The sequence below is a fragment of the Acomys russatus genome, chromosome 21 (genome assembly GCF_903995435.1).
Source record: "Acomys russatus chromosome 21, mAcoRus1.1, whole genome shotgun sequence".
Lineage (NCBI taxonomy): Eukaryota > Metazoa > Chordata > Mammalia > Rodentia > Muridae > Acomys > Acomys russatus.
Window position 1 is genome coordinate 8,541,774 of NC_067157.1, and position 144,179 is coordinate 8,685,952.

Below are 144,179 nucleotides of genomic sequence, written 5' to 3' on the forward strand. Positions count from 1 at the left end.
TATGCACATACATGTAAGTACAAAGAATGAGTCTTGCCATTCTCCACAGATGAGTGGAGAGCGGGGACTGACTCAGATGTGAACTCTGGTGCCCCATATTTGACTACTTCCCCATGGTGGGGAGGCCTTGTGGCACTCAGAGAAAAAAATAAGCAGGCTACCAAGACGAGACTTGATAGCCTATGACCATATAGTGGGGGAGGAGGTCCCCCTCGGTCATAGACCTAGGGGAGGGGAATAGGGCAAAAGCAGGAGGGAAGGAGGAATGGGAAGATATAAGGGATGGGATAACAATTGAGAGGTAATCTGAATAAATTAATTAAATAATAAAAAAAAAAAGAATGAGTCTTGCATCGACGGGCTAGTATAGTAACCAAGAAATGGTTAGGCCCAAGGGGATGTTTCAATTACACAAACTTCTAATCTCATTTCCAAAATCAAAAACATGACTCCCCAGGTGACTTCCTCCATGGGTTTTCCCTCCACTTCATCCTTTTATTGCTCACCAAGGCATAGGCTGCCAGTCAAACTGGGATTCAAATCCTGAGGCCACCCCAGGCTGGCTTAGAGGCCAGTGTTGAGGCGGAGCTTCAGATATGGCCGTTCTCTGAACACACAGGACTGGGAAAATGGGCCCAAGGCATGGCTCTGGATAGTCCACACATCTTGTGTTTAATCCTGGTTTTCTCATTACCGACTTGATGTCCTGGGATGACATGCAGGTAAAAGAGGAAGGAAAAAGAGAAAGGCCTTCCTCCTACCCATACTCTGTCTGTTGGGAGCCATAGGCTACTTCTCCCATGCCAAACCTTCTCTAAACTTCTGTCCCAGCATCCTTTGCCACTTCCCCCACAGGGCCCCTCTCCTTGCCTCACTTGGACCTCACTGGAACAATCTCTGCTTTGCCCCTTCATAAAATGTCCTTATGGCTTTCAAAGCACGTTTGAACCAATTGGTTTGAACCAATGAGATCTCTGCTACATAAAAGAGTCAGCACAGGGAGAGAGGAAGGGAGGGGCTCTCCGAGGTTGGGATGGCTCAGCCAGCATTGCCACCTTTCAAAGCACACTGGGGCTTTCGGTCCTGGCAAAAGAGTGTTGATGATCTCACTACCGCCAGCTCCATGCCTCCTTCCGCTGTTGTGACTTCTACAGAAAGCAAGACAGCTGTCCCTCGCCCTTCCTGAGAATCTTGCAGCAGAAATGGGCCCAGATTCTCAAAAATCCACAACCGTGCAGGTGAGTCCAGTTATCTAATCAATAAATGCAACAGCCAAAACGCCACCTTCACACACACACACACACACAGACACACACACACACACACACTTCATAAATAACATTTTCTGACAGAGAGCGCCTGAGGGATTGCAAAAGTGAAGAGGAGTGGACGTTCTCTTCCCTGTACCAGATTCCCTGTGACACTGCAAGAGCCAGTGGGAACAGATGCTACGCCAGAGAGGCCTGTGTCGGGTGCCAAGGGCACACTCCCCTGGCTTCAGGGTGTCACCAGGACTCTGTGGAATGACTTTTTAGCTTACTACAACCTCAGGAGTGCCTCTGAGTTTCTTCCCTGAAAGAGTAACCTAAACGGTAACCACCCCACAACAGGAAGAGTATTGTTTCCCTAGATGTGGACACAGCTAGGCTGCGGCTTAAAGGGCTCCTCTTGGGTGCAAGGAATGGAATTTATTTCAAAACGCACGCCTGCGTGAAGATAGGGGCATTTTTCTCTCAATGGGAACTGCCTGCCTAAACCTTGACACCAGCATACCAGCCTAACTAAAAGTGTGTGTGCGCGTGCGTGCGTGCGTGCGTGCGTGCGTGCGTGCGTGCGTGCGTGTGTGTCTACCAGGGCCTCCTCTTATGTGTGGAGCGCTCCGTTTCTAGCCATCACTTTGGGTAAATCAGGCGAACTGCCATGCCTAGGCGTGACCAAATGAGCTTCCTCTCAATTCGCTGTCTACATCTTTGCATCTGATGAGCCACCAGTTCGAGCTTGCAGAAATGCGGGGAGCACACCCGCTTGCCAGAACGGAAACTGAGATAAACCCGGCAAGAATGAAGCCCGCGGCTGTGCGTGGGCCCGCAAACCACAATTCGTCGCTATGGCTTCCAGCCAAAAGACTGGGCTTTGCCGAGGAAAAGGTAGACACAGAAAAATGAATAAAGAGAAAGTAACCAGTTCAAACGCTACCCAGATACTCTGAGCTACTCTGGGTCTCAGACGTTTCGCCAGGATTGGAGTGATCTTAATGGTCTTCGAGCCACACTGAAAATGCCACAATAGATATTTGAATTAAAAACCACTAGGTTTGCCAAAAGACCAATTGTTAAAATTTGGCAGCATTCCAAAGAACTTAGCAGGCGGCATACTGCCCGGGGCTCAGAGAATCGCTAATTCTAGAGAAAGTTAATTATCACCTTATTGATAAAAGGGTAATTTTTAAAGCTTGTAGTATGGCTTTGTGTCTCATTAATTAAAATTTAGAGTAATTTACTAGACACCCTGGCGGCTTCTTCTGTAACATTATATTTGTACCAAACCATCTGATTTTTCTTCCTCCTAGGGACCATTTGAATCTTCCATCTTTCCTCACCTGTCTTTGAAAGCAACAACAACAACAAAAAAAATGTTTTAGAAGGAGGGGAGATGTATAAATCTCAGAGTCTTTTGGGAGATTCCAGGATTGAGACATAAAATATCCAAGGAAGCTTTTTAAAAGGCTGTCTCAGAAAAACTGAATTTGCCCATCAAAAGAAAGAAGTCTGTGTGCTCGCAGCTGAGAGGAGCCTGCTTTCATGAGCACCACTCCCGAAACAGGAAAGCGATTTACAATCCCTGAGACTAGGTGGGGAAAGGGGACTATATTCATCTTCATCCCTAATCCATTCTCAAACAAAATCTAAAGGGATGAAACGGGAGAAAGTTACAATTCTAAATCTCCAAGGAGCACACAGCCCAAGGACCTAGAGGTCCTGGGATGCTGATGTTTTGGGGGTACCTAAGGGAGAAGAAAATGTCCCAAGGAGCTCTGACTTCTGTCTGACCTTCACCCGCATCCTCTGTGTGTGTCACAAGGGTGTGTGCACGTGCATGTGGTATGCCCTCGGGTCTTGCAAAGCTGTAGACAGACCTAAGAAAGACAGGCTCTGAATTTTGTGCTCCACACCCCAGCTTTCCAACAGAAAACTTACTCTTCAGTGAACATTCCTTATTGTATTTATACATTTCCTTAAACTCGTTGCAGTAGAGCATTTGAGATCCAACATTAAGATTAAAAAGAAATCAATCAAAGCCCCCACATTATCAAAGGGTTAAGGCAATCTGGTCGTGATTTTTTTTCACCATTTAGTTAAAAAAAAAAAAAGAAAGAAAGAAAGAAAGAAAAGAAAGAAGAAAAACTGTCTTTGTCCTTTAGGGTATTGTTAGAATTTTTATTACACACAAGCAGTATTGAATATGTTAAAGCCCTTGCCTTTTTGAGTTATCAAGATCAAAGTGCAGGAGTCAGGGTGACAGCATCTGGGATTGCCTTGTTTGCTAGAAGCTGACCTCCTGTGACCTCCAACCTTCACCCCGGCCCCAACCAAAACCAGAAAGTGAAACTACAGCTGGTTTTGCTTGCCGAAAACATCAGCACCAGCAAAGACTGCAGGAAGAAACCACTCTCTCCTGTTCATTTTCCTGTCGTCCTCCTGCTCACATACATCTTATGAGAATAAAATAAAAGTAATCTTGGTGACAACTAAAAGTTATGGTTTTATGGGATCTGTATGTCCTTTTAAGGCACTACAAATTGAATAGGCGGGTGCTTGGAGAACCTACACACACACACACACACACACACACACACACTACATGCACACACACATACACACAATCTTAAGAGCAGTAGAATAGAATCATGTTTTTAAAATAGTTGACAACTATATCTTAAAAGTAGATTGTGAAGCCACGAAGCAACTTCTATGCATGGGGCAGCTATGCTCACATTTTAATTGCATTTTGATGATCACTCAAAGCCGGCTTTCTAAATAATTGTAACCCAGTAGCTGTTGTTCAAATAGTCAGCCGATTGAGCCATTTCTACCAAAGAATGGGCGCGCGCGCACGCGCACACACACACACACACACACACACACACACACTGGTCCATAAAACACTCTGTCTAAACAGTGTACCTTGTCCTTTACAGTTATTTCTGTACTTTATGGGTTCACTCAAGGCATTCCGTTTTGTTTTGTTTTGTTTTTAATTAGAAGAAAGAAAGTTCTGAGGAAGGGAAAGGCAACTGTGTCTCTAGCTCTTCAAAAGAAAAATTGTTCCTTAATTGAGAAAGGAATTAAAAACACAGAGAATACAACAAACATGTCTGTTTTGGGGGCATCTGGGTTATTTTTCAAGTGTCTCAGCTACAAAGCCAATTTCTCAGAGAACCGCTGGTAGTCTTAGCCCTCACCAGAAATGTCATGACCCCAAAGAAGACAAGCCAGCAAACCACCTCTGGTTTGTTGCCGATGACAACGGCATTAACTTAGACACAAACACAACTATGAAAAGTAAAAACTGCTTCCGCCACAGCCCACCTAACACCTGTACCCACTAGTCCTGCCCTTCAGTGGAGCAACCTGCAGGTGACACTTGGGGCAGCAGGCAGGACAAGTGGACTCAGTGGGTTCAGGTCACATAGTAATGCACCTGGGAAGGAGGTGACTTTGTCTTTGAACTTGGGAAAAACTCCTCCAAACATTCCACACTAACCTGGGGTTATTTTCTCCCTAATGAAACTAACAACAGAAACTAGCAAGCAATTAATATTGTCCTCACATAATACTGATAAATTGGCAGCCAACACAAAGACATGAAATTGTCCATCTGAAACATTCAAAATAAGTAAATAAAATTCAACTTTAAGACAAATTCTTTGGCGTGAGTTTATAAAGCACCGATTTTAATAATAAATTTTAGGTAAATATTTGTAATCTAAAACATACTAAAAAATTTTAAATTAACAAAACAAAACAAAGCAAAGCAAAATTATTATTAGGGGGAAAAGCCAACCAGTTCTCTGAGTTCATGTTTGAAAAAAAAAACTTTGCACATATTTACATGCAGACTCAAAGAGCAGTGTGTACATATAAAAATATACAAATGATACATTTCTATAGTACACCTTCCTTTGAGATATAGTTAAGAAACCAAACATTGTATTTTGCATGTTAAGATCTGAAGTTTACTTGCTAGACTCAATAGTTTTAGCACCAGACACTCATGCATTGCCGCGGAGGCAAATAAACCCTCCCAAATAAACTAAAGCTGGTAACCTGTTGTGCTGACAGCCCCAAGAGAAGGAAGGACCCGTATTCACGGCACACCCTCCAGCATGCATCTCCCTTACCGACAGCTTCGTCACAAAGCCCTGGTCAGGGTGTTGATCAGGCGGGGAGTGTGGACTTGGAAGACAGGTGACTTGCTGCACACGCACTCCGAGGATTGCACAAGCTATCTTCCACCGGCGTGCTGCTGCTCACAGCTAGTCTCCAGCAGCCCTGCTCGCCGCTGCAAACATCTCATTAGACTAATGCATTCGGCACAAGCAGAGCACTCGATTTACCATAGCTACAGCAGTGAATTTCCATTACGATGACAGCTTCAACCACATCATGTCCGGAAAACCAGCCAACCGCTGGCTTCTAGAGAACACACACGTTTTACATGCAGAAAGGGAGGACTCTGTGTGTGTGTGTGTGTGTGTGTGTGTGTGTTTCTTTCCTCTTTACAGCCCCACCAAGAGAAATGCACAGTGCAGCTTTTTGTCAACACGAGATGCCAGGTAATGGCACTTCTGCTTTTTTGGATAGTTACTTCCTAGTAATAAACTGAATCATGTCACAATGGTCAGAATGGGTGTTTCCTACATTTCAGTTTTCATTACCCCTCCTTCGTTGCCATAGAAACCAGACTGTAACATCATCTCTTTGTCCCAGTCCTGCATCAGTGAGGGCTACACCAGGCTTATAAGACTGTAGTGATCTGACAAGGCCAATGTTTAGCTTTGGGCAAGGGGGGAAAAAAAAAAGAACAATGCCATCCCAGCAGCCTGGTTGCTCCAGAAAGCCCGTGTGTTATCAGAAGAGTGTACCGTTGTAAGAGACACAGCATGGCTGTACCTGTCAGACCCAAAGCTGCCTTTGGACCCACATCTATGTGCACACATATGTGTTCCTCTATGCCAAAACATGCTTGGGACCTACCTGGGGAAGGAGGTCTCATATTGGAAAGGCCTTCTGCCTCTCTTCCATACCCAACGCCTTCCACTAAACCAGTGCACACCACAGTAGGGGCCTTTCCTCCTCTCTTCTCTTTATAAAGTGAGGCAAGGTTTTCTGGTGCTGACTTCACTCACTCTGAGGACCTGGGCTGTGTCTCAAGCATGTCCTAACAAGAGGAAATGCATGTTCTGTAAATACAGGCTGCCCACCAGGCTTACTTGTAGGGAAAGACAGCACACTCACACAGCCAGGACTGACCATAACCTAAGGTAATTTGGAAGGTCTGGGTCACAGCTTAGCTAGTTACTGAGGGCATGAAAAAAAAAAAAAGGAACTACAGTTTGAAGTTTGTCTGAATGTACGTGCAGCCTGAAATAAACTTGTCTCATCAAATAAAATAGATACAGAAATGTGATGTTTTTGGAGTCAAAGCATTATACTTCCTGGGAGAGAAAGAATCCATCTCTGGGTGGCATGTGTCCCTTCTGCCCGTGTCAGCCACCTAATACAGTCCTTCCCGCTCTGGTCCAGGTTGGTTCCCATGCTGGCCTGGCCCAGCTTGGATGATAGTCCCCATCCCTACCAGGTGCCATAAAGAGTCACACATTTGCACTGACAATATTGTATGCACCCCCTTTGACATCTAAGGGAGTCAAAGGCTGAGTCAGTGAAACAAGATTCGTCCAGAAAAGCTCTCAATACACTTGCATTTTATGAAAGATATGAACAGTCTGGCCTAAGTGGAAATTATTGTGTCCCTGGGAGACAAACTTTGGACTGAAATCATGATGTAGAGGTGGAAGAGTAGACGTGTGTCATCACGAAAAAAAAAAGTGTAGATGGTGTACAGTTAATGAGAATAGATCTGAATAGTCACACAGCCTCTCCTTGTGGGAAGAGGCCTTAGAGAACTCGGGTGCTTGTCTGAAGAAAGCACCAGGGTTCCCCCACTGACTGGCGACAGCTGTTTTGGACTTGCGCTTTGTCCTTTGAAAATAAATATATTACAAAACCGACACAGAAACGTAAAAATGCAGACAAAGGAGGAGGAGAAAGAATTCACTCCCTTGGTTCATTTAGTTGTTGCATTTTAATGTTTTGTTTTATGTGGAGAAAAAATGCAGGCTTGGTAGTTTTGTTTGGGCGGATTTTTGTTTGTAATTTCATATAGTTAATTTCATTTAAAGAAGAGAGAGGCCTAAGGAAGGAGACGGGAAGGAGAGAAGAAAGTAGGAGGCAAGTAGGTGTGGTCCACATACCTGTGGTATCAGCATTTAAGAGCCTGTGACAGGAGCAAATAGGCCAGCCTTGGCTACATGGCAACCTCAGCTATAGAGTGAGACCCTGGGGGTGAGGGTGGGGAGATCAGCTACAGTCATGACTATGGCTGTGGTCACACAGTCTCACAACATGTCGTACTGAAGGGCACCTTGGATGAGGTGAGAAACTTGGTGTTCAAAATAGCATGTCTCTTTGGAGGAATAAAACCGATGTTTCTCTTCGTTTTGTGTTTTTCAAGATAGAGCTTCTCTGGGTAGCCTTGGCCAGCCTGGACTCACTTTATAGACCAGGCCAGCCTCGAACTCACACAGATCCACCTCTGCCTCCCTAAGTGCTGGAATTAAAGGTGTGTGTTGCTGCTGACATCACCACCACCCAGCTAAAATCAATGTTTCTTTATTTTTTTATTTAAGATTTATTGATTTATTATTATGTATACAGTGTTCTACCTGCATGTACAACTGCAGGCCAGAAGAGGGCATCAGATCACATTACAGATGGTTGGGAGCCAACATGTGGTTGCTGGGATCTGAACTCAGGACCTTTGGGAGAATGGGTGGTGCTCTTAACCACTGAGCCATCTCTCCAGCCCAAATCAATATTTCTTAAGGAATCAAAACCCGATAAGAGAAAAAGCTTCGCCAGACTCTCTCCCCATCGCCCCTCAACCCAAAAGAAAAGATAAAGAAGACCTTCCCAGGAAGATTCTGAGGGGTCCGACTGATCTGCTTGGTGCACATTCCCATGTCTTCAGACAGATGTGCTGTCAGTGTGGTTTGTCCTTGAGCCAAGTGCACCTGGGTTGCTGCCCTGCCACTCAATGGGTCAACTTGGCAGTCACACATGACCTTGAAATTAACTAAAGCTGACTTGAGATATTTAAAAATGTATTACTGAGAGTAACTGTGTGCACACACGCAAGCAGACTAATCAAATTTCTTTCTTCTTAACCATCACCACAGGCCTTAAGTTACCAACGTCTTACAAAAATATTGTATTTTTTTCCAAGGAAAATTTAAGTTCAACGTGTAAAATAAAGACATTTTGTGGGAAGGCAAGTATCAGCCAAAGGATTTTTAAAAGGCAAAGTGTCTCCCTCCTCCAGCAGGGCTTTAACCTTGTGTGTCTCTGGATAACTTTGGGGAGACGGCTCGGTGAATAAAGTGCTCACTGCATAAACATAAGGACCAGAGTTCGAATCCCAAACTCTCACAGAAATGCCAGGACCAGAGTTTGAATCCCAAACCCTCACAGAAATGCCAGGGCGAGTGGCCGGGGGGGGGGGGGGGGGGGGGGAGCAGTGGTTGTTGTGGCCTGCCTGCAATTCCATCATGACCCGGAAGCAGAGATAAGATCCTGGTGCAAGCTAGCAAACAGGATTGGTTAGTGATTTCCAGGCTCACTGTGAGGGTCCGCCCTTGCAAATAATGTAGACTGGTCAAGGATGATGCCTGTGACCTAGTATGACCTCTGCTCTGGCCTTCACACACAGGTGCACACACAATATACCAACACATATACACAGGTACACACACACACAATGCTTAGCATGTTCCACCTTGCTTTTCTTCTTTTTTTAATTTTTATTTTATTACACATGTATAAGACAAACTACATTCCTTTTTTAAAAAAGATGTATGTATTTATGTATTTGGGTGCTTTGTCTGCATGTACATCTGCACACTAGAAGACAACATCTGACAGCTGTGAGCTGCCATGTGTTGTGAGCAGCCATGTGGGTGCTGGGAATTGAATACAGGACCTTCAGAAGAGCAGTGCAGACTCTTAACCACTGAGCCATCTCTCTAGCCCTGACCTTGCTCCTCTTCAGCGTTGTGATCCCGTTTCTCTCTCAGAGCACAGACAGTGCATTCCACATAATTATCACGTGGTTGGTGAATAGCTAGAGGAAACTGAGGGAGCAGGGCTCCTATATTGGGGTATCTCAAATGGAAACCCACATAGGGTCATCCCTATTCTTCTGTTAGTTGCTGGTGAAGATGCCATCCACATCAAAGACAGCCTTTGCCTCCGGCTAAGAGGATTCTCCCCTGGACGAGGAATCCATGTCCTGGGATTCACCGCTGTTCTAAGGACATACATAACACTTTCAGAAGGACTTCTACTCTTTGTATCACTACCCTAGAAATTCTGGAAAACAGGCATTAGCCCCATTCCACAGACCGGAAAAATGAGCCTTGAGGATGTTAGACAAATCGCCCAAGGTCATACAGCTCAGAAGTGATGGACAGTTTGCCCAGGCATTTTGTTTCTAAGATGCAGAAGTTAATTGGTTTATCACATGACTTCCGGGCCTCTAGGAACCCAATGGCCTCGGCCAGATTGCTGCCTTGCTCTGCACTGAGCATGAGCCTGGGCACTATGTTGTGTTTGCGAGCACATATGGGTCTAACAGTCTACAATCCTAAGAATCGCTTGCTCCAACATTTTAGGTTGAAAGACTTGTGGCTTTACTGTGGCTGTGGCTGTGATTAATGAGAGGCAAAAGTCACTCTTTCGGGCTGGAGGTCTGGCTCACTGCTGGCACCCCTGCCTAGCGTGCACCAGGTCTGGAGTCTGACCCCCAGTGCTGCAAAGGAAAAGGGAAAACACGTTCTTTGTAATGGCGTAAGGCCCAGTAAATGGAAGCATGCATCAGGCAGCTAGAGGAAGTTTTGTTGAGTCTTTTTTATTTTCCTTTTTTGTTTGTTTGGTTGGTTGGTTTTGGTTTTTTGGTTTGTTTGTTTGTTTGTTTTTTCTGTTTTTGTTTTGTTTTGTTTTGTTTTTTGAGACAGGGTTTCTCTGGGTAGCCTTGACTGTCCTAGACTCACTTTGTAGACCAGGCTGGCCTTGAACTCACAGCGATCCGCCTGCCTCTGCCTCCCGAGTGCTGGGATTAAAGACATGTGCCACCACGCACGGAGGGGTCTCACTATGTAACCCTGGCTCTCCTCAAACTCAATATGTAGACCAGGCTTGTCACCCTGGCCCTGCTTTTCCCCTCAGGGTGTCCAGGCACCATTGTGTGCTGGGCTGGAAGGAATGAAGCTTAGCCTGCTGGGTAGATGAGTTGCACGTGATCTCTGTTGGCACTGAGTGCAGGAGAAACAGCCTTCTCCAAGGCAGTTTTCAATGAAACTGCTCCGTTTATTGGGAGTGAATAAGGGCTATAGAAACCTTGAGGGGGGTAAGGGTTCTCAGGGTGAGTGCACATCATTGGGCTGGGGCGGGAGGTGCTGGAAATACTTTGCATGAAGAGGAATTCTAGGTGATAGCTGGTCGTGTCCTTATAAAGGAGATAGAAAATTTAACCTGAAACCTAGCCACCAGGCTATGTGAGTACCTCAAGGGCGCCAGAGTTGGCTGGTCGTACAGGCTACATGCATGTGCAGGGACATATGGGTTCAGAGCATGGAGGAAAGCATTTCTACTGCAGGTCTTAGGAGGAGATTTTCGGGGTTTGGACACATCTCAACCTCACTCTTACTCTGGACTGGCTCCCCCAGTCTCACAGCTTTCCAGCCCCACACAGGCTGGCCTCGAACTCAGAGATCAGCCTGCCTCTGTGTCCTAGGTGTTGAGTTGAAAGATGTGCACCACCACAACCAGCATGGAGGAAGAATTAAAGAAGCTCACAAAGAAGAGGAGGGGAGGAGGGGAGGAGGGGAGGAGGGGAGGAGGGGAGGAAGGAAATCAAGGTTCTGTTTCTGAGTAGGAGTGGGGACAGGACTCTACACTTAGGTGGCCTGCAGTGTGGCTTCCATATTACAACACTCTGCCTTATTTCCTGAAGACCTAAGGGTCTGCGTGGTTTGGGAAGGTGTGTGGCTTACGGCTACTATCTCGCCAAAGGGAAACAGAGGCAGCAAGTGGCTAATCTGATTGGTCAGACTAGATAGGAGTAGATGTCTCTGACCTCTGCATTTCTCAGTCTTTCCCCAAGGCTGAGTCTCAGTTAAAACTACTCAGGGAGCCTTCTCTTATTACAATATATTTTTTAAAACATTTATTTATATTTTATGTGTGTACATGTTTTGTCTGCATGTTTGTGCACCGTGAGTGTGCTTGGTACCCAAGCAGGCCAGAAGAGGGTGTCAGATCCCCTGGGACTGAAGTTACAGAAGGATGTGAGCTGCTGCCGTGTGGATGCTGGGTCTCAAACCGGGATCATCTGGAAGATGAGCCGGTATTCTTAACCACTGAGCCATCTCTTCAGCCCCCAAGCCAAGTACCTTTCAAAATGAAAGGAAAACTGTTATTCGTAAGGAGGTGAAAAACAATCCAAACGCTCAATTCAGTAAGTGTGTCGTATGTCCACACAACTCAACATACAGCCAGAAAGGCTGTCATGTCCAGGAAGAGGTGCTGAAAGGACCCTGAAAGCCTCGGGGTGGGGGGGGGGGAGTATGCTGTGGAGTGCTGCCTTTTGAACAACATGTCATGGCCACTGCAGCTATGGTTACCTGCACAAGATCAGCCAGCATTCCAACAAGCATCACTGACCGGACTCAGTGGGCAATTAACAGAAACAAAGAGAGCATGGAAGAGTGAGGCAGACATGTTGGGGATTCCTGGGAAATGAGGAGAGTTGTGGGGGGCGGGTCTGGGAGAGTGGGAAGGGTGAGTCCTAGTGCTCAAGATGCACTGTTTACATGTAGGAAATTGCCAGAGAATAAATAAAAGATCTTAGTCTATTTTTAAAAAACGGATGGCACAGCACACAGAATAATAGGAAAAGAGATTCATAATTCACATTATGCCAAGAAAATTGCAGGTTAGAAAATAATATACAGAATAGAATTTTATTTTGAAAAAGGAAATGATTTACAAAATAAAGGAGAAACGTTAGCAGTGATGATTTATTGGTGGTAAAATTGTGAGTAATTTTCATGCTTTTATTCTTTCATATTTCCTGCCAAGCAGCCCTGCTTGTTTTGTGATAACAAGTTGAGTGGAGCCATCCATTATTAGGAGCAGCATCTTTCCTTGTCACCTTAGGAAATGTGCTTGCGTTTCTCATAAATCTTGTTTTGTTTTGTTTGAGACAAGGTCTCACTGTGTAGCCCTGGCTGGCCCGTAACTAGTGCTATAGACCAGGATGGCTTGGATTCCATAGAGATCTCTCTGCCTCTGCCTCCTAAGTGTTTGGATTAAGGCCATGTGCCACCAGACCCCAGAACCTCTCATAAATCACTAGTGAAATATTAGCTTTTTTTTTTTTTTCTTTTCTTTTCTTGCAGGGCGGAAGACTCACCTGAGGACTCTTCTGCTGTTCCCTGCTCTGAGATTCCCTTCAGCCACACCCTGGAGCCCTCGCAGGGCACCGAGCACAGGCAATCTACAGATGGGGTTCATTCCAGAACCAGCAAGGCCTGGTGTTACTTTTAGTAAAGCCACGCACTAAAGCAAGGTAATGATTGAGTGAAGCGAAAATAAGTCCTATCCAAGGAAAAGACTGTTCATTCAAATTCTGCCCAAACTACCGTCCCTTCAGACAAGGCCTTCTCTGTGTGGCTCTGAGCCTGTGACCTTGGCTGATACTAGGGTGTGTGTGGTGTGTGTGGTGTGTGTGGTGTGTGTGGTGTGAGAGTGTGAGTGTGTATAGTGTGTGTGGTGTGTGTGTGTGTGTGTGTATGAGTGTGTGTGATGTGTTTCTGTGTGAATGTGCTCTATATGTGAGTGTGTGTGGTGTGGTGTGTGTGGTGTTGGGGAGCAATGAGTAAAGCAGAGAAAGTAGGGATGCTCTTGTGGGCATCCATCAGCGAAGACTGCTCAGACATGGGTTAAGCCAAGAGAAAGTCTTTTTTTATTAGCTTGCCATGATGACACTGGATGTTTGGGATCCCAATATAGCCCTGAGCCTTTCTCAGGGTGAGCTTTTAAGGTTGACACACTTCAGCCAACAAGAACAGTTAGCCAGAAGAGGAACTACAGAAGCCAAAAAGCAAGGCTAGTACATTTAGAGACTTTCCCAGAACTGTGGACTTTGATGGATTAAACCTCTATTTTCATTTTGGCTGGTAGTACTGTCTACAAGCTGAGTGTTGCATCCTGAAATGGTATGTCCATCATGGAGTCAATTGTGCTGAGGTCTGGGGCCTGTTAAAATAACAAAGATTTTGTTTTTTTTCAAATTTAGTTTAGAAAATGGAAACTGATCTTTTGGTTCTCAATGTTCGGCAAGTGCCTATAATGGCAGCATTTAGGAGAGGGAGATGGAAGGAGCAAGGGTTCTAGGTCACCTTAACTAAACAGAAGGTTCTGCACTATATGAGTCCCAGTCTCAAAACAAACAGCCAGAGGCTGCGGGCCAAATCTCGAATGTTGGAGTGCTTGCCTAGCATGCATGAGGCCCTGGGCTTAATCTCCAGCCAGCCTCATATAACAGGGCACCGTGGTGCTCACTTATAACCTAGCACTTGGGAAATAGAGGATCCGAAAGTCCCTAAAGTCACTGATGGAAACTGACATTCCATCCCGGTCTCTTTAAGGAAAGATCTTCAGGAATGGACCCCTTCTTATACCAAAGGCGGGCATGCACTCTTCCGTCTGGAAAAGAGCTGGAATCTGAGCTTGGATGGTGCCGTTGGCAATTGTTATACTCTCTAATAAAAGGCAGCCATTTGGTGAATAAGTGCCAACTGATTGATAAATTCCTCTTACAGGCAAATGGCGTGGAATGTCTTTAGAGAGCTGACATGTGGTAGAAGCCGAGCCTAGAGACCAGGTCCTGGTAAAAGAAAAGGAAACAAAGGAGGAGGAGGAGGAGGAAAGAAGGAAGGTTGCAAGAAACAGCAAAGAAACTCAAACTACTTTTAAAAGACAAAGAAGAGGAAGAAGAGGGGGTGAGGAGGAGGGGGAGGAGGGAGAAAGAGGGGGAGGAGGAGTGAGGAGGAGTGTCACGACCCTTCCGACCAGCGGAAAATAAGGACACGACCCAAGCGTTCTTCTCCAGGCGGTTTATTCAGGAACCTTTTCAGCAAGCTTCTTACTGCACCCCAGCACCCCTCTTATATATCCTCTGCCTCACCCAATCAGCAGCTCTTATGTCGGTAGCTCCAATTGGTTCCCGACAAGGTGGGGTGCATACATCAGAGCAAAGCATGGCCCACAACCCAAATAAGGACTTGTTTACCAGCCAGGAGCAGAATTGCAAGTCATCTTGCTTGGCAGGTTGCCAGAAGCTTCAGCTTCCCACAGTTTCCCCTTCTTTATTTTAAAACGCAACAGGCGGGAGTAGAGGTCTGATCTCCAGTTGTCAAAATGGGAGATTGTAATGGCCCAGCCAAACCCCACTCAGGGAGTCTGGCTTGGCCACACCCAACCCAGTGCCTTTTTCCTGGAGACGGGGTCTGGGACACTAACCCGTATGCAATCAGACATGCTCCTCAAGATGATGCTGGTCTTCATGCAGCGCCATCCCTGCAGTGCTAAGCCTCGGATCCTAAGCATGACGATCTGGGGGACTGCTCATAGATCCTTCATATAACCAAGCCAGATCTGTGGAGATTGACCATCCTCTAGGGCTGCAAAGCTTGGACAACCATGGCATTTGTTCTTTGTTGTTGAATGTGCAATCGGCACATAAACCAGAACGCAAGGCAGCTGATAAGAATGAGGCACAGGCCCAATGCCCCCATGCCCGCCCATTCCTGGAGATGGCCCATGGCTTGAACAATCCAATGTGAATGGTCGGTAGCCATGGTGAGGTCAACTTGTGTGGAATTGATGTGAACAATTGAAGTCCTCAATTCTTTTGGTAGGATTTCAAATTCTCCGGTCCAATTACCTGTAAGATACTTAGGCAATTGTCTGGACAAGTTAGCAGAATGGGATATGTTATTAAAGGGGATAGACGTTACACAGAGACCCGAATACTTCCATTGACATCCAAGTTGGGCTATCTCGGCAGGCACCTCCACCTGGTCTTGCAGCAGGTCCACACGCTGATTAAGTAATGCCTGCTCTCAGGTGGGAGTTGATATTTTGTTGAGTGTCTAGCGCAGTGGCCACACTAGCTGACATATTATTCACTGCAGCAGCAGTTTGCACAGTAGAAGTACGGGCCACAGCAGCAGCGGTGGCCGTTGTGGCAGAAACAGCCATAGCGGCAACAATAGCCGCAGTGATACTGAAATCTCTCTTGGCTCCAAACAAGGTCACAGCTGAGGGTGCCTCACAAGGCCAGGGAACAAATCCAGGCACATGGGCAACCACAGCAGGGGAGCACTGGGTAGCATCCCAACACAAGGCACAAAAGGAGGCATTGGGGGAACACTGGATCTGAGCTCCCAAATGACTACCATTATAAACTATAAAAAGGAAGGGAGGCCAAACGCACACAGGTGTGAATGGTGAATTTCCCATTTTACTTTATGTTTTTGTCCGCTGCTGGGAACTTTATCGCTCGTACCGAGTCTTTATAGTCCTAACTGGAACTTTATTGCCTCCGTACCTGAGAACCTTATTCGTCCCTTGCTCACCAGGGAACTTTATCGCTCGTACCAAGTCTTTATAGTCCTACCGGAACCTTATAGTCTCTGTATCCGAGAACTTAGCTTGTCCCTCACTTACCAGGGAACTTACCAGTCGACTGCCCTGACCATCAGGAGTTCTGAGCGCTCGTAAAGGACAGGGTCCCCGTACGGGCCACCACTTGTCGCGACCCTTCCGACCAGCGGAAAATAAGGACACGACCCGAACGTTCTTCTCCAGGCGGTTTATTCAGGAACCTTTTCAGCAAGCTTCTTACTGCACCCCAGCGCCCCTCTTAAATATCCTCTGCCTCACCCAATCAGCAGCTCTTATGTCGGTAGCTCCAATTGGTTCCCGACAAGGCGGGGTGCATACATCAGAGCAAAGCATGGCCCACAACCCAAATAAGGACTTGTTTACCAGCCAGGAGCAGAATTGCAAGTCATCTTGCCTGGCAGGTTGCCAGGAGCTTCAGCTTCCCACAGAGGAGGAGAAGGAGGAAGGGAGAGAGGACAAGGAAAGGGAGGGGAGTCGGGAGAGAGGGAGGAAAGTCAAAGCTTCCCCTGGCAGTGGAAATCTCAGAGTTTCAGCTGAGACTGCTCAACAGTTCAGTGTTGTCACTAAGTCATCCTGTGCCTGTCTTCCCTCGTGTTTACAACATGGCTGCCAACTGCTGCCAGGTCTCACGCTTCCTCATTCCCAGTCAGCAGAAGGGATTTATGGAGAATGCGCAGACACCTCTAGCAGTAGCGTCTGTAGAGGGGCAGGGCAACAGCTAGCCTAAACCACACTCCTTTAGTCTCATTGGCTGGAATTGGATCACGCCTTCTCCCTCAACCAATGCTTGCCACCAGTTTGTGACCTTGGCTTCAATTCTCCCACAGGCAGTTGGGGAGGTGGAGGCAGGAGGGATTCGAGGGTTGGAGGCATGATGACTAGGTGCCCAAATTGGCTCTGTATGAGGTCCCAAACCGGTATCCCCCATGCCCAGTTCTCTCTCTGCTTCCTGTTTGCCGTCAGAGATGTGAGCACCCCACTGAAGCCCCGTGGGCCCCTTCAACTCCACGGCTACGTCTGCCGCCATACTTGCATATAAGGTCATGGACCTTAAAACCCTCAGGAACCATACATATAAACACAGAATAAAAACGCCCTTCTATAAGTTGCCTTGGCGGTGGTGTTTTAGCGAGGCCATAGAAAAGTAGCGAATACCTCAACCTTGAAAGAAAATTACAAAATATTTGAAGTGATTGGCTTTCTTGTTGAAACATGTAAGAGACTCAGTTTTGCTTCTTGGATGGTCTTGGATGAAATGAAGGACAGCTAGTGAGAAGCAGAGCCTAACCAGGGCTACTGTGGGACCTTCTTCGGCTGTAGGGCAGGGAAAGCAGGTCACCCTGAAGGAAGAAAGGCAGGCTCCAGGCTCCAGGCTCTAGGCTCCAGGCTCCAGGCTCCAGGCTCTAGGGCTCCAGGCTCCAGGGCTCCAGGCTCCAGGTTCCAGGTTTCAGGATCCAGGGCTCCGGGCTCCAGGCTCCAGGGCTCCAGGGCTACCAGGGCTCCAGGGCTCCAGGGCTCCAGGGCTCCAGGGCTCCAGGGCTCCAGGGCTCCAGGGCTCCAGGGCTCCAGGCTCCAGGGCTCCAGGGCTCCAGGGCTCCAGGGCTCCAGGGCTCCAGGGCTCCAGGGCTCCAGGGCTCCAGGGCTCGAGGGCTCCAGGGCTCCAGGATCCAGGATCCAGGATCCGGGCTCCAGGGATGGTACTTACAGGTCTGGAATCCTTTATACCTAACTCCGTTCTTCCAAATTTCATTCTGAACCTCCATTCATTCCCATCTTAACCCATCACCGCCTTGCCTGCAGACCGCGAGTCTAAGCTGAGACAAATGTCTGCTGCCTTGCTTTCTCCCGGGACCCAGAGCACAGGCGATGCACTCTGCCGCGTGGCTGCACCTCCCCGCAAAGGCTCTGCTCGCATGAACCCAGGTGTGGACTAGCAGACAACCAGATTATTGGTAAGCAAATACCAGCTGCAGAGTGTCACTAATTTTAGGTCCTTCTGATTAGAGTTGCTTTGAACAGCCTCGTTACACCAGCCGGCATGTAGGTTCCCTCTCTGCCACTATCCCCACTCTCCCTCCTCGCCCCAGTGTGTCTCTGTTTGGGTTATTCCTACCGTAATGGCTACACAAAGTGGAGCCGGGACAGGGTCAACAACAACAACAAAATAAAACCCACAACTGCGGCCCCACTTCCCTGGCTGCACTGCTCTCAGCCACCCTGAATCACAACAGCCTCATAGCATCTCAAATCTACCCGCCCGATACAGTTGCCCTGTTGGTTCAGGATGAAGAGGGTAGAGCGTTCAGGTCAACCACACGGCTAGCTGCCATCTTTACCGGCAACCACATGACCACCGCCTGCTTCCCGCTGCTACCCTGGCCCCTCCCCCTTTCCCACCACAGATTTGCTCGCGATTCACTAGAGGCACACGCACAGTCTCTATTCCCTTTGTCTGAGAGACCGACATCTCTTTGGTTCACTGGGAACAGAAGTACCCAACCCCAGTCCTCTTTGCTGATCTACAACTAGGACCTTTCCTATCGGGTGAGTTTTCAGATGTGGCTTCCTTTCCCACCACCGTCTTCGCCATCACAGCCACTGTCCAAAGTGGGTGGCTGTGTCTCCAGGGCCAGCTCATCTGCCATCGAGCTGCACTCTCTAGTTGCTGGTCAGTGCTGACGAGCTACTAAGAAGTCTGTACCTGGTTTTCTGAGTCACTATCCATTTTGGGGGATGCCCTAACTGGTTACTGACTTCACCTCCTCAAGGAAAATGTCCAGACACCTGTCCCTCCTAACATGCCTTTGGAGTGTCTTTTAGAGAATCTCAAATCCCTACACCCACATTAAGGGCTTCTGAGCTTATACACCTCTGCAACCAAACTTGAACAGATCCAAAACTAAACCGTTTTGATTATTGCCAACAATTGGGTAAAATGGAAGGAAGCGCCCTATATCCAAACCTTTTCTTTGCTCTTCCATGATCAAGCCTATCCTAGGGTAAAATGGAAGGAAGTTTCCCATGTCCAAACCTTTTCTTTGCTCTCCCCAAATTTTCAAGCATTGTCTCTTTCCTTGTTTTCAAACCTTTTCTCTCTGCTTTCCCAAGAGTTTCAAATATACACCTAAAGGGAATTTTCTCCCTGACCTACTAACTTTGTCTTCTGACCACATATATGTTCCAGTATCCCTGCCGGACTTCCTGCATCCAGGACACCATCAGTGCAGCTACCCACAAGCACTCCCGTTCAACCTCACAGATCATGCCAGCTGGACCTGCACTGTCCCTCCTAGCTGGACATGCACTGTCCCTCCTAGCTGAACCTGCACTGTTCCTCCTCGCTGGACCTGCACTGTTCCTCCTAGCTGAACCTGCACTGTCCCTCCTAGCTGGACCTGCACTGTTCCTCCTCGCTGGACCTGCACTGTTCCTCCTAGCTGGACCTGCACTGTTCCTCCTAGCTGAACCTGCACTGTCCCTCCTAGCTGGACCTGCACTGTTCCTCCTCGCTGGACCTGCACTGTTCCTCCTAGCTGGACCTGCACTGTTCCTCCTAGCTGGACCTGCACTGTCCCTCCTAGCTGGACCTGCACTGTTCCTCCTAGCTGGACATGCACTGTTCCTCCTAGCTGGACCTGCACTGTTCCTCCTAGCTGGACCTGCACTGTTCCTCCTAGCTGGACATGCACTGTTTCTCCTCGCTGGACATGCACTGTTCCTCCTCGCTGGACATGCACTGTTCCTCCTCGCTGGACATGCACTGTTCCTCCTCGCTGGACATGCACTGTTCCTCCTAGTTGGACATACACTGTTCCTCTTCGCTGGACATGCACTGTTCCTCCTCGCTGGACATGCACTGTTCCTCCTAGCTGGACATGCACTGTTCCTCCTAGCTGGACATGCACTGTTCCTCCTAGCTGGACATGCACTGTTCCTCCTAGCTGGACCTACACTGTTCCTCCTAGCTGGACATGCATTGCCCTTCCCAGCTGCAGATGTTCCCAGACCCTGGACAGCAAAGGCAACAGCCTGTTCTTCCAGAACCTGGCCAACATTTCCCCCAAATAAACCCCCTATCATGGCCCTACTGTCAGCAGGAAGTAGTTAAGATGATCACTTCGCCCCTTATGTATTTGCAAAAGGCTGAGATGGTGTGCTCCAGACCCGGGACTGACAGCTCCAGGTTCCTCCAGATCTCCTCAGTCCCTATCTGCTGTAGGACATGGCTGACACAGCCCGCCCTCTACCCTGAACTTTCAGGGCAGAGCTTTTCCTTCACCTTCACTATATGACCTGGACGTTTTGTTGCTATTGCTTTTCTCTCAAGTCCTGGGCTTCCCACTGCCCTTGACAAAACACAGAGTTGCGTTAGAGCTGATTGTCTGAGGCGCGGGTACAGAGTGGGGAGGTGAGGGTTATGGATTCAAATTTTTGTGAGCATGTGCTGTGCGCGCTTCTAAGCTTTTTCTTGGATCTTCCCTTGATTTTCTTTGATGACCCCAGTGCCTTGCTCTCCCACTGAGCTCAAGGACTCCATGTGTTGGGTAGACCTGTGGAGAACGTTCTGCTCAAAATTCTGTCCCTACCTACAATGAGGAGGAGGAGCGGGTTTCTGGCTGAGGCCAACACATCCCCCAAAGGCCACTGAGGAGCGAGAGGCTTCTCTCCTGCCAGGAGCCCAGCAGCCCCCTGGAGGCCGCCTTCTGGCTCCAGATGCAGCTCAGACACTGTGGTCGTTTGAATAGGAATAGCTCTTACAGGTTCATATACGTGAATGCTTAGTCATCAGGGAGTGGACCACTTTCAAAGGATTACAAGGATTAGAAGGTGTGGCCTCATTGGAGGAGGTGTGTCACTAGGACTGGGCCTTGAGGTCTCAAAAGCCTGTTTTGGCTCCGGTCCCCCACCTCCCTGTAGATGAAAATGTAGCTCTCAGCTGCCATGTGTGCCTCTGTGCTCCCTCCATGGTGATAATGGCCTGTGACACTGTAAGCGGGCCCTATTTAAGTGTCTTCCTTTATAAGAGCTGTCGTGGTCATGGTGTTGTTGGACCCTGGAGTCCAATTCAGGAAGGAGGTCGCCATGAGAGACCACTCAAGTCACACAGGCTGGAGGTATAGGTAAAATTTATTACTGACACATCAGAAGTCCCAATTGTCGATGTGTCAGGGTCCCTCAGCACTCGGGAGGTGAAGGACCCCGAGCAGCTGGTACGAGCTAGTTTTAAAGGCAAAAACCGCAAAGCAGGTGGGGTTGCTTATCAAGTTAAACCATATGGACATTAGGACATCTGGCATTGGGAAACCTCTTGTGGGGACTTGAGTGTGGGTCCCTAGAGCGGTTACTGGAAACCATATGGGGACATCTGATATTCGGAAACTTGCACGTAACTATTCTGGGAACTAGGGAAGAACTCTTGAGGTTAGCAGTTCCAAGCACTGGGAGAAACCTCTGGGGTCAGAAGTTTAGGTTCTAGGCAAGCAAGGTTGGGCAACCAAACAAGCATCTTATAATTTTACAGTTTCTCAGTGTCTCTTGACACTGATAGAACAGTCACTAAGATAGGCACTGCCTTAGCTATAGTTACCATTGCTGCACCAAAATGCCATGATCAAAAGCAACTTGGTTTATTTGGCTTACCTATCCAGGGTCACAGTCACTGACAGAAGTCAAGACATGAATTCAGGGTGGAAACCTGGAGGCCGAAACTGAAGTAGAGGCCATGGAGGGGTGCTGTATACTGGCTTGCTCAGTCTGCTTTCTTACACAACTCAGGACCACCAGAGCAGGGACGACACCACTCCTCTTTGGCCAGGCTTACCCACTTCAATCGCTAATCAAGAAAATGCCCTAGAGGCATGCCTGAGGCAATCAGATGGAGGTCTTTTCTCAATCAAGGTTTCTCTTTTCAGATAGCTACAGCTCGGGTCAAGTTGACCAAAGTAACCAGAACAACTGACCCCTTGTCAACCTGACTCTGTAAGACTGAGACCCCTAGAGAGATCTCTAGTCTATCCCCGGAGTCCCCACTAAGAGACGGAGTCCATTGTCGATGCAAATGCATAGGAATAGGAATTTATTGAGCCATCGTGATGGGGTCTGTCCAGTTCTTTCAAACTGCAGACCCTGAGAAACAGAGGCACAGGCCTCTTATAGGTTTTAGACAAAGAAATGAGTTTTACAGTATGTGATTGGTTGGCATTTGGGCAGAAAAGCTGCAAGCAGGGAGTTACAAGTCTTGGCGTTTGGTGGTTGGATAATGGGTGGAGGGGCAAGCTGACCTATGGGAAAGATTGGTTGAAGCACTCACAGGGGCCGTTTAGGAACTTTTTTAGTTGGGGAGGGGTAGTGGAAATTTTAAACACAGCTGGTTGTCCTTGAGTCCAGCTGGACTCTGAGCACAGACTGAGACCTTGAGTCAAGTTGGACTCTTCAAGGTTTTTCCTGTCCCTGCCACACACATACAGTGATCTGATATCTGTCTGTCCTTGGTTCAAGCTGGACCCCCTAGAAATGTACATGCTTTGGCCTTAATGGGGGTCTTTAAGGGATGACTGAGTAGGCTGACTTTTACATTTTCCCAGACTTTGGCTTTAATGGGGGTCACTAAGGGGGGGCTGGTTCCTTCAACTCACAGACATATCACTATTAAACCATAACCTTTCCTTTTTTTCTTGCCCCCAAGATCTTGTGTTACTATTACTGTGACTATATAAACATTACAACTTTTAGAAATCTCAGTCTGGTGCTAGAGTCTTAAAAGAATGCCTGGAGAGCCGTTGATCTGACAGCTTTAATACGGGCAAAGGAAAGCCTCTGCGAAGGGTAGATGAACTTGCCAGCAAAAGGGAGGGCAAGCAGGCAAACGAGCAAAAGCTTCTGTTTTCCGTGTTCTAGAACATTTGGTTTAGGGTGAGGCTTTCTGTCTGAATCAGCTCAAGAAAATTCTTCGCTGGGTACAACAGCACACACCTGTAATTCCAGCACGTAGAGAGGCAGAGGTAGGCAGGTCTCTGTGAGTTCAAGGCTAGTTTGGTCTATAAAGCGAGTCCAGGACAGCCAAGGCCACATAGAGAAAACCCTGTCTCAGGAAAAAAAAAAACAACAAAACACAAACACAAAAATTTCTCACAGGCATGCCCATTGGCTTGGGGTTTTAGCTGATTTTACCAATCGTCAGCTGACAACTAGGATGAGCCATCAGAGGCACCCAACAGTAATACTGCTTCTTTCATAACGCCAGTGCTACTACAGTTCTAGGCACTTGCTGACCAAGCCCCATGACACCCAAAGCACAGCTGAGACACCACATCTCTTAGTACCACCGAATGAGGGTCTCCTTAGTGCTATGGACTGAATTGTGCCCGCCTCAAACAAGGTGTGTTAGGATCCTTACCCCTGGTACCCCAGAATGTACCTTACAAAGACCTCTGTGAGTTAGTATCTTCGGTGTGTGTCCTAATCCTATAGGACAGGTGTCCCCATGAAAGGAAGAAATTTGGACACAGGGACAGGCATGCACTGAAGATGTGAAAAGGCAGAAAATGGCTGTCTAAAGCCCAAGGGGGGGGAACCATCTGATCTAGATCCTTTCCTGGAAGGAACCAGTTTCCCTGTGCTTTGCTTTAAGACCAACAGCTTCTACTGTCTACGCCCTGCCATTGAGAGACCCTGTTACAGCAGCCTGCATACTAGCCTACCTGGTCCCTGACGGCCGAGGCCCGGGCAGGGTGTTTAAGTTAGGATTCTCATTGCTGTGATGAAACACCATGACTGCAAACAACTTGAGGAGAAAAGGGTTCATTGCAGCTTATAGTTCCACCTTTCTCCCTCACCGCCCACCACTGAGGGAAGTCAGGACAGGAACTCAAAGTGGGCAGGAACCTAGAGGCAAGAGCTGATGCGGAGGCCATGGGAGGGGTGCTGCTTACCGGCTTGCTCCTCATGGCTTGCTCAGCCTGCTTTCTAGTAGAACCCAGGACCACCAGCCTAGGGGTGGTGCTACCTGTAGTGTGCTGGGCTCCCCCACATCTATCATTTATTCAAAAAAAATTAAAAGAGCCACAGGCTAACCCACGGGCCAACCTGGGTTTCTCTTCCTAAATTCCAGTCTAGCACATATGAAGTTGACATGAAAGTGGCCAGCACAGAGGGCATGACCAAGGAGGCATCTACACCAGAGCCAGTCACATCTGGGATCCTACAAAGGGGTGAGAGAAATGCGCTCCACACAGAGCAAGCAGTGTTAATGGGGACACCTGAAGGGATTCCACCCATTATACTGGCTTGAGTCTGTCCCAAACATTAAATGTAATGGAAACAGATTTTTGTGTGCCGCTCACTGGGTGTGAACTAAATGTCCAGATGTGAAGTCCCAGAAGGCTCTTGGCTCAGGGTTATAAGAGGTGAAATGAGGGCATCCATATTTCTGCCCAGTGGGACAGTTCCTGTATGGCTTGGAATTAAGGCCACAAGCAAACTCCTAAAATAGCAAAATACAGATTGGCACATAAAAAGTTATTATATAGACATTAACATCCTCAGAAGGAAACAGTCCATAGGCATCAAAAGTCACATTTTTTTGCTGAATAAAATTATTAAAATGGTTAATTTCTTCTTCTTCTTCTTCTTCTTCTTCTTCTTCTTCTTCTTCTTCTTCTTCTTCTTCTTCTTCTTCTCTGTAAAAATACTGCTGATGTGGGAGGAGAAAACACCACAGTTAAGGCTGTACTCCAGTTTCTTGCAACAGAAAATGCTTTTAAGAAGGCCTAGGGTAGGGCTGGAGAGATGGCTCAGTGGTTAAGAGCACTGACTGCTCTTCTGAAGGTCCTGAGTTTGATTCCCAGCACCCACATGGCAGCCCACATCTGTCTGATGCAGTTTTCTGGTGTGTAGATGTAATGTAGACAAAGTATCCATATACATTAAATAAATAAATTTAAAAAAAAAAGAAGAAGACCTAGGGTACTTCATGACTACTTTTATTTGCCTCAGCCCCAATCCTGTCCTGTCTGCCTCCACCTAAACTTATTCCTAGCTAGGATTAAAAAAAAACAAAAACAAAAACAAAAATAGAGAGGATTCTCAGTCAGATTTGCCTATCAGAAAAATAAGATTTTTTTATATGTCTCAAATACTTTATGGAACATACTTATATGACAAAAAAAATATGCTGTTTATCTGAAACTCACATTTAATTGAGCATCCTTTTATGAAACCTTAGTCTGGTCCCAGAGCAAATCTTAGACAGAGTTGCCAACAGAGGTGTGGTGGAAGGCCTGTAAAAATGGGATTTGCAGCTTGGACAGGTGGCCTTTGAGCCCTGCTCCAGGGCCGGAGGCTCTGTTCTTCTGAAGCCATGGCAGTAGCTGTCCACTTCCCCCTTAGCAGGCCAAGCAAGACTGGCTCTATCAGCCTAAGCCAAAAAGAAAAGGAGCCATGACTGTCATCAACACTCAGAGAGCCTCGAAGGAGCAGCTGGGCTTTAGAACCAGCGATCATCAGAACCAGCCCTGTAAAACCACATGAGCCAGGCCACCCTGAAATTAGGAGGGGCGGGGCAGGGATTTAGCTGAGAGGAATCCCGAAAATGGGAGGGTACAGCGAGTTCACACTGGGACGCAGCACAGGGGCTTGGGTACCCTAGTTCCTAAGCATTCCGCAGGCCTCCTCGGTTGCCTCGCGCCCCCTGGTGGCCACAGGTAGTTAAGCCACTTACTCAATCCTGACTCTGCTACCTAGATCCCAAAATCGAGGAAGGGAGAAGGGGCCCTTTGGGGAGCAGAGCTTCCTCAGACTACTACCGTGAGTTGCTCACAGCATCTACCCTGATATCAGTTCTAGCTGCAAAACAGAGCCTTTGGCTGGACGTCCCAGGAGAGATAAGATCTTGTCTAAAGGCGTCTTTGCCGAATGAAACCTGCTCTAATGAGTTCAAGGCAGCCTACATAGTGCCTTGCGGACCACACCATGCGTGACTCCCTAGGTGGAACAAACTGATCCCATCCTTTCAGACAGGGTTCAGTGGCAGGATGTAGCTCTTTTAGGGTACAAGAATAGCCACACACTAACCACTCGAACACCAGACTCAGAGTGACCCAAGTTTATTTGAATGCTGAACAAAAACTGAACAAATCTGAACATGAACTGGACATCAAATAACATAAACTGACTGATCAGGGCCATAATCTGGGCTCGGGAGCCAGACTATGACTTCGATCTGCTTCTAAGGCAGGCTTTTTATAGGGAAAAAAACTGTCACCAAGTAATAACCAGGGAATAACCAACAAAACTGTAACCAGGTAACAACCAGCTAACAAAATTGCAACCAAGTAACAACCAAGTATCCAGGTGTAGGAAGCAAGATTACATCATTTGAACTAGCTAAACAAAGCGTTTCTAACTGAGCTTTAGTTTGATTGGCTCTGTAATTAGGAAACTTTACAGAATGTCCAGGTAACAAGGTATACAAACTGCGAGAAATGAAACCATAGAGGCATAATCATTGGAAGGCAGAGCCTAAAAACTTAAACTTAATTTCCCCTTATGATCAAGAATATGGCTTCTGATATGCTAAGAGTGATGGCTGGTGTTAGCAGAGGAGCCACAGTTATCCTAGGAACCGAAGTAGGTCTCAACAGACAAGCTGTAGAGTTTAAGCAGGTTACACAGTTTCCATCCTCAAACATAAAGCTTGTTAGAAAGGTGCCAGTAGGACTGCAGAGACAGCTCAGCAGTTAAGAGTGCTTAGTGCTCTTGCAGAGGAGCGGGGTTCAGTTCCCAGCACCCACAGGCAGCTCACAACTGTCTGTAACTTCGATGTTTTTAAACAAAAATCTCAAACATTGGATTTTACCAATAAGATATAGGAGCCAGATGCTGGGATGAAAGCTTACTAGCTCAGAGAGGCAGAGAAAGCACCTAGCTGACCTTCCTATGTCCCAGAAGCAAAAACTCCCCTCTCCTTCTCCATACAGTCTTAGAAACCCCTCAGATTAAATGTCCCTTCCCTTTATTTCCTGTGCATCCCTCTATCCATCCTTCGGTCTTCCTCTATGTTTTTTTTTTTTTTTTCCCCCACGTTCACTCCCAGTCAACAGGTTGCTTGCTCCACCTCTTGACCGATGGTTGACTTTATTTAATCCTGTGTAGAGAAAACTCTTGGATTAAAGGTGTGTGCTAGGGCTGAGCCACACCCACAACTAGAAACAGGGTTTTCCAGTAAACAACACAATCTTGGGTTTCTGAATGTGATCAAATATCATGCAACACTCCAATTCCAGGGGATCCAACGCCCTCTTTTGGCCTCCTTGGGCACTACACCCATGTGGTTCAATAAGTCGAGGGCAAAACATACACATAAAATGAAAAAAAAATGAGGTGCAATAAAAGAATGTACAATGAAAATGGCTTCCTCATGCCTCAGAGCACAGTATTTTCCAGTTTAGTTTACTTCATTCCCACAGCAATTTCCGCCTCATTGTCCTCCCATACGTCCTGGGTATGTTCTCTAGACCAAGCAGCCCTCCAGTAGGAACTCTGAGCTCAAAGTCAGAGTTACCTTGTAAGACTCGTGTCGGGTTTCTAGGAGATTTCTAGAAATCTACAAGTAGAACAATATGATAGGCAGATTTGGGCCCAGGGGTCCCGCTCAAACTAAGGCACCAGCCAAGGACAATACAGGAGGTAAACTTTAAACCCCTTCCGAGATCTAGCCAATGGTCAGAATATTCTCCACAGTTGAGTGGAGAGTGTGATACGACTTTCTCACGTACTCTGGTGCCTCACATTTGACCATGTCCCCTGGAGGGGGAGACCTGGTGGCACTCAGAGGAAGGACAGCAAGTAGCCAAGAAGAGACTTGATACCCTATGAGAATATATAGGGGGACGTAATCCCCCTCAGGAACAGTCATAGGGGAGGGGAATAATGGGAAAATGGGGGGGGGGGGAATGGGAGGATACAAGGCATGGGATAAACATTGTGATGTAACAAGAATAAATTAATAAAAAAAATATGTATCGATAAAAAAAAAAAAAAAAAAAAAAAAAGACTCGTGTCGGGAGAGTCTTTTCCTGGAAGCCCCAAATGAGAGGCAGAGTCCGAGATCGATGCAAACGCAAGAGGCTTTTATTGATCTGTCACAACGGGGTCTACCTGCCTTTGGGGAGGAGACCCTGAGCAGCAAAGGCAGTGGGTTTTTATACCCTTTACAGAAGCAGACCTCAGCAACAGTGATTAGTACAAACTTAATTGGCTAACAGGGTGACCTTTAGGCTGATTGGCTGCTTGACCAGGGCTACGCGAGGGGACCAGACCACAAGAGGGAATTTTTCGTTTGTTCTGGTCACTGTGACCTGTAGCTCTGATTGGTTTGCCCCAGGTGCAAGCTCCTAGGAACAGTTGCTATCTGTGTGTTTGTGGCTCGCCCTGGAAACTCTGGCGGGGAGGGGGCGGTCAGGTGCTCAGGCCCTGAACACAAAATGGTGTTGATTTGGTCTCTACAATCTCAGCTCCCCGGATGCCTTCTTTCACTTCTGCCCAAGGCGGAAGTCCCATCATGGGACTGAGTTTCTTCATCAAATTTGCTATGATAAGGTTTTATCCAAACGCTTCTGGAATGTTACTGTGGGATGTGTTTTTGTTCGCTTGTCTGTTTTTCATTTTTTAAAAGAAGGATAATGTTGAAAACCAGAAGATTGAGTAAAGCAGATTGTCCTCCATTCTTTATCCATCCAGGCGAATCCCCTAAGGACTGGGCTTTCCTGAGGAGCATTTCCTGCCATCAGATGCCTTTTTGACTCCAGAGTGAAGAGCCACTTTCCTGAGGCTCTAGACAGCCAGGCCACTAAGGATATTCCAGACTAGCTGGTGTCTACAGTCCTGTGAGCCAATGTTTCCAAGCAGGCTCTGCCCACATATTTGTATGAGGTGAAGAGGGAGGGAGGAAGAAGGGGAGGACACTGTATAGATTGAGACAACCCCTTACCCCTAGAGAGAGGGAGGCGGCTCAGGACACACAACATTCTCAGGAAATGTACGGGCCTCACAGGGCACCCTGAGGCATTATAAGCGGTAGGTAATTGGGGGGGGGGGATTCTCTTGGGGGAACAGCTGCCAGAAGTTGTGCAGGAATCTCCAGTGTTGCAACTTTCATCAGTTCTCATGTATACCAGGTGGGCTTTTTGGGAAAGGCAACCCCTCAAGTCACCCACATTCCCACGGGTTACCCTTCATCCATGTTCCTGTAAGTAGCCCCATCAACTTAGTGGTTCACCAAGCTGGGCATGGATGAAATCATTCTTTGGTTGGTTATTGCTTCCATCTGGGGCAAACAGGCACCCTGTTCAGGTCTCCGTGAAAAGAAATACAAAAGACACATAAACTCATATGTGTATAAAACATCCATATATATATATATACACATACATATAGGTGTGTTTATACATGCATGCATATTCTATTGCATGTGCATACATGAACAGACACATTTAGATGCTCCCATCCTTGGCTCTACTTCAGGAGAAGGCTAACTTAAGGTCTGCAGGTGTTTGGCTCAGCCACACCTCTCCTAACAGCTCCAGCACCTCCCAGCATTCTGACCTCCTATGGTCTTGTCAGTGGGTGATCTGTCGTTTCTCATCTTTAAAAGAAGAAAAAAAGTCAGCAAATCCCATTTCTTTTGCCCTTGACTATTCTAGTGTTTGGGCTTTTTAATGAATTAACTAGTTTATTTTTTGTAATAAAGTTCATCAGCACAGATGTTTATAATGAATGTTTTGTTCCGTGTGTGTGTGTGTGTGTGTGTGTGTGTGTGTGTGTGTGTGTGTGTGTATGTGTGTGATAACATACATAGAAAAGGGGGTTAAAAGGAACGTATAGCATAGTGAAATTTCTCCAATGGACTCAGAAACCATCCAACTGCCAAGAGGCCAGCATCCTCTCTTCACTTCCCACTCTCCACCGGCCTGACTCCTGGTGGTCCCTCCCTCCACCCATTTCCGTTTCCCCCTCTAGCCAAGCATCCCTTGCGTTTACACTTTAGATAACGGACAGAGGAATAAACTCAATTCTACTGCTTCTCTCACTCGGTGTTCTGTTGATAAAATTTACTCCCGTTGACAGCAGTAACTGCATTTCATTTGTACCCACCACTTTAAAGAATCCCATCACATGGCTAATCTATTGCTACATAACAAATCACCCAGCGGGGAGCTGCTAAGAGTAGCGTTTATTTTGTCACATCTGTTGCAAGTCTGAAATCCGAGAGTGGCTTATCCAGGCTCTGGCTGCACTCTCACTGTTGTCGCCTCCAAGCTACCCCCTGGTCTGCAATCTCCAAGGACTTAGTCGGGGCTAGAGGAGTCCTCAGAGCTAGCTCCCATGGCAGTCCATGACTTGGCTTCCTCAAGTGGGCCTCAGCATAGGACTGCCATGACAGACTCTTCAGTGTCCATGAACCAAGAGACAGTACTGCCTGTGAGAAAGCATGCTGCCAAGATGGAAGCTGTAGTGTCACCTACAATGGACTCAATCCTTACAGTGGCACACCATCACTGTTGTCCACATATGACTCACCGCAGAGCCTAGACCTGGCTAATGGGAGGGGACCACACAATGATATGAGTGCCAGGAGGCAGAGGTTACTAGGGGCTGGCTTGGAGGCTGCTTGCTATTGAGAGCCATTTGAGTTGCTTCTAGTTCGGGGCTGTCACTCAAAGCACTTCTGCAAACATTCTTGCATGTGTCTATGGGACCATGGGACACACACTTCCGTGTGGGTAAAGACCTAAGTGTAACTTCAAGGTCATTGTGTAACTGACACTTAGTAGCTGATGGCAGTCTGTTTACAATGGGTTTTACAAGTTTAGCTTCTATCAAGATAGCAAGCAATTTGCAGTTGTTACAGTACCCCCACACATCCCCAACCCCCTCACCTCCACCAAGCCCCTGCATTGAATTAGCCTCTTCTGTTTCAGTCACTCTGGTAGGTTCAGAGTGCTATGTTGTTGTGTTTTAATATTCCTTTCCCTGATAGACAGAGAGCCTCAGTAGCTTCTCAGGGATTCATTGGCCATGAAGATGTTTTATGAAATGTGGTAGACATGAAAAGAGGATCGGATCACGAAAGGGCCTACTGCCCATCTGAGGGGGCATGTGGTCAGTCTCAGACAGGGAGCAGCTCTTTGGAATCTGCTTTCATGACACAAAATCAAAATTAAAGAGTTTTACTTTTAGTTATGTGTACATGTATACGGAGTGTATATACACACAAGTGCAGTGCCCATGGAGACCAGAAGAGGACATCAAATCCCCTGAAACTGAAGTTACATAGAACTGTAGGCTACCTAACATGGGTGCCAGGAATCGAACCTCGGTTCTCTGGAAGAACAGCAAGTGTTCTTAGCTGCCCAGCCAGCTCTCCAGTCCCATGTAAAACCTTTTGTTTAAGGTCACCATCTGGGTCACTTGGCTTTGACTTGGTGAAAGAGGTACAGGCACAGCCATCTGTCAGAACAGGGCAATGTGCAAGTGTTCACACCTGAGCTTCCTGCCAGGTGGCCCAGGTCTGTCTGGGTCCACTTCTTCCCTGTCCAAGATGCTTCTGAGACTCATCATTCAAATACAATTCCTCCTTCTCCCTCTCTCACTCTCCCTCCCTCCCTCTCTCTTTCTTTCTCTGTAGCCTTAGCTGTCCTAGACCAGGCTGGCCTCGAACTCATAGTGACGTGCCTGCCTCTGCCTCCCTGAATGCTGGAATTCAATTTCTCAATTTGGTCTTTCTTTTGGGGAATGTTCATTGCATCCTGTTTAAAAATACTTTTTCTACCCTTGGGTCATAAACATTCTATATGAGTTTCTAAAAAGGCTCCATTGTTTAGCCTTTCAAGGTCAGAATTAGATGCCACCTGGGTTTAATTGTGTGAGGCATGAAGTGGAGACATGCATTGTTCTTTCCTCCAAATAGGCATGCTATTGTCTCAATATCATATTCTGAATGTGCCTTTCATCGCACACACCACCCACACTTGTCCTATAGCACCAACATAGCCTATACATCAACGGTGTGACACCCACAGATGTGGCCTGCTTCGGATCCCTTTCTCTACTGCTGGCCTGTCTGTGGCTCTTGTCCCAATACCAAATTAGATCTCTCCTCCCCTCTCCAGTTTCGTTTTATTGCAGTCAATTAACACAAAATAAAAGGTACCATATTAGCCATTTGTGTGCATCCTCTGGGGGTATTTATTACCCTCATCATGGGAAGCCACCGTCCACCTCCAGAGAGCTCTCCATCTTATAACTAAACTACTATGACCATTGAACAGTAACCCCACCTTCCATCCCTCCAGCCCCCAAGAACTAGGTTTACAGGCACTTAATTTCCACAAAATCTCTCTCTCTCTCTCTCTCTCTCTCTCTCTCTCTCTCTCTCTCTCTCTCTCCCCTCCCCATGCTTTTGGTATCTTATCCAAGTGATAACTGCTGAGTCTAAGAACATGGAGATGTTCCCTTTATTTTTCCTAAGTGTTCCTATATAGACTTAGGTCTTAACACAGTTATGTCTTTAGTTCTTTGTGAGTTAATTTCTGTAGATGATGTTAGTAAGGTTCCAAATTAGTCCTTACCTATTCATGCATTACCTATGCATATCCGGTTTTTCCAGTAGCATTTGTTGAAAATGCCATCTTTCCCCAACTGACTGGTCTTGACACTTTTGTTCAAGATTATTTGACCAAGATGGGTGTGGTGGTGTGTGCCTTTAATCCTACTACTCCTTTAGGCAGAGGCAGGCAGATCTCCATGATTTCCAGACCACCTGGTCTTCACTTTGGGATGCAGGATAGTCAAGACTACATAGAGAGACCCTGACTCAAAAAAAAAATTATTTAACCATATATATAAAGACTTATTTCTGGGCTCTCTTGCATTCCATTAGCCTGCATGTCTGTCTTTATGACATACTGCAGTATAGACAACTTTAAAATAAGGACAAGAGGCTCCCTTAGCTTTGTTCTTTTTTGTTCCAAGGGCTCCCTTGAAATTCCACATAAAGTTTAAGACAGTTTTTCTATTCCTGTAGAAAACAAAAAATTAATCAAAAGCTCTGGGGATTGCACTGACTCCGCAGATAACTTGGGCGTAGTACTGACACCACAAATTTTGAGCCTTTCCATTCATGAGCATGGAATTATGTCATCTTTAATTTCTTTCAGCAATGTTTTAGAATTGGTTGCTTTGAGAGGTGATCAGTCAAAGAGGCCAAATCCCAGATCCCCATCTGATTCCTCAGACTCTTCTTTGGCTTCAGCCTTGGCTGGGGCTGCAGCAGCAGGAGCAGCAGTGGTGGCTGCAGCCACAGGGGCAGCAACCACAAATGCAGATGGATCAGCCAGAAAGGCCTTGACCTTCTCAGCAAGAGGGAAGGTGTAGTCAGTCTCCACAGACAAAGCCAGGACCCTCTTGTACCCATTGACAATAGAGTGTGGCACCGAGGTGACAGTCAGGTAACCAATCTGCAGACAGATGCTGGTAACATTTCAGACACCCTCTAGAAAACAAAAGTGCTGAGTCTGCTCGGTGATGTCAAGCACTTCAGGGTTATAAATGCTGTTGTTGTCAAACACCTGCTGGATGAGCAGCCCAAAGGAGAAGGGCGAGATGTTGAGCATGCTCAGCCCTGTGGCCTCGCTGGCTCCTACTTTGTCTCCAGTTTTTATCAGCTGTACATCGCTCAGAATTTCAGTGGTGCCTCTGGAGATTCTAGTGGTGATGCCCAAAGCCTGGAAGAACAAGGTCTTCTCAGGCCCCAGACCTGTGTTCTGAGCTGGCACAGTGACCTCACGTGGGGTAATGGCACCAGCACGGGCAGCACGGGCAGCGCGGGCACCTTATTGGCCAGCAGCACGTCCCTAATCTCGGTGAGGTCCTCCTTGGTGCACACAAAGCCCTCATCCCCCTGGATGTGAGGCAGCAGCTTCTCCAGAGTGAGGTTGTTTTCCAGGTGGCCCCTGGTGGCCTTGCACGTCATGGTGTCTTTGCCCATCAGCACCACGGCCTTCCCTCAAAAGGACATGCGCATCTGCTGCATCTGCTTGGAGCTCATGTTGTCTGTTCCCACAATGAAATATTCAAAAGTTGGGTGATCTTAAGGAAGTAGTTGGACTTCCAGGTCGCCCTGTCTTCCCTGGGCATCATGGCAGTACATCAGGGTTTGCCACGCAGGGTTTACAATGTCACTCTAATGAGGTCGCCTGGAGAGAGCAAGTCTTAAAACTTTTTATTCCTTTTGATGCTACTGTAAGTGGAATTATTTTTCTGGATCCCTTCTCAAACTGCTTATTGGTAATGTACAGGAACAGAAGTGTTTTATATGTTGATTTTGTGTTCTGCAACTTTGGGAGAATTCATTTATGAGTTCTAGCAGGTTTCTCTACATACAGAATCATAGCACGTGGGAACAGAAACAATCTCACCTTTCTCTTTCCAACTGTGATGCTTTTTGTTTCTATTTCTTGCCTAATTGCTCAGACTAGAAATGCCAACTTCAGGTTGAACAGACATGGTGAAAATGGACATCCCCGCCTTGCTCTTAGAAGGAACAGGTGTTTTCCCCCATCACACATTGTGTCCATCATGTTATTCCTGTGGCTTTGCTAACTCTTACCCTCATTTACTCTCCCTTGTGTTTTGCTGGAACTGCTTGTACAAACACCCACACCATCTCCTTGCTGACAGTCCACACAGCATGGCAGTACAAAGTCCCCTGCTTCCTCAGTAAGCTTTCCTTTTCAGACGTGACGTTCAAGAAAGCGATTGTGATAAGCTCCCTGCCCAATTCTTCCACAGTGGATGGCCAGGTTAACACATGTAAGAGGCCCGTCTGTGTGAGAAGCCACATGAGGAGTCTTGGAGTCCCACAGTCTAACACTGAGCAGGACAACACTCACATCTCAGTTCACAGCATGCTGTGCAATGAGATAGACTTCAGTTACGTTCTGAGTCTCACGCTAGGCAAACAGCGCGTGTGTAAGGAACTCATGCAGACTGTGCCCCACATGGAGCAATCTTAAGTGTGCCTTATTTTATTGTGAACATATTGCTGGGTGCCAACAGACAGAACTGATAGGAACTTTTGTGAATTTGAACCTAGTGTTCCTTCCGGAAACAGCCCTCTTCACAGACCCCGCATGCTCGCTCACTTTTCACCTTTAGTCTTCTGCCTTCATGTCAACATCAAGAAATTCTCCAAGTCAGGCCTGTAATCCCAGCAGGATCGAAAGTGCAAGGCCAGCTTTAGACAATTTACTTAAAAAGTTGAAGAATAAATTCCTAAAAAAGTTTAAGGCATGTCAAGGGGAAGTGTACCGGGAATGTAGCTCACGGGTAAGAGTGTGTAAAAGTAACCTTTATTTGCCTGACATATTTGTTGTATCAGAGGCTTCTTTCCTCCATCTGCTAACCTTGGTTGGCCTAGTCCTGGAAGCTTCTAGCTTTCATACAATCTAATGTAGGCCTAGAATGTTTTCAGCCTCTGAGACTTACTGCTGAGTAAGCTCAGTCTTTCTAGCTCTTTCTGAACTCTGGCTGGCTGGTTCAACTCAGCTGTTCTGGCTCAAACACCTCTCCAACCTGATTCAAACTGATTTCTCTCAGCTTCTGACTAAATTGCTCTACTTGACCTCAGACTAACTCTCGCAGTATGTTCTAATCCTCTGGCTCCTCATTCTCTGGCTCCTTCACCTGTGTCTAACTTGCCCTCTACAAGCTGTCTCTGTAAAACTGTCCTGGAAAAACTGCCTCCTTTCTCTGTGCAGCCTGGGAACTCTGAGATAGGGGCTGAGTCATGTGTAACCCTAGACCCACTGCTGGGAACACACATGGCGGAGGCAGGCTAGTGAGGTAGAGTTGGTGATTCTGTCAGCTTCCATTTTCATGCATACATTGGCAAGTTAGACACTGGGAGTTTGGATGTGCACAGGAGCTCTCCAGATGGAGCAAATCCCTTCTCCTCTCTGGCTCTTTGTTCTTACCTTCCTCCTTCACATCATGTCTGACCCTCAGAGGGGCAAGAGAAGCCAGATGGCTCTGGAACAAAGCGGCAGTGACACTCTTAGCCCTTCCACTCACTCCTGCCATGACATCACTACTAGGAGAGGGTGTTGGGCCGAAACTCCGGTTGTTTCCTTATTGATGCCTTGCTTTGGAGAGACTTAGGCCAAGTGGCAGCTAAGTACCAAATGCAAAGAAAATATTAGAAATCAGAAGCTTAAAAAAAAAAAAAAAAAAGGCTTTTTAAAGATTTCATACCCTGAAAAAAATTGTTCCTTGTAACACACCAAAACACTAAATTCTACTCAAATCTTAGTATTGCCAAACTTAAATTCCATGTGAAACATGCTGCTCCTGAGGTGTCACTCTTGACATTTGGTGAGACACCCTGTCATTAAGTCAGCAGACTTGAAAGACACAGGGGCTGGCCTTGTGCAAAGAAATACTGCAGTAGATCATAACACTACAGTTTCACCCCCACTCTCAGAAGCACTTCAGATAATAATTTTAATCCTTATAATTTCCATCATAATAGATTCAGACTTGTGAGGTGGGACAGGAGCTCCTAGGGATCGTGGGAAAATATAACTCAAGTTCTGAAGCCATAGCTCTGAACCAAAGAAGCTGCCTTGCAGTCTGTCACATGGGCATCTTTCCCGCCTCTCCCCCTTCTCCTGGCCACTGCCCCGTGTGTTTAATGTGTTGTCAAGAGGAACAGTAAGCTTTTGAAGGTAAGTGACTAGAGTCCCAAGAATATGGCAGAGAACCAAGAAATTAAGCTGGAGAAACTTTGGGTGTGATTGTGAAGCAGGGACAAGTCGGCAGGGCCGGGATGAAGGGTGGTGGAACATATCAATGAGTCCAACTACTAGATGCCACATTCCCTGAGGAACCCTCCACCCCCTCATCTATGCTGGGAAAGGCAGTAAACTCTAGTCCTTTATTGAATTTACTATGTGCACTTTTTTCCTAGGTGCATTTAAAAATTAATACTCATTGGTAAACATGGTAAACATGGAGATACTCTCCAGTATCTCTAAGTGAGATGTCAGAGGCAGCTAAAGCAATAAGCAATCTAAGCTGATGCTATTTGCAACAGGGTTTCAGAGGCTCTCTGGTTAGTTCAAGCAGAGGCCTACAGCAACCTGGCGGGGTTTTATGGTAGGATGCAGATAGCACCCTACATGTCATGGCTTCTATGGCTACAATATACAACAGATATAATGTTCACTTTTTCAGACAGCCCTTCCCATTATAACAGACTGAATTCAATGAAGAACTATCTTCAAGTTGAAACAAAGCTATCCTTGACAATAAGACAAAACATTTACAAGAGGCTAAAAAGTACATTAACCTCAAGTGAGATGGTCTAATTATTTTTTACAAAGAATGTATTCCCCTGAAAGTTAAGTGTCCCACACCTCCTGGTATAATATTTATGTAGACAGAATTCCATATGCTGGAAGGCCACTGCCCACTTGTACTTTATACCTGAGCGTGCATGAACACGCATGCGCACGCACGCACTTTGGTTACATACTGCCTTCTCATAGATGTGTATCCAAACAGCCACAGTAGACAGAGGCATCATTTTCCTCATAACAGAGGGCATGTTTGCTGTTACACTGCACCGTGAACAGGGTCAACAGTTTGCACACATACCTTTTTAAAGGCCTAGGTTCCCATGTTGACATGCATCTCCCACGTGGAACTTGGAGGGCAGGAGCAGTTTGGGTGACACAAAACTCATGCTATAGCCGGGCGGTGGTGGCGCAGAGGCAGGCGGATCGCTGTGAGTTCGAGGCCAGCCTAGGCTACACAGAAAGACCTTGTCTCAGGGAGAAAAAAAAAGAAAAGAAAAAAGAAAGAAAGAAAAAACCACAAACAAAACTCATGCTATGTGTGACCAGGGAATTGGAACTAGCACCCAAACAATGTGGCAGATTAACTTGCAGAAAGAGAAAAATGGCAGACCCTTCACAGCTGATACCGTTCAAAAAACTAAATCTTATAAAGCAAAATAACATCACTATCTTACCTGATTGCCACTTCTCTCAAAACAACAGAACGTAGCACTAGCACAGCGGATACCCAGCAGACTGTCTCTTGGCATTGGCTACAAATGGGTTTACTGTCCAGCCAGCTGCAGATTTGATGAGTTACATAGGTAAGGAGACAAGGCTTGGTGGGGGAGGGGCAGGTGGGTACAGAAGCTCAACCAGAAAGGAAGGTGCAGATAATCCAGAAAACATTTCTTAGCTGGGCACAGTGGTACGTGCCTACAGTCCTAGCTGTCCAAGAGACTTAAGGAGAACTGTGAATCCAAGAATTTGAGGCATGGCTGGGAAACAAGCAATAGCCAATCTCAAAAAAAAAAAAAAAAAAAAAAAAAAAAGAGGTTTTGATTTAGACCTACCAGTCTTTAGAGAAAATTAATTATGGCCCTGTCGCCCTCTACTGGAACCAAGCTGGAAAACACAGAGCAACTGTGATGTTAACCACCTGCTTACACCTCAGTGGTGGCCACCGCTACCATTATGCAGGGTTAGAGGCTCCTTTCGTACTGGAAGGATGGTCCTTCCCGCACCAGCCTTTAATGTGCAGCTGCCACTGACCGGCCAGCTCCTAACAGCTACAGCTCTGCTCAGAGTCCCCCCTCTCCCATGGCGCCACTGCAAGGGCATCTGCTATCTTTGCTCTTGGGAGCAGCTGTAGATACAGACATAGCAAGTACAACCTTGCCTCCTGGTATCAGAGTATGTCATCCCTCCCATCTCAGACGGCAGAATGCCAAAAGCCCCAACCTTCAGCTTATTGAAATGTCACCCTGTCTATACCACAAAACAGTAGTATCCAAACGTTTTCATCACGCACCCAAATCAGAAAAAAATGTATAATGCACCAGTAAATGTATTATTTATTTATAAATTATAAGTGTACAACTGTACAATATATTATGTACATTATAAAACACACAAAAATAGAAATTTAAAAGGATGAGATTAAATACAAAGAATCATTATTTTAACATTTTCTCAATGGACTTATTATCTGCATACCCCTGGGATGTACACACCTGCCTGAAACCACAGTTCTAAAGCATGCCCGTGATTGCTATTTGGATTTTTAGCTCAGTTACAGGAAAATGTACAAGATGGTGTCTGTTTTGTTTATTAAGGTCTATAAAATGGCCCTAGTGTCAAGTTTAAGTGTTTGATGATGCTAACTTCTTGGGACACATTTGAACTTATCACTGTACAGCTGGTAAAATGTCATGCTACGGCTCACTGATAGTTGTTTCACTTTAAGGCAGACTAAATAGGGGATTCATAGAGTTGAGAAAATGCTTCAAAAAAGAAGCATTTAAAAACAAAGGATATATGTTGTTTTATCCAAAGAGGATAGGTAGGTAGGCAAAGGCCAACTAATTCAAAAGCTCATCCCTAAAAAAATAATTCCTCTGCCTAGTGGCCTAGTGAAAGATAAACAAACCAACACCAACAAGGAAGAAAATAAAGAAAAAAGGAAGGGGAGACATCCTAAACACTGGCCACTGTACCAAGGGAAAGAGATTAAAACAAATTCCCACCCATGTGCTGATCAAATCCAAGAAGCTCTGAGCACAGAGCGTCCGTATAACTGCAGAGCTGATCAAAAGAACCTGGACATGGAAGCAAGTACATGATAAGCAACCCTTCAAAACCATGTAGGGTGCAGAAGTGCATCGGGAACACAGATTATTACTGAGCAACACTGCAGTGCGTGGTAGGAGCCAGCTGCAGTAGACACCTGAATAAATGGAGTAAATATTTAACACAAGTGTGGTGGCTCTGGCCTGTGACCCTGTCACTCAGGGGACTGAGGCTGGAGGGCCACAAGGTCCACCACTTGGGCTACACTGTGAGTTCAAGGCCAGCCCACGGTATATAGTGAGACTGACTCAAAAACAAGAAAACCAAATGAGGACATGCTAAGAAAGCCTCAGTGTGCTCCTAGCACACAATCCCCTAGTTCCACGTGGCATTCCACTCCTTCCTATGCCTCCTGTAGTCCAAGCTTCCCGGAAAACAGAAAGGCACCACTCACCTGCCTGCCCTCCACCCTCTCATGTGTGCTAGGAAAGGCAAAACAAAGAACAAGAGATTGATCCATATATAGAGTTGCATTCAATGTGCTCGGTTCTTTTCAAATACCACAAAATTTTAGAGAACACCAACATTTAATTTTGAGTCTAAGGCCTCAGCCAGGTCTTACAATGCTAAATAACCTTTGCACCTGCCACACTTTCAACCATTAGTGAAGTCTCCTTGTGGAAAGCTGTATTTTGAAGGCTCCTCTGCAACTTTGGAGATTAAAATTTTTACACAATGTAAACTACTTAATTTCATATATAATCAATTTCACTCTGTATGCATATACTGTGTTTTCATCTATATATTCAATTATTCTATTGAAAAAAAAGCCAGTGTTTTGAATAGGAGTAAAAACAAAACTTCACTCAAAAATTTCCTGTCAACTAAATGCAAACCAGGACAAGGTATTAACCCTATTAAGGAGAAAGAAGGAATGTTGAGTTTGGTGACTGGGTAGAGATGAGAGCCCTACGTGCGGTCTTTCACCTACGGTACCTGTTAGAGGAAAACTGACTCTTTAGGTTGAGATGTTGGTATACATCACAAGATAGGCAAACGTAAGCAAATCGTTGGCATTTCCAATCATGGCGGACACGCTGATTTGTAGGCAAGGTGCTGTTATCAGACTGCAAATCCTCACCGAAGAGTCTCAAACCAGAAAAGCCAGTTGTCTGAATGCACTCTGTGCACCCTTTCAGAGGAAAAGAGCCACTAGAAGAGTGTTCTTGAGCCTGCCTACTTTAGCAAAGCTAGGAAATGCAAATACTTGAATTCTGTTTGTTCACTTTCCTCTCATCTGCTTCACCAGATATAAGCTGGCTCACCCCATCACACTTCCAAGTCTGTCTGGCAGCTACGACCAATGCTAGCTCTTCCCAGTAAGACTTGGTTTGAAAGCAAACCCACCCGCTCACACATAAACACACGAGCCAGGTGTTTAGTAGCACAGCTTCTGCCTGCAAAGGAAGGGATGGTCTCCCTCAACCACTGAAAAGCAACTGTTAAGGGGTACATCTTAAATTTAGAACAACAAAAAAATTCATATTTTTGGAATTTTAAAATTTTATTTCCAACTACTATAGTAACAAAATACCAGCAATAATTCTGCACGAAGAGTAGCAACCTTTTAAATAAACAAGGTCTTAAGTTAGTATTGCAACAGTACTTTGGCCTATGGAGAGTTTGATAGGATTATTGCAATCAGTCTTATAGTATTGTAGATTTGTGTGTCTTCCATATCTAGTAATAAAAATATTCCTCTGACCTCAGTGACTCATCACACACACGTTTCTACTCTATGTTGAGCACTGACCTTTAGGTTGTACTAAAGTGAGAGAAAATAGCTGTTCCTCCTGGGTTTTCCAAGAGTATACAGAGATAGCAGTCACTTCCACAGTGAGGTACAATATTAAATTTTAGTTGAAAAATAAAAGATTACCCTATTTATGCCCTTTCTCTAGGAGTAAAAAGACAAACACAGTTACAAACATAAAATGAGTCAAACTTCTATTTTATTAACAGGAGTCCAAAATGAATACAAAATGCCTCCTTGGTATGCTTTATTTACTTTCTTTAAAAGGCTTCTGATAAAGTCAGGTAGAGTAAAAGCTAAGAATATAGTTCAGCTTTTATAGTGAGCCTTTTCAAAAAGGTTGAATGACATAAACCAAGCATCAGAGAATGTGTGGTCCCACAATCACTTTCAGCCCTGAAGCTTATCAGAAGTAGATCCTGCGCCGACACTAACAGAGGCTCTAAAAGGCTGTAAGCCATTAAAAGCCACTTTTATAATGTCTGCTAACTCTGGGCAATTAAGAACGGAAAATTCCAAAATGTAGCCCTCTGTATTATGTGGAATGTGTGAGAATGCCACACATTATGGCCAAGATAGATGAAAACAAAGGTTTGAACTCACATATGGAACTGTTATAATGTTACCATCTGCAAAATATCGATAAATGAATAGTAGTTTAACAGATTAAAAACTTGAGCAGATGTTACTTAAAACATATTTGTGATGTTTATATTTTAATGTTTACTAAAACTTAAGCTGAACAGAGAAAAGTTCCTCATTTATCGATTGTGTTTCATGTACCTGACTTTCACTGAGACCATAGACTGACCAGGTAATGCACAGCCCATACTTCTGGAGATATGTAACAACAAAAGGGTTATTACCATTTGCAGATGAGATAGGCACACCGCCCCATACCTGAAAGGCTTTAAATGACTCTTTTTCAGATGGTACCATGGCACCAACTGTCTATTTTTTGCATCCATTTCTAGTAAAGACACCAACACTTCCCTCCACGTCAGTTCTCCACTGCTTCTGCTTTATTATACTTTACAAAGCAGCAGCTGTTTCAACTGTGTGCAAATGCTGTGGTCCACTCATACACTGCTTAGTCATCACCTTCCTCTTCTTCCTCCTCTTCCTCAAAGCTATCTTCAAATCCCTCACTGTCTTCCTGGTCTTCATCACCTTCTATTGCTGTATCCCACTGTGGGTGGTTTTCTGGGACAGGCTTGGCTTCATGAACTTCCAACTATAAAGAATTAAATGCACACTTCAGAAATTTGGAGAGGAACAATGAGAAAAATACCTAGTAAAGGTTTTCTTTCACCATGGCAATCACAAAGAAATGGATTTTGTGGCTCCAACTAAATTCAATGCATTCATTACAGAAGATACTTCATTCTGCAACTGAAAACACTAAATACACTTACACATAAATGTAACTGAATGTCTAATATAGTTCAGTATTTGGCGCTGCAGAAGTTAAACCATGTAAGAATGTATTTCTAGGGCACAAAGTACAAACAACTATGGTTCTTTTTTTTTTTTTTTTTTTTTTACAACTATGGTTCTTATGCAATAATACTGAGTGGTATCTTACTAGAAATCTTTGGCTGAAAGAAGAATAATTCAAGTATGCCTTCCAAAGATTAGCTGTGAAGTAAAAGTCTATGGTCAGTTCAAGAACACAGAACTCTCAGGACATATAGACTCACCTTTACTGGCTCCTTTCCTCTGAAAAGTTTAACAATGATTGACCACAACAATCTCACTAATGCAATAGAAAAGCTCAAGGGAAATAAACACTGGTCTAAGATGATTAAAAAACAAAAACAAACAAACAAAAACCCTTCATTTCAGAATCAATAAGCACTCCAATAGTCTGTGGTAAAAATCTGAGTCTTGCTCCCCACCACCCCCTAAAAGTCTTTTTAAAGAAAACAACATATTTGGTAAAACCGTGAGATGCAGCACTTTAAAATGACCACTAAAGCAACTTAAAGTCCAAGTTCAAAGCTCCTTAAGACCTAACTATTACTGAAAGTGTCTGAGATGATCTTCTTCCTTCTATTAGTCCACATTTCAAAACTGGAAATGCTTCCCACACCTTCCTTGGGCACTTGCTCAAAGATCACTAGACCCATAGTCTTACCTTCAGTGGTTTAATCTGATCCAAACCCATATAGGAGTCTGATCTCAGAAACACTGTATACTGATAATTTCCAGGCTTGCCTGGTGCAGGAAACTTCAGTTCTACCTAAAAAGGTAAAAACCAACACTTAAAAACCTGGATTACATAAAAGAAACAATGACTGAGCAAAATGCCGACTTTTGACGCAGGATGCTTGGAGCGAGGTTACATTTTGACCTAAGGAACAAGCCTCAGCCAGAGGCAGAGCACAGTAGTCCTAACATAAGTCCTAACAGTGCTACATCCAGCACTAGACTGTTGTCTCCAAATGCCCATGGCTCCAGGACAAGAAGTGAGGCAAGGAAAGATTCATTTGGAAAGTTAGCAAACCAAAAAAGAGAGCTTTTTTGTTGACAACAAAGTTAGATCATCTTAGGGGGCTTTGTGTCTCAAAGGACACTTTATAGTCAGGAATAGGAGCTAGAGACAGTGGGCATACTTTAGAAACTATGTGCTAATTAAAGTCTTTATTTGGGGCATTTTGTCTTTGGGTGTAATATTCTTGAGGTAAGCACATTTAGGCCAATTTCCACACATTTTAGGTGAATGCTTTGTTATCCTGCAAGCTAAACATTATTTCGCAAGTACTTGACTCATACTTTTCAGTTACATAAAAGAAACAACAGAATGCCCTTAAACTTCCTACCTCTGAGTACTGAGCAGATAATTACAGAAACTTTCACAATAACAAACAGCATGTGATCTCTACTTCGTCTATTATAAACATTAAACTAAAAGGAAATCAAATTAAGCAGAACTGCTGGAGTTCATCTCTATGTACACAATTCAAGAAAGCATAGTAAAGCAACCAAATTCGATGCTGTCACTTTAAGACTCAGAAGAAATGAAGCAAAGAATAAGTGTTGAATTAACAGACTTGGAAAGATTAAAAAAAAAAAACAATTCTTGCTAAATTCTCTTATTTTCAGGATAAATTATCTATGCCTTAAAAATGGCCAAAGAACCCTACAAGGCACAGGATGAAGGGACAGAAAGGACATATGAGCCAGAGTGGGGAGAAATGTTGCAGAAAGAAATCTTGAAGACACAGCAGAGCCACTGCACACTCTGCTCACTACAGTAGTGGTCATCCACACACGGAAGGACTTCAACAAGGCCCCATACTCCCAAGGGACTGTTGCTGGCAGTTAACAGTGGCTAGGGGATAAATGTGTCAATTTTTCAGTAGTTAAAGTTGCCCTCTTTCCAATAAATAACTTCCCATTCATGCTCATGCAAGCATCCTAATTAAACCCAGCAGAGAGACACACACACACACACACACACACACACACACACACACACACACACACACACACGTTGGCAATAAGGGTTGAAAGGGCACGAAATCAGAAGGCACAAGGGAAAGAGTAAACAACTAAAACCCATTATATTCATATATGAAACTCAAAACTGTAAAGACACAAAAGAATTGCATATTTTACTCTATTATATTTCAATAAACAATTTATAGTTTTAAGAATGCCCTTTACCAACTGACATCGATCCACAGCAGAAAAATAAAGTATAGATTACAGAAAACTGTATAAAACCATGTCCAAAAGGTATCTTATTTTCTATCAAATCATAAACAAGTAGTAGCACAGTCTTAGTGACTGCAATTCTATACGAGGATAAGAATGCATCTTCACATGGCCTTGTTATGCTCTAGTAATCTGCCTCCAATCCTCAAATTCCAGATTTTTGCAGCCAATGTTATATATTAACATAGGCTATTGTGGTGCATATCTGTAAATCCCAGCACCTGGAAAACTGAGGCATGGAACAAACTAGAGAGAAATATTCATTTTGTTTTTATTTTTGTTTTAAAGGGTTGATTTCTCATAGTAAAAGAAAAAATCCAAAGCAATTTAAAAGATTAAATAAAAATCAACAAGGATATGCCCTGACCACACTAATGGTATCTAGTTAAACCATTAAACTTTGACTACACTAAACAAAAAGCAGAGTGAAAAGTGACTATACCAAAACCACTGCTGTGTGCTAAACATTTGGTAAAAAAAAATCTTTGGACATTGCCAATGTCCTGGAAATAAGAAAACCTTATTGCTACAAATGGGGAGCAAACAAAGTAATGTGTAATACATGAAATATATGAATAAAAAGAAATATAATGAGTAAGCAACAAGGCAAAGTACACTGATATTCTAATAAAACAGCCTAGTAGAATCTTGGAAAAGATGGTATTATGAACAGAAAAAGAGGGGCTGGAACTTATCACTCCAATAGAGGCCATGCTTGGCTGGCATTTTTCTCCAGGAGTACAAAGGATTAAGAGCAAAAACCAAGTATAATCTTCCAGTAGATTTTGACCTGAAGATGAAACAAAAATTGTGGTAGACATGAGGGGAAATTAAATACGAACTGTGACACTGCATCACATGAGTGTTGATTCCTAGCTAACAACTACACTATGCTTGTGGAAGAAAAGGCTATGTGTTACTTAGGAGATCCATGTCCAAGTTTTATTGTAAGAAAAAGGAAAGGCTGTGAAGCATGGTATCTGCAGACTTGTGCAAAATCTGGGGGAGGGGAATAACCTGTATAGTATTATTTACGTGTAATACTACAAAGAAAATACATGAAAAATGGGCTGCTGGGCAGTGGTGGTACACACTTTTAATCCCAGCACTCAGGAAGCAGAGGCAGGCAGATCTCTGAATTCGAGGTCAGCCTGGTCCACAAAGCCAGTCCATGACAGCCAGGACTACACAGAATAACCCTGTCTCGGAAAGAACAGCAATAAACTTGGTAACACAAACTGTCTACAGGCAGAGAACAAGGCAAGCCGGAGAGCTGCCTGCTAAGGAGGGCTGCAGACTGGATGGGGAAGCAGCCAAAAGTAAGAAGTGTGTTACAGTCAACAAATGGGCAAATTTCAAGTTCTGCATCTCCATATCTGATGTCAAAATGCTCCTTAGGTCTCCAGCTCCTTTCAGCTTTGCTGACTGTAACACACTTCTTAGGAGATGTGGCCTTGTGTAGGAAGTGTTTTACTGGGGCTGAGCTTTGACATTTCAAAAGTCCATGCCAGACCCAGTCCCTTCACTGGCATTAGATCCTACTTTGAGATTCCACATAAACTGAAGACCACCTGAGACACTGTTTGCTAGTAGGACCAGTCTGTAAGCCACTTCGCCTCCTCACCAAGATACAGTACAGCAGAATACAGCTTCCATGAGGAAACAAAACATAATAAGTAAACAACTGTTTATCACAACACCACTGTGGACTTCAATCTTGAATTGACTGAACTTAGAAATACCTAGAATGGTCCGGGTATGTCTTAAACTCCAGAGCTATGATGCAATCAATGATTAACCCTTTGATGGCAACATGAGCTGATGACATTATTAGGTCATGGGCTATAGGAGGTGGACCCTGTCTAGAAGAATGTGCCTATGAAGGCACATCATCAAATATGGATGAACCTTCTGAAATTAATCCTCTCTCCCTTAAAATTATATATAGAATGTATATAGAGAATATATATATATATATATATTCAGATGTGTGTGTGTGCGCATGCATGTGCACCCACAAACACATAAGAGCAGGTATCTCAAGAGGCCATCTAGTGTTACAGGGTGGCCCCAATAAAAACAAACAAAATACAATGAACAAAATACAATATACTAAATTATTAAAAATTTAGTGAAGCATCATAAAGGATAAGACATTAAAACATTGTTAGCCAATTACCTCTTCTGTATCCTTCAGTGTACACACATGATATGGCATGGATATTAATGTTTGTTCTTTTCTATCTGCAATATAAAGCCACCACCACTCTTGTTTTTCCTGTAAAGGGGGGAAAAAAAACCAAAACGAGGATGAGTTATCCAAAAGGACTGAGGAACAGTTTTAATGCACCTGTTTACAGAGATGCCACATCCTCAGCACTGACACAGCGCCTAGCTCAATGGAAACACACTGTGCACAACCACTGCAGGGCACACTCACTAGTGCCCTCATAAGTTTATATATAAAGTTTCTGGAGTTCCAGCAAATCCAGAAAGCCTACTAATGGATCTCAATATTAGATATCCCTGATTTACTTTAAAATGACAAAAGACATTCTAAAAAAGGAAAACAATTTAAATTATTAAAACATCTTAAGTATGAATGGAAGGGACTTGGGCGGCCCAATAAAAATAATATCAATGCAAGTTGGGGTTAAAACCATGCACCACTACTGCCTAGCATCGCCTTACTATTAAAAGAGAGCACCTCAGATTTGAAGAATTCCATTGCATACTACTACACATTGCAGTTCTGGCTGAACTGCAGAAAGGTCAGAACAACAAAAAGATCGTTAGGAAACCGCCACCAGACTGCACAATGAGAACTGGGAATTAGAAATGATAGCACATGGCCAAGTAGCATATATGCACCAAGCTTCAGTGTGCCCAGTAACCATCACTGCGCTACATTTCCATTAGTGAACTAGTGCTAGGCATCCACCTAGTATCATCTGTTGTAAGGACTGAGTAGGGAAGATACCTTACCTAAGGAGTTCAAAGGAAATGTGGGGAGCTAAAAATAAACCCCAGGATGTGCTAAATATACATTAGCCAAAATAGCAGTATTCCAAACTCTTAAATTTTTATCACTTAAAAAAACTCTATTGATAGGAGCAACAATGTCGTGAGGAGGGGGAAGGGAGAGAGGGAGAGAGAGAGAGGGAGTAGGAGGGAGAATGAGACTATTATTTCTTTGGACAATATTTAAATCCAAATCAATGCTTCTCCATTTTGTTTTACTCAGGTAGCAGGACTAGCATGAAGTTCCTGCATTTGCTGGTCCATCCCACTGGCCCAGTCTTTTCCATTATTATTTTTGTTTATCTTTATAACACTGCTACTTTAAGCCCAACAAAAAGCTCTTCTGTTGAATGGCATAGGCTACAAAGCACTGAGCATGAGTAAGGCTAGTAAGCAAACCACAATGTGCAATGATGAGAGCAACTCCTAATAAAATTCACTTCTGCTTAACTTGAAGATTGATGCGGCTGCAGGATGGTCGCTTGTGTGTGTGTGTTTGTTTCATATATACACAGTTTATACAAAACTAACCGTCCCAACATGTCATATTAATGGAGACTTTTACAAGTGTTCAGATCTGCTATTGCAGCATGAAAAGAATAAATGAAATTGTGCTCAAATAAACTTTGTTTAAAACAAAAGGAGGCATGGTGGCACATACCTTTAATCCCAGCAGTAGAGAGGCAGAGGCAGACAAACCTCTGCGAGTTCAAGCCAGCTAGGGATCTTTAGGAAATAAGTGGGGAGGCTGGCCTTATGCTCAACCTTTAGACATTGTGAAACAGCATTATCATCTACAAAGCTCACATTACAAATAAATAAATTAAATGAATAAATAAATCATCTAACACCTCAATGTTTAACTTTATGATTTTGTGTTGGGCAACATTCCTTGTTCTCATAGGTCACATGTGGCATACAGGTCATGAGTTTTCAAATACTGACCACAAGGTACAGACTATACTAGTAAAGAGCATTTCTGAGAATAAAATACTTTAAGGGAGTCCATTATTAACTAAGCATGACCTAAAATGATACTGTCAATGACATGGGTACCAAGTATGTGGGATGAGTACTTACCTTCTCCCACACTTTTAAAGCCAGTCAATGAGCAGAGCTTATTTGCTTGACTTCAGGGTGCCTGGTGTTGACAGGCCATTTCTGCAATGGGGAAACGCCTCTAACAGGTGGTCTAAAACCCAAGCTACGCCAGAAGAGCAGCACACACACAGTAAGATGGAACCCTGGGCTGGCTTTTCTCCAAGTCACAACAGGAGTATGTGCAAAGCCATTTACTTATTGCTAGGAAAGTCCGGTCATTTAGGACTTAGATGCCCCCAGAATCTTGCACAAGGAGAGAGCAGAAAGTTCTGTGGCAAGCTGTGAAGCAGTCCATGAACTACAGGACCCAACTTATATTTTTGGTTGTGAGCCTAGGCTTTAATAATGGCTGAGCCATCTCACCAGCCTGGGAACCAGCTCTTGATCTTAACCCCACAGATCCTCACCTTCAAAAGCAAAATGTCAAGGGAATTTCACAGTCATTTCCAGACCCACAAGACAGCAAGGATATTAAGAGGTGAGCAGGCATAAAGACAAAGTAAACAAAGACAGTGGCACAGACAGCACAGTGGTGCTCTTTCCTCAGTGTGAGACTCAGGTATGTTCAGTTCTTGCTGAATTTTGTTCAGAGCCCAAAACAACTAGTCCTGTAGTTATTACCCAAGGGGTCATGTATTCCCACAAACTAGGAAAGTTACTGGTGTCAAAAGGAAGTTGTTGGTACCAAGTGGCTAGATAAGGAACCCTTCGAGATAACAATCTCTTTCATACTACTTAAAACTCCACGAGGGTCAGAGACTCAAACAACCAAGTAACCAAAGTCAAGATAATGCATCTTATAAGACCTCCTCTCACTACTCAGTGAAACAGCCAACAAGCCAACGCTCAGTAACAGGACCAGACATGACAGAAGCTTAGGAAACCACACAGACTTAAAGTTAATCCCCCTGTAAACAACATAGTCACAGAAAATCATCCATATTATAATATATCCTTTGTTATGAGGGTAACCTATCAAAATAAACCAGTTATTACACGTTGGAGCAATAAACATACTACATAGCAGTACAAATCCCTTAAGAAATATATGGAAAGAAGAAATGGAATCATGGAAACACTAGGCTGAGTACAACTCACCTCAGGAAAGTAAAGACTATACACAGGGTGTGTTATCTTTGACTTGGTTTCTAGAAGAGCTCTCTCTTTTCTCTGTATACTTTGTTGTAATTCTTGCCACTCCTAAGTGAAGAAAACATTAATACTTGAAATACGTTATCTTCTAGAGACCATATGCATAACATATTAATGTTTGTACATACCACATTTATTTTAAGTCTACTAGCCCTGGTAGCCAGTAAGTTCAAGGGCAAAAAGCACTTCCTATTTGTCTGAGACTATGGGCTAAATTATGCTTAGAATGAGACAGACTTTGCATCTGTTGGTTAACTGCATCTCTCTGTCTTCTAAAGAAACTCATCTATAGCTGGGTGTAGTGGTACACACCTTTAGTCCCAGCACTGAGGATCACTTTTTCTATCTCAAACCACAAGGGTTATTACTTTTAGATCAAAAGCCCCGTCAGAAGAGTAAGTGAACTAAGTAAGCTGAAGTAAGTTTATACTGCATCTGCAATGAATCTCTAGCACTCTTTTCTGTATTGTTCCTGAAAATGAAGTGAAACTTGGTGCATATACACTGCATCTCACATCTTAATAAATTCTTAATTATCTATGAAGTGCAAAAAACAAAGTGGCATTCTAAATGCTTTCCCTTTAACTCACTATCCAGCATTAGGTCTGCGTCTCACTGTGATCAGGAATCAACAGAGGAGCCTTCCAAGGACAGCTCCTGTCTCACAACTGCCTTCCCTTGTTTACTTCTACTTGCAGAGACACCGTCCATCATGAAAAATCCCTAAAGAGCCCAAACTAATGTCAACAAATTTTAAGAAACTGGGATTTCCAATCCTAGTCTAAAACAATTTTCCTTTAGAATTCCTCAAAACAAATGCAATCTTAAAGTCATAAAACTCTAAAATGGACGAGTTAAGGCAAGCAAACAAATGAACAACCAGCTGCAGTGATACTCAGAAACATGATTCAATGATTTAAACTATCCCGTCTGGAGCTTGGCTCCGTCCTCAGCAAGAGTGGGGTAGGGGCTGGGACGCCAGGGCTTACTGCTTCATCGTCTTTGTTTTGTTTTTCATCTTGCTCTCTGTCAGATTCTCTGTCACTCCCATCGTCTTTTTCACTCTGCGAGTCTCTATTGGGTTCTTCCTCTTCAGAGTCGCTGCCTTTGTCAGAAATGTCCTCTTCTTCCTCTTTTACTGCAGCTTCCTAAAAGACAAAAGCAAAGACAGAAGTGCTGAACGTCTCAGTCAGTAAATGGCTGAGTCTCTGTCAACATAACTAAACTCAAGATGAGAAAGGCAAAAGGCAGAAACGGAGGGCATAAAGCGTTAAAGAGAAACTGTCTTCACTCATGGAGGCCATCGCTGCATTTGTGGAATATCTTTATGAAAACACTTACGAATGGTTGAAGTCAATGTCAAGTCATTAAGACTTCTTGAAAGAAGGTCAATGTTTTAAGAAATATCTTCCTACAAAGCTGTAACAGCTACTGAAAAGTCATTTAAAGTACCACCAATAAAAATTTTCAAGAACACAGCCATACAAATGTGCCACACCTGTCAGCAGCTCTAAGTTACTCAAGACAGGCAATGAATGTGAGCAAAGATTCAGCAACAGTACCATGCTAATCCCAATCTCAAACCAGAGTCAATTGATGTCAATCCAAATTCAGTAATCACTTTTTAGTAAAAATTACTGACTCTAAATGTTTAGTTGAATATAAAATAGTTAAGAAAATAAGTAAAATTACAAGCTAGAGAATTTACATTGTAATATGTAAAGACTGCAATTAAGCAAGTGTGACACTGGCGCCAGAACAAACAAAGACAGTGGATTACAGCATCCGGAGTGACACATTACAAGCAATACGGCCACTTGTTCTAAACAAAATGCCACTGCAATTCAGTGAGGAAAGAATTGTACTTTCAATAAATACTAGAATAAGTATTCCATAATTTACATTAGTATGAAAAGTCACACAAGATAGGTCACAGAGCTGACAGTAGTATTAAAATGAATCCTCAGCAGCTGTGGCTGCCTCTGCGAATTCAGACTAGTGAAGATTCTAGAGTGAAGCCCTTCCACCCTCCAGCAGAGAAGCACTGATGGCTGGTGATGGTCCATGGGAGGGAAAGTCAGCTAAGGGAACAGCTCCGGGTAGACTGACCATACTCTGTGGATGGTCCCACAGCCGTGAATACACAGGCAGCATAAATGTACTAGTGTCTGGGGGAATTAGGATAATTAGGAAATAATTATCATAAAAATAAATGGTATGCATGTATAAAATGCTCAAAAATAAAAAATATATTTTTTTGAGATAAGGTCTGGCTATGTAGCCTTGACTGGCCTAGAACACATTATATGCCAGGCTGGCTCACAAATTCAGAGATCTGCCCTCCTCTGCCTCCTCTGCTGTGATTAAAGGTGTGCATCAACACACCCAGTTACAAAAAGGTTTAAAAAAAAAAAAAATACTGAAATAGATTTTACTAAAATAAGAACCATCAAAAAGCTACCTAGTACAAGAAGAAACTCATACCCAGAATATCTAAAGAACTTTCATCAAATCCCTAAGACAAAGAATCCATGAGAAAGTTAACATAATGGCCAGTAAGTACACGAAAACCTCAAATCATTACGTAAATATAAATGAAAGCTACACATAGTACTATCACTATGGATCAACCAAATAGTTAAAGCCAAAGAAGGGAAAATGAGGGTGAAGTGAGAGGCACAGGAACTAGACTCTCATACTCAGCTAGGGTAGTTCAAAATGGCAGAATTTGGAAAGCAGGCTCTATTGATGAGTTTAAACACATCTATCTTAGGATCCAGCCCCACTGCTATGTAGAAAGTGTCCAGAAAAAAATGCACAAAAAGTTTAACATATAAGCACCTTTAGTTATGTTAGATTAAGATGGCACACCCAAACAGAACAGAGAGACTGTCTATTTATTTATACAAGGAATAGCACCAAAATATGCACATACACAACCTCTCTCTATTGTACTCCTCTGGACAATCCTTACAAACAATACAAAATAAGAACCCTGAGCCAGGGTCAAGAAGACAGCTCAGTGGCTTTGCAAAGGTGTTTGCCACCAACCTTATGATCTGAGCTCAATTGCTGAAACCTACATGATTAGAAAGAGCCTGCAAGTTGTCCTCTGATCTCCACACATGGCACAAAGATGCACACACAATCAATTAATGGTTAAAAAAAAAAAAAAAAAAGATTAAGAAATATTGGGAGGCTGGAGAGATGACTCAGCAGTTAAGAGCACCAGCTGTTCTTCCAGAGGATTGAGGTTCAAGTCCCAGTACCCATAAAGTGGCGTACAAATGTCTGTAACTTGTTTTCAGGGAATCCAAAGCCCTCTTCTGGCTCAGCAAGCACCAGGCACACATGTAGTGCAGGCAAAACGCCCATTCATACAATATAAAACTCAGGGCCTAGAAAGATGGTGAGAGTTAAGAGCAAGTACTGATCTTCTTGAGGACCTCAGTTCAATTCCACATCAGGAGTTCATGACCACCTGTAACTTAAGCTCCAGGAGATATGGTATCATTTTCTAGCTCCAGGCACTTGTGTGAGCACACACAACACAGCATATAGACACATAAATAAAAATAAATTGTTTTTGCTTGTTTTTTGAGAAAAGGTTTTCTCTATGCAGTCCTGGCTATCTTAGAACTTGCTCTGTAGACCAGTGAGCGCAGCCTCAAGAGATCCCCCTGCTCCTGCCTCCCTAAAGATGTGTGTTACCATACCTGGCACTGGAAAAAAAAAAAAAAAAAAAGGAAGGAAGGAAGGAAGGAGAAAAAATAGTGGGCATCAAGCATACATCTTTAATCCTAGCACCCAGGAAGCAGAGGCAAGTATATTTCTACATATTCAAGGCCATCCTGGTCTACATAGTAACATCTTATCTCAAAAAAAGAAAGAAGGAAGGGAGGGAGAGGGGAGGGAAAAAGAATGCCAGGACTGGAGAAAAGGCCTAGCAGTTAAGAGCACTGGCTGCTCTTCTAGACAACCCAGATCTGACTCCCAGAACCTTGTGGCAGATAACAGCCATCTGCAATTTCAGTTCCAGGGAAGCCAACGCCCTCTTCTAGCTGCATTTATCTATCCAGGACACAGTACACACATGGTACACAGCCATTTATATACACAGATTAAAAACAATCATACACATAAAATAAAACTAAGCCTTAAAGAATGATTTCACTTATGTGAAGTTTATTAATTAACAGAATTAGAGTGATTACAGTCACAGTAATGGGATAGACAGATGAAGTACTGAATGGAAGCCTCACTGACTACAAAGGGACACACAGGAGCTCTCCTGAATGTGATTAAGGTTCTAAAGCATTTTTAAAATATTTGTTTTTATTTTTCAATTGTGTGTATATGCCTGTATCTATGTGTGGTATATGCACATGTGAGTGTAGCTGCCTGTAGAGACCAGAGATGACAGATCCCCTGGAGGTAGAGTGGCAGGGAGATGTGAGCCACCTCACACAGGTGCTACGAATGAAAGTCAGGCCAATGCAAGAACAGAAGACACTCTTAACTGCTGAGCCATCTCTCAAGCCCAGAACTTTTAAGTCTAGATCTGGTAACGGCTCGTGGTAGAGCACTATCCTAGTGTACATGAAGCTGTGGGTTCAATTTCCAACACTTGGAAGAGAGAAAGTAAAGAAGGGAGGGCAAATCTTGACTTAGGTTTAATGTACATATTCCCATGTGAACTTTAGGAGCTAGATGCGTATTTGACCAGTTTAATATATACAGACGACATGTGAGTAGTAATGGTGACTGCAGACTTACACTCCCAACAACTCCATTTGCCTGCTTCTGCTTCTGCTGCTTTGCTTGAGGTAAGGGCACAGCTGTGGGTTTTTTTTTTAAGGGCTTCTTCTTTTTTGACTTGGGCATTTTCTTGGGTCCTTTGCTCTTCTGCTGCCATCCTCCTTTTGCCTTGTTCTTGTTGGCATCACTCTGCTGCAAACCACATGTGACTATTAAGGCTTAGCAGTCGTTTTTTAGAAGAGATTGATGAAAATAAGTGTTTTCATAAACTGTATGCCACCCCACAGTAATATAAGTCAACTAGAGAACTAAACAGAACTTCTGTTTGTTACCCCATCTTCTGCAGGCTGCTCCTCAGCAACACAGATGGATTGCTCCTTTTCAAACACTTCCTAGAGGCAACCAGAACAGTATCTATCAGGCCATGTTTGTCTTTCAGATGAAAACAAATCTTTCAAAATGTCTATTCATAAAGGTTTATCAGTTGCAATTGGGAGGGTGAGTAGGCTTGGCAGGCATTAAGTCTCTACATAATCAGGTAGCAACCTTCCAAAGTACCTCATAGCTTTCGTAAATAGACTTTGAAAAATAGTCTACTTAAGATAACAAAGTTGGTGACTTAATATATGTGGATTCATTTTAAAGTCAAAAGTATTTCAATTTAAAATTTCATTTTATTCTAATAGCAATCAAGCAAGACTGTTTTAATGGGAATTTGAATATATAATATTATTCTAATTTTTCACCTTCAAGGGACCACTCTTTATTCATTATCATCAGTGGATTACCAAGAAAATCCACATACCCTAAAAACATATCCACTAACCATACAATTTAATTAGAATCAATATGGAAACTATAAAATTTACAATTTAAAGTTCAGTTAGAACCTAGTAAGAATGTGTACTGGAAAATGACAAGTGGTAGAGGTTGCACATAATAAATGTCTTAGAATTAGTAAAGCCAACAAGTAAAAACAAACATAATTATTAAACTCTACAAAAAAAAGGCTAGCCTAATTAACAAGTCAGTAAGCTGGCATCACCATTTTGTTTGTTTTTCAGGTCACATGTAACCCAGCTGCCCTGAATTCACAATTGGCCCTGCCTCAGCCTCCTGAGCACAAGCTGCTGGGATTATAGGCATGTGCCACCACATTGGCACTATAAGGCTTTCTTTCTTCTGTTTGTCTGAAGTGATGGGGGAAAGAATTTAAGACCTCACATGTGCTAGGCAAGTGCTACACCAGCAGCTCTGTGTGTGGGTGCACACATGGGGCCAGAGGCTGGTGTCTCGTGGCTTCCTTCCTTTCACTCACATTTTTTTGAGGCAGGTTCTCTCACTGACTTGGCTACACTGGCTGGCCAGCAAGACCAAGGGACTGTCCTGCCTTCACCTCCTTACTGCTGCTGTTAGGAGCTTGTCCCCATGCCTGGCTTTTATGTAGATGCTGGTTTCAACCCAGGCACCTTAATGACTGCCATCTCCCCAGTGCTACCACCAGCTTTTAAAAAAATACAACATGCCCTTTTTTGTAAGTTCAGTAACTGGTACAAAAACTGTATGACCAAGAAACCCAAAATATTTACTATCTGAACCTTAACTGAAAAAAAGTTGCTACTCCTTGGTCTAATTTTATCATCATTTCCTCGTCCTTGTTAACTGGCTTGACCACCTGATTCCTTTCAGGTACAGTTTGTCTAAGAATGGGAAGAAAATCATTTGGCTCTTTCCTTTAATCCAGGAGTTGATTTTTCTTCTAGGTACTTTCAGAAATATCAACAGTACAAGACTGAGGGTTTGGTCACTTCTTTACCTAGGAACCAGAACATGCAGACAATATGATTTTAGGTTTTAAACCAATTATGGCACTGGCCTAGAGTTTTTCTTTTCCCAAGAGGCACCTTTTATCATGAGTCAAAAATCACATAATCACTTAATATCATAAAATTAACATATTTTATTTGTATATCCAACTACAAAATATGGTTCAATTAAATATTTTAGACACAGTATTTAAATGCAGCAGACATTTCCTGCAAATCATCAGAGACTCCACAACAGAATCAATCACTAGTTGAGTAAGTTGAAATAGTGGTCTACTAGAAACATGAATGACAGGAATCACTAGGTAAAGCCTAACACCTTGAGTTCGATCCCCTCAATGCAGGAGGAGGACTAACTCAACAAGCTGCTCTCTGACCGCCACACTATGGCAAGATTGTGCACATGCATGCATGGATGTGCACGCACGCACGCAAACAAGGAAAAAATAGACGTTGAGTGATAACTTTACTAACTGACTTGAAGGTTAACATAAATACGTAATAGAAATACAAAAAACAAAGTTAAAAAATGCACACAGTTGTACTTTTAAAAAGTAAGATAAGCACCGCTGTTCATGGTATGTATATATATGGAAATTCACCTCAGAGATCCAAACTGTCTATGAAGATATAACACAAGCAGGTCATCTGAAGCTGATAAGGGAGATGGACGATCAAAGAAGCAGGCTTGATATTAAAATAAAATTAAGTGTACAGCACATATCTATTAGGATACTTTTAAGAGATTAGCAGTGGGATTTCAGAGTGATCATCATTTTTTCCCTATATTTTTCAATGCTGTTTAAGTTTCTTTCCAGACATGATAAATTATTATAACTTATCTTTAGTATAATTTTTAAGTATTGTAAAGAAAGCTAAAACAAACTCTAAGGAATTCACTAAAATGAAGGCAATGAAATTACTAACAATAATTTCTACACAGGCAGCACACTGCAGTATAAAAACTATACTCATAGGCATATCACAGGCACCTAGCAATAAACATATACAGAATTAATCTAACTAGGCTTCTAGTTTCTATCATGAAAATTAATATTATAAAACACCTAACAGAACTTGTTAATTTAGATCTTGTTACAAGTTTTTTTTTATTAATTTATTCTTGTTACATCTCAATGTTTATCGCATCCCTTGTATCCTCCCACCCCACCCCCCATTTTCCCATTATTCCCCTCCCCTATGACTGTTCCTGAGGGGGATTACCTCCCCCTGTATTACAAGTTTTTAAAGCATACTTAAACTGAAAAAAGCAAACAAAAATTTAACTCATAAAACATAAAAATACAATTACAAATAAAATGGGACGTGCATGTCTTCAGGAAACTGAGTCTAAGGAACAGAACAGTGTGGGCTACATAGCAAGACCCTGTGTCAAACACAAAACAAAACAAAACCTGAGCTGGAAAGAGGCTCAGTTAGTGACGCACAACCACACAAGCGTGAGGCCTGGTATGATCCCTGGAATCCATGTTTTAAAAGGTTGGGGCTAGGGGCCTGGAGAGGAACCTCAGTGGTTTGGAGTACTTGTTGCTCTTTGCAGAGGACCTGGGTTCAATTCCAAGAGCCCACATGGTAGATCACAAGCATCCATAGATATGGTTCCAGGGTATCCATTCTATACCCTTTACTGACCTCTATGGGAACCAGGCTCTCGTGTGGTGAATATACATAGAGACAGGCAAAACATTCATACAAACAAAATGACTAATCTTAAAAAAACAAAAAAAGAGAGAGCCAGGCATGATGGGTAGCACATGCTTATAACCCTAGTACTGGGAGGTGGATCTCTGGAACTAGCTTCACTAAAATGGCAAACACAGGGGCAGTAAGAGACACAGTCCGAAAAAACAACACTATATGATCAGTTCTTGACTTGTAGCTCACACACACACACACACACACACACACACACACACATGTACCCATGTACAAACACATGTACATGCACACACAAACCTCCAAAATAATAAATATATGAAAATAAATATAAATAAGTAATACAAACAAACTACTTACAGCCATCGTCTGCCTTGTCAGTTTAACCAACACTGTAACTAAGGATCCTACTGTGATGTTGTTGCTGTCTTCATCATCCAATACTGTAAGACAGAAGGAACAGAGCAAAATATAAAAAACAAGTTCTATGTCAATGAAAATAGCAACATTTAATTTGACCAAAACAATTTGGTACTTTAGTATTTTGAACATAATTTACCAATAACTGTAAAACCCCCTAGGTGCTTTCAACAACTGATTCATTTAATCCTTAAGATTATTATTATTATCACTTCTACTTTAAGAAATCAGGGGTCACAGCTGCACTGGCACTGCCAAGTTTCAAAACCAACCTTGTAGATACAATATAATTTTACTTCTCTGACCAATGCCTGACTCCAAGAGGAAAACAATAAAAACTTACATTTCAAATGACCTTAGAATTAAAGAAAATATTTAAAGCAGTAATTTCAACATACTTTCTCTACAGGAAAAAGCTTTTTAAGAGCTAGCTTTGGAAAGACATATTAAAAGGGAAACAAAAAGCACTCAAGAGGCTGAGGCAGATGGATCTCTATGAGTTTGATCTCTATGAGTCCAGGACAGCCAGTGTTATTACATAGAGAAACTTTGTCTCAAAAATCAAAAACAAAATAACTTGGAAGAATAGACAGGAAGATTAGCATTGCCTGTGTGCGAAGATGTGTATTTGTGTAGAGTTCCATATTTTTCTGAAGAGAATACTGCCTAGCAGATATGGTACTTTGAATGAGGTAGCTGCCATAGGCCCATATCACATCTCAACGTTCAGTCCCCAGTTGGTAAAACTGTTTTTGGGAAGGATTAGGAGGTATGTCCTTGTCAGAGGAGGTATGTTACTTGGGGTGGGCTTTCAAGTTTCAAAATCCACACCCGGCCCAGTCCTGCCTGCTCCCTCTTTGCTTCCAACTCACAGATCAGGATGTAAGCTCTCAACTACTGCTCCAGTGCCATATCAGCCTGCCTAACGTCAGGCTCCCCACCCATGATGGTCACGGAGCAAACTCTGAAACTGTAAACAAGCCCCAGTTAAATGCTTTCTTTTGTAAGTTGCCTTGGTTATGGTCTCTCCATAGCAATAGAAAAGTAACTATAAAAGCAGAGAAGATGGCTCAGTAGGTAAAAGTGCTTGCTCTGCAAGCCTTGGGTCCAGAGTGTGAATTGTCAGCACCTACATGAAAAGCAAGGCATGTAATGTATGTGTAATACCAGCACTGGGGGCTGGAGGCTGGTGGAATCTGAGAGCTAGCTGGCTGTCCAGACTAGCTAAAAAGGCTACTTCTGCTTCTGTGGGAGACCCTATTTCAATGAAACAAGGAAGAGAGCAATCTGGAAAGCCACCAAACATCTTGCTCTAGTCTCTGCATGCTTGAACATCCATAAGTATATTCACATGCGTGCAACGTACATACACACACAGTCTCCTCTACACCAAGACTGTCTCAATACAATGGACCACACCTAAACCTTTCTTCCCTTAAATTGCTCCTATAAGGTATCTTGTCAAAGCAATCAGAGAGGTAATTACTATTCACACCTTGTACTCAAATGATATTAATTCATTTTCTGTAAGATTTTATCTGTAAGAAATTTCTTCATTGAGACATTTTTGTTTTCACTAAGTTTGTGCCTGACTCACAGATTTTGAGTTCAGTACACTGTTCTGGCCTTTGTTACATACCAGCATACGGAAAACAGCAGTCTACAACAACGTGTGGCCGCTAGCCACACTGCTGGTTGTGAGGGTTGACTGTGAGGCTCAAGAAGATATGCTGCCCTTTCTTTACCCTACAAGCCTCTGCTACCAGAACTAACCCTGGGCCATGTATCTTCTACATTTTTTTATTCTGCAGTACCTGTGACATCTGCTGCATCAATGTGTACATGAGAGTTGGTGTTTTAAAGTGAAAAGAAAAAAAAAAGCCTGCCATGAGCTGCTATGTGGCCTCTCGTGATAAAGGGAGAGCAATGTTCTCCACCTCCATATTAAGAACTCTCTACTCCTCCTTCAAACTATGTGACTCCTATGACATATTCAAATAACACAGTAAAATAAACTTCCTTGAAGACAACCTTTTCTAACATTTTTTCCAGTCATGTATTTTTCAATAATTGATTATAACAAAGAGTATCTAAATCCCAAACTAGATTTGGTTAAAAAATTAAACCCTGAATGCAGTTTTAAAAGATTTCGATATGTACATGTGAGTGCCTACAGGTATGCATGTATGTGTACATGTGTGGCTGACATTCAAGAAGTTATAGGTGGATGCGAGTCAGCAGGTGGAGGAGTTGTAAACTGAACCCCTGTCCTTTGCAAAAGCAATAGGTGTTTTTGTTTGTTTGTTTGTGGTTTTTTGCATGGGGAGAGAGGGGGTGTTTAAAGACAGAGTCTCTCAATGTAGCCTGTCCTGAAACTCACTCTGTAGAGTAGGCTGGCTTCAAACTCACAAGTATTCTCCTGCCTCTGCCTCCTGAGTGCTGGGATTAAAGGCATGAGCCACCACCGCCTGGCACAGAAGGTGTACTTAACCTCTGAGGCACCTCTCCAGCCCCTAAAGTGAGTGCTTTTGTTGTTGTTGTTGCAATCTCCTTAGGGTTTTTCCCCCCCGTTTTTATTTATTTATTTATTTTTTAAATACGGAACACTTCAAGAATTTTAGTGTGTCATCCTTGCACAGGGGCCATGCTAATCTTCTCTGTATCATTCCAATTTTTAGTATATGTGCTGCCGAAGCGAGCACTAAAGAGAGCATTTATATTAGTGATTTTAAAGTCTAAAAGCTCACCAATGTAGAAGGAAACTCCCAAATCCCAGAAAAAGTTGTTCAAAGTATGTACTACATGTATTTGCTATACTTGTAAATGTCCTATATGTAATGGAAGTTTTGGTTTCTTTGTAAACTGAGTTGTGTTATGTAAATATGTTTTTGTTTTATTTAATCTAAGTGTGGAATCTTAGTTTGGGCTTTAGTTGGTCCACAGCTTCTAACTGTCTCATTCAGGAGTGGTAGGTGGATAGGGGCATGGTCCTTCCCAGCTGGTGACAGCCTGCCTGGAGCAGCATGGGGAGAGGGGTGTGGCCTAGGACACTGAAGAAGATAAATAGGAGAGCACAGAGAGAGCGGTGGGGTGTGGTGGTGGTGTGAGACCAGTAGCAGTTTGGAGAAACCAGAGGCTGGTGTGGCAGATGGAGATGGACAGAACCGTTTCAATGCAACGACTTAGAGGAGACTGCTTGCTGCATTTGCAGTTGACGGAGACTGGTGTTGCCCCAAAAGGTGACCCTAAACAGCCGGGAGAAGTAAAGGAGTCTGCACCCGTCTCCCCACTAACGTTCTTTCTCATACTGAGGGTTAAGGGGCTGGTGGAAGGGAGGTAGAGGCACTAATACCCCAAAGAAAACAGTTTTCAAAACAAGCTATACACTATACAACGCTAGGAAACTGAAACCAGATGACAGTGTTTGCTTCCCTGTCCCTAGCATCCCAATTTTAGGAAGTCCTTTACTTCTTACTTAGGTTAGAATAAATTCAGTAAGGCAAAGTGCCTGAAGCATGGCTCTCCAGACGCCAGTAAAAAGCACCCAGTACACAGTATTCTTTACATCAATATAAGGAACAATTAGCTCTCATCATGTAATAGTAAGCGTCCACTATGGTCTCTGTTTTTAATCCTATAATCAACTAGAGGATGAATACCTTAAAGACAGAAACTATTCCTAACATGTTCCTACATCCTTGGTACCTACAAAAAAAGTTCTCTCATCAGTGAACTGGTGAATATTAAACTCAGAACTAAACCACAAAGACAGAATAAAGCAATAATCTGTAATTCTGTGTGCAAAGATATTACTCAGCTATTTAAAATGGTGACAATTATGTTGGTAGAAAATAAGTGGTTTTACTTAAAAACATATAAAAATAGAGATAAAAAACACATTAAACACAAAGCACAGTAATTTTTAAAGCATACTATATAGATAAGTGTGAATTTCAGCACTAAGTAACTATTTCTTTTAATAATATACAGGAAATATCTTCTCCTTTCATCACATTTGGACATCTTTTCCATTCGTTGGAGTTAAGCAATTAAAAGAGAATACCAAGACTCCACTGAAAAAGCACTGAAGAAGCTGTCAATGGATCCTGATGCAGGATTTCAGCCCCAAAGGCACTTGAGGGCTGGTGGTGTAAGTCCATCAGCTTGAGGAAAGAGCGCACAGCAAAGCCAAGGTTAAGACAGGAATGGAAGCCTCTGACATGACATGAGTAATGAAGAAAAACCACAGGAAGAGGCTGTCTAGCTCCATGTGTGAAGAATTCAACTAAGGTTAATTCCTCTGTCTCCTCACTCAGAACTGATTTCCAATTATAGGTGGTGAACAACCTATATAACAAAGGAAATCCACATTCAACTATAAAGCACAGTCCTTGTACTTAGGACAACGGTAACAAAAACAGAAGCAGGGTTTTGATGAGAAAACTACTACAGCTCTGTGAAGCCTATTGACGAATCACTTTATTCAAGTGTCTTAAAGAAGGGCACAGTGATACATGCCTATAACATCAGCACGTACAAGGCAACATGTCTCCTAGTTTTAAGAAGCCTGGCCTACAACGTAAATACAGGCTAGACAGAATAGTAGAGTGAGATGGAGGGACAAAGGAAAAGCAAGAATTTGAGTCGAATAAGTGAGATTGACTCTGTTGCAATGTTCAACAGGGAAACTCCCCATTTACCCTGTGATTTTATGTCCATTGTCACATAGGGAAAACTCCCAAGAACCGCCATGACCTCTTCATATTTGTCATCTTCAAGGAAGTGCAGCAGACTGTGACGATCTGATTCTTTTAAGCTGACCAAATCTTGGATAGTTTTAATTTTGTACTAAATAAGAAAAAAGAAGAAGAAAATTCTTCGTGAAATGAAAACCATTGGCATGCTGACCAAACTAAAATCCAGCACCTTCAAAACAGTTAACATTATGGGCATTTCAAAGCAAGACCAGAAAAACTAAGGTTGTTTTGTTATAAATTCATTACCTCTTTTAATCAGAAAAATTAAAAACAGTATAAAAATTAAAATGTTCATATAGAACCTTGATTCAAGCAAGAACTATTGTTTTAAGTTTATTTTCAGCTTTAAGAATTAAAAACTTTCCAAGTACAGGTGGCCTCTAGATGTTTTATTATGCAATAAATCAAAGAAATTTAAATTAATTAAAATTTAAGAACTTACTTTTTATTTTCACAAAGATTAAATCATGAGGTAGATGGAATTTCAACTCTAGAATTCTGTTGTTTTAAATTGTTGCCTAACATAATGGCAATATGATTAAAGGACAGAACTTGGATACAAATTTCTTATACATCTATTTTCTCTTAATACAACCAAACCCAAAGCCTGTCTTCTGCTCACTTCAACTATACACAAAGTAACTTTTCTTTTCCTTTTGTTTTCTTAAAATTGGCCTCATGTTCACTCCTTAGCCCAGGCCCCTCCTTAGCACAGCCCTAAGCCAGCATCAGCCTCCCAGAGCCTGGGCGTGCAAGTTCATGCCGCCATGCCCAAAAGGGATGCTGAGGACCCCCCCCCCCACAACTACTTCACTTTCTCTTATTTGCCAAACTTTCTATTTCTACATACTTTTGAGATATTCAAGTCTTTACAGTGTTTTCTAAAAAAGAAGTTCTCTTTACGTAATCAATTTATCTTCTACGTCCTGGAACTAGCTGATACTGAACCCAGAGTCCTGTGCATACCAAGCAAGCACTCTTCCACTGAGCTTCATCTCCAGTCCACCAACGTTATTTTTAAGGATGTGTCAATTTTTTTGTTTTTGTTCAGATTCAACTATAACAACTACCCAACGTTTAAATTAAAAACAAAATTAAAAGTATATAGCATGTTAGTATGATACATATATATGTATATGTATGTGTGTATATATATTTGCAATATAAAAATATATTAATTACTAAAATTCACTCAACCCAAAAATAAATCTATAGTAGAAAGATACTGTAAAACCATCTAATCAAGAAATACTAACAAAAAAGATATTCAAAACCTAAGAAACCTACAAAAGGCTACAAAACTTTATTCTTCACATTACCTTGTGATACAACAGCTGCTAAGCTTTCCTAGGAAGTAGTCAACAAACCTTTTTATGATTAGAAACTCTCCTGAGGTTGTCCTCTTCGATGTGAGGGAGCTGCAGCAGGGGAGACTTATACTGCTGGAGGCCTTGGACGGCCATCTGGGAGAGCTTCATACAGTTCTCTAAGGATGCCAAAGTTGGAGCACGAAACTCCCTTTCTTAGAAAGAATAGGAAAAAAAGAAACAAAAGGGCTGTACTTTTTACACTTTCATTATAGGGAATAAAATCACACTAACTTAAAGGTCAAGAACAGGATATTCACTTTTCCCTTAAAAGCTACTGGAAAAATGTTTAAAACAAATAAACAAACAAAGAAACACACAAAAATCACATGTAAAATTGGTCTAACGTGTACTACTCATCCATAGCCATTATATTCAATTTAACAAAAATCGATATAGGCTCCAATAATGGTAAAATATCAGGCACTATCAGGAATACTGTGATTCAATTTGGAGAACACCTGTAATCCCAGCACTTAAGTGGCAATCCTAGCACTCAGGTGGCTGAGGCAAAGGGACATTGCTTTCAAGAATAGTCTAGATGCTGGGTGGAGTGGTGCACGCCTTTAATCCCAGCACTCGTAAGGCAGAGGCAGACAGAGGCCAGCCTGGTCTACAAAGTGAGTCCAGGACAGTCAGGCCTACACAGAGAAACCTTGTCTGAAAACAAAAGCAAACAAACAAACAAATAAACAAAAAACAACCTAGGTGGTGTAGTAAGACACTGCCACAGACACACAAATCCCCAGAACATCCTAAACTGGGCATGGTGGAACACAGTGGTAACCTTATTGCCTAAGAAACTGAAGGAAAAAGACTCTGAGTTCAAAACCAGATATGGCTACACAGCAAGACCCTATCTCAAAAATAAAAGAGTAAGTAAAGATTCTGTGTTTTTAAAATGTAGTTTTATGTTTAATTTTTAAGGCATCAAGGTCTCTGTATGTAGCCTAGACTAGCCTCAAACCAGAACTCCCGCCTCTTCCTAACAAGTGCTCAAATTACAGGTGTGAGCCATGTCTTCCTAAAAGCTTTGGTACTAACTCCAACAACAGTAAATAAGTAAGTAGATATTACCAATATCCCAAACACACTGTAACAATGCGAAGAACTAAAACACCCAGAACAACAAACTATAAATAGTCTCCATTTTTTAAGCATCTTCTTTTCCATTAGTAGCCAAAAACTCCTTTTCTTTTCATATAAAAAAGACCAAACAAAACACATTATGCCTATTAAAGAATTATTTCAAACTCACTGTGAAAATACAAAATAACTAAGACCTATTCAGAGGGAAAAAAATTTTTTTTAATCACCAAAAATAAAATAGTGAAAAGACCGAGAAAAATTATGAGCCCATCTGAGAGAACTGATCCACCTGATATAAAGAATTGTAATTAAACACTCATAAATCTAAAGATAAACTAGGAAGTATAATAAACAAATGATTACAGGAGAAAGTACAATACAATTACACTTCCCCCTCACCTTCACGGCTCCGGGCCATTATTATTAGCTGGCAGATTACATTAACCATTTCTTGAAGCAGAGCTGGACATTTTTTCAGCATGAATTGTTGATCTGAAAACACAAAACAAAACCAAAAAACTTGAAATAAACCATTCTAACCTTACAGTGAAAATACCTTTCCCATTTGAAGCTCAGGCTAACACAAAATGTGATGACCCTTACACATTTCACATAGTCCCAGAATCTTAATGTTTCAAAGAAAGTTTCTCAACTGCAAAATAGACAGAAAGCTATCACTAACAAAAGATGTAGCAAAGCCAAAATTCTAACATAATGGGTAATATTTATTACAGCCATTCTTTATTTCCTTTAAAACAGTTCTAGTCATCAATTTTATTCTAATCTCACTATCTTCGATAATGTTTTGCTTGCACTGTTAAGTTCCTATAACTGTGGTCAAATACAAAGACTATGAGAATAAAGTCAACTAAACACAGAAAGAGGAAGTTAATGAAGGGTGTGTGTGTGTGAGTAAACATGTAAAAGTACTTGTGGTGCAAGCCTGACCACCAATTTCCAGAAACAAACATAAACAAAAACAATGGACTGGAAAGATAGCCCAATGGTTAAGGGCATTGGTTGCTCTTCCCCAGGACTAGGTTCAAGTCCTAGCACCAATATGGCAGCTGACAACAGCTGACTATAGTCCCGAGCGAATCTAATATCCTCCTTCTGGCCTCTTCAGGCACTGAACACATGTGACACACAAACACCATTGCAGGCAAAATACCCATACACATTAAAAATGAAAAATTAATTTAAACAATTCTAACAGCCTGGGAATGTATCTATGTGGTAGAGTATTTGCATAGCACATGTCAGGTCCTGAGTCCAAATACCAGCAATTCATAAAAACAAATGCTTTTTAAAAAAAGTATCCATTTGAGGGGGCTGGAGAGATGTCTCAGCAGTCAGTAGCACTGGCTACTCCTCTAGATAACTTGAGTTCAACTTCTAACACCCACACAGTGGCTCACAGCCACTTGTAGCTGCAGTGCCAAAGGACTCAATGCCCTCTTCAGGCCTCTGTGGTATTAGGGTACACATGCAGACAGAATACCCATACAGATAAAATTAACTTTTAAAATAAAATTCATTAAATTTGGTATTCAACCTAAAAGGTGAGCCCCTATGTGTAAGAAATGACTAGTAAAAATGAAGATGTCAGCCAGGCATGGTAGTGCATGCCTGTAGTCCCAGCACAGGGAGGCAAATACAGGCAGATCTCTGTGAGTTCAAGACCAGCCTGGTCTACAAAGTGAGTCTAGGACAGTCAAAGCTACACAGAGAAACCCTGTCTCAAAAAAATAAAACAAACAAATAAACAAAGATGCCTACTTATGTGACAGAATACTAGTAATAAAACTACTAATTTATTTCAAAGTAACTCTAATGGCAATGCCTAAAAATGTCCCTTCTTTCCATACTAAAAACTCTTTCTAGCACCAAGCACCAAACTGTTTCATCTTCAGAAGTCCTGGGCTGCATCATTAGCTGAACAGTGATAGAGCATAAGATTTCATTCAGAAAGAACATTTGTTTTTTAGGATAGCAAGTTTATAAGTTTTAACTGAAATAATACAGTAAAAAGGAGATGATATTCAATGGTCTCTCTGGAAACCTATGATGGTATCTCCATCTCAACCCAACACCTTCATTTTAAAGAGTAGTTAGTTTCAAACACTCATCAACCTGTAAATAAAGATCACACCGGTAGGCATAAGGTTACCGTGTAATTCAGATGCTGATTTCTGTACCCTCCATATCTGATTGCAATCCTTGCTCTAAGACTCTCCTGTCTGAAAGTTGTGTAAACATTGCTCCCTGGTATGCCAATATAGAAGGTTACAGCCAACTGCTGATAGGGGAGAGATTAGGGGTGAACTTCCTATCAGCCAGGGGAGGAGGAAGTAGGGAGATTGAGCCATGGGACAGGTCCAGGAGACATCAGGAGAGGAGCTGGAGCAGGAAAGCAACAAGCACAAGGATCTCTGGGATATATGCTGGGAGGAACCCAAATTAGCTTTGAGGGTTAAGAATAGAGAAATAAACTGCTCAGCTTTTGTGTTGTGAAGCTTATTATTAAACAAATATAAAAGAGTCTCAATTATTTGTGTGATAGCCGGGGTAAGAGAGAAACACACACAGTTTTACAAAAATAACTTTAACACACCTATTTCTCTGTAGCTACTACAGGGGGAATAATGCTGGATTAAGAGGGTCAGATATTTGCTGTAAAATCCACTTTTGTCCCTCTAAAAAGCTTTCAAGGTCTCTTTCAAAAATTCACTAGGGGCCAGACATGGTGATGCACACCTATATTCTCAACCCATAGGAGGCTGAGGACAAAGGGTCTGAATGAAGTTCAAGTCCAGCCTGAGCAACAGAGCAAGTTCAAGGGCAGCCTGAGAGACACAACTGAGAACCCAGTCTCAAAAAGGAAACTTAGGAAGTCATTTTGCTAACCTGCAATTATTAAACATTTCATACAAAATACTCTCACTTTCAAATAATAAAATTTTATATTTGCCAAAGCATGTGATGTAGACGTTTTAACTATTTGCAAAGTAATTTCATACCACAGTTTGTTTGTTGTTGTTGTTGTTGTTTTAAGAAGTAAACACAACTATTTGGACAAAAAAGAACAGCATCTAAATGCTGACTCATGGACTACTTACATCTGTTGCTCTGGTCCCATTAAAACCCTTCAAATATTAAGAGTCACCAGTACCTTCTTCCAGGGTCTCAGGAATTTTCATTCTAGCAAGATGAGACAGTAAAAGAACTCTGGCCTTCAGGCTATATGGACAGGTAAGCGGGGGCTCATTCTTCTTTAAATTTATGCTGCCAATTTCCCTGATTAGCTAAGACAAATAAAATAATTATTCAGAAACATACCATGAATCATTCACTTTTGTACTTTATTGCTCATCAAAGAATTTGTAAGATCAGCCTAACCTGTGGTATTAAAATATTATCTGTTGGTCTGCTTGTGGCATCTTTATTATATTGAGGATCAAATTCAGAAGCTCCAGCTAAAACCATGATGAGACCTATGGGAACAAACAAGTAGAATGGTAACTAGATTTTGTTTATCTATTGATTTCTCTTCCTGAGATTCTTCCTTAATCCTAAAGTAAGACACCTTCCTCATCATGCACAACGCTGAAAATCATCCAATCTCCACTACTGACAAGTATATTTTCCACTCAAACAAACAAACAAAAACACTACTTTTTAAAATGCACACAGTTGTTACTATTCCAAGTGGTATAAGTGCTCATCAAACTAAGGACACAAAAGCAACTGGAAAAATTAAGATCACTTAAAATAGCATGGTTCTACACTAAGCATGTGTTCCATAGAAACCTGCTAGAGAGCATTAGCACTTCGTGTGATGTTAGAATGTTACATGTAAGTTACATGTTACTTCAGCTGAGTAAGGCTGAAATCATGAGTTACCAGGAGTGAGATTCTCTTTACTCTGTGACTTCTTGGGGACTTTTGTAGAAACCCACATGATTCCCTGCCACAACAATTATCCTAAAATAAAAGCTCTCTGAGGGCTGGCACTGTGATCATCAATCTCACCTTAATCATGAATCTTACAGAAAACATATCCATGATAACAAACAAAAAGTGGGGCAGCACAGGTGCTGAAGAGTGGCGAATACAGTTCTGTCAGGCCCTGGCTAAATGACCAGGGCAGCAGTCTTCCCATTTCTCATTGTACTTTAGTTTCTGCAGATGTGCCCAACACACAGCATGCACATTAAATGTGTGAACTATTAGTATCAAAAAGAAAAAAAGAAAAGAAAAAAAGCCCAAAATTTTTTTCTTTGAGATGGTCTCACCACGTAACTTTGGCCTGGAGCTCATATGTACACCAGGCTGGCCTGAAACTCAGAAAGATCTGACTGCCCAGATTTCCAAGTGCTAGGTTTAAAGGGTACACCACCACACTAGGTGCAAATATTTTCACGGGGGTGGGGGTGGGAGGGATGGGAAAGAAAAAAACACTGTTCCAAAGACAAATGAAGGTTAGGTAAGTAAGTCCACCAGCTAAAAGTGCTTTGTGACAGAATTCCATGAGGCATCAGTATCCCTTGGCAAAACACACGAAATATTTTTGTAAGAAAGTAAGTTCCTATACTAGTATTTCAATCCAACATAACAGTTAACATGTATGCACAATAGAAAGTAATAGACATTCTTTTCTATAGGCTACATACAGTAAAAGGTTTCACAGGCATTTTTGTTCAATTAGATCATGTATTTTTACAATATCGGCCTGTCCCTTTCCAGCTAGTACTCTTCCTTTTCCCAAATAGTCTTGCTTCAACTTTTGTGACATATATGTATCTTTGTACACACACACACACACACACACACCCCTACATATAGGCATGTATATGTATATTTATGGTTTTATGTGTACACACTTTAAATCTAGGATACACTTGAGAGAAATTGTGTAATATTTGAAGGGCTCTGGCCAGAAGGCAAACACGGCTCTGGCAGGCCTGGCCCCCTCCTCCATTCCCACTGTCTTGCTCCATTCCTAGAGCTAGCCACCAAGGTCTAGTCCCTTATTTGGCCACTTCCTTCTCCTGAGGTTGACTACCAAATTCCAGCTATCAAAGTATTAAAGTCAACAATAAAAAGCCCCCTTTGGTTCATCTAATTAACATGTCCAATTAAAATTAAACCCCTCATCTTTATGTGGGGTTTTCCCTTTTACCTTTACAAACCACCACTGCCCATGGGCGCTATCAGTCTCCTCCCAATCCAGGGTCCACTGTCCCTTCTCATCCTTGTCCTCTATCTCCTCTGTCTCTACTGCCTACCCTCTGTCCCTCTAGAGCAAATAAATATTCTTTGTAGTCTTAGGGGTCCGTAGCAGATACCAATCTCTTACATTATCTGTTTTGAGTCTCAATTTTTTTCACATAATACAGTTATTTCCTATTTCATCAGCTTTCCTGTAACTGTCCTAAGTTCATTCCTCCTTATGGATAATTTTTTCATTATTATTATGTACACTGCATCTGCTATATCCATTTATCTGTTGACAGGTGCCTAGGCTTATTCTGTAACTTGGCTATTGTAAGCGATGCCACAGTAAGCATGGATGTGCAGGGATCTGACTTAGATTCCTTTTGGTATATTTTCAGAAGTGGTATAGCTTACCATATGATAATTCTATTTAAAGATTTTTGAGGAATCTCCATGCTAATTATTGTAGTGGCTGGACTAACTTACATTCTTACTAGCAACTGTACCTTGTCAGCTTTTGTTTGTTGTTTTCTTGCTAACAGCAATTATGACTAGAGTAAAAAGAGAATTCTTCTTGCCTTTGAAACACTCAATTCCTGGCTGGCTTGTAACTCTCTATGTAGATCAGGCTGGCGGCAAACTTACGGCAATCCTCCTACCTCTGCCTCTTCAAATATCGGGGTTACAGGTATATACAATTACACCAGGATTTTTAATTCACTGCATGTTCTAGATATTCATCCTCGCTCTGTTATACAGCTACCAAACATTTTCTCCATCTTGGAGGCCACCTTTTTACCACGTAATTGTTGTCTTTGCTATGCAAAGTAATTTTATACTCTCATTAGTGACACAGACCAGTCATGGGGGGAAGGGAACCTTAGCTGAGGAAAGGCCTAGATCAGATTGGCCTGTGGACATCTCTGGGGGGCATTTTCTTGACTGCTGACAGAGGAGGTACCACTCCTGGGCAGGTGGGAATAGGCTGTATAAAAAATGTCACTGAATGTGAGGCTGAGTGGGAGCCAATCAGCAGTGATCCTCCTGGTTTCTGATTCAATCTAATGGACTATAAAATGGAATCTACTGCAGAGTTAAGAAATGTATAGCAACATATAAGTTACGCAGAAAACAATTCAACAAACAGCAGTTACTTAACTTTACTTACGTTTCATATCCATATTTCGAGTTTTATAAACAAAGTATGTATAAATCTGTGTTGTACGTATTAGAATCTGGTCTCCACTATAGCGTATTGACCGATACCACCAAGAACCCTAAACACAAATAAAATCAAACAAGATATAAAGCATGAAAAGGGATGAATGTTAAGCTTGATGCAGCACAGTGTTTTTTTGTGTGTGTGAATCTTCCAAACATTTACCAAAACCATGAAGTGTTTGTGAGCTTGCTCCATACTTAAAATAATTTAGTTAATAAACACTTACATTGTCAGAAACCTAAACACAAGCACAAATCATGATTAAAATACTTTAGGTTTTAGGCAGAAATTGTTTAAAAGATAAACCAGGACTAAATCCAGCCACTACTATAAACAAATAAAAGTGGTTTCTAACACAATTTTCTAATAAGCATTTGATAATTACAGAAGCCATTTTATAGCTGACATGGTATTTTCATGCATGTTCTCATGAAATTGTATCTTATACAACAGTCCTATGAAGAGGTCAAGACTGACATAGAACAGGACTCGTGGACCCACACAAACTCCAGGATCAAAAAGAACACAAGGCACAAAAGAAATAAAATGAAATAATAAGATTTTTGGTAACTTTGCATTATAGTACTACAGTTACTCTTTAAAATGAGGCTGCTAGGGACTGGGCATCTGCCTTGGTGATTAGGATCAAGCACTGTTCTTGTAAAGCACTCATGTCTGCTTCCAGCACCCACAGAGATAGCTCACAAGACCCCCAGCTCCAGGGGATCCAAACTCTCTTCTCAACTCCCCGGGACACCTACCCTCATACACATATGCCCTACACACAAACACACATACATAAAAATAAAAAATAAAAGTAAGCTGGGCATGCTGGAGCTTTAATTCCAGCAATCAGGAAGCAGGGGTAATAAGCAGATCTCTGTGAGTTTGAAGCTAACCTGGACTACCTATCAAGTTTCAGACCAGCCAGAGTTAAGGAGTCAGACCCTGTCTCAAACAACAACAATAGTATCTTTTAAAACATGAGGTTGAACGAATTAAATTCTAATAATCAAAATCTTACAGAGCAACTACCCCTCAAAAAAATTAATAAAAAGAGGTAGAACTTACTACAACAACAGGAAGGATAACCATAAATGCCAATCCATACACAAGTAAAACCTAGAATTCAAGAGAAAACAGTTATGCCTTGGTCAGATAAGCGACAATAATGTTCAGACTTACAAGGAGGGCCCAGTATTAAAAACACCCTGTTATTTGATCCTATATAATGAAGTTGTCATTTTTTTTTAACTTTGTGGGTGGAATAGCTGAAGTACAGATAGATTACATAGTCTGTCCTGGGTCATTGGTAACAGCATTATTATATCCAAACTCTAGAGCTTCCAGTCAAGCATTTTCTATATTCGCACCTTAAAAGCAGTGCTGTGAAATAAATTATAAGCCCTTACAAACTAACTCCTGTGCCTCACCAGAACGTGCCATTTCAGTATTTTTATTCAATAGTAATTACTGAATTGTTACCAGAAATTTGTCAGCTATCTTTCTTTTTTTCTATTATTCCCACAGTAACCCTCAGCTTGACAGATGCACTTACAAGCAGCAAGTATAGAGCTCTGAAGATTACCAATTTTACTGTCACAAAATAGCCATTTTCAAAACATATTCAGCTAAACTGTGTATAGTTTGCTTTTAAGGTTTCAAAAATCTCAGAGCAGCAAAACTTGATAGGTACAGGTGCCTACCACCAAGCCTCTCAGGCTGAGTTCTACCCCACCACCCACATGGTAGGAGACAACCAACTTGAGCAAATCATCCTCTGACCTTAATACATATGCTATGGCCTGGGAAGACCCACACATAAATACATACACACAGAAAGAGAAAATACATTTTAAAGTAATAAGAAAAAATTCATTAAAATAAAATAGATCGAAGTAACTACTTTTGTAAAACCTCAAGTAGTGGATCATTATGTTTCAGAGTTGCAGGAACTACCATTGATGGAAATCTGCCTGATACCCCACTGCCTCCTAATAGACACGATTTCATTTGGCATAAAGTAGCTTAGCTTGAGTAAAGGTGAAAAGAATAAGTTAAAATATGAATTCACCTTACATAAATGTAGCTATCATAAAATCTAGTATTCTCAAACCAAAGTAAGACATTAACCCAAAATACTTTCAAAATAAATTAGTATATCTTGAAGGTTTCATTTAGAATGCATTGTCCTTAAAAAGCAGTTTAATAATGGGACCCAATTCTTTTCTTTTGCTATGTAAAAATTAGCTTTCAAAACAGTAAAAGACTAAATAGCATGGCAGATTTTCTTTGTGAGAGCTTTCACTATAGTACACCTTATATGCAGTATATAACAAAAGTACATCAACCACATTAGAATAGGACTGATTTAAATGCACTTACCAGAATCGAATTTTTCTGGTCAACTATCCAAGCTGGCAAGGCAATTCCAAAGCTTGTAGCTGAAATAAAATAAAATGAATCATGTTTCAAAAGACTCTTCCAATTTAATTTACCTGTATTTCAAACTTATGTTTCCTCGCCATTTCCCCCCAAACCTTTAAGATTAGATTAGCTATATTTCCATTATACAAACTTAATTGAATGCATCTAGGCTTATGTAACTTACAAGAGATGAAGGCATGAGTATCACTGCAAGTTCAAGGTCAGCATGGACTACACAGTGAGACCCTGTCTCAAAATAAATAAATGAGCATATGCATGTTACAGTGTGTATATGAAACATCATAGTTTTCAATGGTGAAACTTTTCACTTAGTTTCTTTTTCCTAAAAAATACAAATTCTTTCCTGCCTTGAATTCATATATGCTATGAAAATGCAAGAATAAAGAAAAAATTTCTTGCATGTCTCTTAGTGTATGCATGTCTATATGTAGAGGAATATATATTTACAAAAATAAATGCAAATGTCATGCATATAGAGACTGAAGGTCAACATCTGATGTCTTCCTCAGTGGCAAAGTTCGATTTATTCATCTAATTCATGGCTGTAATTTTCATACCCATAAACTGAGAAAAGTCAATATTCCTCTTATGAAAATAGCTAATATTTTCATAATATACAACACTACCAATATAACCGCACCTTGAGGCCCATCTGGATTTCCAAATTCTTCCCAATTTTTCCGAGACTCTTCATCTGTTAAACTACCACAAAGAAAAAATAAAGTATCAAAATTAGAAAGCCATACATCAAAATAAGTACTCAAATGCAACAACTTCATTAACCAATAAATTCTTTTGTTTCTTAGATTTACTTCCGTGTGTGTGTGTGTGTGTGTGTGTGTGTGTGTGTGTGTGTGTGTGTGTGTACGTACACACAAGAGTAAAGTACCCATAAAGACTTTGAAAGCCCCTGGAACCGGAGTTACAGGAGGTTGTGAGCTGCCCAACCTGGGTGGACCTGAACTCCTGGGTTTTTTTGAAGAGTGCTAAGGACTCTTTTTGTTTATTTTGTTGCTTTTGTTTTTCAAGACAGGGTTTCTCTGTGTAACCCTGGCTGTCCTGTACTCACTTTGCAGACCAGATTGGCCTCGAACTCACAGAGATCTGCTTGCCTCTGTCTCCCCAAATGCTAGGATTACAGGTATATGCTACCATGCCCGGCTGTGCAAAGCACTCCTAACTGCTCCAGAGTCCCACAGCCTCCCCATCTGCAGTAAGGCTGGGATGTGGCTCACTCAGTAAAGTGCTTACCATACAAGAATGAAAACTGGAGTTTAGAGTCCTCAGTACCATATAAATCTGACAAAGACATGGTAGCCCACCTATAACCCAACGCTCAGCTGACAAAGACAGGATCTACCTGGACCAAGCTGGCTAGCTGCTGTCTGGATTTAAATGAGAGGCTTTCTCAATAAAGAAGGTGCACAGTGATCTAGGGTAACACCCAACACCAACCTGCCTCTACATGCATGTGCACCCACAGGTGTAAACACACACACCACACAGATATATATTTACCCTCTTCAAAAGGAATTAATAACTCAAAGAATCAAAAGCAGTCACTCTGAAATCAAAGAAGGGTGAAAGAGCGAGCGAGAGCGAGCGAGTGAGAGAGAGAGAGAGAACATAAATATGTGTGTGTGTGTAGGAATGTTCTATTATCAAAAAATGCTATTAATTCCTAGATTTTGGTACAAATTCCTGGTTAGCTCAAGCTTAGCCAGTTAAATCAGATGAAATTCAAGAGCTACTTTCTACATTTTCTAAGATTAAGAAAGATTTTAAGTGGTTTTTATTTATTTCTTTACAGTCTGTTTTCTAAATATTTTCCAATGAGCATACTACTAATTTAATAATGTTAAACACTTTTTACAATATAGTAGTTCCTTCCAAAACAGTGGCCCTGTACTCTCAAGAGCAAAACATCACCTGTAAAACTTCACTGTATGGAGAAAGGCTCTTCTGAATCAAGTGCCAGGAGAACTAGGAAAATACCTCCTACACAAGAGTGTCTCAGGTCAGGCAATATAAAAGTGAAAGAATAATTTTCAATGCCTAAATAAAATGTAAGTCCAGATCTGACCAATAGCTAGCTCAAAGCAGAGAATTAAAATGGCTTTACTTCAGATCCCAGAACAGATCATAAAAAGCACTATATGAAAATCTCAATTTCTTCAGAACCTGACAATGCTTTGGAAACAAAGACCATAATTACTCAAACCAATTCTAGGCAGAAAGAACAGAGCCAGAAGCATCAGATTGCCTAACCTGAAACTCTGCAACTGAGACACAGTGATAAAGACAGCATGGCACTGTTAAAAAAACAGACATGCAGATCAATGGAACAAAACAAAAATATAGAGATAAACCCAGATTTGTGAACACCTAAGTTTTCATAAAGGTGTCAAAACATACACCAGGGGGAAAAGCCTTTTCAACAAATGGTGCTAGCAAAAGAGGATACACAACTGCAGAACGAAATTAGATCCATATCTCACACTCTGTACACACACAAAACAAACAAAAACCTAAAAAACAAACAAAACCTGAATCAAAGACCTTATTTGAAATCAGAAATGCTGACTATGCTAAAAGTACAAGAAAAACACTTCAGTACAACAGATACAGGCAACACATTTCTGAATACAACCTCCATGGCACAGGAAACAGGCCAGAAAACTGACAAATTAGTCTCAAATGGGATCAAATGAAATTAAAAAGACTTCACAGCTAAAGAAACTATTGACTGATGGACAGAGATCCTACAGAATGAGAGAAACTCTTTATCAACTACACTCCAGGCAAGGAGTTAATTTCTAGAATATATAAAGAACACAGGGCAAGATATGCCCCCTTTGTCCTCCATAACATCCAGTCTTTCCCACTACAATTCTATTAGGTTTGAACAAAGGAAAGAACAGGATAAAGGGTTCCTGGGAGGAAGAAACTAGATTTTCCCACCACTATAGAGAAAGGAGTTATTTTCCACATTCTACCAACTCTGCACCCTAACTCTAGGGGTTTTTCTTGCTCCTTCCCAACATCACCAGACTAAGAAGAAAGAAAGAAAGAAAGAAAGAAAAAAAGAAAGAAAGAGAGAGAAAGAGAGAAAGAAAGAAAGGCGGGGGATACACACACTATATATATATATATAAAGTGTTTAACATTTCTAAGCAGGCCTGATGGTGTAGGCCTTAATCTCAGAGGCAGAGACAGGCAGTTTACAAGTTCCAGGTCCTAGGGCTTCCTAGTAAGATGTCTCCAAATGAATAAAAGAAAACCTTTGAGGTTTCATCTTACCCTTGTTAGAATGTACTATCAAGAAAACAATGACAACAAAGGCTGGTGAGGACATAAGCAGAGAGGAGCCCCTCTCTACCCACTACTGTTATTAGGGTGTAAACTAATGCAGCCACTATGGAAATCAGGATGGAAGCTTCTCAAAAATCTAAAACTAGAACTAGCCAATGACCCAGTTACAGCACTTCCGGGTACACTCTACATTTTATTACTACATAGATAATGGCATATCCATATTTATCAGTTGTTTTGGTTTTTTTTTTTTTTTTCTTCCAATACCAAGGAAATGGAATCAGCTTAGATTGCCATCAAAAGAAGAATGGATAATGGAAATGTGGTACATCATTATTATTAACCTAGATATAATCATAAGAAAGATATATTGTTGTTGTTTAAGAAACCTTGTGGGCTAAGTGTCTAGTTCAATAGAGAACCTATCAAGTGTACACAAAGCCTGGGGTTTGATTTCCTACAACTCGGGGGTGGGGGTGAGCTATATTATTCACATATACATGCACAGACACTTTTGAGTTTATAAGCTTTTTCTTTCTCTTTCCATATATAGGGTCTCACTATATAGCCCTAGCTGGCCTGGAACTCAGTATGTAGATCAGTGTGTCCTCACACTCAAATATCTTCCTGCCTCTGCCTTCTAAAAGCTGGGATTAACTATGTACACTATCCTGTCTCTAAGCATAGCAGAGTAACTCCTCTGAGAGGCATCACCCAGCAGCTGATGGAAACAGATGCAGAGGCCTACAGGCAAACATTAGACACAGCTCAGAAGTCACATGGAGGAGTTGGGGAAGCTGGAGAGGTCAGCATACTCAATAAGAAGACCTACAGAGTCAACTAACCTGGGCCCATGGGGGCTCACAGAGACTGAACCACCAACCAGAGAGTATGCCCTCTGGAAGATATGTAGCTTGGTCTTCATGTGGCTTGACCAACAGCTGGAGTGGGGGCCCTCTCTGACTTTGAGGCCTACCTTTGGATCCAGTTCCCCTAACTGGGCTGCCTTATCTGACCTCAGTAGGAGAGGATGTGCCAAGTTCTGCAGCAGCTTAATGTACCAAGACAAGTTGGTACCCATGGGGGACCTCTCCATCTCTGAGGAGTAGAAGAGGGGAGAATGAGTGGAAGGGGTGCGTGGTGGTAGTGGTGGGGACTGGGAGGAGAGAGGGAGAGGCTTCAATCAAGACGTAAAGTGAATTTTTTTTTTTAAGATGTACACTATCATGTCTAACTGAGAAGTCTGCTGGATATTTTTTTTCAATGGTATCTGTGTCTAAGTGTGTGCATATGTGTGCTATATGTGTCCACAGAAACTAGAAAGGATATTAGATCCTCAGGAGCTAGAGTTGGAGTTATAGGCAGTTGTGATCTTCCTTGTGCAAGTGCTGGGAATTGAACTTGAGTCCTTTGGAAGACCAGCAAGTGCTCTTAATTTCTGAGCCATCTCCCCCAAATATACACCCACCCCCTTTTTAAAAAAATATGATAACATTCCACTTTGTAGCCAACTGGCCATGAACTTATGAACCTGCTGAGTGCTGGGATTACAGGTATATGAAGCTATAACCTGGTTTGAATAATATTTCCATATACACTTTCTAGAAAACAGGATCTAAAATTAAAATTGTTCCCTGGGTGCTAGTATTCCAAGAGAAAAGTTAACTGGATATTTTAGTGTTCATACATGAGGAGGAGTCAGGGTTGCATAGTCTATGAACTTTTTCTTTTTAACCAAGTAAATAACAGATGTAACAGCAAGTTCTGAAAGCGATATGAATACCAGAAATTTGGACACTACTATATAAAATGTCCAAAAGGACATTTATTTCACTTCTTAATAGTTGAAATAATTGTGTTTTGGACATGAGAGTCACTGAATTAGTGGTTTTGGTTTTGGTTTTGGTTTTCCTTTGAGGCAGGGAATTACTATGTAGCCCTGGCTAGAATGTGGCCAGTGCCTGGTTATGGCGTCTCTTCACACCAAAAACAGTCACTAAGACATAATTAAATTTGGCAAAATCACTTCCCTAAATGCAAACTCTGAGTTACTTAAGGTTTAATAAACTACCACCTTAGGGCTGCTGTGTAGGTCCACAATTGTCACGTTCAGATATACCTGGGTAACATTTAATGAAAGTATATGTCACTCATTTTACTTACTACTTTCCTAGAACAGAAAAGCACCTTTCCATCTTTGTTTAAGAAGTGTAGCAGGCCCTATGATACTTACGCTGCATAAGCTTTTGCTATCCTCATGAACATAACTTCATCGCCACCTTTATCTGGATGATATTTAAGTGATAACAAGCGATACTGTTTCTTAATTTCTGCTACTGTTGCTCCCTAAAAGGAAAAGCTTTGTTAATACATAAAAGCACAATGCAATAAGAAATAATCAATCCTATTTTTATCTTAAACCATGAACTATTCAACATTTTGACAAAAGAAACTAATATTTTTCCTATACATCTTATCCCCCAAACTTTATCTGATACATAAAATTCTTTTATCAATATTTATTTTTAATCAAGCGCTTAACTATATGGCATGCGATATACTGCAATGATGATAATGGTGGTGAAACCATACAACTCCATATTTAAATAAAACTACACTGGCTTTACATATACCAAAATAATCAATAGTAAACCTTAAGTGGAATTCAAAAACCATCAAACCAAAGATTAGTCTCCTTCATCTACTTGTCAGTACTTTAATAGTAAGTAAATATTTTTTAAAAAGAACCAATCTTTTTAAATCTCAATCTCACTTTTTATCAATAATTTTAGATCATTTTTATTTCCCCACATCTTTTTATTTATACTCTTGATAACCATAATGATTATGTAAGATTAAAAAAAACGATACTGGGCAGGAGAGATAGCTCAGTGGTTAAGAGATCACAATGCTCTTAAAAGGGATGCAAAAGTCTAGTTCCCAGGACAAATGGTGGGTAGCTTCAAGGAATCCAATGCATTCTTGTGCATAAATACCCCCCACATATATACATAATTAAAAATAAAATCTATAAAAAATTATTTGAAAAAGAAATCAAATAACAATCAGATTATATGCAAACCTTTCTTTTACAAAGCAGAAAACTAAAAAATGAACATGTTCCTTAACTTGTATTGTATCAACCTCAAAATCAAGCCATCCACTGAAGAAATAAAAGTTTAAAACTACCACAACAATCCATTATATTCAACCTAGCAAGTTAGATGTTCTAGGACACAGTTCTCCAGACCTCATTCTCTCTCTTCATTAACTTATCAACCAAAATCTCACCAAAAGAATACTCAAGGATTACCTAATTGCAGTGATAATAACAAGAGCTTCTTACAAGATCGCCCAACTCAGACTTAAGACACTGCATGTGTCAATCAACATAAATATGTTTAAACTATAGTAACGTCTCATCAAATACTCTTTAACAGTTCACCAGTTATAAGTAATTACTAGTAGCAATTGACAATACAACAGATATGTTCAGATTAAAATTAGGTCTTATTTTAATTAAAAAAAAAAAAAGCGTTAACTAACAGGGGTGAAGAGATGGCTTGGCACACAAAAGCTTGTACTGCTTTCCCTGAGGCCCCGAGTTCAGTTCCCAGCACCCATGTCAGGCAGCTTATAAACCACCTGTAATCTGCAAGGGATCTGACACCTTCTTCTGGGCTCCATAAACACCCGGGTACACAGACACATACACACACATAATGAAAAATGGAAAGGAGAAAAAAAAGATTTATGAATCAAAGTCTGATTTCATTTGAAAATGTCTAATTGGTTTAAAAGTGTAGACTTTTAGTATTTAAAAGACTATTAAGGGGCTGGAGAGATGGCTCAGAAGTTAAGAGCACAAAGGTCCTGAGTTCAATTCCCAGCAACTGCATGGTGGCTCACAACCAACTGTAATGGCATCTGGTGCCCTCTTCTGGCTTGCAGGCAGAATACTATATACATAATAAATAAATAAATCTTTAAAAGAGAGAGAGAGACTAGTAAATTAATGATTATTACATAAGACTACTACTTACAGGATCCAAATTTAATACTTCGTAAGGATTGTACTCCTGATATTCTCGGTCTGTTTTGGAAACTTTGTATGCAAGGAATAAGAACAGTGCCCATCCTGCAAGCAGAACTATTTTCCTGTTTACAGAAAAAAAAAAACAAATAATATAAATAAACACATCTGTATAGCTTTCTATAAGATTAAGGAATAAAATTATCTAAAGTAGTTCCACACCACTATGCTACTGTGCCACACTACTGACTCAAATTTGTAAATTCCTGATACAGCAAAAAGAATAAAAGTGTCCCCATGTATGTGTGCCCACCTACACAAACTGTGTATTCATCCTTCAACTAAACTAAAATGTCCAAACTTCAAAAGCAATCCTTCACCTGGACTGAGATGAAGAGAACACAGTTACAGCTACAAAGTGGCACAAACACACTTTTCTCCTGTGACTTGCGCAAATTCCTTGGGCACCTGACAGGTGAAACTGAGAAATACAAGTTTCTTTCCATTTGGCCAAACAATAGTCTAAACCAAGCACACAAACACAAACACAAACACACACACACACACACACACACACACACACACACACACACAAACACACTTTGAGAAAGGGTCTCATTTAGCCCAGGCTGCCCGTAAACTCACTATGCATGGTCCTCCTGCCTCCACAACTCACACAAGTGCTACTCAGGCAAGCATGAGCACCATACCTGGTTTACATGGTGCTAGGGATCAAACCAACGGCTCCCTGCGTAGTTGGCGGCACTCTACAAAGTAAGTTGCATCCCCAGACATACTTTAAGGCTTTTTAAGAGTCTATAACTTCAAGCTGTTTTCTAGCCCACATAAATGCCTACATACATGCCCAGAAAGGAGAGAGAACCCTATGAATAACACCTCCCTCTCTGTCCTGACCATATATGGGCAAGGAAAGTTTAGAATATAAGCAACAGAACAAATCTCACTAGCTCAACTCCCACCATTGTTACACATCAGTTAAAGGTTTGGCAAGCTGCTTAAGTCTTATATACGGCAAATCCAACCTCTAGGATAGGTTTGACTATTAAATGAGGTTTAGAATGTTAAGGACTTTGAAAGTGACTCTAAGGGAATAAACAATAATCAACTCACGGTAGCTACGGGCTATGACTAGTAACTCTTCCCCAGATCTCAAGAGCTAGGGATCTAGATCAACAATAGAACACTTACCTAGCATTCGCAAGGTTCCACCCCACTACCACAAAAAAGAAAAGAAAAGAAAAGAAAGAAAGAAAAGAAAGAAAAGAAAAAAACTTTACCTACACTTAGAACCCTCTCAAAAAGGCTTTGTCTTGGGCCAAGTCAGGAGGCCTTCTGCTCTTCGGTAGCAAGACCTCTCCCAGGCCTTATTGTACAGAGTAGAAAAAGGTGGTAGAACCAGGATTGAGGAGTCAGTTTTGGGGACATGCCTAAGAATCAGAATTCTTATCTCTAGCACCCACATAAAAGTCAGGCAGGTGTGATAGCCCACCAAAACCCAGTGCTTGAGATGGTATCCATGCCTGGGGCAGACTTACTAGCTAAGACTAGCTGGGCAAACTCCATGTTTAGCAAGAACCCTGAATGATAGTTTTAAATGTCAACTTGCCACAATCCTGATCACCTGAAAATAGCGTCTCAATTGAGGGACTGCCTAGATCAGATTGACCTATGAACATATCTGAGAATCACCTTGATTAGTAACTGACCTAGAAAGGCACAGCCCACTGCAGGCAAGCACCATTTCCTTGACAGGAAGCCCTGAGCTACATAAAGACAAGAGAAATCTAGATGAAACCTAGCTAGGAAAAATGAAGGTAGAATTGGTAGACTTGCCTCACTCTTCCCTGGACTGTGCCCAGCAAAAGAAATAAAACTAGACCACCCTACACCTCAGTAAGTAGAAAGTAATCCAAGAAGATACTAGGTTTCAGCCTCTGGCTTCCATGCACAGACACATGCATGTTAACTGTAGACATGCACTCACATTCACACACACATGCACAAGCACACCATGCACAAACACAAAAAGATGTAGTGGATCTTGGAGAGATGAGGGCTAGGGGCTAATGAGATGGGTCAGTGGTTAAGAGTACATATTGCTCTTGCAGAGGACAAAGTTTGGTTCCCAGCACCTACATCAGGTGGCTCACAATGGCCTGTAACTCCATTTACAAAGGATTTGACACTCTCTTCTGGGTGTCAAATATGTATGTACATATAGATGGAAAGATCTCCTCCTGACATGATGCCATCTGCCAAGTCGTGATGTTGCTCCAAAGCTCACAAACAATGGGGATACTTGACCTTGGGCTTTTAGCCTCTAAACCTGAAATAAATTAAATAAGTCTTGTTTCTTTATCAAGTACCCAAACCCAAGTATTTTATTACAGTAATAAAGTAAATGAACTAACATATTTACTAAATTTATAGTAACTGTTTATTTGGCAGACCCTAAGGTTCACATCTTTGAATCATATTTTGTTAATCACAGTATATCTAGCACCTTCTCTACCTGACTCATACTATTTAACTGTAGACATGATGATTACATGTAAAACTAATAATAATTTAAAGTAGGAAATCCTGAACATAAAAGTAAGTTTGTTAATACTCCCAAAATCTGAAGAACACTTGAAAATGCTACTTATACACAGTAACTCCTCACTTTGACAAAATCTAAAACTCTAACAGACCTCATAAAACAGAGATAAAAATGAAAAACCACAAAGACAAAGCAAACATAAGGAAAAGAACAAAACATCCCAGGTAGCTAAACTTTTATCAGATGCTTCATATTTGACATCTGTTCTCAGAGCCAAGAAGAAAGGGCTTGTGACAGGATCCCCTGAGCTATTCCAATCAATAAACTATATTCCTATTTTCAGAGTGCCAAAACAAAAGGGAAAACCATAGTAATTATGCTATGTGTCCAATTTTCTTTAAAAATATAGTTTCTCTAAAAAGACAAATATTCCCTTACATGTAGATTCAGTAAATTAACTTAGAAAGTCTTCTGTATTTTTTTAACCATATTTTAAATGTAATTTGAAAGCAACTTCCCAAAAATACTTGGCTTGGTATCAGAGATACTATCCGAAAAGAAGCACTATATAATATAAAGTAGAAAAAGTTTTCATAATTTCCAATTTTATCTAAGTTGTAACCAGAATCTACTTAGTCATTCTCTGACCTTCATTTTGAGTTAGAGAAATAATTTATTTCTTACTGAAAAGGCCTCCAACTTTTTTTTTCCTTGAAAACTGAGGTACAAGGCTGATGGGAAGACTCATGAGGAAAAGCATCTGATTCAGAAGCCTAGCAATCTGAGTTCAATTCCCAGAACCCTCAGAAAGATGTAGAAAGAAAAAAGTAAAACAATCCACAAAGCTGTCCTCTGCCCTGCACACTGATGTAGCAGCACATGTATACCCACATACACATCACACACACACACAATAAATTTAAAATAAAAAAAAAAAAACCCAACAACAAGCAGGGTGTAGTGGAACACACATGAAATCTCAGCACTCTTAGAGGCACAGGCAGGCAGATCTTTCTGAGTTTGAGGCCAGCCTGGTTTACAAATCAAGTCCAGGACAGCCAAGGCTACACAGAGAAACTCGGTCTCAAAACAACAAAACAAAAAAAGCAAGGAAACAAACAAAAAACTCAGCCAGAAACAAAAATGGAGGTTTAGGTGCCTGAAGCAAAAATGCATTGGGGGTTGAGCTAAGAAGCAGAAATATCAGCCTAAACCTGGGAGTGGTGGTACTAACTCTGAATCCTCAGGAACTTGGCAGATATAGGCAGGTAGATTCCTGACAGGCCAGCCCGAGCTACATAGCTAATCTCAGAAAGACACGCGGGGGGTGTGAAGAAAAAGTATGTGTTTATAAAATTTTAATTTAAAATGAGAATAACAGCAAACGTGGACAGAAAGGTTTGTTGGTCTTGGAGCTAACTTTGCCTTTAGCTTCACATCACTGAATAAAACCACTGAAGCCCAGACTCGCTCTCTATCCAAAAATGATCCTTCCCTCTAAAATCTTATTTCAATCCTCTGAAGTAATACAACTGTGTTTAAAACCTCATTATTCAAAACCAGATTGAAAATAACATGTTCAACTCTTAATCATCTACTAGATTTTCTTTCAAGCAGACTAATGTGGTAATTCACCAGACACTCTTCTCCAGTTCCCGCCGCAGACACTAGTGACTGACGTGAAGCCAGTGTGCAGCACACAGAATCAAACTCGTGCTAGTGGCTTGCCTAAGCAACGAGCCGGCCAAAATTAAGGGGGATGAGGTCCTGTTCCACCACTATTCACTGCATGATCCTGGCCAAATCAACTCACTTCTTATCCTCAGCTTAAGGGAAACCATAAACACAAGTTAATACAGAATCAAATAAACATATTGAGCATCTGTAACACATGCACGACATTTTATTTACCACCTTAAAATACACATCTGATCATGGCAGTCTTTGAAATCTTGATGACCTCAACATAAAACTCCAGTCCTGGCACATGATATATACCACCTTCATACAAGAGCTGACTCCCATACCCTTTTCATTTTGACTTCTAATTTGCTCACAGCTCTCAAACTTACAATTTCTTCAGTCTCACATGTAAGCCATCCTCGGATTCCCTAATTCTTGAGACTTAGCAAAGAGTAAGTACTTAGTATGTTTTGTTATTGAAATCCATTACTTACTTTACTGTAGGAATAATATTTGGCTGGGGTTTTAATAACCGTAAACGATACCACATACATCTTCCATATACTTTTCTGATATTCTTTAATCGAATTTGCTCTGTCAAGAAAAAAAAGACGAGTTAAAATTATTAACGCTAAACCAGTTAATATCATACTAAGCTTCATTACTACCCTAACATTTTGCCAAAACATCAAGTCCTGCATATTTATATAATCCTTGTAAAAATTCATCAGCTATGCTAAGGTGTCTATCACATCAAATAATAGCTGGAAATTTTAAACTAAGAAACAAATGTTTTTCATGTGAAGCGTCTCTAAAAATTTTGAAACTAATCTGAACCTATGGTGTCTTGATCATATAATCAATTATCCTATTATCTTATTCTCTCCTTGTACAGAACAAGAAAATATAAAAGTTAAAATATGTTTATTTAGGAACCAAGAAGAAGCAATATTCTTCAAGTACGGAAACAATTACCTCATAAGCTATAGTCTAACCAACAAGGTTCAGAACTTTATCTACTGAAAATGTAAAACTAACAGAATTCGTAGTTTTAACATGAAAATCAACTCATAGCTGAAACAACAGTGGACAATAAAATCCAGTATCACAAGCTTTAATTATTTTATGTTAAATGGGAAAGTAGGTCAAAACTGGAAGAACTAAAGATGGGTTTGTCTAAGAGTTATGATGAAAGTTTTTGGTCACTATGAAAAGCTACAATTTGATGAAAAAATTCAATTAAAAAAATTTTCCCCAAGACCAAGGTTATTCTGTGTAGCCTTGGCTGGCCTGGACTCACTTTGTAGACCAGGCTGGCCTCAAACTCACAGAGATCCCAGTGCCTCTCCAAATGTTGGGATTAAAGGCATGCGCCACCACACCTGGCTTCAATTAAAATTTTTAACCAAACCTAAAATGTCATGTACTGTTTCACTAAACTCTGATTAAATAGTTCCAATTTAAAGCACTGAAGAGATGGTTCAAATGGGCTGTGAAGAAGCTCTATGATACCAGTGCCACTAAGGTCAGCATAACAAAGCATCTTATGAAAAGAAAAAGACACGCTCAACTCCCACAGCTCCTATAGTCACAATGCCTGGGCTGTTCCCAACAAAGCTAAGATCATGTAACCTCAGTCCAGCTGGGCTAATTCTGTTGTTTTTATTTTCTTGGGTTTTGTTGTTATTTACCATATTTTTAAAGCATATATAAAACTGACACCCCTCATGAGATAATAGGTAAGCAACACAGTTTGGCACAGAGGGCCACTGAGGTAGGTATTCAGTAAGGAAAGGCACTGACCAGCAAGCCAGGCATCCTATGTTCCATCCCTGGGGCCCATATGCTGGAAGTAGAGAAACAGCTCCTATAGGTTCTCCCAACTTCCATGTGTGTGCCAAGGCATGCACAAATAAATAGAATTTTTAAAAAGACTTTGGCATATATCTCTCATGTTTGGAATTCTTTAATACCACACTGAGGGCTGAAGTGATGGCTCAGGGGTTAAAAGTACTGGCTACTCTTCCAGAGGATCTAGGTTCAATTTCCTACATGGCAGCTCACAACCATCTGTAACTGCAGTCTCTAGGGAGCTGACACCTTCTTCAGTCCTCTGTGGGCACTGCCCACACATGGTTCACAAGACAAGATGCAGGTAAACACCCTTACAAGCCAGGAGTGGTGGCATACACCTTTAATCCCAGCACTTGGGAGGGGGAGGCTGACAGACAAGCAGAGGCAGGCAGATCTCTGTGAATCCAAGGCCATCAAACTAGCCTACAGAGGTAGCTCCTGGACAGCCAGGACTAAATAGAGAAACTCTGCCTCACAAAATAAAAAAACAAAGCACCCTTACATTAAAAATAATAAAAACAAAAAATCCACCAAAGAGGAAGTTCAACTGCCCTATTAGCAAATAGTGTGACAAAGGCATTTATTATGCTACCTGGCAGGAGTACCAATGTAATGAAGACAGAAGAAGGTAGAATAAGAGGTGGTAACAGGAGACTCTTATATACGCAGGTAGACCGACCAAAAAAGTCAAAGTATCAAAAACTAAAATCCAGTTTTCCCTGTCAGAGAAGAAGGGGGGGGGGGGGTTGGAGAGAAAGACTAAACCTGGACTGTTAGTCTGGAATTCAAGGTACCAACATGAATTAATATAGATATACTGACACTGCATTCTTTAAAAATCCCTTAGAATTTCCTACCTCTGTGTACTAAGAGGGACTCAGACAGCAAAATCCTAACAGCTGTGATAATGGTACCCAGATTTTGGCTTCTAAACAATAGGAATGAGAAATCTCAATACACAAAAACCAAAAATCTCTATACCTTCCCACCAAATATTAATTACCACAGAGGAAAGAATGGCTTTCCAATATGGAAGCATGCTTCCCAATAAGGTAACATCATCACACAAGAAACTAGTAAGCATCTTAAATGACATCTTGAAGTGGGAGGTTATCCTAGAAGGTGCAGGTGTAATGAGGCAGGAGCTCCACAGGAGCTAAAGACAGAAAGTGAGGGAACAATGAACCCAAAGGTCAGACTGATGCTCTTTTGAAGATGTGTAAGGGGCCTTAAGTCAAGGAATACAGTCTCTAGAAGCTAGAAAAGGCCAGCAAATTCTATTTCAAGGTCTCCAGAAGGAACAACCCTAGCAATATCATTACTTTCTAGTAGAACCCACTGTACTTCTAGCATCTAAAACTATACAAAAATAAACCTGTGTTGTTTTAAGCCACTATGTGATGATGTTACAACAGAAAAAAAAAAAAAACCTGATAGACAATACTTCAAGTGAGCAGTGAACAATACCAATAAAAGATCAAACTAAAATTACACACCACCTGACAAAATGCAATGAAAAGAACAGACTCATCAGATATAAAATAAGTTCACTCTACTAGATAATTGGCCTGTAGTATTTAAAGCCAGGAGACGATAAAGAACTATTCCAGACTAAAGACACATATCAACTAAATGTAATGTATAGTTCTGAATTTGAATTTTTGCTACAAAGAAAATCACTAAGACAAATAACAAAAGATAAAGTAATGTTAAAATTTCCTGATTTTCATGGTTAAATTATGAACTTAAAAAATATATCACTGTACAACTTTAATGTTTTTCATTAAGTTTCAATAGACTTCCATTTTCAAGTATAAAACTGAAAACCCCTTTATAAGATCTTATAATAATAATGCTGAAGTCTATGTACCAGACAGCTTCATCTAATCAAAGGAAGAACATATAAATGGTCTTCGGCCTTGCAAAATATGTACCCACATCTTACAAGCCATGCCCTCTGACCCTAGAGAAAATATCTTAGCCTTTTGAAAGAATATTTCAGTCAATCAGTAAGTATTATAAAAGACAGCTGCATAGTAACATAATAGTATTTAAATTTGCAGTACAATTAAAAATTCACAGAGCACATTCCAAATTTGTATGGTGACCTCAAGTCAAAGAAACCTATCCTTTTGTAAGTTTTTTTTTTTAACACTAAAAAAATTTTTGTTTTATGTATATGAGTGCCTTGCTTGCTTGCAGGCACAGGTATGCTTTCTTCCTACAGAGGTCAGAAGAGGGCATCAGATTCTCCTGGAACTGGAGTTGTGGATGGTTGTGAGCTGCCATGTAGGGCTAGGAATCAAAGCAGGATTCCCTGCAAGAATGAGCACTCTCAACTGTTGCTCCATCCCTCCAGACCCTAACATATGGTTCTTAAAGCAATTGTTCCTTAAAAGAAAAGGACGCCAAGTTTTCCCTTTATAGATACACGCTATGAAAGAGAATATAAAGCTAGTTGGTTTTCTAGTTCTAATTCTGCCCTCAATTTTCTGGTTTTGGTGATGGCTAATTACATAATATATTTTGATACTGAAAGTGTAAATGTCAAGCTCCACAGGTTACATTCCAAATACCTATTCCAACCAGAATTTCACTATACTGTACGAACTTTTCGGTCTGGTCAGTTTTGGCCTGTAATATTTTACTTATTTACAAGGTAATTTTTTAATAAGGTTTCTAAAATTAAAAAAATATATAGGAAAAATATATCATTAAAACCTAACTGGCAAAAACTATCACCTGAATAGAACTGTCAAAAAAAGATCTGATTTTATTTTTTAGTTAAAATAAGTATATGAGTACATCTTTGATAACTTAAAGACTATGAAAACTACCAAGAAATAATTTTTAAACATACCTGTAAGTTACCAACCTTAAAAAGAAAATGATACATGCAATATATTACAAGCTATTTAAAAGGAAAAAAAAAGATGTGTTGCTTTTTTCTCTCTCTCTCTTTTTTTTTTTTTTTTTTTTTCCTTTTTGTTTGTTTTTTCAAGAGAGGGTTTCTCTGTGCAGCCTTGACTATCTTAGGCTCGCTTTGTAGACCAGGCTGGCCTGGAACTCACAGCGATCTGCCTAACTCTGCCTCCCAAGTGCTGGGATTAAAGGAGTGAGCCACCACACCCAGCATGTTGTTTTTTCCTAAATAGTAATTCCTTAAGTACTTCCTAATTCTTAAGGTGTCCAGAAAATAGTGATAAGAATTAAAGATATGCATACTAGCCCAAGGGGCATGTCCCACGAAAGCCTTCACTTACCAGGAAACTGGGACAGAGGGGAGCACATCCTATTGGGACTCTAGATGAGAGAAGCATGGGAGAATAGCAAAGTAGAAGGATCCAGAGGGTCCTAGAAACCTACAAGTAGAACATTATGATAGGCAGATTTGGGCCCAGGGGTCCTGCTCAAACTAAGGCACCAGCCAAGGACAATACAGGCAGTAAACTTCAAACCCCTACCCAGATCTAGCCAATGGTCAGAACATTCTCCACAGTTGAGTGGAGAGTGGGATATGACTTTCTCACGTACTCTGGTGCCTCACATTTGACCATGTCCCCTGGAGGGGGAGACCTGGTGGCACTCAGAGGAAGTACAGCAGGTTACCAAGAAGAGACTTGATACCCTATGAGCATATACAGGGGGAGGAGGTCCCCCTCAGTCACAGTCATAGGGGAGGGGAATAAGGGAGAAATGGGAGGGAGGGAAGAATGGGAGGATACAAGGGATGGGATAACCATTGAGATGTAACAAGAATAAATTAATAAAAAATATAAATAAATAAATAAATAAATAAATAAATAAATAAATAAAAAGAATTAAAGATAACATTCAGCATTCCAAGAAGTTTTCGGGTTTTGTTTGTTTTTTTTGTTTTGTTTTGTTTTTCCAAGACAGGGTTTCTCTGTGTAGCCTTGACTGTCCTGGACCCACTTTGTAGACTAGGCTGGCCTCGAACTCACACCTGCCTCTGCCTCCTGAGTGCTGGGAATAAAGATGTGCGTGACCATGACCAGCTGCACCCCAAGAAGTTTAAGAATGTCAGTTTTCTAGTTATCTGGGGTTTCTCTACATCTCACTAACACTGTGTTACCTCACTTGGGCAATACCTGTTTACTGTCTACAGTTTTTTTAATCAATTTAAAAACAAAAACAGGTGTGGCGGTTTGAATGCGAATGTCCCATAGACTCAGATGTTTTGATACTTGGTCCCCAAGTGATGACACTGCTTGGCCTTCTTGGAGGAGGTATGTCACTGGAGGTAGGTTTTGAGACTCTAAAGATTCTCACACCATTTTGAGTTCACGCTCTGCTTCCTCTTTGGAGCTGAGGATGTGCAGCCTCAGCCTCCTGCTCTAGCCTGCTGCTCGCTGTCATGCTTCCCCACTACACACAGGCTCCTATCCCTCAGAAGCATAAGCCAAATAGACATTCCTTCTATAAATTACTTTAATCACAGTGTTTCATCACACCAATATAACAGACAAGCAAGTTTTTCTACAACAGTAGTTTGTTTTTCCAAAATGTTTGAAAAGAGGAAAAGCATGAGATATTACGGAGTGGAAAACTGAGAATCACAGCTCTAGGCCACAAATAAAAATGGTCTAGCCATTCTAACCACAGAATAGAATAACAGAAACCAAAGATTCCTTTACACCTTTCTTTAATTTTATTTTTCCATTACATCTTTATTTGGGAGGTTTTTCTTTTGTCCTGGCTGGTTTAGAACCATTTTTATATGGAAAAGACATAAGTGTCACTATTAACTTGCTTACCATCCCCACCACACAGCCCACAATCAGATTAATCTAAATGGGAATGCAGATTTGGGTTCATCTACCTGGCAAATGCTGACACTGAAGAAGAGAACACAGGAGGTAACTAAGCACAGAGTGCATCTTGTAAGAGCAGTGTGAGACCACCCACCACCAGAAGCCTCCCAATCCCCAGGAAGCTTTGACAAAACTGCAAGCTGTTCAAATAGATCAAGCGCAAGACTGTCTTCCTAAAGCTAGCAACTGACTGGACAGCAGCATGTAATTATGCAATATATTCACCTACTTTAATTTTCTTTCCTTTTATGGTACTAAAACAAGAACTACAGAACAGGCGTTTTAAACCTCAGCATTAGTGATATCTTGAAGTCAGTTCTTTGTTGTCAATGGTTAGCCTGTACACTATGGTTTATCATTATTACGTATTAACAGCTAAGTGCCAAGAGTACCCGACTGGGGCACTGGGTGGGGCTGGAGAGATGGCTAGTGCCCAAGACCACTTACTGCTGGGTTCAGTTCCCAGCAAGCTCATGATGGCTCAACCATCAGTAACTACAGTTGCAGGAGACCTGAAATTCCCTTGTGACCTCTCCAGGTTTTGCATAAAATGGTGCACTAACATACATACGAGCAAAGCGCCACACTAAAGAGGAGGCGTGGCGGGGGGAGGGTGGGATGCACAAAGCACCACTCCAGACACTATTGAATGCTGCCTGGAAGACAAAACTGCTTCCAATTTTAACCCCTCCTTCTCATAAAGAGTTCATCAAATTAAAGATGATATGGCTTGAAAATTGAGGACACAGAGAGAAGACAGGAAGGTTGGATTTAAAGCCAACAAGGGTTTAAGAAACAATAATCATCTCTTCCCAATTCTCTAAAAATATTCTTCAGATAAAAAGAGAATCTTATTTTAAAACTTTATTTTTGTTTTGTTTTGAGACAGGGTTTCTCTGTGTAGCCTTGGTTGTCCTAGATTTGTAGACCAGGCTGGCCTCGAACTCACAGCAATACACCTGCCTCTGCCTCCCGAGTGCTGGGATTAAAGGCGTGCGCCACCATGCCCGGATATTTTAAAACATTTAAAGCCAAACATCAACAACAAACGGCCTGAAGAAAGCCCAGAATAATCCTAATGAATGTTTGTCTGCCCTTTTTTGCATGCCATCTAAGGGCAAATCAATACCAGACATGACATGATCATCCCAAGGGGTATTCTCAACTCTAAGTACTGGTTGGCACTGTAAGCAAAGTTTGTAAAATCCACTTTAATAATACCATGACTGGGGCAGGAGAGATGACTCATCAATTACGAGCACTTGCTGCTCTTAACAGAGGACCTGGGGTCAGTTCCCAGTACTCACAGCAGGGTGCTCACAACAACCTGTCATTCCAGCTGCAGGAGCTCTAGTGTCTTTTCCTGTGGGCACCCATACACATGTGCACATACACACACACAACCATAGACATAGATAAAATAAGTATTTCTAAATGCAATGTGTGGTTATAGTACAAAGGTCAAAAGCATATAATTAACGTAGTATAATGCTACATTTACCACTTGAGGGGAAATTTCCAGGACCGCATTCAAATCCAAATCCAAAAGCACTATATCCCTAACACAAATGAAATCATTTTTCTGGGTTTGAGACAGGGTCTCAGGTAGTTCAAATTGGCCTCAAACTCCTGATTGTCCTGTCTCTGCCTTCCAAATTACTGCATGTGGCGACATGCTTGGCTATCCAGTCTAAAAAACTATTAGGTGACTCAAAATAGCTCTAAAGAGCAAGCACTGGGGTATTTGCCTAGAATTCCAACTAACCAGGGAACTGAGATTCAATGATCACTTAAACCTAGGAGTTTGAGGCCAATCTAGATAATATACAAAGATCCTAATTTTAAAAAATAAAATAATAATAATAACAACAACAACAACGACTGGGGCTGAAGAGATGGCTCATTAATTGAGAGCACTGGCTATTCTAGCAGTCACAGGTTCAATTCCTAGCACCCATATGGCAATTTAGCAACCATCGGTAACACCAGTGCCAAAGTATCAAATGTTTTCTTCTGGTCTCTGCCAGTACCAGGCATGCGTGTAGTACAAAGACATACATGCCAGCAAAACACCCATACACATAATACAAATTTAAAAAACAACAAAAAAAGTCATCCAAAGAAACTTTTTTTTTTGACAGTAACATTGACTATGTAGGGAACTTGAAAATAACTGTTTCTTGAGGGGCCAGAGATGGCTCAGCAGTTTCAGAGTGCTGCTGCTCTTAAAGAAGGCACATGTTGGCTCAGTCGACTGTAACGCTCGTCCCAGAGGATGCAACAGCCTCTCTTGATCTCACTCAGCACCAGACATGCACAATGTGCTCGTGCATGCATAAAGCAAGACACTCACAAAATAAATCTAAAAGAGGTAATTATGTGGTTTTAAAGAGATAAGCAAATTTATAAATTAAACATCTTAAGAAAATATGACTATCCATAAAAGGACAATCAAGTTGATCAAAACACTTTTTTCCCCATCTTATCAAGAAATAGAAAATCGGGCCTGGACAGATGGATCTGTGCATTAAGAGTACTTCCTGCTCTTCCAAGAGAACCCAAGTTTGTCTCCTAGCACTTGTATCTAGCAGCTCATAACCACCTAGAACTCCAGATCTAGGGGACCCAAAGACCTACTCTGGTCTCCAAAGGCATCCACACATGTGGGATACACTAACGTAGACAAATAAAAGTAAATAGCTATATTTTTTTATCTTGTGTTTAGTAAGAACTAGCAGATCAGACCATCTATCAGACGCCTAAAACTCTTCCATAGCTCCCAAATGCTCTTTTCCCCCGCCCCTCGACAGGGTTTCTCTGTGCAGCCTTAGTTGTCCTGGACTCGCTTTGTAGACCAGGCAGGTCTTGCCTCCCGAGTGCTGGGATTAAAGGCATGCACCACCACGCCCGGCCTAAATGCTCTTAAGATGAAATCCAAGCTTCTTACAGACATACCTGAGTCGGAGACAAAGCCTATGACTCTTCATCCCAGACGATTTTCCTCATGTGCCACTTTAATCTCCTTTGTTCTTAGAACATGTCAAACACTTCTCTCAAAAGCTTTCATACACAATTGTTTCCTTAGCCTAAAATAGGCTTTTCTCAAGCTAACACAGAACATTAAATGACTAGGCTCCTTTTTGTCCTTCAGCTCTCAACTGTTGGGAATGTTTTCAGGATGGCATGTGAACAGCACAGCACTTATCAGTATGTGGCATTTTGATGGTTTACATGTAAACTGCCAATTACTCATTTCCTCAAACTCCCAGGAAGTAGCCATCATTACAATGATGTCTGTATTGTTCACGGCTTGGTAGATGATACTTAGTATTTGCTACATATATAAATTATTTCATTCCGACCTTTCAGTGAAGTACTTAACATTAAGAACATAGGTATATACTGACTGCTAACTGTTGTGGATGCTCCGGTTTTAAACAATTCCTCCTGGAAAGCATCAAGGTGAACTGGAAAGCTGGGAATTTTGGTGGGTTTGTTACCATCCAACAGAGCAAGATCAGTCACTTCTGAGGTAACTTTGTCCAAAGGTACATGAACTATTACCCCAAAAAATATCTGAAGTACAATTCTGAGCCTGGTTGGACACTGTTGTCAATCACAAAGAGAGCTATTAACTGTGTGACTTCCAGATTAACCAAGACTAAGGGTAGGAAGAAGAGGATTAAGATGTATTGGTCTATAATGTTTTGTATGAATTCATAAATAAAATTTAGGAACAAAAAAAGAATTTGAGACAACTGATTATATGCTAAAGTCAAGTGAAACAAAGTTTAACCCCCCCCCCAAAAGTTACCAGAAATAAAATGGCAAAAAGGTTTTTGTGCTTTAGAATGAAAGAAGACAAGATACTAAATTACATTTGGCAGGAGAATCAAAAGCTTCTCTCTAGGGCATCAATACCGGGAAGTGATATGAAATCTGAGAGGCAGAGCATGCTGAGAGATCCTTGAACTACTAGGGCATGCCCTAGGAAGAGATGGGGTACCAGTCTCACTCTGGCTTCTAGAGTGAGTCCCAAGATGTGATCCTTCCTTAGGAGCTCTTTTATCAGTCAGAACTACGCTGTTTGACTCTCAGCTTCCTAAACATTTAGCCTGGGCTACATGAGACATACATACACACATACACACACACACACACACACAAAAGAAAGGGGGAAAAGTTTGTTATACTGTGTAAAAAAAAATAATAAAGAAGCTGGGCATGGTGGCACACGCCTTTAATCTCAGCACTCGGGAGGCAGAGGCAGGTGGATCGCTGTGAGTTTGCGGCCAGCCTGGTCTACAAAGTGAGTCCAGGACAGCCAAGGCTACACAGAGAAACCCTGTCTCAGAAACAAAAAAGAAAAAAGAAAAAAGAAAGAAAAGAAAAAGAAACGATAACAAGAAACCATCTTCACGTTCAGGACAAACACAATTTTTATATTTTCCACATGTAATTGGTAGAACCATGAATCCTGGTAATAAAAGTCAAATAGCACGCATAAATCACCATTTTTTTAAAAAACTTTATTTTTAATTAAATGTGTTCCTGTGTAGATTTGTACATGAGTGCATGAGCCCAAGGAAGCCAGGTGAGAGCATCAAGATCCCTTGGAACTGGACACAGGTAACCGAGAGCTGCTGATGTGGTGCTCGGAATCAAACGTGAGCAAAAGCAGCAAGAGCATGTAACCGCAGACCCATCTCTCCAGCCCACGGACCCACCATTATTTCCATTAACTGAGTTGTTTATTTGGAGACAGGCTCTCACCAAGTAGCCCTGGCTGCTCTGGAACTTGTATGTTGTCCAGGCCAGATTCACTGAAATCCACCTGTGTCTTCCTCTCAAGTGTTGGTATTAAAGGCGTGTGCCACCACAGACTAGCAAGAACCACCACTCTCAAGCAACCAGTATTAAAGCCAATTTTTGACTCCTCTACACTCGAGGCTGTTGAGGGCTGGAAATCTTTCTATCTTACCCACTAATAAATGCCTTTTCTCTTTATATCTACTTGGAATATATTAAGTACTATATAAATATGTATAGAAAATTATAAACTTTTAATTCCTAGGGAGAACATCTACTATGTACCAGGACCTTTCTGAAAACTGAAGATACAACAAAAACAGTCTTGGTCCAGAAGTGTAGCTATTGGTAGAATGTTTGCCCAGCATGTAGGAGGCCCTAAGTTCCAAACCCAGTACTGTATAAGCATGGTGGTAACTGTCTGTAACAGCATTTCTGAGAAATGTACAGGAGGGTAGTAGGAGGTTGAGGCAGTATAAGAAGTTCAAAGTCAACCTTCACTACTTAGAAGAGTTGGGGTCCTCCTCACATGAGATCCAAAATCCACCTGCTCTTACACACTACACGGTCTAGTGGATTAAAATAATAACAATAAATAAGTAAATATAGCAGAGGAAAATGGGTTGGGGATGATATCACAATTTGATAAAGGTAGCTCAAAGAAAATGTCACTAAAGATTACACTTGAGCCAAGAAAACGGGGACCAAGGAGGAGGTAATGTGGCTACCCAGAGGAAAAGCACTAGAGGAAAAGCAAACAGTAACGGGGAAGGGGAGGGAAGGGGAGGGAGGAAAGAGCACTCCTCACAAAGAGGCTAGCAAAGCTCCAGCTGGGAAAGGAAGGGATTCATGAGGCACCAAGGCAGGGCTTCATCAACTCACTCACCACCCCTTTCTGAGAAATATTTACACAACCCTGAACATATGTGTATAAAATAGATATACTGGTCAAACATTTACTGATGAATCATAAAATTAAAAATAATTGTTGGTATAGGTATTATTTTTACCATTTCTTAAAGAAGAAAGCAATTTGCATACTAATGAGATATATCTGCTTATTTTCAGTCTCGGCTGAATATTTAGTACTATAGAACATATAGCATTTTCATTATTACTTGAAATCTTAATTTTTTATAATCATCAATACTGATAACTACACTTTGCATAAATACATACTGTAATATGTAAGTATATTAAAGGCCATTTCAGAAATTATTGGAATTCTGTCTAATCCCAAACCAAATTCATTTAATGATTACTTTTTTTTCTCAAATGAAAATTCAAGTCAGCTCACCAAACAGCAATTTTAAAAATCAAACATTCCAGGAGCAGGAAAGATGGCTCAGCAGTTAAGAGTGCCTGCTCTCACCCAACAGACCTGAGTTCAATTCCCAGCATCCTTGTCAGGCTGCTCACAATTACATCTACCTCTAGATCCAAGCAGCAGGCTCCTTCTTCTGGCCTCTGTAGAGGTAGGTACACACACACAAAATAAAGTGAATTTTAGTTTGGTTTGGCTTTTTGTTTTGTTTTTTGGTTTTTGAGACAGGGTTTCCCTGTGTAGCATTGGCTGCCCTAGACACGCTTTGTAAACCATTCTAGCCTTGAACTCACAGTGATCCGCCTGCCTCTGCCTCCCGAGTGCTGGGATGAAAGTCGAGTGCCTCCCACGCCCGGCAATAAAATAAATCTTGAATCAAACATCTGGACTAGATTGATGTCTTAGCAAGCAAGAACACTTTCTACTCTTCTAGAGAACTCCAATTAGGTTTCCAACAGCCACATGGAGGCGCACAACCATCAGAACTCCAGGTCTGATGCTCTTCTGGCCTCCACAGGCTCCAGAACACACACGCATACACACATATATAGAGAAACACTCATGTACATAATATAAAAATACTAAATCTTAAAGTATATTTTAACAATGCAATCCAAAGATATACCAATCTTGTACTTAACATGCTGAGGAATAATCATAAGGAATGTTGTCTTTGTTTTCCATAATTAGATCATTATGCACCTATAAAAGCAGAAAACTTGTATGTACAGTTAAGAACACAGCACTTACAAGAGTTCTGAATACGAGCTGAGGTGTTTCAAGCAGTATGCAGTAGCACTGCACAGGGTATGTTCAGGACCAGGCTCACAAGGTGAGGGGTGACAGAAAAACCTTGGATTCATTTTTTTTTATCTGATTTTGAATCGAAAACTAGTCGTAAACATTCAAAAGTTTAAAGGGTCAAAGCCATTAAATTCCTTTTTAAAAATGATTAAATTTGTATAAGCTTGAAATTGGCAATAGAATCTCAGATATGTTCCCAATAATATAAACAAACAAAAGGAAATAAATTGGACTTCAACAAAACTAAAGCGTTTTTGGTTTGGGGTTCATCAAAAGGCAAGAAAGAAAGTAAAGAGATAATGGGAAAAAAATACTTGTAAATGATTTAGCTAACAAGAGAGTGATATCCAGAATACAAACAATTCTTACAAATGAACAAGAAAATAAAGTAAAAACAAAAAGATGGGCACAGGATCTGAAAAGGCACAGAGATGGCCAGAGAGTTTCTTCAAAGACATACAGAAGGCCTGAGAGTGCATACAAAACAAACAAATACCTCAATATTATTAAGAATTAGGAAAACACAATCACTTCAAGTCCATTAAGATAACTACAATTACCAGGGGAGGGGAGTAGCAAGCATTAGACAGTATGTAAAAACCCCTAGAGAGAATTTATAAAATGATGCAGCCACTGTGGAAAATAGTGGCAAGTTCTCCAAAAGGTAAACACAGGATTAGGATGTGGCCTAGCAATTCTACTCCTAAAAACATTCTCAAAGGAGCTGCTAAGAATCCAGACCCATTGATAGCTTCTGGCTGGGGTGCATGTGGAAGGGACTCATTTTGCTTTAAGGGGCTGGCCCCTGGGAGTTTGACCATGCTCCAGCGAGCACATGAGCAACACAACTTGTATTTTCTGGGGCGAGGGGTATTAGCAGGCAGCACCTGGGAGGATTGTGAAGTGTGATGGGGTATATGAAGTGAAATTCCCAAATAATCAATAAAAATATTATACTGGGGAAAATCCAAACACTCTGATATGCACAACTGCTCAAAGAAGACAGTTTTATGCACTCTTCATAGAAGAACAAAATGTGAGATATTCTGATGAAGCATTATTCTGCCATAAAAACAACTGGGTTTTGAACTGAGAACATACAGGAACATAAAAGCTTAGTGCTTAAGTGAAACAAGTCAGATACAAAAGACTCACCTAGGAGTGTGTGGTCCTACTGTAGGAGGCAACTATCCCAGGAAAGCAGCATGTCCTTTACATTCTACTAGCACCACTGTCCCATCACATCATTCTGTCCATCTGCTTCTTCAATTCTGTTTGCTCTCATTATGTAAGAGTCTATTGACGGGCACATAGTGCAGCTGCAAAAAGTGACTTATAAGCCCTTCAGCTGGGCACACAAGGGGCTCGTGACTTCAGTTGTGTTTTCTCACATTTTTTGGCTCTATGAATCTGGGTTCCAAATGATCTGATGTACCTTTTGAACACATCTCATGCTGCTGCACCGACGTTTGTTCATGCTTTGTTGTTGTTGTTGTTGGTAAGCCTGCATGTCTGTCTATATACCACTGCATCCCGATGCCCGGAGAGGCTAGGAAGAGAGTGTCAGATCTCCTACAACGGGAGTTATGGATGGTTGTAAGCTGCCACATTGGTGCTGGGAACAAACCTGGGCCCTCTGAAAGAGCAGCCAGTGCTCTTTACCACTGGGCCATCTCTCCAGTCTCAATACCAGCACTCTTAATGCTAAGGCAGAAGGATTGCCCAAGTTTAATACTAGCCTGCGATATACAGTGAAAGCCTGTATCAGACTCTGCCACACAAAACCCACATACCTCGTAAAATCTTCTTTGGGGGCTGTAGAGATGGCTTAGCAGTTAGCGCACTGGCTGCTCTTCCAGTGGACCCAGGTTTGAGTCAAACACCCATAAGGCAGCTCACATCTGCCTACAACGCCAGTTCCAGGAGATTCAATGCTCTCTACTAACCTTCATGGGCACCAGACACATACATACACGCGCATATACATATAAAGGCAATACACATATACAAAAATAAATCTGAAAAACAAATTTAAATATTCAAAACTTTCCTAACCTTTAGCTTGCTACTATTACCCCAACTAGATGCAAATACTTTACCCAGCTAACCTCCACAGCACTTGTTTTCACTCCTCTTACACTCTCTTTATAGTGCTCTGGATATAACAATTCAAGCATCTAAATATAATCCTCCACACAGCCCGTGCAAGTTACCCAAACAAGACTACGTATATTGCAGTCATCATTTTATTGTTTTCTGTACCTACTAATGTCAACAAATAAATAACATTGACTAGATTGAACTACATTAAGAAAAATCAAAAGTTGAAAAGATTTGGAATCTATACAAGAAAACCGCTTCATCCATGACAAAAACACAATTCCAAACAGTAAGGATTTTTTTTTTCCCTGAGAGTATGAATAGAACTTTCAAAGAAACAAAGTGGCCTTGGCATATATGATATAACATTTTTCGCTGATAAAGAGTGTGGTCATGACGGGACACGGTTTTTTGCCTTCTGACTTTGGGTTTTTTAGGTTTTTACTTATGGAAGAGGCTGGCAGGTGACTATGGATGTGAAGGTGGAGGACAACCTGCAGAATTCAATATGGATTCCAGACTCAAATTCAGATCATAAGGCTTGGTGGGCCATCTCACTAGACCCAGGAAATTTTGTTGGCATTTTTTCAAGACAGGGTTTGTCTGTGAAGCCCTGACTGTTCAGGAATTTCCTTAGTAGCCAAGGCTGACCTTGAACTCAGCGATCTGCAGACTTCAGCCTCCTAAATGCTGAGAATAAAGACATACACTACTACCACCTGGTCTTTATGACTTTCAAGTCATATGTTTCAATTTTGAACAATGAGATCTATGCCCCCACATCTGGGCTACATGCAGGAAATTTTTAAAGTGACATATGAAGACTGGGCTTGAAGAAAAGAGGACACAAGAGTGTTCCTACTCTGTCTGTCTCTCTCTGTCTGTCTCTGTCTCTTTGCCCCACTCCGTGTGTGTGTGTGTGTGTGTGTGTGTACGCGCGCGCACGAATAAAAGGCATGACTTAGTGAATACGTGTCTGAGGAGTCAGTCTTGCTTGGTAGTACATAGCTTTAATCTCAACACTCAGGAGGCAGAGGCTGGTAGATCTCAGGGCCAGCCAGAGCTACAAAATAAGACTCTCTCAAAAATAAGAAGACAAAGGGAGAAGAGAAAGCCCCTAGAGGGATGGCTCAGTAATTAACAGCACTTCTTGCAGAGAAGTTCAATTTCCTAAGCCTATGTTAGGCAGCTCAAAGCCACTTTTAACTCCAGCTCCAAGGAGATACCTTCCTCTGGCCTCCTGGGACCCCTTCATAACATATGCACAAACCCACACATATACATATAATTTAAAATGTCTTTCATTGGAGAAAATTAACCTAATATTTAACTTTTCAGGTTCTCCCAAGATCAAGCATGTATGGAACCTAGCCTTAAAATAATAACAATTTTACAACTTACTAATCCAATATTTGTCACATCTATAAAGCCTGAATGTACCCTAATTCCTTCTGCACCAAGTTTCTGGATGGTTTCCTCTAAGCATACCCAATCCCTTCTGTCAGGATAGCATACGCAGGATTTCTTCCTAAACAACTACATGTTTCTTGGATCTCTAATATCCCTTCGAGATCTAAAGTCTTAAAATGATTGTATGCCCTAAATTAAGCATACACAGTCATAAAACACATCGCTTTGAGTGACTGTAGAGATGGCTCTGTGGTTAGGACACCTGATCCTCTTACAAGGACCTGGGTTCCAGTCCGAGCACAAGCACCCACATGGCAGCTCACAATCGCTTTGAACACAAAGCAAATATCAACCAACTTTTTTTTTCTATTAACTTAAAAGAACAAACAGCCATAAAACCAAGCCTGAGATAACTAAACTTGCTATTTTAAAAAGAAATTGGGAGGCTAGAGAGATAACTCAGCAGTAAGAGCATTCACTGCTCTGTCAGGGCAGGGTTATGATCCCCAGCACCCACATGATGGCTCACCTCAACTTGTAGCACTAGTTCCAGGGAATTCAGTGCCCTCTTCTGGCCTCTGGAAGCACCGGACATAACCATTAGGTACACAAACATACACACAAGTAAAACACCATAGACTTTTTTTTTAATGTTCATCTCAATCCTTTCACTACATTCAATTCCCAAACTGCAACTGAGCTGATCACCAAATAACTTTCAAAGGACCAGAAATCAGTGAAAGGGATATAAATATATAACAAATAAACAGCCCAAGCTAACACAGATTCTTTTTTAATCCAGCCACACTTTTTACTTCTAACATCTCAATGAAATCAGCTGAGATGGACTCTCAGTTCCACCTCGTCCCCCCTCCCCCACTTCTAAGCCATTGTCCACTATGTTCACAAAAGCAAAACGAGCCAGATGTCATTGCACTACTGTTTTCTAAGTAATAACACAACAAGGAATAAACTCAAAATGGCTCTCCTGGTCCAAAGTGCCAGTCACATGTCAAAACCTCACCATTTATTTACAGAACATCCCATGCTTTGCAGTGTTTCCCTACTTACAGAACGCCATCCTATTTTTCAAGATCCATCTTAAACCACCGTCTCTGTGCTTTGGCATAAAAGTAATTTGGGTCCAACATCGAGTCTTACACCTAATGGCTATGGCTTGAGGCAAGTTGAATACATACCTGAGGTCTGTTTTTCATACAGATAATACTAACATTTCCTCCAAGTACTATTCAAAGAGCACTGAGCGCACCTCACCTTAGAACTAATAAACAGCTGAAGTGAAAAAGGCTGCCTGAAGGGGCAGGTGGAGACTGCCTCAAGTAGGACTATTTCTAAAACTATCCTCACAGACAATGTGGGAAGACGGGAAAGGCAACATGTCTTCCTCGCCTAGACAACTGTATTGCAGAATCTGTTCTATGCAACTGTTTTTGAAGGCTTATATTTTTTGAAAGATGACTTTAAATTAAATTGTGATTAACTCATCAATTTAGGCCTTGGGCACTACTCCAAGTCCCTGGAGTAAGTCACTCTTCAGGCGTTTTTGGAGCAGCTTGCTGGTAAGTACAAATGGAGAAAGGACCCAAAGTTTAAAAAACAAAAACAAAACAAAACAAACAAGCAAGAAAATCTACGAACCAGTTCTCTCAGTCATACACAAAACAGTCCCCCAACAGCAGAAACATCCGGTCTCGCAGTATACAGGGTATTTTCTGGGAATGGCCTGTATGTCCAGCCACAAATTATCATATTATCTTTCCTTTGACTACATGTAATGACATTAAAAAACAAAGCAAACAAACAAATAAAAAAAGTGGCAAGTAAAATTACCAACCAACAAAAAATTTATAGAACTAAAAACAAGAATTCAACAGATCAGAACTCGGAAAGCTTTAAAAATGAATAAAAATAAAACATCATATACCAAAATTTATGGGACACAGCAAGAATAATATTCAGTGGGAAGGTTCATAGTTTAAATACAATAAAAGCATCCATAGAAGAGAAAATATATCATCTTTTTTTCTGTTCATTCCTTCATGCTTTTTAGTTTTTAAAGGTGAATTTCATTATTAGTGGAGGGACACATACATGGTGTTAGGTCTCAAACTCAACGAATAGCTAACAGAGCAGAGCAGACGCTGTCCTCCAGCCTCTCAGCACCACCATGCCTGTTTAGGAGGCATCCTGGCGGGCACACCCGGCCCCTATCTTAACCTCTAGCATCACTCTCACTCACTTACCAGAAGAGGGTGCCAGATCCTCTGGAGCTAGAGTGGTGGTTATGGGTACTGGGAACTGAACTGGAGTCTCTGTAAGCACTGTTGAGCAATATATCCAGCCCTTTAAATTACTTTTTATTAGTGTGTGTGTGTGTGTGTGTGTATGTGTGTACACACACGTACATACGTACCAAGGTGCACACGTAGATTTAGTGGGTAACGTGATGGAGTTGGTTCTCTCTTTCTACCATGTGGGTTCGAAATATGAAATACACGCTATGAAGCTTGGCAACCAGCACTAGTAGAGCAATCTCTCTGGCCCCCTTTGTGCTTTTCTGCACTGGTTTTTTTCAGCTTAAGAAAAAAACACAAAGAATGAAAAAAAATCTGATCTATCACCTAGTAGCATCATCCAGAAAAACTGCAAACATTTGCCAAATGAAGACATTTCCATAGTTTGACAAGTGTATTTACACATACCTTTTTCCGTTCTAAAAACCATCCTTGGGAGGCCTGGTTGGCTTGGAGTTTTCGGTTTTGAGATAAGGTCTCACTAAGTAGCCCAGAATGACCTGCAATTCACCACCCTCTTGCCTCAGCCTCCCAAAGGCTAGCTTCAGAGACGTGCACAAGACAGCCTCGTAACCAGTTCTTGGTTCCTATGGCAAGTCACTATGTTTACCCCTTGGAAATGAAGGTTGGAGTTTAGCACTAACTAAAATAGAGACTAGGCTAGATCTTAAACCTTTTAAAGTAGGAGTTCCCTACTACTACAGTACTAAAGGATAAAAGTGGAGGTCTACTCACATCCTCAAATTTGAGAGAATATAAGCAAATAAAGTTACCTTTTAAAACATTTCACTGATTTCTTCAAACAATAAAAAAAGAAAGCTAAGCACTTAAGTAGTAAATGAACACAGAGTGTGACGGCAGTGTCACGGCATGACGACAGCTGACATAGGCGCAGTTATTCTCCATTCTCATTCTATAAAGAGACGTCTGTCTCTATCTTACAGATGACCATGCCTGAAGCACACCACCTGCCTAAAAGCACAGTAATCCTCCAAGCCAGGTTTCAAAAGCAGGCAGTTTTGAAAAAATAATAAAGAACAAACATTGGGCCTAGAGAGACGGCACCCATGGAGGCATGGGGGGGGGCATATTGGGAAAGAAGGGTGCCAACCACCTTTAACCCTAACACTCCGGAGGCAGAGGCAAGCAAATCTCTGTTTTGAGGTCAGGTTGATCCATAGAACGAGTTCTAGGTCAGACAAAGCTACACAGAGAAATCCAGTCTCAAAAAACAAACTAAACTAAAAAGGAGAACGTGCACTCTTCCAGAAGACCTCTGGTTGGTTGCTGTTGTCCACACTGGCCAGGCCAGCACTGCCTGGTAACGCCTGCTCTAGGGTAATAGGAAACCTTGTTCTGGCTGCCAGAGGAACTCAACCTCACATACACATGCCCTTCCCCACCAACACACACACACACACACACACACACACACACACACACACACACCGGTTAAAAAAAAATGCCAGGTGTAGTGTCGCACGCCTGTAATCCCAGCACTTGGGAGGCAGAGGCAGGTGGATCTCTGTGAGTTTGAGGTCAGCCTGCTCTACAAAGGGAGTCCAGGACAGCCAAGGTTACACAGAGAAACCCTGTCTCAAAAAACCAAAAATAAATAAATAAATAAGTAGACTGGGCATGGATGGTAGCACATGCCTTTGATCACGGCTCTTGGAAGGCCAAAAATATATATAGAGAGAAATAAAGCCAGGTGTAGTGGCCCACGCCTTTAATCCCAGCACGAGGGGGTGGGGGGAAGCAGAGGCCGGCAAATCGCTTTGAGTTCGAGGCCAGCCTAGTCTACAAAGTGAGTCCAGGACAGCCAAGGCTACACAGAGAGACCCTGTCTTGGAAAAAAATAAAAGAGATGTGAGGGGGGAAATAATTAAAAACAAAAACAAGAAAAAAAAAAACAACCTAAACCAGAAAGAACAATGCATACACAGTCACAGTACAGTATTAATGAAACAAAGGTAGGAAGTGGCTGAGGTAACTGCAACTATTTCAGAATCTTAAGACTGTCTAAAATACTAAAGACTCCAATCACAGCATAATGGTAACTGCTTTGAAATTTCTAATGTATAACTACAATAAATTGTTTATGAACTACATTTAAAGTTGTCTTTGGGGATGGAGAGATGGCTCAGAAGATAAGGGAACACTTGCTGCTCTCACAGAGGACCTGAGTTCTATTCCCAGCACCCACAGTGACTCACAAGAATACACAACTCCAGATCTTGACTTCCAGAGGTTCTGAAGCCATCTCCTGACCTCCTCAGGCACCAGGCACTACACCTACACATATGTAGGCAAAACACTCATACACACATGAGTCAAAATCAAACTTTGAGTTGTCTTGACATTTTTACTTTCAACTACCAGACCTTTAAGCACCGTTTTATAAGTGATTCTTAGCTTTGTAAATAAAAAAAGGCTAGGATATTAATTGTATTGTTTTTATTCTAATTACGGTGGTGGTGTGTGTGTTTACCAGTGTCTATGTGTTATGTTACAGGACAAGTTTCTAATCTTAGTTCTTCCAATGGGATCCAGGTTCAAACTCAGGTGCCCAGGTTTATGAGGGAGTGAGCCACTCTCTGGTCCTCACTGCTGGTTTTCTGTTCTGCTGGACCATCTTGCTGGCCTATTTTTGAGTCTAGGTCTCAGGTTGCCAGACTGGCTTTGAACTCACTCTGTAGCTGATGCCAGTGGCCTTGAACTCAATCACCTTGACTCCACCTCTGGAATAACATTTGTGAGCCACCACACTGGGCATGGGTGGCTGTATTGTAACACCCAAAGTACCTACAGCCACTACCCCAAACCCACACTATCTAAATGCACTGAAAAAACACAAAACTACAGAGTCTGAAATGCAAATGTCATAAACCAGCACTGAACGAAACACCAGGGAGGCTAGTAACTTTGGGTAAATAGTTGCTACTCAAACTTACTGTCAAATGTACAAAAGAGATGTAATCCTTGCCCTTTATCCTAAATTTACTTAGTTCTATTGTGTAACTAAATACTTTTATAGGACACTGAATTCTGTCATCAACGTGTAACCAGTTCTGAGTGTCATTGTCAATTTTTCCCAAGGTACAGTACACAAGCTGGATCACCACACCCAAGCTAAAAGCAACTCAGCAGGCATAGAAAACTGTTCCTCAGCGCTGCTGTTATACCCAAAACCTACTAATTATGGTTAGCACCACCAGAAATAACCCATTAGGCGCTTGCAGTCAGTGCCATCAGCTTTAAGAATATCTCGTGCCATATGTCTTAGTAAAACGCAAACAACCCTAACATTACAATCTACCCCTAACAGGTCGTGAAGCTGTCTTAGGTTGCATTCTGACACCATGTTTAATGTGAAAAGACTCAAGAACTAAAAAGCAAATGGGCTAGCGACCCCCAACTCCGATCAATGAATCGAGCTTTAATCCTTCATACTTGCACTTTTCCGTTGTAAACAGGAAACTCCAAAATACAGGAAACAGAGGGGGAGAGGAAAAAAACTATTTTTGCTTTTATAAAAAGAATAACGGCAGCTCTTCCAACCCCCGCGAGTGATTGAACAAAATGAAAAAAGCAAAGGAGGGAGTGATGGGGGGGTGCTGGTGAGATCACTTGGAAGTCCCAAACATGCCACCCAGCTCAGGGGTGCCCCCCAAACATCTGTAACAACAGCTGCAGCAGGGACACAGGGAATGAAAGGTAAGAAGGGTGGCGGGAGCGGAGGACGCGGAGTTGTGCCTGCTCGCTCCGTCTCCTCCTCGGCCAACTCTTCTCTCGCGCCCCCCATCACCATCCGTCCCAGCCTAACCCGCTCCCTCCAAGAAAGAACACCCAACAAAAGCAGAGGCGGGGAAGACAAAGAGGCAGCAGGCTGGGGACGTCCAGAACAATGCGGAGCGGGTCCGAGCGACACTCCCGGGGACCACGCAGGCGAGCGGGCAACCCCAGCCCCTCAGGCCGGGTCGCGCGGGCGGTGCCACCGGGACGTGGGGCAGCACCGGCGAGCAGGACGGCGCGGCCCGGAGCGGAGCGGGGCGTCCTCCAGAGCGCGCCCGGACGGGCCGCCGATGGGACTCACCCGCATTCTGGTCTCGCGGCCAGAGGTAGTAGGTGGCGGGGATCACGATGAGCCCCACGAAGGAGGTGAGGAAGTAGAAGAAGGTGTTCCCGCTGTCATCGTACTGGAACTGCTGGCCCGCCATGGCTCCGCCTCCTCCGCCGCGCTCCCCCCTTCACCGCCGCCGCCACGACCCCCACCCCGCGCTGCGTTCCGGCTCCCGGCGCCCCGGCCCTTGTGTGGCGTAGCTCGGACGCCGTCACTACCGCCGCCGCCGCCGCCGCCGCCGCCGCCGCCGCCGCCTCTCCTCCCCGCCCCCACGCCGCTCTCACGGACACGCCGCTGCCGCCGCCGCCGCCGCAGCCGTCGCCAACTCTCGCGAGAGGAGCTAGTTCCCGCCCCGCGCGGCTGTCCCCTCCCTGGCCCGTTCCTCTACACGCTCGCAGAGGGAGACGTGGCGCGCGCAGCGGAGAAACTCTGTTGGACCCCGCCCGTGGCCCCGCCCCCTAGCCACGGGGCCCGCCCCCAATTTTCTATGGCCCCGCCCCCTGGGCTCCGCCCCCTGCTTCCGGGGCTTTCCCTTCCCAGCACCCGTCGCCGGATTCCCGAGAGCGGGTCGGCTGGGTCTGGGCGAAAGCTTCTAAGCCTAGCAGTGGCCACGAGCGAGCGTCCCGGGTGCCACTGGAACGTGAGCTACTGCAAGCAGAGTGAGGTTGCCCCGCCTCACCGCTCTCCTACCCCTCTCGCTTTCCCCCCAGCCTCAGATCCTCTCCTCTAAGTCAACCTTGGGGAAACAAGTACCACTAAGAACAGGAAACGAGGGTTGATTGCAGTCTTGTTTGCAAAGTAATCCTTGCTGCTTGAAAACCCGCGCTCTCCGCTGCACCCATTTTGCAGATAAACATTTCCTTAACCTGCACAGGTAGTTTCCTGACCGCCAGTCCACTAATGCTTTCTTCTGTGACCCAAGCGATCATTTGTTCAATTGTCAGTAAAGCCCCCATGGAATAAAGCAAAGTATATGCCCGTGGTTCTCAACCTTACTAATGCCGCGACCCTATAAATACAGTTCTTCATGCTGTGGTTACCCCCGAACCATAAAATTACTTTTGCCGCTTCTTCATAACTGTAATTTTGCTGTTATGAATCATAATATAAATATCTGATATGCAGGATATCTCATGTGTGCCAACCCCTAACAGGGTCGCGACCCACAGGTTGAGAACCGCTGGGATATATTCTCCATTGAAAAACCTGTTGTTCTGTGGTCGCGCTCAATGCTTTGGGTTTGCTCAAAGTTTAGGGAGCCAAATCCAGATTGTTCTGCCGCCGCTTAACAGGTGACGACCCTGACCACCTTACCATATTTCCCAAAGAGCCGCTGGCACTCCCTGGCAGCCCGTGAGTAAGCTGAGGCAGCAGACACTTTCTGCTCTTGGCCGTGGGATCCCAGGAGGTGGAATCAGCTAAGTTGCAAGACACTGCTCTGATCTTGCAAAGATCCCACCCTAAGTCCAGTGGTGGCCTAAGCTGGGTGGGGCCCTCCGTCTACAGTGCCCTCTGGAGATGGAGAGCACGCAGGGCATTTTTCACAGAACCACAGTGAATATTAAAGGATTCGGTGTGTGATGATGCCTTTCAAATGGGAGAGCACTGCGCACAAGTACAAACATTGCATTGTATTTTAAGGCTCGGTTTAAGGCTACAGTCTATAAACTACATGGCTTTTCAATGTGTCTTCCATTGTCTGAGGAGAAAGCTGGTTATGCAACCTCTTTTATTTACTGTCTCTAAACCAGTGTTTATCATAATGAGTTATGCTTTCCCTTGTAGTAGATTGTGTTCACAAGTATTCGCCTTTCAAATCCCACTTTAACAGGAAGCTTCTGAAAGCCAATTTCCGTGTGTCTTTCTCCCTTATTTGTTTGTTTGTTTGTTTGTTTGTTTGTTATAAAGTTCTCAAGCACTTGATTACAGGCCAGGAAACTTTGAAGTGGAAAAGAAAACTGGGCTATGAAGTCAGAACAGAATTGTGGTCATCCTGAGGCAGGATAGACAGGAAATTCGGGGGGGGGGTGAAAGAAGGAAAAGAACCCCTCATCTCAGAGCACTTAACACCAGCACTCAGGCGCCAGAGGCAGGCAGATCTCTGGGAGCTTGAGACCAGTCTGGCTGCACAGTGAGTTCCAGGCCAGCCAGGGCTAAAGCCTGTCACCGTGAGCTCATCGTATTTGCCATATAGGATGCTGACCTAGAGTTAATATTCCTTTTCTACCCTTTTTTTTTGGGGGGGGGGAGTTCAAGACAGGGTTTCTCTTTGTAGCCTTGGCTGTCCTGGACTCGCTTTGTAGACCAGGCTGGCCTCGAACTCACAGCGATGGCCTGCCTCTGCCTCCCGAGTGCTGGGATTAAAGGCGTGCGCCACCACACCTGGCTTCCTTTCATTTTATGTTATAGTAGCAACAACCCAAACGTAAGGCCTGAGTGCACATGAGGCCTGGGCAGGCTCTCATTCCTTTCCCCCAGACGTTGCCAGAGAATCTCAAGCAAAACTGCTTATGGTAAAGATATCCAGCATCCCCAGGGCTAAACATCTCCTTCTCCGCTGTGACGCCACCAAGTGCTCCCAGGAGCCATGCAGTGATAAGATATTAACTTCAAAGTCCACCAAAATCTCATGCATGACTATTGTACAAAACAGCCCGCTGTGGCTGTGCCTGAGCCTTGCTCTCGGGTTTGCAGTTCTGAGCGCCCTGTCTCCTGACCCTCACGCGTAAGCCTATGTTACAGCAGCATGGATAAAGCCGCTGCCATCTTCTTTAGCTTAGCTTAGTTCTGGAATTCTTTTGAATGTCAAAGCCATGAATCCTGGGTCAGCCTGAGTCAAGGTCCCCAAAAGTCTAGGGGAGCTCCTCAAGCTGCTGGGGTGCTGGGAATGACAACAGGGGGAAGGAGGGGTCGGAGCTATGGCCCTTTCATTTGCATGCCCCCATTGCAGACCGCACAGCATTGACAACTTCACGAGCAATTTGCCTTTGGAAAAAAAAAAAAAAAAAAATGCTCCAGTCAAAAACCTGGTTCAACCGAAGTAGAGGGTTTCCCTTCCTTGAGCTGACTCTCTTAAGTCCTACACGTTTTCAAGGCGTTGAACTGGATTTTTTTTTAATGGCTCCAATTATGTTTATCTTAGCATGTATGCAAAGGTAATACATCAGTTTGATAATCTTGTGGCAAAATAAATCATCAGTCATAAATAATTCCTGCCAGTTTGTGGTGGCACACACCTTTAATCCCAGCACTCTGGAGGCAGAGGCAGGTGGATCTCTGTGAGTTTCGGGCCAGCCTGGTCTACATAGCAAATACCAGGACAATCAGGTCAGCATAGGGCAACTCCGTCTCAAAAATAAAATGTAAATAAATAAAACAATAACAAAGAACCTCCCCTTTGGACTGTTTTCCTGGAATGTAACCTCTCCCATTGCAGCTTTGGGCTCATCAGTAACTAGATCTGACAACTTAATCACGAGATAGCAATTTGAACATATTGTATATTTATTAAACCTCTAACAAAAAATATGAAACTTGTTAATTCAAAGCTTATGAATACTCAAAAAAAATGTTTTGATCATCAGTGTCTCGTGTAGCCCAAGCTTGCTTCAAACTCACCACAGAGGCAAGAATGTCTCCCAGGTGTGATAGTGCACTCGCTTCCCTAATGCCAGCACTCCAGAGGCAGGCTAGTCGGTCTACACAGCAAGTTCCAGGACAGCCAGAGTTTCATAGGAAGACCCTGTCTCAGAGAGAGAGAGACAGACAGACAGACAGACAGACAGACAGAAGGAGAAAATGACCTTGAACCTCTCTCCTCCTCCTCCTGCTTTCTGAGTGCTGGAATTGCACATTAGGCCCTTCTACTGATGATATTAACTTAAAAACTATTTCTTTGAAAAAAATCCTTTTAGTGAAAATTTTAATAATAGGAAATGAATGTGGAAGAAAATAAGCCACAAACAGATCTTGTCCTTAATTTTGGCATATGTTAAAATGTTATTTTAATATCATTTCTGAATATGGCTGTAGGAGAATATTTTAATCACTTTCGCTTTAATTGCTTGGTAGTTTATTTCCTCTCAGGTACAGAAAGTTTATTTTTAGGCTCCTTTTACTACTTTGCTTTTTCCTTAGAGTGATCTCTCATTTATTGACAAGTCACCCTGTGTCACCGGCATTTGGCTTTCATTTGTGCATACTGAAGTGCTTGCCTGGCTATAATGGCATCATTCAGATTTCTGCGTAATGGAGTTAACTGCAGAGACTAGACGAAATCAAATTGTTAAGTAGGTTCATGCAATTAGTTTTACCTTTTCCTCTTCCCCCACATCTAAATACAGCAGTCCCCTTCATGTGAGATACGTTCCAACTCTTCTGACTGAGAAACAGTACAAACCCTCTAGATGCTAGGTGTTTTTTCTTACATGTGCACAAGTGCGATGCCTTTCCCATCTCAGTTACGTACATTGTGCTTATAGATGGAGGGCAGGAATTTTGAAGTTTGAGATGTAAGTGCAAACCTACATTTCCTTTTTCGTTCTTCAAAACCCCACAGATAAGGCTGCAGAGAGAGCTCAGTGGGCAGGAGCATGTGCTCTTCCTTCAGAGGACCTGAGTTTGGTTCCCAGCCCCACACTGAACAGCTTCCAACGACCTCAACTCCAGCTTCAAGGGGACTGACACGCCCCCTTCCCCGACCCCCATGCATACACACACAGACAGACACATAATATTGAAAGTAACAAAATTTTAAAAAAAGACACAACAGGATTTGTACTTACTAACCTGTTTCTATACTAAGTCAACACTTTTTGCCTTTTGACTTAAGCAAGTTCTTTATATCTTATTTTGGTACCTCTAAGTTATCAGCACTACCACTCCTGCTCTTGGGTGCCATTACCAAATACAAAGCACGTCGCCTGAACTCCAGCTCTGCCACGCTGTAGCTCGTCTGACAGCTGAGATGGCTAAGTGACTAAAGGGTAGATAATGCACCCAGCCATGGACACCTGGATGACTCAAAATCGGGGACAGGACACAGCAGAAGGGAGTGTGATTTCGTTGCAGCACAATAGCATATAATTTACTAGTTGCAAACTGTTTATTTCTGGAAATTTCCATTTAATATTTTGGATGGTGGGCATAGTAGACCATGAAAAATTAAATCCAAGAAAAGGAGAAATTACATATACCTACCCTTTATTTCCCAAAGCCTAGGCAGTCACCCTTTATTTCCTTTTTCTTTTGAGACAGGGTCTCATTGCTCCAAACTCGATGTGTAGCTGAGGGTGACGTTGAACTTCTGACCCACCCTCTAACCAAAGTGCTGTGTTGTTACGGGCTTACACCACCAAGCACACTTTCCAATCATTTTTAAAAGCCTTTTGATCGAGGCGTACTAGCACACGCCATTAATTTCATCACTTGGGAGGCAGAGACAATCAAATATCTGTCACTGCCAGGGCTGCATGTTGAGGCCCTGTCTCAAAACAAAACAGAAAGCTAAGCTCAAGAGAGATGGCTCGGTGGGCAAGAGCACTTGCTGCCTTTATTTTTAAGAATATGTGTGTGTACATGCTCATGAATACTCCCAGAAGCCAGATGTGTTGGATCCCACTGGAGCTGGAATTACAAGTGGTTGTGAGCTACCTGATGTGGGTGCTGGGGACCAACCTTGGGTTCTCTGTTTTTGTTTTTGTTTGTTTGTTTGTTTTCAAGACAGGGTTTCTCTGTGTAGCCTTGGCTGTCCTGGACTCACTTTGTCGACCAGGCTGGCCTCGAACTCACAGCTTGCCTCTGCCTCCTGAGTTCTAGAATTAAAGGCGTGCACCACCAGGCCCAGCTAAACTTGGGTTCTCTGGAAGAGCAGGGCATGCCCTTAACCACTGAGCCATCTCTCCAGGTCTGCACTTAATGCTGGGATTCAGTTCCCAGCACAAAGAAGGCAGCTCACAGTGCAAAACAGTTATACACATGAAATTTAAAAAAAAATTTTTGAGACAGGGTTTCTCTATATTATCTTGGCTGTCTTGAACTCAATTTATAGACCAGGCTGACCTCGAACTCACAGTAATCTGCCTGCCTCTGCCTCCCAAGTGCTGGAATTAAAGATGTGTGCTACCACGCCCGGCGAAATTAGATATTTTTAACGTGTGTGTGTGTGTGTGTGTGTGTGTGTGCACGCGCGTGTTCATGTGTACCCTCGTGTATATAAACACAGGTGCACACCTGCCACGTAGCACATGTGGAAGTCCTTGCCTTCCGTTTTGTATGAGAGAGGAACTCTGGTGTTTTCTTGTGCCTGTGCCAGGCTAGCTGGCCTCAGCCTTCCAGGGTTTCTTCTGACTCAATCTCCTGTCTCCCTGTAAAGGCACTGAGGTTACAGACACACTCATCATTTAATTTTCACAAAAATCCTTCATGCTATTCCATAAAAATAATATAAAGTGATGGCAATACAATCAGTTATGTATTATAATCGCCGTAAGTCCGTGCTCTAGAAACAGAGGGGTTCTAGTCAACATCTTGTTTTTGCTGCCGATCATCAAATCTGGAGCCTCTACTACACTAGACAAGTATTCTGCCACTGAACCAGATTCCTCACCCTAGTTCTGGAAAATTCTATTTTGCAAGATTTTCATCCAAAATTGGAGTTGGGGGGATTGAACCTTGTGTACCCTAGGCAAGTAAGTGCTCTACTGCTGACATGCACCTCAGCACAGAAGAGAAAATCCCAGACATTTATTATTGTATATATGACATACCGAATGGTACTTTGTTTTCAAAACCAGGCAAAGGGTCTCACTTTCTGCTTACAATTTTTTGAGTCAGACAGTAGTTTCTGACTCTACACAGTCCAAACAATACTTTTCCTTTCCAGCTACATAGCTCTTAGGATATATGCACAATGTCAATTGAGGCATGTCATCCTTTCATGGGTTTTTGTACCATTTAGACACCTGTGGATTCTATGTGTCTATGTGTCTGTGTGTCTTATGAGCGTTGACTACTGAAAATGTATCTAATCTCTCTCTTCCCATCAATAAATGATCACCATCCAGATAGGAACCAACCAGTGGGAGTCGCTCGTGATTGACAGACACTCAACACCAGGCTGGAAGGTGTGCTGGTCTGCCCCTTGGGTAGAGTGAACATTCTTAGAAGTGATGACCACATATAGCGATAGCTATACAGCAGGTAAGAATGTCCTGCACTTCAAGGGTAGTGAGTGGCTTTAGTGACAATAGAGTCACAGCTAACATTATGTTAGTGAGGACCTCAGAAGCCCACCCAACACTCCATCAGCATCAGTGGTCCTTCCCTGTCCACCGAAGCATGTGCCAATACGACCCATCACTGCCAGCCCTAACTCAACAAGTGGGAAGGAACTATGACCTACAGATTGACAAAGCCCAGCCTTCACCTTACTTTCTGACTCACTGGGTAAACTGGCAAGAGGTGATACTTCTTAAACAAATGAGCAAACTTGCCCTGCAGGGGCTTTGCTGAGCAGTGAGACAAACGGGCAGACTCCATAAGAACAGAACTGCAGTGAGCCAGTCCGGGAAGGCAAGCTCCAACCTCTGCAACAATTGGCCTTGAACTTCAAGACTAAGTGAATGGCTAGCACATGATTTTTTGTTGTTGTTGTTGTCCCACTTCCAAATCAGGATCAATTAGCCAAATACACTCCCTAAAGCAAACACACAGAATGCCCCGCGTCTAGTTTGCCTGCCTCCAGCTTCTCCGTACCACGAGCTACACTCAGTGGATACCCAAGGCCTCCCTTTCTGCACCCCTTCCCCAAGTCTCCTTTACCTCCAGCCTGGCCTTGAGTCTCCGTCCGAGGCAAGCAAGTGACTCCCTGCCACAGTAAGCTTTGAGTTGGTACCATTGGTTTGTATCTGCCTGGGTGGTGATCATTTATTGATGGGAGGTAGATGCCAAATAAATTACTTCCAGTATGTAAGTCTCTCTCGTGTACACACATATTTATAAACTCACATACATGCCTATATGATACAAGTATTTACATTTCATCTCACCAAAGTCTGGACAAACAGGACAACCACTAGCCTATACTGAACCATAGAAATAAAACAGAATGTAAAGTGTGCTCTTTCTTAGGAACGATTATTGATTTGCCTCTCTCTCTCTCTCCTCTCTCCCTCTCTCTCTCTCTCTCTCTCTCTCTCTCTTGTTGTTGTTGTTGTTGTTTTTGTTGTTGTTTTTCGAGACAGGGTCTCTCTGTGTAGCCTTGACTGTCCTGGACTTGCTTTGTAGACCAGGTTGGCCTTGAACTCACAGAGATCCGCCTGCCTCTGCCTCCCAAGTGCTGAGATTAAAGGCGTGCGCCCACCACTCCCAGCCCTTTGATTTGACTCTCAAAGTTAACTTACTGCCTATGTGCTTGTGGGGCATTCCCTGTTCATACGAGTGAGAAACAGCTACCAAGCCTGGCACCCTAGATGGATGCACTTTACAAAAACTTGCTTGATTCACATCAAGGATGTATTTTGGGCTGGAGAGATGGCTCCGTGGTTAAGAGCTGCTGTTCTGGGGGTCCTCTGGAAGGGCAGCCAATGCTCTTAAGCTCTGACACATCTCTCCAGCCCCCCGCCCCCCATCTCCATTCTCCACTCAATACAGCGTACACTCAGGCAAACATTCATGCACAGGAAATAAAAATAAATCTTGGGCAGGAGAGGTGGCTCTCAGAAGATAAAAGCTGGCTGCTCATGCAGAAGACCCAGGTTTGATTCCCAGAATCTGCAGGGCTCTCAACCATCCACAGCTCCAGTTCCAGGAGACTTGACACCCGCTTCTGGCCTTCAAGGGCATTGAACATTCATGCGGTTCACAAGCATACATATAGAAAAAACGCCCATACACACAAAATATCCTTTTTATTTGTCTGTTTTGAGACAGGGTCTCTGGACATAGCCCTGGCTGACCTGGAACTCACTACGTAAGCCCCTGCCTGGCCTTGAATTGTGTACCCCAGGTTGTTCTCCCAGTGGGCCTCCTTTTTTAGCCTCCTGAGTTCTGAGATTGCAAGTGTGCACTACGATTTCTGGCTTTATATATTTGCTTATGCCAAATTTAAACAAGTTATACATTTTAATATGTAAAATATACCATTCAGCATAATCTAAAAGCTTTCTAAGGATGTGCAGGGGTGCACTACCATGAAAGGTAGATTATAGTCTCTAAATATATTCTTCAGCACTTGTTTTCTTATCAGATGCAAGCTTTCACTTGAGCAACTTTGTTCCAGTTTTCAACCTTAATAGCATGAAAATCATACCAGTAACCTTAACTCTTGGAAAGCTGAGACGGATCTAAAGTTTGAGGTTGGCCTGAGCTATAACTCTCTGTCTCTCTCTGTTTCTGTCTCTGTCTCTGTCTCTCTGTCTCCATCTCTGTCTCTGTCTGTCTGTCTCTCTCTCTCTCTCTCTCTTTCTCTCTGTCTCTCTCTCTTACAGACACACTCTCTCTCACATATACATACATGCACACACACACACACTCTCTCTCTCTCTTCCTCTCATACACACACACACACACACAGAGAGAGAGAGAGAGAGAGAGAGAGAGAGAGAGAGAGAGAGAGAGAAATTTTCAAGAATTTCTGGGTCCCAACCTCAAGGTTTCTGATTCAACTCCAGCAGGTCAAATTTTGGACAGACTCTGGTGCTGCTCCTGGTCCAGAAACCATGCCACTCTAATCAATCTCTTTCACAAATCTTAAAAAAAAAAAAAAAAATTATATATGCGTGTGAAATTGGCAAAGAACAAAATTAATCAATAAAAAGTCAAATTTAAAAAATTACAAGCTGGCTGGGCATGGTGGTGCACACCTTTAATTTAATTTCATAAGTCTCTTTTTGCAGAATGGATAACACTTCCTAATTGATCCGCTTGCCATATGTTAGGTCCCTCCAAGCAATGGAGTATTTATAAGTCTGAGTCAAAACTAAGGACTTCGGGGACCATAAGATGGCTCAGTGGGTAAAGGCACGTGACACCAACCCTGACAACCTGAGTTGGACACTGGAGCCCACACGGTGGAAAGAGGGAACCAAGCCCCACATGTTGTCCTCTGACTCCATATTTGTAACATGGTGCGTGCGCGCGTGCGCACATACACACACACACACAGAGAAGAAAGTAAAAAGTAAGGATTTGATGGAGACAGCCAGCCTCCAGGTTTCACCATCTCAGGATTATTTAACTATTCATTCGTTTGCTTAACCATTCTAGGCTCCAGAGGGCAGCCATTCCTCCCTTCCCAGCTCTTTAGAACAGCTCTGTTGTGTTGACAGTCTAGTTCCCAGCAGGTAAGGACAGGTGCCCTTCCAGCAATGGGAAGATGACAAAGCAGGCCACTGCAGCAGGTTTCACAGCACCACAGACCTCTGAAAGCACTTCCAGAAACTGGCTGGAACACAGCCTTGAGTCTCGGTGCTCACTACAGTGACAGCTCCCCACTTCTCTGGTTCTGATAAGATGGCCGTGCTTCAGCAAGTGTCCCCAGTGGGGAGAAAGTCAGTGGAGCATGGGAAACACAGTTTAAAATGTCTTTGAGCACAACATAGTCTTCCAAATCCTATTAACCAGAATTAAAAACTTGTTACAGTGTTTCAGCAGCACTCAAGTGCTGCATAAAAGAATGTCTTGAGGACACCTGAAAACTTCCCAGTACCGGGCAGCCCTCTATGCCAATCATATGAAAATCTCTTTCAGGTGGTTCCAATTGGCAAGAAACTTTTGAAACATATTTCCCAGACTTCATCCTGAGATAGCTGCCTCCTATTACCATGACAACCAATATCCTGCTTAAGTGCATAAGCACACGGGAAGGCAAAGGAGATGACATCAGGTGATCTTTAGGGTCCCTAATCCACTCAGGCCAGTTGCCCCGGAAAGCTCTGGGAGGAAAAATTAGGAACTACCAGAAAGTTTGATGGCTTCAGGGATTTTTCATCTTGTAATTTTTGCTTTTTTGTTTTGTTTTTGTGTTTTGTTTTGTTTTGAGACAGGGTTTCTCTGTGTAGCCATAGCTGTCCTGGACTCGCTTTGTAGACCAGGCTGTCCTCCAACTCACAGCGATCTGCCTGCCTCTGCCTCTCAAATGCTGGGATTAAAGGCGTGTACCACCACGCCCAACCATCTTGTACTTTTTAAAATTTGGCTTTTTATTGATTAATTTTGTTCTTTGACAGTTTCATACACATATATAATGTTTTTTTTTAAGATTTATTTATTTATTATGTATACAATGTTCTGCCTGCAGGCCAGAAGAGAGGACCAGATCTCATTATAGATGGTTGTGAACCATCATGTGGTTTCTGGGAATTGAACTCATGACCTTTGGAAGAGCAGTTAGTGCTCTTAACCTCCGGAACCATCTCCCAAACCCCCACATATATAATGTTAAATGATTTCTAAGCTTACATTGGTTTGTTTTGTGAGGGTGGAGCGCATGCCAGGAAGAGTAGAGAGGCCACCTTACAGGAGTTAGTACTTTCTACCATGTAAGTTGCAAGCGTCAAACTCAAGCCATCAGGTGGTGAGTGCCTTTACCCCCTAAGCCATCTCACCAGCCCCAGTGTCTTGTTTTAGACTGTGTTGTCACTGTGTGAGAGTGTGTGCGGGGTATGTGTGAGAGAGAGGGCAGGTGCACAAGTGGCACAGTACATATGTGGCAGTTAGAGGACAGCTTCATGGAGTCCTGTTTCTCCTTCTACCTTGTAGTGGGTTCAGAGGTCAAACTCATTCACCCCTGAGCCATCTTGCCAGCTCTGGTCGCTTATTGAAGAGGGGCTGGAGAGATGGCTCGGTGGTTAAGAGTGCTTAAAGCTCTACCAGAAGACCAGGAGTTAGCACCTACATCCGATGGTTCACGAATGCGAGTGCCTCTACCTCCAGCTCCAAACGACCTAGTGACTCCTTCTTGCCTCTGTGTCTGTATGAGTATCTACACACATATATAAATAAAATAAGTCTTTTAAAAGTAACGAAGATAAAATAAAATAAAAAAGATAAAAATAATGAAATGATGGTTTTGATTAGGTCTGTAGTAAGCCTTTCATCTTTTCCTGCTGGAAACTGAACCCCAAGGTCTGTCCCCCAGGAAAGCAAGCATTCTGCCAACTGGGCACCCCTTGAGCTTGTAAGCTTCCTGCCTCAGCTTCCTAAGGGGATGGAATTAGAGGCCTATGCCACCAGACCAGGTCAGGAACTACATTTTTTTTCTAGCCATCTCTAGGTGCCCGCCCCACAGCCATGCTGTAAAAGCAGAAAGTGACCAAGCTGTAGACAAAAGCAACAGGCGTATGCCATTATGAGAATATGTTAAGGTAAAAAGAAGATGCTGGCACATTGACAGAATGCTCTAAATTCTATTAAACAACACAAAAGTGGTTTTTTTTAAAGTAGACAGAAGTATGGGTAAAATTGAGAATACAGATTTGAGACAGAGTCCAACAATTGAAATGCATTGTTAGGAGTAAGAGGGCAAAAAGAGAGTATAGAGAGCCTGGGCTTCCAGGACAGATGAAAACTCAAAACACGGATCTACTATTTACTACCTGTAGGCCTTGGAATGATGGCTTCATTTATTCACCCTACTTTATACTGTTTTGTGCCCCATAAATCAGTTAACACATAAAAGGTGTCAGGCCAAGGCCTGGCAACAGTAAGTCCTCAAGACCTGATTGTCACTCCTCTACACATTTGGTTCTCCTCTTCCTTGGGGGCTGTTGGCCACCAGCCAGCCCACCAAGGCAGGAGGAACAGAAGACAAGATGCAGCGCCTGGAAGGCCGTAAGCACTATGGAGTTCAAACACCCAGGGAACCACTTTAGGAGCTAGTTCAACTTTACTCAGGGAGAACAAAGGCTATATAGCTATTGGGGCGGGGGGAGTGGGGGTGGCCTTCCAGGATAGGTGTTCATAATTGGTTGAAACCAGGCACTTTAAGGATGCTTGGTTTGCATTTAGCAGCATGCTCTTATCATATGAGTGTGAACACGGTACCTAATTATCCTGTAGGCGCAGGGAGGGGAGAGCTAGCAGGGAGCTGTGTCAAGGGCCATATATCAAATGTGGTTAGGGGCATCTGTGTCTAAAGACACTCTCCAGATGGAGTCAGGCAGAGAGCGGAAGGCCCTGCTGGGGAGAGGGAGTCTGACACCTAATGCTGAGCTCAGAGTGGGTATCCAGACAGGGAGGGAGGACTGCAACCTCAAACAGCAGGGTCCTTCCAACATATAAATGTAGCCCAGATATCAGAGATTCACCAAATTTAGGTTTGTTAAAAGATTATTATTATTTAATGTTGAATTATTATTTTAGTGAAATCAGGAGTTACTCCTTAACCAGCTTTATATCCAAATAATCACACAGAGAGACTAGCATCTATTTTATTAGCCCATAGCACAGTGCTGCACAATAATTACTCCATCCTAAACCTCCATGGTACTATAGTTTCCTCTCATTCTGGTTTTCCACGTTATACTTGCTTTTCACTCATATCCTAGGTCTGGATCATTCTTCCTGGTGCTTCCTGGTCTCTCTTCGCGGCTCCATCATGTCCTTCCTCCTCTTTCTCCTCTCCTCACTCACCAGGATGTCCCACCCTGTTCTCTGTTATTGTTCAGCATTTGCTACTTTGTTTTTATTGGCAACACAGAGAACAAATGGTGACATGCTTATCCAAACTTGAGTCAGGAGATACTTAGAATAAACATCACAATGCAATGTCCAGATTTAAACCACATAGTGGGGTAGAGAAATCAGCATTTGAATGAACAAGGGTAAACTGAACACAGTCCACAAGGACATTATGCCAACATTTCCCCCTTTAAGTCCAATAAAATGCTCCTTTTCTTTCAATAGTAAACTAATATACAGTAATAATTATGGAACATTTCTGAAAATTATCAGGCAAGATTTACATTTGCAATGTTCAATCCATATGCATTTGGCAACTTAGAAGAAAATATTATCCATCCTTTCTATGAGAGTCCAAAGTTTTGTACTTAAATCGATCTCTATCATATCTCATCTCTAGCAACCTAAAAGCATCTTCTTAACTCCTAAACAACTAAGCTTAATTGTAAAACTAAACTATCTGGTTTTCAACCCCATCAGAGATTTGAAAAGGAATAAAATTAATTACCTGATTGAACAAGAAGTGCAGTTTATCAGCTTCTAAAATGAAAAAAAAAAAAATGACAGAGACAGTTTGCTGCATGGATAGTCACCCAAAAACTCTGTAATGCATCTGTAATGCATCATCTTCAGCCTTCTGGTCCAGTATATCTGACAGACATATTTGTGAAGCAGGAACCATTAAGGAACTGCTTACCCTGTCTTAGAAGTGTTTGGCTGTCAACTCTGCCTGCATCCAAGCTTTCTCATTTCAGGCAGAATTCTGTCTGTAACAGAAATGAGTACATTTTGCCCAGTGGCTGGTTTGCCATATTTGAAGCCATCTCCACAAGGAGGTTTATTGATGCTCATCATCCTCTTTGAGGCAGGATAGGTGCCACCAGGGGTCGACATGTCTTATTGTCAAATCCTTAAAATAATAAAAAACATTTTAAAATGCCATATTCTGTAGGTCTCGGAGGCTTTTGAAGACCTTATCTACCTTTTTTTTTTTTTTTTTATGTAATCTATCTATCTATAGAATCCTATCTATCTGTTAAACCTAGGATGTATATTCCTGTGATAAATTAGACTAGCATTTGACCTGACCATGAATCTGAATGACCTTCGATTCATTTGTATTTAATAATTATCTTAAACAGCCTACAAAAGCACTTTCAAAAGTATTGGAAGTGAGGCTGCGTCTGGCTCCCGCTCTCACAGCCATTGCAGTACATTGAGCTCCATAGAGACAGAGCCGGGGCAAGCTCAAGCCGGACGGGCAACCGGGCGACTCTGAGCCTCGCGAACGAAAATCAACTAAACATGGGCAAAGGAGATCCTAAGAAGCTGAGAGACAAAATGTCTTCATACGCATTCTTTGTGCAAACTTGCCGGGAGGAGCGCAAGAAGAAGCACCCGGATGCTTCTGTCAACTTCTCAGAGTTCTCCAAGAAGTGCTCAGAGAGGTGGAAGACCATGTCTGCTAAGGAAAAAGGGAAATTTGAAGACATGGCAAAGGCTGACAAAGCTCGTTACGAAAGAGAAATGAAAACCTACATCCCCCCCCCAAAGGGGAGACCAAAAAGAAGTTCAAGGACCCCAATGCACCCAAGAGGCCTCCTTCGGCCTTCTTCTTGTTCTGTTCTGAGTACCGCCCCAAAATCAAGGGAGAGCACCCCGGCTTATCCATTGGTGACGTTGCAAAGAAGCTAGGAGAGATGCGGAACAACACGGCCGCGGACGACAAGCAGCCCTGTGAGAAGAAGGCGACCAAGCTGAAGGAGAAGCACGAGAAGGCTATTGCTGCCTACAGAGCTAAAGGGAAGCCTGATGCTGCGAAAAAGGGGGTGGTCAAGGCTGAAAAGAGCAAGAAAAAGAAGGAAGAGGAAGACGATGAGGAGGATGAAGATGAGGAAGAGGAGGAAGAAGAAGAAGAAGATGAGGATGAGGAAGAAGAAAATGATGAATAAGTTGGTTCTAGCGCAGTTTTTTGTCTATAAAGCATTTAACCCCCCTGTACACAACTCACTCCTTTTAAAGAAAAAAAAAAATTGAAATGTAAGGCTGTGTAAGATTCGTTTTTAAACTGTACAGTGTCTTTTTTTTTTTTTTTTTTTTTTTTTTTTTTTTTTTTTTTTTTTTGTATAGTTAACACACTACCGAATGTGTCTTTAGCTAGCCCTGTCCTGGTGGTATTTTCAATGGCCACTGACCTTGCCTGGGGGTTGTAAATTGGCATGGAAATTTAAAGCAGGTTCTTGGTGCACAGCACAAATTAGTTACATATGGGGACGGTAGGTTTTGTTTTGTTTCTTTTTTCTTTTCTCCCCCCCCCTTTTTTTTTCCATCTTCAGTTGTCTGTGATGCAGCTTATACGAAAATAATTGTTGTTCTGTTAACCGAATACCACTCTGTAATTGTTGGCATTCTGAATGCTTCTAAGTAAAAAAAAAAAAAAAGTATTGGAAGTAAACCTTGTATTATAAATTAGTTTTATGGATACAGTACCTCATGTTAAAGTATTATCTATCTATACCATCTATATATGTATATATATATATATACATATAAATAAATATACACATACATATATACATAGTGTGTGTGAGAGTGTAAAGAATAACCTTACATTTGAATTCTATACCAATGTATCAAAAATACAAGCCCTATTGTGAGTAACAACTAAGGCTTTAAGTTGAGGAGTAGATTCAATAATCTGCCTTTTGTCATATCATCTCTATATATTTTCTTTTTTGTTTGTTTGGGTTTTTGTTTGTTTGTTTGTTTGTTTTTTGAGACAGGGTCTCTCTGTGTAGCTTTGGCTGTCCTGGACTAGCTTTGTAGACCAGGCTGTCCTTGAACTCACAGAGGTCCACCTGCCTCTGCCTCCCAAGTGCTGGGATTAAAGGTGTGCGCCACCACGCCCGGCCAGTCTATATATTTTCCAAATAGGTTCATTCACCTGATCTTGGTGCTTCCATTCTGGCTGGGTAGGCTGTAGAAAATCTAACCTCATGAAGAAGCCATGCAACAGATACCCACAAATAAATGATGGAGAGAGAGAGAGAGAGAGAGGGAGAGAGAGAGAGAGAGAGAGAGAGAGATGAGCTTGAACGGAGAGGAGAGGGAGAGTGAGGAGACGCAGAGAGAGAGAATATGGAGCACCCAATCCTGAATGGGATGTTTTCATCAAACCCCTCTCTTCAGAGCTCAAAGACGTAGAAAAAGATGCAGAAGGACTGTAAAAGATGGAGATGACAGAAGACTCCAAAGAATCAGTGTTTTCTAGACATGCAGAATTGATGCACACATGAATTCACAGAGACTGGGGCAATACATGTAAGACCTGCACAGGTGCAAGTCAGACAGGATCTCAGCACTGAGAGAGCAGAAGCTACCAGCAAGGGGGAAAACCATCTCTGTTTTCTCTGATGAAGTCTCACTGGGTACACCAACCATGATTCAGGAGAGGCCATGCCCAGGAGGAGTTGGCCAACACAAAATGAAAGTATTTTTGCTTCATTTTGTGTTTTTTAAATTAGTTACTTATTTAGTCTTATTAGTCTTTTGTTTTTGTTTGTTTTGATTTTGGGGATTTTTCTTGTTATTTCTTGCTGTCTATGTTTTGTTTTTGCTTTTGAAAGAGGAAGATGAAGTTGGATTGGTAGGGCCTGGGAAGAGCTGGGAGAAGGGAAAACATGATCAAAATATTGTATGAAAGGACTCTCAATTTACAAAAAAAAGCTAGTCAGTGGTGGCGCACACCTTTAATTCAAGCCCTTGGGAGGCAGAGCCAGGCAGCTTTCTATGAGTTTGAGGCCAGCCTGGTGTACAGAGTAAGTTCCAGGACAGCCAGAGCTATACAGAGAAACCTTGTTGTGGAAAAACTTAAAAAAACAAACAAAAACCTTAAAAAAAAAAAAAAAAGTCGTGTGCTTAGTGGTGACAGTGTCCTAACTGTTTGGACACAGCATTCCCAGCCCTTTCGGAGATGTTTTTGTTTCAGTTTGGGTCTGGGATGTTCGCCAGAGGCTCAATTGTTGAAGGTTTAGTCATCAGTGCAGGAATAAACAGAGGACAGACGTTTGGAAAGTAAATAAGGGCTCTGGTGTCATCATTGGGTTAACCCATTGGTATTTTCATAATTGCATGGATTATTGAGAGGTGGTGGAGACTATAGGGGAGGAGGCCTCAGTGAAGGAATTAGGTCACCAGGGGGTGTATCCTTGCAGGTAGGTCTTCTCTGCAGCTGACCATCCCTCTCTCAGCTTCCCTTCAACATGACATGAGCCCCTTTGCTTAACTCTATGCGCCCCACCCTTAGACTGGGATTTGCCAACCCCCTCAGCAGTAACCAAGACTCACACTAGTAACGGAAGCCTCCGAGACACTGACTCAAAATAAATCTTTGCCCCTTTGCACCGATTTTCATCATATATTTTACCACAATAATGGAAAATTGACTTAACACAGACAGGTTTCGTCAGAGTTTGACAAGATCAGACTATAAAAGAGCCCAGAGAGCTATTGTTCTTGTCTTTACTGCTAATATTTCCACAACCTAAATTTTAAGACCTTAAAATTTGTTGTTAGCAAAGAGTTCGGCAATGAAACGGTCAAAGGCGGCCATCTTTTATCTGAGGTGTTGGCTGACTCCTCGTAATTTAATCATTCCCAGCACTGGATTAAATTTTTTATTTATTATTATATAATATTCTGTCTGCATGTATGCCTGCACACCAGAAGAGGGCACCAGATCTTATTATAAATGGCTATGAACCAACCACCATGTGGTTGCTGAGAATTGAACTCAGGACCTTTGGAAGAGCAACCAGTGCTCTTAACCTCTGAGCCATCTCTCCAGGCCAGCACTTGCTTTTCTGTAAGAAAAAAATTTTTGTAATGCTGATTCATCTTCAAGTCTTGATAAAAGGTGCCCTGACTTGCAAAAGCCTTTGATGTTATGCACAATATGGCTAGCTGCTGTGACCCTCACGGCTTTGTTGTTGACCCAACTGAAGCAGTTAGGAATGAAGAAATGACAGACACACATATGCAGAAAATCTGGGTTCAGGTGGACCCTGCACCCTGTTGAAAGCACCCCAGCATCCTGGAAACTCAGCAAGCTTGTTGTATACAGTTAAAGGAGGTAGCAGGGTTAGTTAGTCTGGGGAGAGGGAGCTATCAAGAAACAGTATCAGACTATAGTCACCCTGGAGTAGTAAACTGTGGTACATACTCTGGTTAATACCATCTGGACACACTGTCACCATTTCTAATTGGGCCACAGGAAGGCTTTCCCACTTCCACGGGTCTGAGGCACTGGCATCCTTGACATATCCCTGCCCATGTCAACAATATTCACTAGTTAGCTTTAGAAATAGCCCCGTTAAACTTTAAGCAGACAATTTGAACATTAACCTTTTATCTGTTCCACATGAAGACTTGCTTTGCAGCCATATGAGTAGTTCCCCGCCACCAGACCTTTCCTGGCAACCTTTCCACTACCAGGGATTCCAAAAGCAGTGGTGCACAATGAAAAAGGAAAATGATTCCTTATTTTAAATCCAATTGTAAAATTAGTGTATATTAATTGTGTAAAAACAGTGGATTTCATTATATTTTCACATGTGTATATGTGTTTCAATTATAGTCACTGCCCTATTCATTCACTTTTTAAAACTTTTTATTGGTTCTTTGTGAATTTCACATTATATACCCCAATCCCACTCATCTTCCTCTCCCCTTGTACCCACCCTCCATCCTTGCAACCTCCCCAACAGAGAAAAAAATCTTGTTGTGGAAGCTGCAGCTGGTGAGGGCAGGACAAGCTCTCCTGCTCTCATGCCTCTGGGGCCAGCTCTCCCAGCACACCCAAGTAAGGGGTGGAGCCAGTTCTGCACAGTCCTCAGAAATCAACATGTCTTGGGCAGCAGCTCAGACCAGGAATGTCCACCTGGCTTTTGGTGGTAACAAGCCCCTGCTGCTGCAGGGCCATGGACCCCCACCATGGTCCCAGGTGGAATCACACCAGGCTGTTCCTCACTACCCTCGAGTCTCCAGTCCTGCCTCTCTTCATTTTGCCCTCATCTTTCTGTTTCTCTCTCTTCCATTTCTCCACCACTTACTTGCTCCTCTTAGTGACATACTAGGTCTCTGAGTGTATGGAGTCATCTCAGGAGTGGTCTCAGAAGTCCCTATGCCCCACTCATGAATTATGACTCTGGGAAGGGGTCATCTCAGGCATGGTTTGACCCCCAAGTCTGTACAGTGCCAGACTGGTGGTCCCTCAGGCTACCTCCCTGCCTGGGCTCCATGGCACTGGTCTGGTGGTTGTCTCAGCTGGCTCCTCACCTGCCTGGCCTGCTGGAGAGTCATCTGTCTCAGGCTCACTTCTGCCTGCCCAGGTCCTGTGGTTCCAGGTGGGGTTCTTCTTGTCTCCGGCTTGCTCCCTGACCTGGGAGCCCTTCCAGGCCTGCCTGGCTCCGGGCTGCTTGTCTCAGGCAAGCTTCCTGTCCCAGACCCTGGCACCAGACTGGTAGTCATCTCAAGGCTACTAATCATTTAGATGTTCACAGGTTAGAACACTGATCATAGGTATAGCCTCTCTCCTCTCTGCCACCTACTGACACACATGTGACATAGCAGCCACATCTGCACCGCCTCTAGGGGCAGGCCATTTATTCTCTCTTTTTTTTTTTCTCCTCTGGACACATCTATTTCCTCTTCTTAAATAAACATGTTTTACTTTAAAACACACACACACACACACACACACAGAGAGAGAGAGAGAGAGAGAGAGAGAGAGAGAGAGAGAGAGAGAGAGAGAGAGAAGAATTTGGTGATTGGTAGCAGAGTATTTTCAGAATTTTGGTTGCAACTAGAGAAACCAGTACAGAAATTCAAAGAGAGCAAAGAGAGCGTTCTGGTCTGTATATGTAGCCCTGATAGAGTGCTGCCTATTATGAACAGTGGCCTGGGTCAGAGCCCCTACACCATAAAATAAAACCCTGAGCATCAGCTAGCACAGAGTCATGTTCTCCTGAGCACACAGACTAAACACAAGGTCCACACTCTTTACCCACTAGTCACCACTCACTCCTGTGCTAAAGGCAAGATGTGGTGACACAGACGTGGACACTTGTGAGGTTGTCTATACATCAGCCCAGCTGACGTCATTTCCTAGGGCCCTATGAAGCAGGGGCTATGGCTACTTACAAGTTCCTCATGGAGAAAAGAGGGTTTAGGAAGAAGAAACATGCCTAGGAGTGCACAGGTAGGGAACAGGTCTTTCTATTTTGCTTTATTATTTTACTTTGAGGGTTTTTTGTTTTGTTGTTGTTTTGGTTTCGATTTGTACACTGTGCTGCTTGTTTGGGACCTTTGGGTTTTGTTTAATTGTTTTGAGATAGGGTCTTTTACTAAGTGTCCCAAGCTGGCTTCCAACTTAACATCCTTTTGCCTCCCAAGTGCTGGGACTACAGTCATGGGCCCCTACACCCAGCCTTAAGGCAGGTCTTAAAGACAGACAGCCCAGCTCCAGGAGAGAAGCGTGCAGCCTTGGGCCCACTCACCATCTCACTCCCTCACCAGGCTGATTCCTCTTACCAAAGTGCTCTTCTGGACATCTGGCTTCCACCTTGCACTCTCCTCAATCAGATCTGTGTATGCGCACCTGCTCACTTGTGGCCGGGGCTCACGGATTCTACTCAGAGGGCTCCCTGGTATTTTTCAGACCAATGGATGCAAACAGCTACAAAGTAAAGAGGGCAACAGGCCCGGCTCCAGGAGCATCCAAGGCTCAGCTCCCGCCTGGCCATGATCTCTATCCCTTTATAGGATAAAGATAAAGAGGAGCCAGTTTGAAAAGGGCTTTGAAGGTCAGACTACCTTACCCAGACTTTATAGGCAAATTTTATGATTATATCATTAATATAATCAGCAGGGATAGAGAGAAGAAAAGAGAGAGATTTTGATTGCAAGTCGGTACACCTGGGCTGCCTGTTGCTTTCAGAACGTGAGTTCTAGCAGTAGCGATGAGGGCGGTCCCTGGAGCAGCGGCTCTAAGGAGTCACCTCCAAGACTGAGTGGACCAAGAGAGCCTACGATACCACTGTGTGTTCAGTGTTTGTGTTACTTCTGCTTTTATTGCTGTGAAGAGACACCACGGCCACAGCAACTCTTAACAAAGGAAAATATTTAATTGGGGCTGCCTTACAGTCTACAGTTTTAGTCGATTATCATGGCGGCAAGAAAGGTGGTGTGCAAGCAGACCGGTGCCGGAGAAGGAGCCAAGAGTTCTACATCTTGATCGGCAGGCAGCAGAAGGGGACTCCAAGCCACACTAGGTATTACTGAAGCATATGGGACCTCAGAGCCTGTCCCCACAGTGACAAGCTTCCTCCAACGAAGCCACACCTGGTAATAGTGACACTCCCTATATGCCAAGCATTTAAATACATGAGTCTATGGGGGCCATTCCTGTACAAACGAGTCACTGTGGCCCAGTCTCCCCTGTAAATGTGCTATGAAGGTGTCCTAAATGGGAATCAGACAGGGAGAGAGAATAAGAAAAGGAGAGAAGATCAAAATATACCCCCCAAGGGACTAGAGAGATGACTGAGGATTAAGAGTACTTGTTGACTTTGCAGAAGACCCAGGTTCGATTCTCAGCACACACACACACACACACGGTGGCTCATAGCCTTCTGAAACTCCAATTCCAGGAGATCTAACAACCTCTTCTGACCTCTGCAGATACCAGGCATGCATATGATGCACAGGCATACATGTTCAGGCAAAATGGTCATACAAATAAAATAAGATAAATGGTGCTCTATATACCTCCAAGCCCTTAATTGTTAACAACCATAAAAACTTTTAAGATGGGATACAATGCTGGCCATGGTGACTCATACCTATAATCCCAGAACTATAGGTGGAAGCAAAAGGATTACAAATTCAAGGTCATCTTCAGCTACAGAACAAGTTCAAGGCTAGCTTTTCATCACTGTAGGAAGGTTTTTGTTGTTGTTGTTTTGCTTTCTTTGTTTTTGAGACAAGGTCTCACTATGTAGTCCTGGCTAGCTAGGCTAGGCCTCACACATGGGGGGGGAGGGGGGAACATGGGGGAGAGAGAGGGGAGAGAGGGGGAGAGAGAGAGAGAGATGTGGGGAGGATTGTAAGCTTTGTCACAGGTGAAAGCAGTCTTGGGCTTTACCCTGGGACACACCATGCATACCTTAAGATAGACTGGGTAGAGCCATCCTGGGCCTGGAATTCAGAAAGCGAACCTGGGGACTCCACCTGGACTATTGTTTTTCCAATCAACCCTCAATGGGAAAAGGAGACCGCCCTTCGCACGTGAGACAGGCAGGCAGAGAGGAGAGAGCAGCAACGGGTTCAGCCTGGGCTTGAACACATGTAGGTCACGAGGATCAGCGAACAGGCTGGCCCAGCGCACAGGGCAGAGGGACCCATCCCAGCACACAGGACAGAGGGACCCGTCCCATGGAACGGATACCGGAAGGTTCACTCTTTTTTCCCTTTAACCTTCTTTCCCTCTTGTGTAAACTAGTTGGGTTGTATAATAAAGTTTAATTGTTCAGAAACAGAGCCTAAAAAAAAAAAAAAGAAAGAAAGAAAGAAACAGAGCCTAGAGAGAGAGAGAGAGAGAGAGAGAGAGAGAGAGAGAGAGAGAGAGAGAGAGAGAGGTCTGCCTCTGTCACCTGAGTGCTGGAATTAAGCCACCATGCCCTCAAGAAAGTCCGGTTTACAAGCAGCCCCTAACTGTTCTGAGGGAGGAGCCTGTCTGGTAGACTCTAGAGCTGCGCCGTCTCTTAAGTACCACTCATCCCTCCCAGGCTGCTAATAGCTCATCACTTGCATATAATGGGAGTCACCCAAAGGGTCTGTTAGAGTGAACTGAAACTGTAGATCACATTACTGTATTAGAATCATCCTGGGAAACAGACCCAAGAACTTATTGGACACAGGCCAAAAAAAGCATGTAACTCTCTCTCCCAACCCCCATAAAATGATGGGCATCTTATACTTCCATGAATGGCCCCACACCAGCATAGCGCCTGATACCTGGCATGTATTAATAACCAACAAGCAAGGGACTCCCCAACTGTCTTTGGAGCTTTGTCCCCACCCCCTCTCCATCCACTGCTGTTAATGACAACCTACTTGACCTCTTGCCTGTAGTTTTCTGCTCTGCAGCTTTCTCTCGAACCCTGAGTCCAGCAGCTCCTTCCTGGCACTGGTTTGTTATATTATCAATACAGATTCTCTCAGCCTATAACACGTATTCATTCTATAAGCCATGTGTGTGTGTGTGTGTGTGTGTGTGTGTGTGTGTGTGGTGTGTGTGTGTACTCATAGAGATATATTTACTGTGCTGTGTGATATGAGAGTTGGTAATTAAGACTGAAATCAAAGAACCTACATTTAACATTTATCTCAGCTGGATTTCCAAGGTAGGTGGAATTATAAAACAAAATGCTGTCATTAAAACCTCTAAAACGTGTAACGTAAATGTACCAGTAGTCCATAAATTCTGATATCACGGAAATACACAAAGATATTTGTCTGTTTCAGGCATAGAACACTTGTGACGCTGAAGCAGGAGGATCTCCATGAGTTTTGGGATAGCCTCAGTTACATAGTGAGTTCTGGGACAGCCTGGGCTACAGAATGAGACTCCATCTCACAAAGGAACAAACACATAAGAGGTAAAACAAAACTAAGAATCAGTTCCTACCTTGACCTCATCTTATGTCTTCTTCAAACTCTCTTTTCTTTATTTTATTTTTTATTTTTATAATTTATTTTATTTTATGCTTTGGTGTGGGGATGTCAGATCTCTTGGTACTGGAATTACAGACAGTTGTGAGCTGCCATGTGGGTGCTGGAAATTGAACCAGAGTCCTTTGAAAGAGCAGACAGTGCTCTTAACCACTGAGCCACTCTCCAGCCCTCTCTTTCCTTTATTATATTTTATTTTAGGTTTGTTTGGTTAGTTGGTTTTAAAGCCTGAAAATTTTTTCAGAGACTTGTAAAACAAATGACTCCTAAGTTTTAGACTACTGCAATTCGGGATCATATTTGTCGTATATTTTAGTTTTTGACATTTTGCTTGTTTATGTGGCTGGCTTGGGTGGCATAGCATGAGTGTGGAGGTCCACGATCTCTACTGAGGGAAGACAGAGCCAGTCTTAACACTCAGCTCCCAGGTGCTGGGGTTAGCACTCACCATCTCAGTGGCTTATGGGACCTTTCTTTGTACATGCGCATGGTTTTGCTATGTTCCTGAACGTGGTGTCGCCTCTCTGCTTTCTGTCCTTCACAGGATGCTTCTGGCTTCTCTCCAGGATAGAACATTACAGAAAGTCACTCTCAAGGTCTGGGCCCCTTCTGGTCAGTCTTGAGGTTCCTGTGACCTCTGCTAAGGCACTGGTTCGGGGTGGAGGTTCTTTGGTTTTTGTTTGTTTGTTTTGTTCTGTTTGCTTTTAGATAAGTCTGAATTCCAATCCATAAGGGAAATATAAGAATTAGGTTATGGAAAGGTTTAGAGAAGAAATCTGGAACCAAGCTTTACTGGCAGTGGGAGTTGTTGGGTGGGGAGGCATGGCGGAGGGGACACAGGGGTAGATCAGGTGTAAGGGTAAGTTTCCTCGAGCCACTAGCAAGCCACTTTGCCATCAGAGCACCTTTCACCCTAAAATGGGGCTTTTAAAAGTCTGAACAGCCCCTGAGCCTCTGACGTGAACCCTCAATGGTCAGAGAGGGGCTCTGGTCCCAGGAATGGAAGGAAAACAAACGCTGACGTTTGTCTGTCAGAGGACGGTAACAGGACTGTCGCTAACTCCTCCTGACCTAGAGAATCTGAGACCAAGCCCTTGAAGGCTTATTGCTGAGCACTAAGGCATTTTAAACTCTGATGATTAATGTAGTTATAAATAAGCTTGGCAAGAAAAATATCGAGTATGATTTAACATCCCAAGAATGAAAGTCCCAAACTTCGAAATAATATTCCCTAAAAACTGATTCTGAATATGCCCTTGACTGCTTTTGTGACCTTGGCTAAGTCACGTGACCTTGGCTAAGTCATGTGGCCTTGGCTAAGTCATGTGACCTTGGCTAAGTCATGTGACCTTGGCTAAGTCATGTGGCCTTGGCTAAGTCACGTGACCTTGGCCAGGTCATGTGGCCTAGCCAAGGTCACGTGACATAGGCATTTAGAGTGGGCTGTCCGGTTTTGTGTCTATCGAAGGCTATAATACTACACACCTTACTTCCTTTACAGGATGCCTTGAAGGTCAAATCAGACTGCATTAAAATAGTTACAGTTTTAATTACTTGCATTTGCATAGTACTTTATCACCCACAAAACATTTCTGCATACATTATTCCAATTTGCATGAAAGAGCTTTGAAAAGTTATAAAGTGGCGGGAAAGGACAGTACCAAGGTTTACTTCTGGCTCCTTCTCTCTCTGCTTCGGCGGTCCTTTCATAAAATGGGTAGTGTCAGGATCTAGTGCTCGGCTGTGGGGAGAGGGTTATGCCATGCACTGTATAGGAAACTGGTGGCGCAGGCTCTCCACAGAGAAATCCCCAACAAAATTCACTTTGTTGAGGCTTATATGTAAAGTCACCACCTTCCCAAACCTTCCATCTAAACAGCATCCTTCCCCCACCAGCATCTCCTCATCTTCTGCCCCAATTTATTTTGCTGGGAACCACTTAGCATTATCTTAATTACACATTAGACATTAGCCTTTGCTTAATGCCTCATGCCCAAGAGCCAAATTTCTACAAGGATGGGTTTTTGTCCTGCCCTGGCTGTCCATCTCCCCAGCACTTAGACTTTAGTAGAGGCTCAATGAATTTCTGTTGCGTGAATAGTCATCTATTACAATGGCTGCCATCACTACCCCCACTCACACCTTTGACTCTCTTCCTTCATTATGAATGCCCAAAGTATTGTTCTCAACCCAGCTTGGTGCCACAAGTCTGTGGTACCAGCCACTTGGGAAGCAAGAAGACGTCTCCAGGCTGCTCCAAGCTTTCGCGGAATGTCTGTTTTCTAATACGGAGACTCACCAGCAGATGGCAATCAAGGAATACAAAACCGGACCTTGCCCCATTTGACAAGATGTTTCATAAATAATTGAAGGAGCCGATGACTTTCAAGGCAAACAGATTACTAACCCTGACTCTTTGATACCAACTCTTGATGAAATTATGATTTCACGTGCTCCAAATAAACATGGCTTCTTCCACCAACAGACTGGAGGAGGAAGTGGCACTACCAGAGACAAATTCTTAAATTCTTTGGATAGCTAAATGGATGATTTGCTTAGGCTATATGAAAACGAATCAGCATTCTGGACATCGTGGTGCATACCTATGCTCAGCATTTGTGAGGCCGAAGCAGAAAGACGTCACAAGTTTGAGGTCAGCTACACAGTGAGAACCAAGGCTATCCTAGGCTACACAGTGAGAACCAAGGCTATCCTTGGCTACACAATGAGAACCAAGGCTATCCTTGGCTACACAGTGAGAAGCATGGCTATCCTAGGCTACATTGTGAAAACCAAGGCTATCCTAGGCTACACAATGAGAACCAAGGCTATCCTAAGCTACACAGTGAGAACCAAGGCTATCCTAGGCTACACAGTGAGAACCATAGCTATCCTAGGCTACACAGTGAGAACCATAGCTATCCTAGGCTACACAGTGAGAACCAAGGCTATCCTAGGCTACACAGTGAGAACCCAGGCTATCCTAGGCTACACAGTGAGAACCAAGGCTATCCTAGGCTACACAGTGAGAACCAAGGCTATCCTAGGCTACATAGTGGGAACCTATCTAAGATAGATAGATAGATAGATAGATAGATAGATAGATAGATAGATAGATAGATGATAAATAGATAGAACTACATAAATGAATAAAAATTTAAAATAAAATTTCCTGCCATAACCCTGGAGATTGTTATTCAAAAAAAGGCCTTGTGTGGGGAGAATGGATTTTGAAGCTCTCTTAGTGAATCCACCACAGGTACTTTTTGACAGAAAATAATCTTGAGAAATACAGACCCAACTCAGTAGACTTCTTTCATGAGGACCTTATAACGCTTAATATTTTTTTTTTAAAAAAGAGCATAATTAAAAATGTTTAAATACAGGGGTCGTGGAGACTGAAGAGGACATCCTCTAACTATATACAACTCCTAGTGGAAGGAGGGGAACGCCAACCTACCCTCAGACACTTCTACCCAGGGCTTGCCCTGTCTGCAAGAGGAAATGTCCAGCCCGTACCTGGCCCAACCTGAGACCCGCCCATGGGAGACAGCCAACCCCTGGCACAATTGAGGATGCTCTGCTGTGTTGAGGATGGGAGTCTAGCATGTATGCCCTCTGAGTGGCTCAACCCAGAAGCCGATGGAAGCACATGGGCAGACTCACAGGCAAATGTAGGGTGGATGGAGCGCAGGTAGTCTTGGGGAAGGATGGAGGACTCAGAGGGGACAGGAGCTCCACAGGAGGATCGACAGAGCCAACTAACCAGGGCCCAGGGTGGGCTGTGGAGACTGGGGCTCCAGCCAGGGACCACGCAAGGATAGGACCTGAGCTTCCTGAACAGATGTAACTGATGGGCAGCTCTGTTAGCATGTGGGAACCCTAGTGAGGGAAGAGGGCGCGGGACTCTGCTGCCTCACTGGGCTGCAAGGGAAAGGGATGCACTTAGTCCTGATGTGACTTGGTATGCTGGGGTGGGTGGGTACGTGGGTTCTCCTTCTCTGGGGAGTAATGGAGGGGGCAGGAGGGGCACAGGGAGGGAGAGAGGGGGCTATGACCAGGATGTAAAGTGAATAATCAATTTTTTCAAACACCCCTTTTTAAAAATTAAATGTATTACAGCATTCGTGCGTGCAGGAGCTGCTTTCCTCCTTCCACCATAAGGTTCCTGGGGCTTAAATGCAAGTTAAAAGTGACAGTGAGCACCAAGGACCTGTACCCACTGACCCATCTACTAGCCCAAGAACCCCAATTTTATATGCAGTTTTAGAGGCTCACAGACGGGTACTGACTGGGTTTCCCTGCCTCTCTCCACCAAGAGAGGTCACTCTTAGCTTCAAAGACTTCTCCCCAATGAGTCTGAGGTTTTCCCTTTTCCTTTCTCCTCAACTACAAAAGGAAGCTCGCCCTGTCAAATGAACTGCCCCGTGAGAAGGGCGGTTCATCTCTGAAATGGAGCAGAACGGCCCACTGCCTCAGAAAACTAAGCCTGGCCAGATCAAGGGTGCTGTCTGTGGTCACCATGAAAGCAAATTCGGGGACAAAAGTGACCAAAGGGTAACCAAACACAGCCAGAGAGAACAGTCCGGTACTTGCGTGGCTCATCTCAAGCACCCCTTTCCCAGCCTGCTAGGTCTCCTCACTTAGCTCCGTGTCAGCCCGCTGCTGTTTGAAAGATGAACTCCTTAGACGGGACTGCTGCAGAGTCCTCCCAGTGGTTTGTAAGAAGTTCTGGAGGCTGACAAAACAGGACAGGCTAAAGGGTTAATCCTTTAAAAACATAGAAGGAAAACGAAGGATGATTAGTTTAGAAACATCCTTTAAATTGAAGAGAAACGGATTAGAGGCGGTAATAGTGTTTAAGGTGGGAATCTGGGTGGCATTGCTGCAGTCTAAGGGAGACATGATTGGAGCGTAAAGATGGAAGTCAAGCAAGACGGTGCATACCTATAATCCCTGCACTCAGGTGGTGGCAGAGCATTGCCGGCCTGCTCTGCTTAGAGAGCTCCAGGACAGCCAGGGATGTGCTGTTAGACCTTATTAAAAAATAATAAGTGTAAAATGTAGGAAACCAAAGAGTATTAGTGGAGAGGGGAGGGATAAAAAAGCAGAGAGTAGAGAGGTATGGGGAAAGTACATTATATACTTGCCTAAGAGTTGCCTTAGGTAACCCAGAATAATATAATTTTTCAAAAAGAGATGGAAACATGCAGATGGATCGAGAGCTGTTTGGGTAACAGAACTTATGGCATGAGACGGAAACTGAGAAGAGGAGGCAAGACAGAGGATGGAAGAATATCATCAGCCTCAAGAGGAGAGAGGCATTGCCTAGTATAATACAGCCACGTCTACAGACATCAGTGGCATAGTCAGGTGGCTAGGAGTGTGTGTGTGTGTGTGTGTGTGTGCGTGTGTGTCTCTGTGTGTGTGTATGTGTCTATGAGTCTATTTGTGTGTCTGTGTCTGCATGTGTGTGTGTGTGTGCATGCATGTGTGTGTGTGTGTCTGTGTGTGTGCATGCATGTGTGTGTATGTGCATGTGTGTCTGTGTGTCTCTGTGTGTGTCTCTGTGTGTGTATGTGTCTGTGAGTCTATTTGTGTGTCTGTGTCTGTGTGTGTGAATGCATGTGTGTGTATGTGCGTGTGTATATGTGTGTGTGTGTCTGTGTGTCTCTCTGTGTGTCTCTCTGTGTGTGTGTGTATGTGTCTGTGAGTCTATTTGTGTGTCTGTGTGTGCATGTGTGTCTGTGTATGTGCATGCATGTGTGTGTGTGTCTCTGTGTGTGTGTGTCTCTGTGTGTCTTGGGCTGCACAGATGGCTCAGTGGGTAGCAAATTCCTTATAAGAGATGACATTTTTTCACCTAATCTCCCATAGTACCTCATATACAGCCAGTCACCTCTAGTTACTTATTTTTCTCGCTTACCAAGTGCTGCAATTACAGGTGTGCCTCACTACACCCTACTAACTTTCTAGAGTTATATTTTAAATTTTTCACTCCACAATGTTTGGCTCCAAGGGTGCAGAGCCCAGGGACACACGACAGGAAGGGGCAGCTCTCCTGTGTACTTACTTATCTGTATATTGTTCTGTCTCCCTCATTAGCTTGCCTGCTGGACCAGCTTGAGGATGTGGAACAATTCATGCCCCGCCCCACCCAACACAGTACACACAACACAGGGAAAAGGAAGGACAGATGCATAAACAAATGAGCAACTACAGAAAGATTTCAGTCATGGGATTCTTATAATCATATTTATATTTTGGTATCATCTCTGCCAAGGAATCTGAGATTGAAGGTAGCAGTCAGATGCCAGGTAGCCCAAAAAAGAGCAAGATGCCAGAAATACTTATGCTGGGCACAGAGCAAGAGTATAAACTGGCCCACTGGGATTAGAGTTATCAATAGAGAGAAAATTCACATTAGCCCAACAAATATTGAGTGAGTGTTTTCAAGAGGCAAGGTATCATGGGAGAAAGGGATGAGCGTAGGTCGAACTGTACCCCAAGATGTTGTGATAAGCCAAGTAGAGGCTGAGAGAGAAGTGTGGCACCTGGAAGGGTAGGGCAGAAAAAACTACGTGGTTCTGTCAGTGGGTCAGACAAGAGAAGGCACCGGACAGAAGGGAGTAGTTAATCTAGGTTTTGAGAAATGGGAATTTCAAAGACAGAGAGTTGAGTACAGCACGGCAGGCTTTTGTTTGCTTGCTTGGTTTTGTTTGTTTGTTTGTTTGCTTTGTTTTTTGAGACTGTGAAGCCCTGGCTGGCCCTGAACTCACAAAGATTGGCCTGCCTCTGCCTCCCGAGTGCTAGTATTAAAAACTTTTAATAGGGTTTTAATTTTGCTTCCTCTCCAATCACTTTATATGCTATTTTAAAATAATACATTTTTGTCCTTTCTAATTATGTGTGCATATCTGTGTGTGTGTGTGTGTGTGTGCACGTGCATGGGGATGTAGGTGGCCTCTTGGAGGCCAGAGGCATTGAAGATCTCAGGCTGGAATTATAAACAGTCACGAGTCCCCCAGTATAGATGTGGGGACCCAAACTCATGTTCTCTGTGGGCAGTGCACGCTCTTACCCACTGAGCCGTCTCTCCAAACAACTTTACACATTTAAAATATTTATTTTAGCATTGATTTTATGTGTCCCTGTGTGGTCCTGAGTGGGTGTATACACAATATATGTGTGCAAGTGTCTTCTGAGTCAAGAGGGCGATGTAATATATCCTGGCACTAGAATTACAGGCAGTTGTAAGCCTTCTGATATAGGTGCTGGGAGCCAAACCTGGGTCTTTTGCAAAAGCAGTGAGCACTGTTAATTGCTAGGCCACCTCTTTACACAATTGTTGGTGGAATTGTAAATGATTTAAAAAGAAGTTTTGGATTCTGTAAAAGTAACTTTTATTTGCTAGTCATAATTGTCTGAGAGGCTTACTGCTGAATAAGCTCACACTTTCTAGCTTTTTCAGAATTCAGGCTGGCTGGTCCAGCTCAGTTGTTCTGGCTCAAACTCTTCTCCAAGCTGACTGATTCAATTTGACTCCTTTCTGCTTCTCACTGAATTGCTCTGCTTGGAAAAACTTTCTCTGAACTCTACAAACTGAACTGCCCAAACTCAACTGTACTTCCAAACTCTACCATACTGTTTCCACAAATGGTACTGTATTCATGTACTGCACTCTCTTCCTCCTGTACTGTCTGTCTGTCTGTCTGTATTCTCTCTTTCTCTCTAATGGCTGTGCCACTCTCTTAAGTCGCTTTTTGTTTTTACAAAAGCTCAAAAGCTCAATTTTACCAATAAAGACTTGGGAACCAGAAGCTGTGATAAAAGCCTACTAGCTCAGAGAGGCAGAGAAAGCACCCAGCTGACCTTCTTCCTCAGCTGATATCCCCAAAGGAGAAGAAAGCCTCTTCCCCATGTCAAAAGGCCAAAAAGCCTCTCAAACTCAATGTTCCTCCCTACTATTCCCTGTGTGCCCCCCCACCCCCATCTGTCCTCCTGACTTCCTCTTACTCTCTCTGGATTTTTTCCCTATGTTCACTTCCTGTCAACTGGTTGCTTGCTCTACCACTTGACCTAGGATTAATTTTATTTAACCCTGTTTACAATACTCAAGCAGAAAGCTCTTAGATTAAAGGTGTGTGCTAGGGTATGTGTTTTTAGAGGAAACACATAAACTAGGGGTTCACAGCATGATAAAACATGGTGCAACAACCTCTCCTTCCTGTCTGTTCTTGTAGACTTGGACATATCCTATCTCTGATTCCTTCTGTCAGATCTTTCTCTGATTCATCACTTTGTCTGCCCCTCAATTAGAGGTCACTTTCAAACATGGGAGCTTCCTTATACAGACTAACTTTACCTTCATCGTGTGGATTAAAGATGTGTACTAAGTGTGTGTGTCTGTATTCCAGCCAGAGGAGTTAAAGGTGTGTCATTCTAACAAGATCACACAGGCCTAGAAGGTCTTTGGATGTGATCCCTTGCCAGAGCACCCATGTTGCTATATTAAAATTCCACTACAGAATTTATTTATTTATTTATTTATTTATTTATTTATCATATTTGAGGCAGAACCTTTTGTACACCACACTGGCCTTGAACTCCTGATCCTCCTGCCTTCAGTTCCAAAGTGCTGAGATTATAGGCATGTGCCACCACACCAGCAGAAATGATTCTTTTTATATCCCATGAAATGAAATAAGAATTAAATATGAGGGAGAGAGAGTAATATCATCCATCCACCAACTGAATACTTTGGTCCACAGAAAATGAGCCACATCAAGCTTTGTGTGTGCATAGGGGTGGGGGATGGGAGGGTATTCATACTTAGACTTCCAGATCACTGTTGTCACCAAAGGAAGGCAGGATAGGAACTCAAGCAGGGCAGGAACCTGGAGGCAGGAGCTGGTGCAGAGGCCATGGAGGGGCTGTGTAGTTGCTTGCTTCCCTGCCTTGCTCAGCTTGCTTTCTTATGGAACCCTAGAACAACCAGCCCAGGGATGGCACCACCCATGATGGGCGAAGCCCTCCCTGCTTGCTCACTAATTGAGAAAATGCCTGACAGTTGGATCTCATGGAGGCATTTCCTCACCTGTGGTTCCTTCCTCTCTGATGACTCCAGCTGTATCAAGTTGACATACAAAACCAGCCAATGCAGAGCCCAAACACGGACTCTGA

General features: G+C 42.6%; 1 protein-coding gene, 2 non-coding genes and 2 pseudogenes across 5 annotated transcripts; 1 reads left to right on the forward strand and 4 right to left on the reverse strand.

Moving 5' to 3' along the window:
- Positions 1-33,337: 33,337 nt before the first annotated feature.
- LOC127205032 (60S acidic ribosomal protein P0-like) lies at positions 33,338-34,283 on the reverse strand (annotated as a pseudogene).
- Positions 34,284-42,456: 8,173 nt separating this feature from the next.
- On the reverse strand, positions 42,457-110,666 carry Sec63 (SEC63 homolog, protein translocation regulator). 3 transcript variants are annotated; one of them, XM_051164161.1, is made up of 21 exons: positions 110,499-110,666; positions 87,446-87,545; positions 82,716-82,830; positions 80,906-81,018; positions 76,001-76,062; positions 75,298-75,356; positions 73,984-74,034; positions 72,859-72,967; positions 69,873-69,967; positions 69,646-69,778; positions 66,873-66,965; positions 65,385-65,539; positions 63,961-64,108; positions 59,201-59,283; positions 55,670-55,729; positions 55,356-55,526; positions 51,569-51,727; positions 50,526-50,627; positions 47,485-47,583; positions 43,723-43,827; positions 42,457-42,819 (listed from the first exon to the last, which is right to left on the reverse strand). In XM_051164161.1, exons 1-21 carry the CDS (start codon positions 110,620-110,622, stop codon positions 42,676-42,678), a joined length of 2,280 nt encoding a protein of 759 aa, XP_051020118.1. In that variant the 5' UTR covers positions 110,623-110,666; the 3' UTR covers positions 42,457-42,675. The 3 variants fall into 3 exon arrangements, with proteins under 3 accessions (XP_051020118.1, XP_051020117.1, XP_051020119.1); XM_051164160.1 differs by having other exon boundaries at positions 55,356-55,529; XM_051164162.1 differs by lacking the exon at positions 87,446-87,545 and having other exon boundaries at positions 55,356-55,529; positions 110,499-110,641.
- Positions 61,853-61,962, reverse strand: LOC127205438 (U6 spliceosomal RNA). Its single transcript, XR_007832648.1, has one exon. It is a non-coding gene; the product is annotated as a U6 spliceosomal RNA (small nuclear RNA).
- Positions 110,667-125,384: 14,718 nt separating the features above from the next.
- LOC127205105 (high mobility group protein B1-like) lies at positions 125,385-126,157 on the forward strand (annotated as a pseudogene).
- Positions 126,158-130,731: 4,574 nt separating this feature from the next.
- On the reverse strand, positions 130,732-130,863 carry LOC127205402 (small nucleolar RNA SNORA17). Its single transcript, XR_007832618.1, has one exon. It is a non-coding gene; the product is annotated as a small nucleolar RNA SNORA17 (small nucleolar RNA).
- Positions 130,864-144,179: the final 13,316 nt, after the last annotated feature.

Bases quoted from the DNA above. Each gene is read 5' to 3' on its own strand.
- Sec63 (XM_051164160.1), bottom strand. From the start codon at position 110,622: ATGGCGGGCCAGCAGTTCCAGTACGATGACAGCGGGAACACCTTCTTC. The intron at 66,966-69,645 runs GTACTGGTGACT...TTGTGTTTTCAG, and splicing joins TCCTGAGACCCTGGAAGAAG to ATCAACAATTCATGCTGAAA. The intron at 50,628-51,568 runs GTAAGCCCTGGC...TTCTTCACTTAG, and splicing joins AAAACAAAGACGATGAAGCA to GAGTGGCAAGAATTACAACA.